At 39.2% G+C, this 114,412-nt stretch overlaps 2 protein-coding genes across 3 annotated transcripts; one reads left to right on the top strand and one right to left on the bottom strand.

Annotated features, from left to right (window-relative positions):
- Window positions 1–6,197: 6,197 nt before the first annotated feature.
- On the top strand, window positions 6,198–98,104 carry SNX24 (sorting nexin 24). 2 transcript variants are annotated; one of them, XM_080372680.1, is made up of 7 exons: window positions 6,204–6,382; window positions 51,222–51,305; window positions 58,487–58,591; window positions 89,964–90,058; window positions 91,529–91,561; window positions 92,441–92,505; window positions 97,083–98,104. In XM_080372680.1, the coding sequence occupies exons 1-7, from the start codon at window positions 6,323–6,325 to the stop codon at window positions 97,151–97,153; spliced, it is 513 nt and encodes a 170-aa protein (XP_080228806.1). In that variant the 5' UTR covers window positions 6,204–6,322; the 3' UTR covers window positions 97,154–98,104. The 2 variants fall into 2 exon arrangements, with proteins under 2 accessions (XP_080228807.1, XP_080228806.1); XM_080372681.1 differs by lacking the exon at window positions 51,222–51,305 and having other exon boundaries at window positions 6,198–6,382.
- A 1,564-nt stretch (window positions 98,105–99,668) lies between these two features.
- Window positions 99,669–108,297, bottom strand: PPIC (peptidylprolyl isomerase C). Its single transcript, XM_080372679.1, has 5 exons — window positions 108,115–108,297; window positions 104,041–104,154; window positions 103,461–103,554; window positions 101,616–101,800; window positions 99,669–100,250 (listed from the first exon to the last, which is right to left on the bottom strand). Exons 1-5 carry the CDS (start codon window positions 108,280–108,282, stop codon window positions 100,122–100,124), a joined length of 690 nt encoding a protein of 229 aa, XP_080228805.1. The 5' UTR covers window positions 108,283–108,297; the 3' UTR covers window positions 99,669–100,121.
- Window positions 108,298–114,412: the final 6,115 nt, after the last annotated feature.

Here is a 114,412-nt window from a genome sequence, read left to right as displayed (position 1 = left end):
AATAATTCTGGTAATCGAGGAGGAAGAAATGTAGGTAATTCAGCTGAGTGCAAACTAGTTGTAAGGGCTACCATTCCACTTGGATTTTCATGAGTAGAAAACATATTTGTAGGAACTGGTTACATGGTTGTATCTTTTATAAGAAATCAAAGCAGCTAAACATTTTCTGAAATACACAATATTAACCTATAACATGCTGCCCTGTCATTTCTAATGACACACAGTGCTTGTCAATCGCATGTATTAATATTAAGACATTTTAGACAAACATTAATCATGTAAAATACAAGAGAAGTTCTTGCTTTCAGTTAATCATAAGACTGCAGGATAAGCCCCTGAATTTGTATTGTTTGTGGTCAAGCATAAAGAAACACCCAATACTATTTCTGAACAAAATGGCAACCTAAATTCAGGTGGAAGATCATACACTGTGATTTATGCAATGAAATTAGTATAAACTTTCCAGGTTAGTGTTCCCTATTGTTTTCTGTACAGAACTCTGTTGGCTCAGTATTTCTAGGAATTTTCAAGAAAACTAGTACAGAAACTGTTGGGTTTTTTTAAAAAAATAAAATATCAAGCCTATATCAAGCATCTTTTTAAATGGTGAAAAGGTAAAACCTTAAGCTTGTAGTATCTGTGCTTCAGTGTTTGTTAATTCATTTAGCTTGTAACTGCTTTTTGAAAAGCTCAAGTATGCAACAGGTTTGTGATGAAGAAATTGATCTAGGCATAACACTTGAGTAAGTGTTATGGTATACTTGACTTCGGCTCGCTCAGTGCTAATGAGAATTGACCAACAGCTCAATGTTAAATTTCAGGTTTGTTCCAGTGAGGGAGATAGTGGGTACTTCCAGAATTTAAGACTCAATGTGGACATGCAGAGCTGAAAATGGGCAAACACATACTTTCATGATCTTTTTTTTTTCTTTCAGTGATTTATCCAACTTTCTTAGCTCTCTATTATTTTTTTCTTTTTTGCTTCTGTTCAGGATTAGAATTCAGTTGAATTATGGATCACATTTCTTCTCTCTGTGATGAGAGAATAAGAAATAGCTTTCACGTTAGTCTCCTAGCAAGGATTAGTGCAACTTTGTCTATGCTAGACAATTGAAAACAAGCATGAGTTGTGTAGGTGGGTTTCTTAAAACAAGAAGCCTGTTGGAGAACAAATAGCATTTCTGGAGTTCGGTGTTACAGAGGTTTGCTCATACAAAAAATTTGTGGTGGTTTTTTTGCATTACAAGGTTAATTTGAACAGAAGACCCAGATCAGCTGTCACACTTGGCTAGCATAAAACTCTTGTTTCAATAATTTGGTTAATTTATTTTGCATATATTCCCCAACATTATGGAGATTGCAGAATTGCGTATCGTCTTTCCTAATACAGTGAATGTCTGTATTGGCAGATGTTTCTCAAACCAAGTGAATGGAGGTGTTGCTGAACTACTTCCTCTGTGGAGCTCACTACAGAATCATGTACTAACTTTAAGTGGTGTTTCCCTGAAACTCCCAAGCCAGTGTACCACTGAAGAATCACTAGCATAAACAAAATGAAAGTTTGCAAAATGGTGAACTACATCAGGAATAGTGTACAAAAGACAAAGTGCTAGTGAAGTTTAGTTTACATTTTAGGTTAAAATAATCTGTATATGTTTACAACAATTTTAAATCAACCCCATTCTTGTATCCATCATGTCCATGGTGCTTTTTGAATTAAAAATACATCACGTGATGTGGCTCAAACTGAAGACTTTATTACCTCTTTCTTAAACTGATGTTCAGTCTATAGTAAGTCTTTGATTCTTTAGTCACTGTCGCTTTTCAAATGGAATATTCTGCTTCCCTATCAATTATTCCTTCTTTATTTCCCTCTGAAGGCCTCATATGTTTTGGCATCTCTGGAGTTCATGCCCCAGATATGTCAGTTTTAAATTTTGATGGAGATGAGCTGCTGACTAGTATATTCTGTGCATTTAAGTGAACAGCCAACATCCACTAAAATTAGATGGACAGTGAAATGATTGTCTTCAGAAAAAACTTCCACCTTAGAGTAGAAGGCTGTGTAATAATTTGAATTTCTTGCAAAACATGAGTCCATTACAACCATGTGAGGAAAAAAAAATTGAAAATTTGAAGATGTAAGGAGCTGAAGTTCCATGTTGTTCAAAGTGTTACTTGTTACCTGCTAAGGGGGTCTTCCCTTTTTTAAAATTCTTGTGTTCCATTGTTGAATGGGGGGTGAACTTGCTAATAAGTAAAATGACTTCTTACTTCCCTGCTAAAACACTGCTTGCTTTTTTTCCAGATCAGTAATGAAATAGCTAACATAGGGAAGGGATATAAAATAATCAAAATCTGTTTTCTGTCATTAAGAAAGAGGTCTCAGAAGAGTATGCAACACAGCTTAAGCAAAATGCTTCTAGGAGGTTTTTTGTATTGAAATTAAAGTAAAAGAAATATGCAATGAAAATGGAAAGGTGAGAAAACACTTGAGTTAAACCATGTATATCTGTGATTTCAAGAGATCAAGATAAGAAAAGCACAAGAAAGAAGATAGCACAAATCATGAGAAAGGAAGGGCTTTATCTCAGCCTCAAGTCTGATGTGGAAGTTCCAGGGAAGGCAGGAGCTCCAGCAGGGCAGAGGAGTGCTGCACCATATGAAAACCTGCAGTTACCTTACGTCATTCTAATGCATTGATTTTCCCCTCTTGCCCCACCCACCCATGTGCACAGACATTCCAGCTGTTCAGAAAACTTAAGTGCTTAGGAGCTCCAGCTTAGTGACTGTTAGAAGTACTGAGGTTTTTATATTATTCTGTGAACTCACATAGAAAACAACTGATCTACCCAGTTATGATTCCTGCCTTTTTTTCCAAGTGGTCTTGTGTGTACTTACAGACTGATGGAAGTGCTTTGGTGATGTTTTAGAAACAACTACAGCACTTTCAAAAAATGTGCAGCTGAATCTTGAGTGAAGAAGACGCGAACATCTTAAAAAGCAAATGCTGTTTTACTCAAAGTTTTATCAAGTATCTGTAGGAGTACAGTGAGGTGCAAGTTTGCTTAAAACCTTTCTGGTCTTTCTGGTAGCAACTGAAAAATTGGCAAACAGGTTGTGGTATTAAGGACTATCTGTTTTTTTTTAATCTGGTCTCTTGTTTTGATGTGTACATTACTTATCACTTTGATTAGAATTTTTATATGCATTTCTTTGCCTACTTGTATTCTGGAAGCTAGCCATTCAGGAAGTCCTTGAATCATGAGGATTAGTGGAAACTGATCTTTCAGAGTTGCCTGTGTTCATTCCTTTTTCTCTGCTGTGAATCACTGTAGCATGACGAATGCTGAATCCTCCCACCCCCTGGATATTGTACAGTGATAACTTTGGGAAAAAATTAAAACAGAAGTGGCCAACAAAGCTGGCGGGGGGGACACGGGGGACAACAGGGGACGATGACATGGACATGGATGGGACACAGGGATGGGACACAGATGGACTTTTTCAAAAATATATTTCATTTTTAGATAGTCTGGAAGTTTGACTGAAAATGACACATTCCTATTGAAGCGTTGTATACTTCACTGGTTAGACCTGATTCGAAACTGATGATTCTTAGTGTCTTTAATCGTGGAAGGTGAAGCTAGAGTCTAATAACAAGTATCAATTAAAACTGGACTATATATATTGATCTATTTTGCATCCTGGATCAAGTTAACTTAATACAACCCAAGATATGGATACCTGTAACAAACACCAGAATTGAAGACCAACACCCACAGTTCCAAGAGGACCTCTTGGGGCTGCTCAACGCATGAATTTGAAGGCAGCCTATGTAATTGTTATCAGCAGAGCTCAACCCTTTCATAGTTTTGCTTTTAAGATTACTAACTTGATTTTAATACATGTTACAGCAGTTCAAATCAAGCTACACTTAAAATGTAATCTTGCTTTGTGGGAATCATTGTATCATTTGTGCAATTAGCTTTCAAAAACAATCCTGGATGGTTTTCAACACATGTTGATAGCATCTTATGAATCAATGTTTCTTAAATTTTTGATCCTCAATGTATGAGACAGAAAGACAATCCTTGGCCAGCCAGCCATGTGAGAAATCCTATTTTTTCTTTAGATGTAACTTTACAGATTAGCCAACTAATGATGATATATTGTTCAAATTAAGTATTTAACATTCCAAAACATATTGATGTATTTGAATGCAGCTCACCATGTAATCTTCCTTGTTCCTCTTGGCTGATGCACAGTCAAAAGTTCCATTATATACTATTGAATCTGAAACCAGATTAATGTCTCAAACTTTTCTTTGTTAATAAGTTATATGATATTAGGGAGAAAAGTAGCTTTTTGAAATAATCAGTTATTAGATTGCAAACAACCACAAATAGTGCCCCTATCAAATTCTTCTGCTGGCTTCTCATCAGCATAAATGCATTATGGCATAAATGGTGTCATTAGACTGCTCATCCATTTTGTGTTAGGGGAGGAACAGAAACTAAGCTTAAAGACTAGAGTCTTAACCAGCAACTGACAGTAATGATAGCATGATAATTCTTCCCTAGCATGCCCACATTTACCAGACTGATTAGACTATCCTTATATGACCATTGGGATGGCTACAATGTATTTATCAGAGCATGCTTCAGGAGCAAATGGGATACCTTACTGACTCCCTTTAGTCATCGCTGTGTTCAGAGGCCGTGGTCCCTACAGCGAGAGCACACAGGAGCTGTAAACCTGTTTGCTCTTGTCACCACTACCACAGAGCAGTGCTGGGACTATCCTGCTGGTCAGCAGCAGTTGAGGACAGTAGCAGAGGAGCAGTGTTGTGCAGAAACAAATGACTAAGGACTATTTTCCTTTGATTTCAGCTCATTTTTTATTATGTGTGGTCATTATTAGCATAGTGAACTAGTGTTTGTTTTAGTTCTCTTGGGTTTAGTCAGAAGCTTTCCATTTTGTATTGAATTCTTCAGGTTATATAGGTCTTTGTTTAGAGCAAAACATAATTAAATTTAGCTGGCAGTAAAACAAAGGGAAATGGAGGTGAAAAGAGCTTGTAAACGTTTTTTCCCTTGATGTTACTAGTCTCTAAGGAAGCAGATCAGTTTTCGGAAAACAGTTCAAAAAGATGATCTTGGAAACTCTGTGATAGTGTAACCACGGATGTCAAATAACAGTAGTCATTTGGTTTCTGTCCATTTTTGAGGTAGGTTTTTATACTTGACTCTTGCTTATGGTAAATCAGACCCTGCATTTACATGAATTTATAAGGGTAGCTACTGTTTTAAAGATAGTGAGAGATGGTGAGGTTGCACATCTCAACTGTTAAACCTCTGAGATTACAGCATTCGTGAAGCCTTACAAGGTGAGTTTTAAGGTCCTGCCATCTAATACAGTTGCTTCCAAATGGTTTGAAGCTTGAGGTTAGCAGACTTGTGTGAGGTGGGAGTGTTCTGCTGTGCAACAGCATTGCCTACTAAACGCATCTGTTATTCCACCTTCTTTTTCTGCCTCCATTACTGTTTATGTTGCCAACACAGGTGCTTATTTGGGGGAGTAAGAAGTTTTATTTGATTTCCCCAATGACTAGAAATCATCTGCACTTCTATGAAACGATGTGCTTTGCTCAGTAACGAAGAGGCAGCTCCTCAGAAAGCCACAGAGCGGGCGGTTTTCCTCCACACTGAACCGTTTTCTTCCTGAATTTCATGTTGCAGGTCACAGGAGGCCTTGTGGAAGGCACTGCATCAGCACAGCTGTCGGGAGTTTGCTGGCCCAGCCGGCACAGGAGGTAGCTGGAGTCGCGGTGCCAATTCAGGACTGGATTGTTTCATCCCTTTGGAAGTTATTTTTTAGTTTTCTGCCCGTTTTCCCGTGCTCCAAACCAACACTGCTGCACCAGCGTATTCAAGCAGGTGCTCTTCAACTTTGCTTTCAAAAATGCAGCGTTTCCAGAGGAACCTACGCTCCTCTCGCCTCGCCCCGCCCCGCACCCACCGGCGCCAGGCGCCCCCGCCCCGCCAGCACAGCGGCGCTGCTCAGCCCCGTACCCACCGCGGGGAAAGGCGGCGGGAAGGGCCAACCCCTCCTTCGCCTGGCCCGCACCGCTTCCTCACACGCCTTTACCGGGGGCTGCCCCCGCCCCGCCCGGTGCGGATGGGGGCGGGCCGCAGCGCCCCGCCCCGCCCGGCGTCACGTGCGCGGCGTCACGTGCTGCGTGCAGATGGCGGCGGCGGCGCAGGTCGGCGGGAGGCGGCGGCCCTGAGGGGGCAGGCGGGCGCCCCCGGCCCGGCTCGCCATGGAGGTGTACATCCCCTCCTTCCGCTATGAGGAGAGCGAGCTGGAGCGGGGCTACACGGTGAGAGGCGGCGGGGCGGGAGGCCCTCGCGCCTCGGGGAGCCGGTGTGGCGGCGGCGGCGGCAGCGGCGGCGGGGGCCAGGCCTGAGGGGCCGGCGGGGCGGGGCGGGGCGGGGCCGGGCCGGGCCGCCCTGGTGTGCCGTGCCCTGCCCTGCCCGGGCGCGGCGCGGCCTCGGCCTGGCGGCCTCCCTGTCCCACGGAGCTGCTCGCTGTGGAGCGGTGGCGACGGCGGCTGGCACAGCGCAGCCAGCGGGTGGGGAGAGGTGGCGCGGCCTCGGCGCCGCGGAGAGGCCCCTGTGGACGCTGGGCCCTGGTCCGGGCTCCCCAGTTTCGATCGAGGCCAGCGCAGGGCCAAACCAGATGAAGGAGCTGGAGCATTTCTTGCATGAGGAAAGGCTGGGAGACCTGAGACTATTCAGCCTGGAGAAGAGAAGTTCGAGGGATCTCATCACGGCATACAAATAATCTGAGTGGAGGGAATCGGGAAGAGGGAGCCACGGTCTTCTTGTTTGGTACCCAGTAACAGGACAAGTGGTGATAGGCACATGTCAAAGTACAGGGAATACCATTTAAACGTAAAACTGATTTGTTGCCACAAGAGTGGTCAAGCAGTGGCACAGGGCGCCCACAGACAGGACTGTGAAGTCTCCGTGCTCGGAGGTTCTCAAAACCTGACTGGACACGGTCCTGGCCAGCCTGCTCTAGCTGGCCCTGCCTGAGCAGAGGTGTTAGTCTACGCAATTTTCAACCTCAGCTTTTTCAACCTCAATGTTTTTTTCATCCCATGGAGCTGTTGGGCTCTAACACATTTCCACATGTTGCAGGGTAGAGACAGGCAATGCTCTCGACCAGAGCCCAAGGCATTTACTGAAGGTGGATATTCAAAGCTAATTTTTCTATTAAACTGGTAGTTCTGAGCTGTTGAGAAATACCAGGAAAAATCTAATCCTGTAGAGTTGCCAGAAGATTAATCCGTATAGGCATGGTTACGTGAAGCAAGTGCGTCTACCTGATGCTAATGCTGTGTATTCATTGGTCCTCAGTGCTGGCAAGCATTTAGAAGCCTTGCCACTTCAGATGCGTTAATGTGGCAGTGTAACTGCATTAATATTTCTGCCTCTCAGTTGAACTTAAGTGCAGGTGGTTCTCTACAACATGTCTGTATGATTTTGGGGAATGAAACTGGCTTTAAATCATTCCAGTTGAGTGTGGTTACAATAGCACAGACTGATCCCAGCATGTCTTGGTTGAGCAGGTTAGTTGATGTGACACAAGTGATTTCTAAGATGTGCATATCATACAAATAGGATTTTTCATAGCTATATGTTTTTAGAATCTGTTTTAGTGTGTTATTTCTTCAATAGTAATTCTGTCACTGAGTCCTGCTATCTAGAGGATGTTTTGTTAAACTGTATAAGCTTCAATGCAATCAGAAATGAAACTGTCTCTCTAGAAGTCTTTTAAGCAAATGATCTTGAAAGTGAAGATGTTTGATTATTACAACAGTGTTTCTCTCAGGTCACTGGTAATGAGTCAAACTCATGGATCTGAAACTTACTGTAGCTCAGTATAGTTTGATTGTTGTTCCTCATGATTACTTTTCCTCTTCAATAAGGTGAGGGGAGTTTCCCATACAAAAATTACTAGGCTTTACACTGTGAGTCAGATCAAGGATTTCCCTGACCATGAAATTGTACTAGAAGGCATAGCTAAAGTTCCTCTGGGTCAGCAGGCATGCTTGTGAGAGAGGATATGGAAGTCTGTTCTGATAATAATAGTGTGTATTTCCTTTATGTTTTAAAGAGCTTATGGAATATGCATGAGCAAGGCTTATTCTAGCGTAACTGTCAATTTGTTACATTGCTAAATAATTTGCATAAGTATTGTTTCAAGCACAGAAATTCGTGGCCGCTGCAAATGAGTACGCTATAAGCCCTCCCTCCAGCAAAACTGAGGTTAATGAGAGCTTACCATTACTCTGTACTAGCTAGGAAAATGTTGTATAGGCAGAGGTATTTACCCAAGAAAAAACAGTAACATAGGAAATATTTTGCATTGAGCAAAAAGGTGATTTCACTTGGACGGCTGGAGCTTGTGAATGTTTCTGTGTCCAGACCACATCAGCTCTCATTCTTTTGAACATCATTATGTGGGGGTTAACAGTCCGAAGCTGTGGGTTTGGTAGATAATGCTATAAAATATGGGGATTGCAGGGTGTTGAAGTCTTTGTGATTAAGTGGATGTTCACCCGTTCTGTGCTACCTGAATCTGATGAATTAGAAAAGTTGAGATAAGTGGAGGAAGTGACACTGTGAAGTATTGAATCTCTTTGAAATGTAACCTTCAAATTAACGGGGATGGCTGCAGTCCTGGACTAGTGCAGTATATCTGAGTGAAGTATGGTTTTTTTCTATGAAATTATATATGTAATTCAGTTCTAGTTATTTTGCATCATCAGGCTTATGTATAGTATTAACATTTAAAACAGTATGGTGATAAAGGTCAAAGAAAATGTACCCCCAGCCTGATGAACATGACTGCTAAAGTCATAAGAATGGGCAGGGAGAAGGTTGAGGTACTTAACATTTTTGCTTCAGTCTTCACTGGCAACCTGTCTTCCTACACATCCTGAGTGGATGTACTACAAGACAGGGACTTGGGGAGCAAAGTCACTCTCACTGTAAGAGAAGATCAGGTTTGTGACCACCTGAGGAACTTGAATATACCTAAGTCTGTGGGACCAGATGAGATGCATCCCAAAGTCATAAGGGAATTGGTTGATGTAGTTGCCAAGCCACTCTCCGTGGTATTTGAAAAGTCACAGTAATCAGATAAAGACCTTGGTGACTGGAAAAAGGGAAACACTGCACCCTTTTTTTAAACAGGGTAGAAAGGAAGACCCTGGGAGCTACTGTCTTGTCAACCTCACCTATATGCCTGGGAAGATCATGGAACAGATCCTCCTAGAAGCTGGAGATGATTTGAGACAGCCAGCATGGCTTCAGCAAGAGCAAGTCTTGCCTGTCCAGCATAGTGGCCTTCTGTGATAGAGTGACTACATCAGTGGGCAAGGGAAGAGCTACAGATGTCATCTATCTGGACTTCTGTAAGGCCTTTGACACGGTCTCCCATGAGGTCTTTCTGTCTAAATTGGAGAGAGATGGATTTGATGGGTGGACTGGTGGGTGAAGAATTGGTTGGATGGTTGCAACCAGAGGGTAGTAGTCAATATCACTGGTTTGCATTTGGACATTGAGCTGAGTGGTGTCCCTCAGGGGTCCATGCTAGGACCAGTGTTGCTTGATGTCTTCATCAATGACATACAGCGGGATCAAGTGCACCCCCAGCAAGTTTGCAGACAACACCAAGCTGAGTGGTGCAGTTGACATACCTGAGGGAAGGCATGCCATCCAGAGGGACCTGGACAGACAGGCTTAAGAAGTGTACCCATGTGAACCTCATGAGGTTCAACAAGGCCCACATGCAAGGTCATGCACCTGGGTTGGGACAATCCCTGGTGTCACTACATGCTGTGGGATTGAGAGCTGCCCTGCGGAGAAGGACCTGGGGGTACTGGTGGATGAAAAGCTGAACATGACCTGGCAATGTGCTCTAGCAACCCAGAAAGGCAACTGTATTTGGGTCTGAGCTGCATCAAAAGAAGCGTGGTCAGCAGTAGGGCGAGGCAGTTCTCCCCCTCTACTCTGCTCTCATACTCTGATGTACTGCATCCAGCTCTGGGGCCCTCAGTGCAAGAAGGATGTAGACCTGTTGGAGCACGTCCAGAGGAGGGCCACTAAAATGATCAGAGGGCTGGAATACCTCTCCTAAAAGGAAAGGCTGAGAGAATTGGGGTTGTTCAGCCTGGAGAAGGCTCCAGGGAGACCTTATCATGACATTTCAGTACTTAAAGGGGGCTTGTAAGAAAGGTGGGGACAGACTTTTTAGTAGGGCCTGTAGCAATAGGGCAAGGGACAATGGTTTTAAACTAAAAGAGTATCGATTCAGAGTACTTATAAGGAAGAAATTTTTTACAGTGAGGGTGGTGAAACACTAAAACAGGTTGCCCAGTAATGTTGTAGAACCTCATCCCTGGAAGCATTCAAGGTCGGGTTGGATGGGGCTCTGAGCAACCTGACCTAGTGAAAGATGTCCCTGCTCATTGCAGGGCAGGAGTGGTTGAGAAATATGGTGATGATAGTCATAGTTTCTTTGTTAGGAACAGTGACAGTGGTGACTTCCTGCATGAAATGAGAGACTGGAAGATGACTCCTTCATCTGCATGGCTTCCAAAACACACTTTCCTGACCTTTCTGGGTTTCTGGTTCCCTATCTTTCGCAGAACAGAATCCAGTTCCTCTTGGATTCAGCCTGGCACTGTGTATTCTCGGTGTGTGGGAAGACATAAAAGAAGTGTTTGTCCTTTAAGGAAGCTCATTACCAACTTACCGGTTTGTTTTCAGCTTGCTTTCCCTGAAACCTATTGTTTCAGATGATTTTCTTTTTCTCCTTGATACAGCTAGACAGCACTGGGAAAGTGGAATGCGCAGAGACCCATCGACCACTGGTTAGCTGTAGAAACAGAATGCAGTTCTAGGGAGAGGGTAGAAGCCAGAGAAACTGGAAACTTCTCCCTAGCTTTAAAGGGAAAACTACAGAGAAATTAAAAAATAGAAAGGGTGGGGTCTTGACCGGTGAAAGATTGGGTTAGGAAAAGATTAGAAAGAAAAATGAGGGAAAAGTCTATTATGCAACACTTGAGGTAGGGCCCTGTCAACAAAGTAAATGGGAAACATGCTCCTTTCAGTCTTTTTCAGGAGCTCAGCTTTACTAAAGCACTATTCCTCTGACATAAAACCTTGAAAGCCTTTTTTTCCACACTATACCCCCCTCAAAAAAAAAAAAAAAAAAAAAACCAAACCAAAAAAACACCAAAAGAACAGAGTAAACTTGCTCTTGTTCCAGTTCTTTTTGGGGTATAGATAAAATGATGAAACACAGGATAAGGAAAATGTCTGTTTTCCTTGTGGACAATTAGATTTCATTGTCAGTTTAAATTGATGATACTAGCTTCCAAACTATTGAGCCTGTGTTAATAAATGCAACAGTTGTTCATAATTTGGCAGTGAATGACCTTTAAATGTAGACGCTTACTAAGGGTGTCCCTAGGGAACAATTCAACTTCAAAATGACACCCACGTGTTCTTGTTATCATTTAAATATGCTCCCTTTGTCAATAACAGAATAATAAATACTAGTTAGATTTCTAATGTTGATTCGGATGCTAGGAAACTTACTGAATAAATTAGTGTACATTTGATTTATATTGACCAAAAATATTATACAGTGGTATATTGCAGGTCAAGGTGACATACATTTAAATGTGTTGTAGAGCAGAGGGCATACTTGACTGACATATGTGCTTACTGTGTTTTTAATTAGCACTTCCAATACTACTTCCCAAATTGCTCCTGGAGTTGCAAATGTTGTGGAAGTAAGATATGACATGTAAGATCCTAAAATAAAAGTCCATAGACTTGACTTCTGTAGAAGAAGCAGTTTAATTACTAGGCTATACTCTTTGTTTATAGTAGTATAAAACTACAGGGACTTACAGTTTGGCATAGCTTATGTATTTCGACTTTCTTTACTGTAACTGACCACTTGATATGCAGTGGGGACTTAAAGAGTATAAAGTATGACATAGTGAATTTTGCAGTGCACATGAAGGCAGTTAAGGCAGAAACTTGAAAAAGGTAAAACTAAAGTGAAAAACATGACTGAATGTATGCATAATCAGTTAAGCTGCTGCCTTTTTTGTGGGTTTAATCTGCTTCAAGGTGTAGACAGATTAGACCGAGACATACAGCTCTGGTGATCTCTAATTGTGCAATTGCTCAACCCCCCTGATTCAGAGTCATGAAATCCTCATGGAAAGGGCCGTCTAAGATTTCTTTGAGCAAGAAATCACTTCTGCTGTATGCCTGAGGGGATGTCAGCAGTAGGATAAAGAAGCAGCAGCATGATTGCCCATATGAATGTACCATCTGAAAGACCAAAAGTTGACACATTCTGTCAGTAAACCGTAACTGCAAAACATCTATTACCCAATTCTCTCCCAAGATCTACTGATTTGTGGTTTTGAAGAGGAAGTTACATTTTCAGAAAGATAGGGGGTAGCAGAGCATTCAGTCATGCATCACAATAAAGATATATTTGAATTCCATTGAATCTTTGAGAGGTAACATGGTAAAACTTTGTTAGTAATACAATGCTACCAATAGAATTAGTTCATCAGAGGATCGGCTCCTGCTGGTGTTTTCTGTCTGTATAGCATCAAGTCATGATACTTGTAAAATCTTGTCAACAGAGATAATGCTAAGCGTATGCACATTCTTTACTTCCCAGGAGTGAGAACACTCCAGGCTTTGAAACACAACATGAGGGAAGATGTAATAGATCTCTCCCTTTTTTTATTACTGTAATACACATTTTAATTGGTCTTTGAAGTTTTTAATGCCTGATGTAATTCATTCCAGGTTTAATTGATAATTAGTCATCATTGTCATGGCATTTATGAATTTATCTTGGAATTTCAGTATATGATACCATTTTTATATTAGGTGACTTGTAAGTCCTGAAGATGTTTTTCATCTACAGCAGTGACTAGGTTGTTAAATTAATTAAGTTAGTATGGCAAGAGCAGGTTTAGAAAGCTGTCTTTTTAATAATATACATTTATTTTTAGAATAACTGGAAACTTCAAATGACAATTCTTCAGCCAATTACAATCCAAAATTTTCCGTTGGAAAATACCATCAGATATCCACCTACTTATAGATTTTAATTTTTGCAATCTTTGTGAAGAATGTTGTCTGTGCTGCTACTGTACATGAACACATTTTCTTGGCCTTAGTTCGCTCTCTTTTTTTATGTTCTTTCGTGAATTTTTTTATATTGAGGAATTTAAATGATTGTTTTTATGGAGACTGAATATGTGTAAGTCTTAGAGGTTCTTGTAATGATTATCTTTGGATTCACAAGAAATAGGAAAGAAATCAATGGGACTTTATACTGCAGCTTAGTGACCTAATTGTGTTTTGTACTCAATAGGCCACTGAGGGCAAAGTTTACTCAGTGTTGACTCCAGCCCTGACAAGGTGGAGAAGGGTCTTCCTGGCACCCTGGCAGTGAGGAGAACATTGAGAAGACAGGCTTGTGTGGTAGAATTTCAGCACTAGGTTTGGATACAGTGGAAGTACTTAACATTAAGTATGCACCGTGGAAGTGTGCTAATGGAGGCTTTCCAGCTAGCACATTTTGAATACTCTTATTGTAAGCAACCATTATTTCTCCTGTTTACAAGAATTACGTGAGGACTTGTATCAACTTTTTCTTTCCAGTGTTCTGTAAGTCTGAACTTTCTGTGGCTTGGGGAAGGCTTAAATAGCATTTTGTAGAGCATTCTGGGAGGGAATTTTGATGACAAAGCAGAAGTGACATCATTCCCTTTGAAAGTGGCATTGTATTTTTGTTGGGAAGCGAAAGAAGAAGTGTACTCTTTTTCTGGGAACAGTCTTCCCCTCCCCCTTCTCCTTACTAGTTCAACCTATATATCATGTTATAAACATTTCACATTTCGTAATCCAATAAATACATAAATACTGTGTGGTTGTTGAGTTTCTGTAACAAATAAAAGTGTTTGGGTTGTAACAGTAATGCTTAGATAGTTTTAGGCATCAAAGTAAGATGGGACAGAAAGAGCATACCGTGAGAAAGGAGCACCACCTCCATTCTAGGTTCTAAACAAAATATGTTTCATCTCATTCCTCATCTGTCGGTGCAGTGAGAGCTCCACCTCCTGTTCAAAACAACCTTCAGTTCTAAAAACATAAATGCTTTTTGGTGTTGGAGCTGCCACCAGTGTTAGTTACAGTAAGTAATTTAGAAGAAATGACAGCCGAACCTCGACTGCATCTTGCATGTAGTATATTAATCATTTGTACATCACAGTGTTTGTGGATCCCAGTTAAGACCAGGGGCTCTGGTTGACAGTTGTTGAATTGTGTATATGGTGCACAAGAGTTTCAAAAATCACTCTTGAATGGGGCTGCCTACATTTGATAGAAATTGTTTGTCTGGTGAGGTGCTGTGAAAAGTAATGTCAATCCAAAACTGTATTATTATTGTTTGACTACTTAATTCTTTAATATAGTGAAAACGGTATAAAACTTCTGTGAAAGACTGTTCTCCACTGGTCTGCATTGAAAACTGTGAGATAAGTATTACCCATCTTCATTATTTTATTTTTTATATTCCTTGTCTCTCCTGTAATTGATTTACTTTTTAAAAATGGATTCTCTTTTTATGCCAGGGCATGAAGGTATTCATGTGCTGCAGTACCTCCAAATTGGAAAATAATGAAATCCATAGCTCTCCTATCATCTTTTACATAAGGACAAACAAAGAATCTTGATTATGTGGTGAAACAATCAATTGTTCAGCAGCAAGTTTGTATTGATTACAACGAAGTGCTTTTATGAAAAGTGACCATATGTACTTCAGCTAACTGCCTTTACTTCTGGTCTTACACAGGAGACTCTTTCTTTGCATATAGATTTTTTTCTTTGCTCTTTACCTAGTAGTCAGGCTGTTTCCAGGAATAGGCCTTCCTGGTTATGCATCTTTCTTGCAGTCAAGCTGTGATGGTAATTGCAATCTAACTTCCTTGTTTTTTTGAGATGTGGAAACATGAGGAATGTGTCTCCAGTTTAATCATAAATTAATGGACTAACGGATTTATAATAGTGTCAGGGAATGTTATAAAAATACTTACTTTGCTTGAGGGATGTGAAGAAAGTGATACTCAGGAAAAAAATGCAAACCAAATTAGAATGGAATGCTATGCCATCATAGAATCAAAAAATACATTAGCCTATTGTTTTTCTGATTTCTTTGGAATTCCACAAAAAATTATGTATCATGATGATATATGCTACATGAAACTTCAAATCACTCCATTCTTAAAAGCAAGTTAAAGAACATTTAAAAGCTAGGTTTTAATTAAAGATCCATTCTTCCTTTAAAAGCAAAAGACCTAGCTTCTGTGTGTTACATTGTAGTGAGGGAGCATAAAAAGTCAAAATTTTGATAACATCTATTTTTGGTATTGAACAGGAAATGTCAGAGACCTTTCCTTTTGCTGAGTGCTCAGAATGTGGATGTGTGGTTGATGGGAGTGCAATCTTCGCAGTATTTCCTTTGCATGATTTAAAACTTCCTGTTTGACACAGATTACAAAGCTCAAGCAGATTTTGAGGCATGGCTGAGTATGTGGGTTTTTTTTTTAGTTTCCTTTCCATATTTGTCCTCGATATCAAAATCTGTTCCTGTGGGTGGTTTAAGTTTTTCCTTCCCTTGGCAGAAATGTATTGATGTCAGACTTCCAAGTTTGCCATGAATTCTTAGTACCAGTTGGGAAGAGGGAAAAAATATTTTTAGATGTGTTTTAAAAAACTTGGTTAAAATTTGTTAGGAGTGTTATTGAAGATAGTAACTTTTTGTCTTCTCTCAGACAATCTTTATGTTGGCCTGAATTAGAGAGAAAGTAGGAGAATATACTTTGTAAGTTCAGCTCCTGCAGCTAAGAAGTTCTTTTGATATTTTCTCTACCTTTTTGGTGCCTACTTGCTACTATAATATATCGGGAAAGTAAATGTAAGGAGAATACATTAATGGGACTCAGAAATAGTTTTAAGGTTCTTGGTAGAATAATTTTTTCTGTACATGCATTTAGTCTTCATGTTTGAATTTTTCCTTTACTACTACTAGATTGTTTGTATTTAATTGCAGCTTTAGAAAATCTCTAAACATAGTTTTAAGGCTGAAAAAAACTGGTACCATCTGGTTTGTAGTATGGAAATCTAAATTAAAAGCCTGATTTTTGCCTAGATCATGGGAGAAACACAGGAATTTCTTAGGAAAGAAGAAATTGTTTGGTAAACTAAGAAAAGATGACCAGAAGTTCATTCCTTAAAACATGAAAGCCACTTTTTTTCTTTTTTTTTTTTTCTTTTGTTCTTTTTTTTTTTTTTTTCTCCTAAATTAACTTTCTGAACAGCCTAGGTCTTTTAAATAATACATTTTGTGAACTGATACAGAAAATGCATTTACTATAGGTTTGAAGTGTAGTTGGTGTCTGGGAAAGAATTGGCAACATGCTGCACATTCAGAGCTATTTTTTGCTACTCACCAACTAAATTGTCAAAAATTGTTGATTTGAAAGGGGGTAAAAACCTGCTTAAAGTAATCACAGATACAACTGTTATCTGTTACAGGCTGAGAACTTAATGCCCCATTTCTCAAATGAGTTTTTACAATAACGAGATAGCTGTATCACACTCTTAAGTGAAAAGCTCATGAACTTGCCTGCATGGTTATTTCCAACCTCTACTCTTCTAACAAGCTCGCAAAGTTGTTGTTGCTTATAAAAGTGGAAATGGACCTGATAAAAATGTTTAGTCTGCAGAGCTGTGTTTTATTTATCATATCACAAAAGAACAATGTTTTGTTGCATCACGGTCAAAATAGAAGCGACCTTGCTTGTTCATGAGTGTTCAAAGCCTAGAGATAAGAGGCAAAATAATAGAGTACAATAGAAAGAGTGTAGTGTAATTATTTGTGGCTTGTCAAGTGAAGCCCTCTCAGGCCCCAAGTGATTCAAATCTGGGAACTCTGCACAATTCTGTACACTAACCGTAGCCAGCATCAGAGAAATCTCACCCAGCTTCTCCGACAGTACTGAAATTGCATCAGTTTGTCATGCACTGAGCATGCCAGCTTCACACAATATCATTTGCTTGCAAATGGGCCTGGCCCCAACGCCCTGAGACACATTCTTTGGTATCTGACTCTTGGCCTGTGATTTGTCATGTCTCTAGTGCTATCGGCGTAAAGTAATTTTAATAGATTCTGATGGTTTGCTTGTGGAAGGTAAAGAATGCACTACAGATTGTGTCAGGTAGCTTTCTATGGCATGTAGCATGGCAGAGGCCCTCATGATGGTGATAGCCAAAGAGTATGGAGAAATAAGAACCCTATTTTGAGTGGTATTTAATGCTCCCCTTCTCAACACCCTGCTGTGGACATCCTTGCTAACTCAGCAGGTTCAAGAACTTAGCTGAACAAAGCAGTGTTATTTGCACTTAAGAATTGTTTACAGATCGAACATGCAGCCAAAAATCAGTGGCTTTATTTCTACCTATTCAAAAAGAAAAGTGTGTAAGATGTGTAAAAGTGTTAATTAATTTCTGGGGACAAAACCGTATATATTTTTTTCTTGGTGTTTAACTGTGTATTAATTGTATGGAGCTTTAGTACTCTAAATAAAATCACTGGATGTTTTAGCAAGTATGTTCTTAAATACAAAAAATCCCCAAAACTTGGAGAGTTTATATGGAAGTGTATCTTGTATAAAATCATACAAATATGGTCTAGAATATAGATTCCTGGAGACTTCCTTCACAGATTTGAATTGCAATAGTTACTTGACTATTACTAAATCTTAGCGTTTTGCTTTATGAAGTAGGTATGTGGCATTTTTTTACTCTTCCTTCAACACCACTGAGATGAGATTATTTTGACATTGACAAGTCTGATCTTTTTTTTCATCATTTTTTTCAGCTGACTTCCTTAATTGATTACTACTTCGGTGTTGGAGCCTGCAGCATAGCTCTCCAGAATTCTGCTGACACCGATCAATTAATGTGAAGGTGTTAATGCTAGTGATTTCATCTAAGAAACATTCAAAATCATGTCAGTAATCTGTTCTTAAAACCTGGCAGATCATTGAATCTTCTTATTTTGAACATGTTTGGGTTAATAAGGAGAGCGGACAAGAGAAAAATTTTAGTGAATCCTGTGGGAAGAGCAGATTTTTATTCAATTGTTTTACATTCATATAGCATACATGCACATGCCTTAATATTTAACAGACTTTTAAAATATGTTCTTATTAATATTTATGGTATCTCTCAGGAATTTATAAAAATGCTTGAGCACGAACTATTTCTCTTTAGTTTTACCTAGGGAATTTCTGACATCTGTGTAACTCTGAGCACCCCGCTAGCAACTCTGTGCAAGTCTGCCACTTACTTTCCCACTGTAGCCTCCACATTTGCTTAGCAGTTTTGCATAGCTAAGCAAAATTTTACAATGAGCCTGCATTTTTTCCTTTTCTGTTCTAAATATATTCAGAAAAATACTGTTGTGTTATACAGTTCCTCAGAGAAATTCTGGGTCACTTTTCAGTATTGCACAGAGAAAGAAATAAAAAAAGCTTCTTTTTAAGCTTGACATAGACCAACTTTTGAAAGTATGTTTTGCTTTTATCTCTGGGTGGATTTTTTTTGTAGGGTGACTTCTTAAAGAAATACAGATTTTCGTGATGTGCTTACTTATGTTTGTTATTTGTGCATCAGTAAAACAGCTGTGCCATATTTCCTAGCTAAAAAAATGTAGCTGGTTGTGGAAAGTACAAGTCAGCTAAATCCAGTGAGCGTGCTGTTAACACAAGTTTTGTTTGTACTGAAGGCAGTCTAAATCAATTACCACTAAGCAAATGTCAAAACTAACAAAGTACTGTAGTCAGTACTTCGAATAGGAGCAGAATGTTGACATGCATGCACCTACGTGGGTGCAAGTACACAGTAGCATGTGCCTATATCATCAATGGATGGATTTATGGGGTTGTATTGCAGAGGGGTCTGTTTGAAGTCCTGTGTGAGCTGATGTTTTAATGTCCTGGATGATAGAGTAAGAATGTCCTTATTTAAATTTGCCATCAACACCAAGGCGTTGGAGTGCTAATTCAATACGAACTGGTGCCAAGTGCTGTATATATAAAAAATAATCAGTAGCATGGAGTAAGATCCAACAGATTAGGTAACAGATATTCCTGAAAGGATCTGGGACTTATCATGCATTGCAAGATGGCCATGTCACTGGTGTCATGCTGTTGCAGAAAAGGCAAATGCATGTTGGGGTTTTGAAAGATCAATATAAAAAAGAAGTCAGTGATGAGGAGTGTGTACTAAACATGGAATACCATGTCCAATTTTAGGTACTGCATTCTAAGAAATATGTGAATGTATAGGAATGAGCTTCCACAGGAGAAGGCAATATAAGAGGAAATATGATGTGTTACACTGCTTTCTGGATCTCTGATAGGCGTGAAGAGTTAAATACACCAAGGGCTGTTTAGATCAAAAAGAAAACACTGAGCAGGAACTTCATAACAGTCCTCAGAAACATAAAAGACTGTTGAGAAAACAGAAGGCAGTCAGCCTGTGGATTGGAGATGCTTTGGTCCTATGCTGTGCAATTTACTCTCCTATCTACCAGAAGTAAGAAAGACTAATTATGAAATGGTGCTGAATAATACAGATACTGCAGCACCAGAACACCCTTCAGGAGTAGGGTACGGAAACTAAGTATGAGACTTAGATGTTTCTGTCAAGAGTAAGAAGTATAATTGGTCCTGCCTGGAGGCAGCAGCGTGAGCCAAGTAACTCTGAGAAATACAGAGACACAGTAGACCTGAGGTCTTTCAGTGCTGGGAGATAATATGCAAAAAACATATGTAAGCAAATTGTGTGGATGTTCTGAAGCCTGGCTGGCCATCTCCCAGCAAAGCCTTCCTCAAGCTTCTTTCTGTGAGCCTCCCTTGGTACCTGGCAATCATCCTTTGCATTATTTCAAAAATTTTACCTATATCCATTCCCTAACCTCTAAGCAATTAGAGATTCTGTGGCTTTCTAAAACTCTTTGAGTGTTCACCCCAAGTACCTCTGTTCTCCTCTCCTGGGAACTGTAGGGGCATCTCATAGCGGAACAGTTGCTGAAACAATTGTGAGCTTCTCCATCTCTGTCTCTGCATGCAGAAGAAACATTTTTTGTTTAAGTTTGCTCAAGAGAGCCCTTTGCAAGATCTTCTTAGGAAGTAATCTGTCTTTTTTGGCTCCCAACTGTAAATTTTGGGGTGATGACAGTGCTTGCAGTGGACTTGTCACATAACATATTTATTTTTCCCTTTTTTAAATTGCTAATATTCAGTAAAGCATTTGTTCAGTATGTATTGTGTTTAATACTTCAGAATTGGACCATCTGTATCTGTTTCCATAACTGTAAATGTACATAGCAATGAAGGGAGGTACAGAACATTAGGGAAAACTTCTCCCTCTGTAAGCTAGTCAAGAAACTACAAAACTTAGTGTCATTCTTACCTCAGTACTCCTCTTCCTGTGTGAATATTTGCAATAAAATGAAAGCTTTCTAAATGTTTAAATTGCTAGGCGGGTAGCTTATTAATAGGTGGGTAAATTGGTGGCTTTAGCTGTGAAGCAGAAAGCAGCACAGGGACAGGAGTCCTGATCAGAGCTCTAGGTCTCCAACCACAGTTCAGCCCTTTGCTGTTATCTGTCAGAAAAGGAGACAGACATTTTTTGTAGGAGGGGAAAGCCATGTAAGAGCCGTTCGCAGAGTTAACACCTGAAGAGCATAGATGTGTTCCACCTCAATCCTGTCTTATCTGAAGAGGCATGAAGGTGGACTGTACAAGTTTAGAAAGTTAGAAGGCTCTTGTTATTTACTAATGACAGAGATAATAGAAAAAAGGCCAAGCAGTTTGTGCCACTTACTCCCAGATATTTTTAGAATCTGATTCAAGAATTTTATTTCTTGAAAGAGAATTTTAGGGGGATTGGTAGGGCAACCATTGTTGCCAGGTTTATCTTACATACCTTTATCTGCAGAACTTACTGTAGGTATCACCTAATCTTGCTTTTGGCTAATGAATTAGTCAAACATATATTTTTAACTTTGTGGGATGAGCTGCTGCTTGTCAGTGTGTGCTTCAGTGCTCAAAGATTAGTGTCATCTCCTTTTCCAGATGTTTCTTGCATGTTCGGTGGTAGTGCAGACCTTGTCCCTGACCTGATGCAGAAGGCATTATGTGGTAAATCTCAGTAAAGTTCTTGTGTGCCTGTTCCCATGGGCTTCCTGTTGGCCACTGATGTGCTCCATTGTGTTGCAGACTGGGTACTTCACCAGAAGCTGCAGACAGAGCAAGGCATACAATAGTGCTCTGCCACCTCCTGCTGTAGTCCTCTCATGCTCTTCTTAGCCAGACATCCATAAATATGTTTGATTTCACTTAATTCTTGAGGTATGTGATTCATTCATTGTTCATGTTTAGATGGAGTTTTTTGCCCTTGAGACCAAGGAAGTGATCAAAGAATCTTCTGCAACTTCTGCAAGGGCAGTAAGTTAAAGTGGAAGGCTTAGTGCAAGATACTGGGTGTACAGCAGCATGGTGATGTACCTGAATGCTGTTTCACTGCTGTCCTTCACATTAGCAAGATGTTTGATGCTAACTGATTTTAAAATCCTTTGTATGCAAGAGTTATGGTCACTAACAAGAAGTATGATTACAGGGGAAAATTTCTATTGCGCAGGCAGACAATTTCTATATTTTTCGAGGCAGCAGGGTGAGTTAGTGATAGGTTGGCGACGTGAGTCACCATTTACGCAGTCTCCAGTTACACACCTATTTTTACCTCCTGTTTTACAACAGTTCTTATGTAAAACATGATTCCATAAACAAGTTGTTAGCAGACTTGCAGAAAAGCATTGGAGACTAATTTATCATTCCCCAGGGAACGCAAGTTAGTCGCCAGGTAACCTGTCTGATGGCTGACATACATTGACGGTCAGCCTTTTGGAGACCTCAGTGCTGGATCACCCAAGCACTGGAGACCGAAGATATAACTTTGGTTACCGACTAGCGTCCTCATGGGTGGTTTTAAGCTGAGCTCAGTGTGTGCACAGACTGCTGGCTGCTGCTGGGGGGCAGAAGAGAAAAGGTGCCACGAGAGCATAATCTGAGAAGGAGCTGAGTGTGGAAATCTCCAAGACAGCCAGATAGGCTCTTACACCCATGCAGTCACAGCGTGTCTTTGCACTGCTGTACAGAGAGCAGGGCCTTGGCACTAATACAGATGAAAAGCTGTAGTTTTATCAGAGCAGCCTACTGATGTAGTAGTATGTCTGGTACTGAAGATGGCTTGGCCATAGCTTTGGCATTGCGTAACTTTCTGCTACCACAGAGAGGGAATTGGGGTTTCTAATAGAAATTATTAGGGCCCTTCTATTGGTGTAGACATCTTGGAACTGTGAAAAGTCCCCTTTTATAGAATCATAGAACAGTTTGGGTTGGGTTGGAAGGGACTTTCAAAAATCATCTAGTCCAACCCCTTGCCATGAGCAGGGACATCTCACTAGATCAGATTGATGATTAGGGCTAACCAGACCTTTAGCACTTTTAGTGATGGGACATCCACAAGTTCCGTGGACGACCTGTGCCAGTGTTTCATCAGCCTCATCATAAAAAGATTCTTTCTTATGTCCAATCGACATCTCCCCTTTTAGTTTAAAACTGTTGCCCCTTGTTCTGTCACTACAGGCCCTGGTAAAATGTCTCTCCTTCCTTCTTACAGGCCCCCTTTGTATATTGAAATGGCACAAGAAGGTCTTCCTGGAGCCTCTTGTTCTCAAGGCTGAACAACCTAACTCACCTGTTCCTCAAAGAACAGGTGTTCCAGCCCTCTGATAATTTTTATGGCACTCCTCTAGACCTGCTCCAACAAGTTTGTGTCTTTCTTGCACTGGGGGCCCCAGAGCTGGATGCAGTACATCAGGTGGGGTCTTATGAGAGCAGAGTAGAGGGGGAGAATCGCCTCCTCTCACCTGCTGACCATGCTTCTTTTGATGCAGCCCAGGCCCAGGATACAGCTGGCTTTCTGGGTTGCTAGAGCACATTGTGGGGTCATGTCCAGCTTTTAATCCACCAGTATCCCCAAGTCCTTCTCCGCAGGGCAGCTGTCAATCCTTTCATCCCACAACCTGTATTGATACTGGGGGTTGCCCCAAGCCAGGTGCAAGACCTTGCACGTGGGCCTTGTTGAACCTCATGAGATTCACATGGGCACACTCCTCAAGCCTGTCCGGGTCCCTCTGGATGGTGTGCCTTCCCTCAAGAGAGTCAACGGCACCACTCAGCTTGGTGTTTGGTTCAGTTCTGTGTTTAAATGGCACTTACAAGACCTGGGATCAAACATGAGCAAGACTGACCACAACAATGCTAGAATGCTTACTCACTGAGTAATGCCAAGATCTTGAGAAATAAGTTTTTAATTATCTCTTGAGGCATTAAGCTCAAAGGTTTTGATTAAATTGTATATGGACAGCATTATTTCTTAAAACACCCTGACTTTGGAGTCCTTGTCTTTTAACTTCAGTGTTCTGTTGGGTTTGGGGGTTTATTTTTATGTAATAATACCTAAATTTATACGTTTACAGTGGATGTTGCAGTACTCAGTATTTCAATGAAAACAATACCAAAGTTCACTATGTAGGTTTTTTCAAAAAAAAAAACCCGAGTAACAGACTTCTTAAATGTTTTATAGCATGTCACTGTTGGGTTTTTTTTCCTTTTGTTCTCCTTTGTGTAACATTGTAAATATTTAAATATGGCTCCCAAAAATAAAAGCTCTATAAATGTTGAGCTCCTGTTGAAGGCTCTAGGGATTTGGTTGTACTAAGTTAGAACTGGTTGAATGCATTTTAAAAATTACTTTTGGCTGTAATTGTTAGCTTCAACAACTTTGACTACTGGTCAGAAGTAAGAGGCAGGGTGCAGGCCAGCCTACTGGTGACCTACTGCAAAGCTCCAAGGTCCAGGTTCTCCTTCCATGTTCCAGCTACCCCTAAGAAGCTGGGATGAGGGATACGTTTTGTAAACTCTGAGTATGAGCACATATTGAGCAACTCTGGACTAACTTGGTTTAGACACAGTGGAAACTTGCAGTAGCTATAGAAGATTCCTTTTAATTTACAGGGATTTTGAAGCAGAGAGAAGAGTGGATGTCTTTTTCTATTGCTTAATCTTTCTAAGGTTTCCTTCAGGAGTGGAATTAGCACTACTTTCTCTTGCTAGATTCTTGGAATTAATCCTGCCCAAAATGAAGTCAGAGGCAAATGTTTGCATTCTTTGGTCAGTCACACACCCTTTGTGTTGTAATGATGTGTTATTAAAAAGCCCAATGGTCAAAGAAATGCATTTAGAATTCACACTTAGCATAAGCTTTGCTGTTTTCTAGTTGTTGTTGAGCCTATTTGAGTACAGACTTGACATAAGTGTGTGTATGTATATTTAATATATATATATATTTATAAAAAATAAGAGAACATTCAGTACTTAAAATAAACAGACATCCTCCTATTAATCTGAGTGTACTTATGTTAGTGTTAAGATTTTGAACTGATTGTCCTGCAACATTAATTGTTTAAGTTAATAAAGCAGTGTATTAGCTGATAAAGTATGTGTATTACAGAGCACACTATTGGTTACTTGGCTTATTACTTAGTTGTGTATTACAGCAGAGAGTATTTAGTCAAATAATTAGATACTTCTGTGACCTTGCTTTTTATGTATACAATAAAAGCGTAGCAATCACAGTCAGATTCATGGGGGCTTATTGTTGTAATTGCTATTTATGTTTAATTGGGAATGTACAGGGAAAGTACAGAAAGTATATATTTTTCTCATTTAAAATCTCTAGCAAACTGAAGTTCATTTCTCCTGAGTGTGTTTTAAGAAAATCTTTTGAAAAAATTGAAACTCTTCATAATAATATGGCTCTCAGCTGTACACGCTAGTATATGGTAGGCATTCTTTACAAGCCATTCACTTGATTATTTGTTTATTTATAATAACAAGAAGAGATAATGTTTAAAAGGCCATAGAAAGCACGGCAGGTTTTTCCCTCTACTGACTTACTAGTATTAGTCATTTTGTAGCTTGAATAAGGTGTGCATGCACTTTATCTGAGGATTGTCCATGTAAGTTAAGTTAACTCGGGTACCCTCCTTGGAGTGATGGTTTTTGTCGGTTGGTACCTTTGCTGGGGTGCCTAGCAGACCAGTAGGGGTCACTCTATGCATTGAATTTAGGAAATAGGTAAGTCGTATTAATTACTCTTTTAATTGTGCGTGCTAACACACTTGAAAATACGAAATCCTAGAGAAGAATTGTACTCATTATTTATTATATTATTCTGTTGTCTTTGAGTTGGGAGTATCTGTAGAAAACCTAAGCTAACTGCAAAGTGTGGATATGTCAGAGACTGAATGTCTAATGGTACAGCTTCAGGAGGGTGTGACTTTGAGAGAGTCTTCTTCAAAGCTTGCTGAAAAATGGCATGTGCTGAAAAGAAAGTAGTTCTGGTTGGAGCTGCAATATTTCCATGCACTGACACAGTAAAAGAGGCTGAAAAGTCTGGTAAGGCAGGTTGATGGGCCACATAAATGATTCAGTAATGTTTTCTTCCATTTCACTCAAAAAAACAAACTTTAAGGTCATTTTATCAAGTATAGCAGAAAGTTACCAAGCATATTTTTCCTTTTAAAATGTGCATCCAGTAAGTGAAATAGATGACTGATAATACTGTGCTCTTCTAAGTTAGATGGTTAATTGTGCAACTAGTCGTTAATCAGTGTGGTCACTTCAAACCAATGTATAAGGTCTATCTGTTTCCAGTTTTTCTGTACTGGCAGTGTTGTGAAATACATCTCCCTCCTGCCCTTCCCTAAATCTATATCTTAATCCTTTCGTAAATGGGGCTTTTATCCACTTTAAATTGAATATGAAGACTGAGATTTCCTCTTTGTAATACTTTCAGTACTGAGATTTCTTAATTAGGGATGCATTGCACATAATTAGGTGGATCTGGCTATGCTGTTTATTTTCATATCCTTCCCATGATCTCCTCTTCCACACTTACTGCAGTAATTTCTGTACATGTGTTATTCTGTGCCAGTTGTGCCTTCAGGAACTCACATATGGATCTGGAGCCTTATTTGAAAATATTTTTAAGCTGTTGAGAATCTTCAGTGTTAGTGGTCTGTGGGGGAAGCCCCATTTTCCAGGAAAAAAAACACCCCAGTTTGGTGCCCTAGCTGATGTCCAGGATGTGAGAGTTCAGTTTCTGATTCAGGCAAGTCACAGTGGTTTGGTAGTTTACTTCAGAAAAGCAAGGAGAACTGTGTGGAGTCAAGTGGGACCAAGATAGTGAGTAAGAGCATATTTGTAATACTCATAGTCGTTGCTTGAGAGGCTGCCCGTAAGGCTGAAGTAATTAATTTCTGTAATACTGGTACAACAGGAGATGGGAGTAGAAAGAGGTAATAGCAGATAGTAGGCAGCAGCACTGCTTGGTTTTCTGTGCCTGCTGAGATTTGCTTAATTTGATTGATGACCATTATCTGAAAACTTGTGCTGATAACTCTTGCACACATTTCACTGACAAGAGAACAAAAGCTCTGCACAAATGTGTGTTTCTCCCTTTTTTCAGTGAATTGGTTGAAATTCTAGTTATTTTGGTAATTTGTGCATTATGATAAAGAATATCTTTGTTTCTTCCATTCCTTAACTGTCCTTTATTTCCTAAGAGTTGTGTAGCATGGAGAGAGAGGGAATGGTGGAGAAACAAGTGGTGGGGAAGAGTATCAATCTTTTCCTTGCATTCTTACTTTATAGAATTAATATTTTGCTTAAGTAGTCTAGAAAGTGATAACTTACAAGCCGAGAAATGTCTTCAAATGACAATTATATATTTTTGATTGGAATAGAATAACAAATTTAGTTATACTGTGACAAAAAGCTATGAGCATCTTTTCAGCAAATGGATTAACAAAATTACTTCAGTTTCAGTGTAAGTATTAGTGTAGCATGAGATTACTTGGGTTTCCTGCTTTTAACGTTTGACCTCTGCATCTCCAGCAAAGCTTTTGTAGCTTAAGTGAATCAGGGTTTTCTTGACTCTCTCTGGCCCTAGGTGTACTGGTTGTTCTGGTCATCTAAGCCTAACGTATTTTTAACACCTTTATACGTAGCCTTTACTTCTTCAAAACTGATCTTTGAAACAAAAGATTGCTGTCCTTTTAATTTCAAATGCATTATTATCTTCTATTATGCTGATAAAAATTTAAAATATTGAACATGTGAATATTTACACCTCTTCAGTTGATGAGTATGTAGCAAAATCCTGTAGTAACTCAAGTTAACGGTATGTTGCTAGCAATGTAGCAAGTGATATCAGTTTCAGTTAGGTAATTCTAACAGTCACCGTAACACATACTACTTAACGTAACTACATATTTTTTTATTCTAGTAATGATATGTGTTAATGATAAATGAGTACTGATAACTGGGAGATGACAGTATGTGGGGTTTTTTTTAAAGGCAGTATTTGGTTAGGGCAAATAGTTGTTGTATTATTCAGTGATTACCTATATTAATTTTTAGAATTTCTTTCTTAAAAAAAAAACAACAAACTATCCATTTTGAGGTAGATTGAAATAAGGCTTTCCAGGAGAGTTCAGAGGTTTGATATGACTTAGGAATATCACAAAATGTCAGCATATTGAACTACAGTTTCAAACAGCAACTTGGTGAACAAGGTACCAGATAGAAAACAAAAACAAAACAAAAAAGAAATCATTTTGTTTCTTCATCTATGTAAAAAAACATATGCTTGTCTCTTTTCAAAATCTGTCCAAAGAGTGTTTTTTAAAGTACGTTGATATGGTCACCAAATTTCTGTGTTCAGACCAAATAAAAGGAATAGGTTCCAGGATCTGAGAAGATAAAAATATTTTATCACTTTGTTGACTGAAACAATGTTTCTGTGGTTTTAAATGAACATGGGATTCTTTTTATCTTTATGTCCCACTTTTCTGTACATTTATTTAAATCACAGGTTAGCAATTTACCTTTTTTAAACTCAGTCTCATTTGTCAGGTGTACTGGTATTTAATATAAAAAGACTCAAAAAAAAAAATTAGAGAAAAAAATAAAAAAGGAAAACAGTTCACTGGCCCAAACAGTTAGAAATATAACTGAAAGTTGATAACAGTCAAACCACCTAGGCAGGGTGAAAAGACTTTTTACATCATACAGTAGTAAATGGCATACAGGTTTTGGAAGTTACTGCTTGTGCACTGAACTTTGTACAGAATACAAATTCATCATTTTGCCAAGGAGCAGAGTAAGAAGTTGGAAGCTGGAGGAGGGAGCAAAAAATTACATGGAAGTACACTGCAGAAGTTGTCACAGATATTCAGTGTGGGACCCTTTTGAAAGATGTGCCTTCGGTGCAAAGATGAACGCATGCTCAAAGGAGCTGTCTTAAGTGGTGTGTTTTACAATGTAAAGATGTGGTTATGTGATACAGGTTGCAGTGTCTCACGCTTTGGGATTCAAGATAGTGGAGAGAGAACTGTAAATTACTGCAAATTAGTAAACATTATGTTTATGACTGCATGCATTTGCTTTTCTTAGTCTTTCAGGATTCCTATAAAAAAGTTAGGTTCTTGGTTTATTGTAAACCTTTTATAAGACAACAGTCTATGGCACTAAAATCTATACTTAGCCACTAACAAAGAAAGGTGCCTTGAATGCATAATGAATCCAAATATTAGTTTTTCTTTTTACTTTGACTTTAACTCCATTGAGTTTAACTAGGAACACAGAAAAGTCACTGCTTCAGCTTAGTTTGCCTGTCTAGAAAAAAGCAATGATACTGCTACAGGCATGCTTTGAGCAATGGCTCGGGCATTTACCCAGTTCATATATCCCTGTCATAAAGAGTCAGTTTCTGTTCTTTTGAAGTCAGATGCAGTGATGTAGGCTTTCCGTGAATTATTCACAGGGAAGAAAGTCTCTCTCTTCTAAAATGGAAAGAAGTGTCTGTGATGTACGTTTTCCTGTAATGAAATAAATGAATATTAGAATAATGCCCTAAATACGAGCAAGTCTTTAGATTACGCTACAGTTAAGATCTGCTTTAGGAAAATAGAAGCTGAATCAAAAAGGAATTAAGCAGTAACATTATCAGATGTGAAAGTTGTTTTATGTTATCTAAAGATTGAAAGACCAAAGTGTGTTTATTATAATCTACTTGCAAATTCTGCACATCCTTTATGCAGCCATATGTCAGCAGCCTGTTGTACAGTTTGTGTTTCCAATCCTTTTAGCCCCTATTCTATTACAGTAGAAATGTATGGCTACTTGCTTTTCCTGCAAGAACTCACTCCAAAGTATGTCTAGCAAAATTTGGGAATGATTAATACTGAGTAGTGTATCCTTGATTTTCAGGGTGACTCAAAATAGATTAACTTCACTGAATGAAGAGAGCTGTTTCTTGTGTTGGGGGTAGATACTTTGCACTTCAAACAAAGCAAACTATTCTCGATCCAGGCCTAATTTAAAAGTAGATTCACTTGGGGTTTTTGTTTTTTTCGTAATTGGTTATGAATTGCTGCCGTCATCGGTATCAGTGACAAGGCTCTGAACCCAGATATTTATGCATGTCAGACAATGGAGATGAAGAGAATTTCCTGTTTTCTGTATAAGCACAAAGTACAAGAACCAGACTTGGAAAGGACAAAATGTAATCTGTCTGCAACTTCTTGTCTAAAGATATTCTTCTTGATAATTTTGAGTTCTTATGAATAAAAGCTTATGTGGTAAAGGATTTTATGGCAGAATGCAGAACACTTATTTGTCTTTGTTTTCTTTGTTTAAAAAATAGTTAGTGCTACAATAAGTTTCTTAAATATACATAAAATAGCATCCTATCTATACTGTCCATTGTCTGGAGTACTTCCCTTCCCACTAACTTGAAGAAGATTACAGAGAGTTCGCTTTTCAGACACTTGACATCACATATTTTGAATGCGTGACTGTTTCTTTGCCTTCTGTTGTCCCCTTAGATCTGTACATATACATGTTTTGTGTATGTGCAAACGAATGCTGACAGCTAATCATAGTATCTGAGATGACAAAGTTTCTGTTAGATGTATACCAAGCTAGCCGTGGAAAAATGTTGAAGGTATGTTTAAAAGCCATTTGGTAAGATTAAATCCTTGGTTTCGTTTTCCTGAATCGTTGTAAATATTGGCTACAGGGCTGAATTTTACCATCACAACTAATTAGTGCATGCTGAAATTCTTCTTAAGTTTCAGTGAGATTAATTCATCTGCTTCTGAGAAAAAAATAAAAGGGAAAAATTGTCTTTCCAGGGTTAATAAATTCAGTCTTCTCTGTGGTGCTGATATTTTTTTTCCCTCTTTTTCCTCTTCTCCTCTGGAGTAGAAATTTGGAAGTTCTGTTAGAGTGGGATTTTGTTAGGGAAAAACTAATTGCTCTGTACCTGAAACTTGATCCAAACTTAGCCAGATGACCTCTGAAAATCTCGGTTTACCCCTAAGGTTTTTTTTGGTCTGAAAGTAAAAGTCTAGATTTTCTGCAGTAGGTGCATCACAAGAACACAAAGAAAAGAACAAGACACTTCTAACAGTCATTCTTTTTGTCTGACAGAAGTTTCAGTGATACAATCAAACTGAAAAGAGCAAGACTGCTGTCATCTTTTTCCTTCATTGTTAATAAGTCACATGTAGGATAGTCCACGTTGTTTCTACTGAGAAGGAGCAAATGATGTACTCTGCTTGTTTAAGACCTTATTCAAATGCATTTCTGTGTTATTTTTAAAGCTTGAATTTCTCTAGTTGGGCAGGACTTGGATTTAGTCAGCCTCTGGTCTCATGCTGCTTGCCTAAATCAAGGAATAGGAAATGCCTTATCTCAGAACTGGGTCTTTTTATCTCTTTCCCCTTGAAATGACAAGAATTTGGTGGCCAGTAGTTTTGTTTTGAACCTGAAAACTGTTTAACTTAGGCTGAGTAACACCTAGGTCTTGTGAAGAGCAACTTTGGACCATCAGCATCTTTTCCCCCTCTGGATTTTTTTTCTTCATACAACAGACCTACTTTTCCTGGCTACTGTAAGATATGACTGGAAAGCAAATTCTTCTGAGGTCTGGTGTGAACATTGTACCAGAATTTTCATGATTTAAAGTTATTCAGGTAATGCTGGCTTTTTTGAATCACTGTAGTTTACTTTGTGCTAAAACTGCTTTGAGTTTTCCAATTAAGACTGCTAATGCAAACATAGAGTCTGTAAGGAATGGTTGTATACTGTGATTGTACCCTTACAGGCTACTCTGTGGAAAATGACTTTACAGTGATGTGATTTTCTACTCAAGACAGCAAAAAGAAGAAAATAATAAAAATAAGAAAATAAATATTTTGAATGCAGGACAGTTTGTGTGGAGAGCCTCTGCCTAAGAACTCTTCAGCATTTAATTCGATACAATTTGAAAGACTCTCATGCAAGTTGATATAATAACCTCTGAAATACTAATGATCAGTTATTACTTCCATTGGGAAACTGTACCAGTCCCAAGCATAAAAGTGGTCATTTAAAATGTCTTTACTAAGCAGCACAGAATTCTGCAGAACTAAATCTCAAGTAGATCTGGCTCCCTAAATGGTAATTCCATCTTTTTTTTAAAAGGTCAGCTCAATTAGATTTTGGCAAGATTGAGTCTTCAGTGTCTCTTAGTATATTCATCAGGACACACTGGCTGGCAGTTTGCAAGTGTTCATGAGCAAAATAGGTTAGTAATACATTGGTACCAGTACAAATAGATTGTCCTCATCACCACGTAGACAAAACACTCATGAGAACTGTGCAATTCTTTAAGCACTAGTGGCATGATATAATGAAGTTGTATTCCATTAAGCACTTGTATACAAGGGAGCAAAATGTCATCACCTGAGTGTGGCTGCATTTCTGTGATACAACCTCATCTGTTCCGTCAACTAGTTTTGCTCTGATCAATAAGCAGTTTTCTGTGGCCTTTCACTACTGTCAGATGTCATTGAATGATGTAAATACACGTCAGAAACTAGAAACTTGACAGCTCACCTAGACTAAAGAGAGAAGTGTGGGAGGGGGTGTACTGCTGGGATAGACAGAAATGACAGCTGATGTCTGCTGTGTATAAATGATTTGATATTGCTACAGATGAGAGTTTTCATTTTCTGTAAGCATGCAACAAAACGACTGTGGCTCGTACAAGTCAAATCATTCAAAAAGACTGAAGAGAAAAAAAAGGCTTTTTGTATTACAGGACAGCACTGAACACAGTATTTTAAATGACCCACTTACAAGTTGCCTCTTATTTTATTCTTGTCTTTTGATACTGTCTTGGGTCCTACTTGCTGTTAAAATGAAAGAAGTTTAAACAGATATTGAAAATGTTCCCCTGGGCAGCATGCAATAGGTAAAGTGTCTGTTTATGCTAGCATACTCTTTCAAAGCATCAGAGAATTCAGTTCTTCAATATTTCACCACAGAATCAGAAAATGGAGGGGACTGGGTGATTGAGTGGGTGGGGGTTTTTTCAGTTCTGAAGAAACTTTAAAAAACTTTCAAAATTAGCAATAGGGGAGTAAAGAAGAAAGTACTTATATTCCATAGTGGGGAGTTGTAGCTGAAATGTATATTTTCCTCCTTTGAATTTTTTTGGTTATACCTCATGATTCCAATGAGGATCAACTGCCATAGCAGTTAGTACAAAGAGTAGAAAGTTTAGTACTATTCAGTTTATAGTTGCTGTATTATGGGTCTTACACTATGAAACAGATTCTTACTCCAATTTTACAATGAGTTTACAACACAAGTTCTGGGCCACAGTTTCCTGGGAGGAGAGGAAGTTTTGTGGTAGAGGGTTGGGGCTAGATAAGCATCTAAGCTGTTTGAACAGGAGCATGGTATTTGACTTCTTGTCTGGAGGGTTAGTTTGATCTTTCCTATGCAGCATAGACATCTTTACTATATTTGCTACTGCATAAGAAGGAAAGCATGGATGCCATGATTTTCAAGAGGAAGTAAATATATTAGTAAAATTAAATCTGTTTCTAAAAAATCCATGGCTCTAGTGATCTAAAGTAACACCTGTTGGTGTGCTGGCCGAGAGATCTGCACTCTAGTCTACGTGTAACGGCGATCTCACTGATACCAGCTTGCCCTCTACCCTGCTGTCTTGACTGCTGGCAAAACTGCTGAGAAGATAGGGGGGTGATGGTGTAATGATGTTGCCTGTATGCAGGTGTGTGGGGAAGCTACCTATCATATCCAGTTGAGGTTTTGCTACCTTAATAATGTTATTGTGCTTTAGTGTTCTTATCTGTTACACCAAGGCCTGATTTGTATGAAGAAAAGCTCAAGAGCCCTCAGATTTGGTACTGTGCTTCCACTGTGGCAGGCTTTGGGCATGTGCCATGTGGCCAAGTGCTTATGTACCAGATACTTGGTCTTCACCCGTCACTCACCATACTGCCTGTGTGCACCAGGATGTCTCAGCTGAAAGGCCTGGTCTCAGAGCAGGAGTCGTGATTCCTGTTGACTTCTGGAGTCCTCAGTTTGTGCTGTCAGGTTACCATCACCTCTGCATCTCTAAGGGGTTTTCTACAGGGCTTTCAAACAGTAGTTGTCCTCAGCTGGAAAACTTAGACCAGATTTCTTGAGAAAGGCATGAATCTTGGTTAAGAATAGCCAAGCAAAAATACTCTAAATTAACTGTATTCCCTGTTTCCCCAGACATCGGTCGGGTCTTACCTCTACCTTTCCTTTATATGGTTAAGTATTTGGTGTGACTTACCTTTGTGTATATAAGGAGTGGCTAGGTGCTCATCTGCGATTATATATTTGTAGTGATTACAAATGGATACAATGGAAAGTGAAGTAGGTGACACTAAGTCATTAATTGCTGCTCTGCTAGCATACTTGAATTAATTTACTGCATATGATGAACTATTGTGCTGAAAGGGAGGCTGCTGGAAAGCCTTGTGTAGGCTGATATTTATTTTAAATCAGAAAATTGTTTTGAGTTGATTTCTAATTTGGCTTATGAACTCACTCGGAGCCAGAATTGTTACCTTGCAAATGAGAAATGTCACTCTTTCTGATACGTAAAATGACCAAAAAGATTTCACAACAGTGTCAATGTGTATAGTAGAACAATTGTCACAAAACCAGAACGGGGTCAAGGTGCAGCTGTTAAGTGGACCTTTTGTTACTGACTTAATTGCAGCCAGGATATTACCCAGGGTTTTTTTTTTTGTTGGGGGCAAAGGGAGATGATCGACTTACAGGGTGGAAGAAATCATTACACAGAGGGAAAATGTTCTAGCTGTGGTGTTGTGTGTCTGAACTAAGATATCTTGAGAATAGTTATTGAAATTCTCTAGAAGCTAGCAAGAGGACTCTGCTGCAACTTAGTGCTTTCCTGTGCTTTAGGGTACTTTTTAGGTTTAAAACAATCTACCGTATTTTCTACCTATTAATTATTTTTTTTCCAAAATCACATTTATTTTACGTTGAATACTTGGTTGTTAATACTGGCCAGTGAAAGTAGATATCTCATAGTCCAGTGTAACCCTTCCAAATATTGTAATTTCTGGAACATATTGAAAAAGCCCAAATGAAGAGGGTAGAATGCTGCTTTCCTATTGTTAACAGTCCCACTTTTGATATGGTATTTTAAAAATTCTTCCTAGGGCTGTTTCTGCAACAGTTCTGAAATATATTTGCAGTCTTAGTACACTGCACAGTGATACAAAAATTAAAACTCATCTGTGATGACAGGGAGTTGTGTGGTCACCTCAGAAGTATACAGGTCATAGCAATTTTCCATACCATTCTGTGTTTTCTCTCTGTGTATTTTATATATGAAAGTAAACACATAGCCATGTTTGGAGGTTTTTTATTTACAGATTTTGCAGTGTTTCTGTCACTTCAACTTCTTGTTCCTTATTAAGACTTCAGAGATACAAACCAGTAGCTCAGTAATTGCTTTCTTGAATCTGCCTTTAATAATTACATTTAGTAAAGCTGTATCGAAAATTAGAAAGGCAGAGACTAATGGAAAACTAGATTTTTCACTGAATTAGAAAGCAAGACAATCCATATATTGACAACATTTCAAGTTGAAACAGATCAGGAAAACTGTTTTGGACTGTCTGTGCAAAGAGGCAAACACAGGCCTGATGTGCAGTGGCATCTGCATTTTATACAGGCAGAGAAACTATAAGAGATTTCATGTAAATAGGTGTCTTGAGAGGGGACAGTACAAATCTGATTTGGAAGCAAGTCACTTGAGGTTTTTTTCAGTCAGAGAACCTCTTTTTTTTCTTTGCATTAACAAAAAGTCTAGAAAGTACAACTTTTCACTGTTTAAAATACCTTGAAGTGGGAGGTGAGAGGAAGAAGAGACATGTTTTAAGTTCTTACTTTAAACTGGACCATAGTCTGCAGAAGAATGTTTGTTGGGGTTGGCATGACAGCACTGTGAGCCAACTTGTATGAAGGGGGTAGAGGAGATGAGGTGTTGGGTCATTGTTTAGTCATTACTGGGACTTCTCTCTAAAATTTAAGTAATTTGTATTCCCATTGTAAGAATAAGCAAAACCATGAAAACTATTTTCAGACTTCCATTCCTGATATGTTGAATATTTTATATGCCTTTTATTACAAGCAGGCAATGTATGTATTTATAAATTTATTTTTTTATTAAGTACAGTGTGTTCATTAATAAATGGATGCTTTGTGGTACCTTAAAATTTAAAAAGAAAACAAACTGAACAACTGTAAAATGTATACAGGTCTTGCAGTGTACAATAGGTCATCTTGCAAGTAGGTATTGTTACTTTGATATAAAAGCTTGTGCTTACAAAATCTGTATTTTAAACCAGGTTTATTTACTGTTCTGTCTCCACATGATTTCATTTTTCATGCAGTAACTGAGCTGTTCTATTGATAAAGATCATTCAGTTATCTTCTCATCCTCTGTCGTGTTTTGAGCTTGAGCTTTGCTTCAGTTGTCTGCTGAATAGGCACTGTGTCTAACAAAGTTATTTTAATATCCTCACCCTTTTCGGAGACCCTTTTTTCTACCCAACAGTACAGTCCCACTTACATGCTACACATTTAATAATAGTTCACTTTGAGTTGCTTGGAATGGAAATAATGAATGTATAAGAAAGCTCTACTGGAGTCACAAGAGGAAATGGAGAGAACCACAAAGGTGAGGCATGTCTTGGCTCTCTGGAATGGCTGTTTGAGCAAACCACCATTATTTGTAATTTATGAAGGATTTTGTCAATTGAGAATAAATTACTGTTTGAATAGTGACTTTTGACCTTCTTTTTTCCTGTACCTGGTGGGAAAGATTAATGACTTTTAAGAAGATAAACAGTGTGTGAAGATAGTGGGAATTCCTATCATCTCCCATACTACCCACCTTCTTCAAAATATTGCAATAGGATCTTCACAGAAACAACAGGTTCAGGATATCATTTGATAAATCAGAATAAATGTAACTTTTCAAGGTAGTTACTCTGCAAAGTTGAAGGGCAGTTTGCTGCTTAATAACACAAAACTGTACAAATTTGTGGCAGAGGAAAAATCATGGATGTTTAACTGTATCTCCTGTCTGCCACTTCCAAAAAACAAGCACAGAAAAGGAAGCAATTTATTTAATTCTTTTTGTCGTTCTATTTTTCATCCTGACTTGGAAAGAGCTGTCATAGGATCAGAATCATTTAGGTTGACAGGGACCCATGGAGGTCCAGGCACCCCCCCAGCCCCACTCCTGCCCAAAGCATGGCCAACATAGGTCCGTTTGCGCAGAGTCTTGTCCTACCATGTTTCAGCTTTCTCTACTGCCTCTCTGGGCCCCAGCTCCAGTGTTTATCTAATGTAGGCTTTTTGATGAAACTATTAAATAGGCCACATTTGGCACTAGGTCTGGTGATAGTCATATTTTTCTAGAAAAAATGAACTTTGCATGCAGAAATTTTCCATTGGTTCTTTTTTTTTAAAAAAAAAAAAAAGATAGAAATTTTTTTCAGTGCAAAGAAAGATCTGGGAATAGGATTATACATTTTACGATACTTTTTTCTATTTCTGGTGGGTAGAATTTTACAAGCTAACAAGCTATTTATTTTGCAGATTCACGTGGTGACATATCTTGAGGGAAGACTTTTTTGAAACTTAACATGCTGGGTGATATGTACATAAAACAACAAATGTCCAAAAGCATTCAAGACCTAGTTTTTTTCTGAAATTATTTTAGAACTGTTATCTTGTCACTGTAAATTGTGTTAATATTTTATATCTTCCTATAAAACCATTACAAATCCTATCAGTCTTTACTGTCACAGATATTATATATGGTTTTAGTAGGACATTACAATTTCATGTAGAATTAATTGTCAAGATCTTACAAAGCTAACGTAATATAGGAGTAAGACTATACCATCCTTTCATAACTAGTAGTTTTTTACTACACGTTTTAATGGATTTTTTTGCTCTGTTTTCTGTGGTGCTAAAGAATAACTAGAAGAGTTTGTTCTACTTAAAAGTCCTCCACTGTTTCATTCATTATTTGTTAGAAAATGCAGTGATTAAGAAGCTTTGAAGAAAAACTACTTTTTTTTTCCTTTTATGTATTTCAAGAATACCTAAAGTATGCATACTATTTGATGATTTTTCAGTTACATAGTGTCGATGTAGGCCAAAAACACTGGCTAGAGTAAAATTCTGCAGTAGTTCATGGTTTTGCAGGTTAACGTCTGTTTTGAGACTTTTCTTCTCTCATGAGGTAGAGGAGCAAAGAGATATTTTTTCACTGAGAGTCTCTTTCCTCAGGTAGAAAAATCAATATTGCATTTTGTGGAATAGCTGTTCTGTTTCCACCTCCACCTTTTTAATGTACGCTGAAGGAGGAGTTGAGAAATGTTGGAACTTTGTGTAGAACAACAGTTGTCCCTGTAGCAATACAACTTCTCATGTTATCATGTTAAATGAGCTAGACGCCAGTACTGGCCGTGTATCGAGGAGCTGACTTTAGGAAGTATTTGGGCTTGTGTGTGCACTTGCCAGGCTTGGTGGTGGGTTTTTTGGGGGTTTTTGTCCTTACATTTTATGTGCAATTCTTATTAAAAAGCCTTCCTGACAAGATCAGGAAGAAGCAAGTGTGTGCCAGGGTTAGTTTCTCATGTTCTGAAATAGGGACCTGTACAACAGTATTGTGAGGTGGGATGTGTTTGCTGTCTACATGGGTGTAAGCCCATTGTAGATCTCTGCTCTGCATCCACTGGGTCTCTGAGAGCTTGGGCTTTAAATCTCAGACCTCTGAATCATGCCCAAGTAGGTTTCCCTAGGAAAATGCATGAAATAAATTGTTCAGCATTGCAGAGGTACTTGGATTTCAGACCTAAAGTTTCCAGGTGACTGTGACAGGTGACATTTGCCTTAATCTTGAAGCCGTACTTTCCATACGGTTTTCCTGCCTTTTTATATGTGTTCTAGTTCTTACATGGAAAGAGCCCCTAAGGATGTCGTCCTTTGTGCATTCGTTCCCATGACACTCTCAGTCCTGCTTGCTGAGCTAAGCAGAACTTAGTGGGAATAAGCAGCATGCCACTGACTGCTGCAAGTGTGTGCAAGAGCTGGGCTGCATTGTGTGCAAAGGTTAAATGACACTGGGAGCACTTAAATTCACAACCATTGTTTCTTAATGTTTTCCCCTTCCTTTCACCCCTGAGCAGGTGATTGGGAATAAAGGGAAGGGAATACGTCATTTGGATAGGTACTGCCCCAGACATACTAGCAGTGGGAGGAGCTTTTAGGTCCCTAGTACAGGTCTCTGGACTAAGAGGTGCTTGAGTTTTTATCAGCCAGCTGCCCCCATCAGCAGTGGAGGGAGGGAGGGAGGGATGCCATGTGTCAACAATGCTTATTCACAGCAAGCAGATGCAGTGATGTATGTTTCTCAGTCATACATGATGAAATTATGCATTCAAAGTTACAGGAGCCAGACAGAGTACTTCAGACGAAAAGCCCCTTCTGCTCTTTCTTGGCCTGCTTATTTTAGTGGTAGTGCAGTGTTGTCTTTTCAGGTGTTCCCGTGCCATTGTGTAGATTCCTATCCAGCATCTCTGTTTTTACAAAAACGTAAAACCATCCTCCAGTATGTTTTCTGCTCCCTAACATCATACCAGCTCCTGAACTGTAGAAAAGTATTCTGTAGGCCTGAAATTCACCCTAACTTTTGGAGATGCCATAAACATTCTAGTTGGTAGGGACACACTGTAAAAATAACATAGCACTGGCAGTGCTCGTGCCATTGGAAAACCTGCATTACACACGTTCTGTGCAGAGTTTTGTTAGGAGTCGGGCTTTTTTTCAGAAGTTTATGGGTTGGCCAAATTTTGCCTCCCAGCTGTCTCCCAGGTCATCTTGTCCACATCTTCAGGCAATTTGTGTGAAATGGTATGGGGTTTGTTTTGGGTTGTGTTTGGGTTTTTGGTTGGGTTTTTTGGCATAGGTAAAGTAAAATAGATTTTTCTTTAACTGTTTGGACTGTCTCAGCAGTAACTTTCTAAAAGTATTTTATATCTGAATCGCATACCTGGTATGGAAAATCTAAGCCCAAAAATTAAAGGTTGGGAAAAGTGTAAGTGAGAACAGTCTTGTAGTGGAAAATATTAGATTATTCTAGTTACTCCTAGCACTGCCATTAACTCTTCTGATATATTTTATGAAATTCTCTCCATCTTGGGTCCTCTTCAAATGTTGTTGAGATGTTAATTAAAAATATCAGTAGTGTGTGTGAGCTGCAGCACGAAGCAGGAAGGTGAGGAATCAGCAGATGCAGGTGAATGTCCCTTTGTTACCCCTTCAAATTTCTTACCTGTGAAAAACATATCTGAGTGAAAGAAAAGGTAGGTAGGACAGAGGCTGTACAGAAAGACAAGCAGTTGCTTGCTGAGGCAGTTGGAGGTAAGATAAAGGATAAGGTGAGTTGCATCTTCTCCGCCCTGTAAATAGAAAACTAGCACTTTCTGTAAATACATAGAAGAATCAACTTTCACTGCAACCAAGAACTTAGGTAAACTCAGCAAAGTTTACATTCCTTCTACAGGCAGGCACTGGAGACTCAAAATAATAGAGCCTTTGCCACAGAAAAAAATACTTGAATAAGTTATTTATGGCAGTGTTTTGTGTGAATAGAAATGGCAAAGTTTTTCTGTTCAGTACAAAAGGTGAGAACCAGGAAAATGCCAAGAATAGACGAGGTTTGTATAGGGGAGTGAAGTTTTCACGAAGTTCATAGTAAGGCCAAAAGAAAGTCTGAAGCCTCAGAATAAGAGGAGGGGTGATATCTGTGACAGTATCACATAGTATCTTTCTTACTGGTATCTCTAATCTTTTTCTAGATAGTACTTTTGAATTTGTCCAACTGAATTTAGGGGTTTAAGTCTGTATGTATTTAAATAAGGGACTTGGTTGGCATCTTCAGGTGATGAACATCCAGGGTTTTCTAGTGCAATAAGTGAAGGTTTATTTTAGACCCAAGAACCAGGACACGAAATGTGACTCTCAAATTTCAGCTAAAAATGAATATATGGGCATTGTTTCCTCGTAGCGCTGTGTTTAGGAAAAGAGTTCAAGCCAAGCTGGTTCTTTGGGAGTCTGTGGTTGGCTGTGTCTTTTAATTTTTTTCTTTGAGGAAAAGGCAGTCACAGATTTTTTAAACCTGTGAATGACATTTTTCTGACTCTGATGCTTTCATTTAACATTTTAAGAGATCGGTGCATTGTGTTATCTTCAGTTCAAGCACAGCCAGCAATTAAACATTTAGCACAATTTTCAATCATCCATGTCCTCTCACTTTGTTTGCAGTATGCATGCTTTTATTTCCATGTTTCCAGCATCAGACTCAATTTATAACTTACTTTAAATCTTTCTGAAGTGTGTTGGATACATAATACTTTATCTGGCAGAATACATGTGCAGGCATGTAATTACTTTATGTTTGCCTCACTATCTTTCAAGTGATTGAGAGACCAGTTGGAAATTAACATAATTCTCACTGAATCAATTTTCATTGTCTTTGAAATGATAAATATTTAATTGTACAGCCAGTGTTCTCTGATAGGTTATTCAATCTTGTATCACAAAATTGCTAATAGGATATTTTAATTATATATATTATCCTGGATATCAGCTTGTGTTAGTATTTCTACTGCTTTTGAACCTGTGCAGTATGTTGACATAATTGCACTGTATGTAGTCGCCATAAACAGTGTAGTTTTTACCTTTTCTCAGATAGGGGTGTTTGAGTCAAATTCTGTGCTGCCTTAGCTCCTCCTCTACTAATGCCAACAGCTCTGCTTGAAGTATCTGCAATTCCACTACTGCTTGCTGTGTTTTATACTGTAACTCTAAGGAAAGCAAAATAGGAAATAAATTTCGCTCTTTCCTGCATTCTTCCCTTGTGTTCAAGTCAAATCTGAACCATGCATTCCTCTGAACTTCACACTTACCCTGCTCGCTTTTGTGGGATGCCTGCATCTTGCTGATTGCAGCTCCTGCAGGTGTAGCTGGGATGGAGCCAGGCCTGTCCCCTTGGTGCACCGAGCTTTGTCCAGACCTCGCCACAGTTTTTGCAGCTTGTGCTGCTCATGCTACTACTGTTATGCAGCCAGCAGTATCTGAACAAGTTTAAATCTGGCTCAAGAATATGTGCGTTCACTGTAACCACCAAGCCAACTACAACATAAATGCTCTGTTAGTCACAGCATGTAAATTCAGAAGCTTAAAAACTTAAATTTTAATTTGGATATAATATTTTCATAATTTCAGGCACTGTTTGTGGTAGGTGCTCTTGCATTTTCTTCAGTAGTTGTGCTGAGTTTGTCACTTCTATTCTCTCCACCCTCCTTGCATGTGAAGAACCATCTGGTTTTCTGCAGTTGGTTGTACTGATAACCACATCCTGGTAACCTGTTTCAGGTCTTGTCTCAGTCACAGCAGGCTTAGTCCAGTAAGAAATGAAACTGCCTTACAGATATTTGAGCTTATTTCTTTTTCCTAGTTTGAATTATCATTCAAAAGAGATTAACCTGGCAAGGGAAACCTTTGGTGAGCAGGATGGCATTCTCAGATAAGTTGATATGATGACTATTCTGTTCAGAAATGAGTGCTGATGTTTGAAATAGTGCTGTCAGTTGCATGTAAGAATAACACAGGTGGCAGGCAATAGCAGAGGTAATTAGGTTTCCATTTTGGAAAGCAGACCAATGCTAATTTAGTGGAGGTTTGGATGCATTAACTCTTCAAATGGAAATGCCTGAAAATGACACATGTATCCTCACTGCTCATCTTCATTATTAACAGAGTAATGTTTGAATCCTCCATTTTGGGGCTGAAGACAGGGTGATCCCATTATTTAAAAGTAATATATGAAGGATGTTTGCTAAGCTGCACGGACATTTAGAAAAGCAAACTCCTGTGACTATTGCTCTTGAAAAATGGTTCAGATGATTGTTGACTACTTATGTTGACAGGTAAAGGGGAGCAGAGACGTCTCAGATGTATTACTTCAGGGACTCTAATAAGAAAAGATGCAATGTGGATATACAGTATTTCTTTCCCCTGTTACTTACCATGAAGAATTTGGAGCTGATTTTTCATAGCTTGTGTATACTGTAACTTGACTAAATACTGTTGTGTTTCATGTTCATATGTGTTTCATTAATCATTAGCAGAGGAAAAGGCTAAATGCACATACCATGGAATATGAGACAGTGCAAAGACAGCTCCTTTGAAGAGTAATGCTCATCACCCTGCTGTGTATATACTTTTTAAAAAGTGTTCTTTGACACCAGTTGACTTTTTTGTTTGTAAACAAAACATCTATGCTTTGGAGGTCTGGTCTTAGGTGACCCAGGTGTTTTCCAGACAGCAAATACAAGTGCGAAGTAGCACAGACTTAAAGCTTCTAGAAAAAAGAACCAACAACTTAGTCTTGTGTTTAGCCTCTTGCAAAAAAAGGAGTTTCTTGCGGTTAGTTGGCTGCAATATAGGGGCACTTTTCTTGTGGTTAGGAGTTACATCCTGTCTTGGGAAGTGAGAGGACTATATAGACTCTCCAGATAAAATAGCAAAGGATTTTGTGACAAAATAGAAGAGACCTTATATTTCATCAAACTTAGAATCCATCTGTTTCATGTAAATATACTTTTGCCATCAGTTAGTTTTTGCAATATTCAAGTATTTTATCCCAATTTTATACGATTTCTATTGGAAAGTTCATCTTTTCCTTAAAAAGGCTCATGGTTGTTCTATTAGTAGAACACTTCTGATAAGAGACCTTGAGTTGATCCAGATGGACAAACACAGCACAGCATTTTTTTCTCTCTGTAACTGTAGGCATTAGCATGTGTTAGGAACTTTTTCCTTTTTCAGTAAAAGATCAGCACGTTTTTCATCAAGTTTGATTCTAAGAAAGTTAGCCAAATAGATGACCACAGTGACAACGAGATTTTAAAAGGGTGTCATCTGAGTAACAGTTGTGCTCTGCAGGGCTAATAAAGAAAAATATCAAAAGCAAGTCAGATCTTGTAGCTTCTTGGTTTGATTACAAATTGGATTTCCACAGTCAGTGTTTTGCTGGCAAGGGAGAGACTTTTTAGCTTGGAAGGCCGAGTAAGTTATTTTTCAGGAAATGACAGAGAAGTTCCTATGGGATTTTATGAACCATGTGTTTGGAAAAGATTGGTTTAGAGAGAGTTGAAAAAATCAGAAAACTACTTACTCTTATATGTCAGCTACGCTTTCATTCAACAGTGACAGCTCTGTAGAAGTCTCCCTCGAGCTTCCCATGTTGTAGGAATTGCAAAACTGATGGGGATGCAGTATCAATTGTTTTACTACCTCTTCCTCTAAACCCTAAGAAATACGACATACCCTTCTCAAAGGCCATCTTCAGGAAGAATACCCCTGAGTCCTATGCACACCTTTTTTATGTAATTCCTACCAATACTGTGCCATTTTTTGAGTGGAGGAGGCCCATACTGCAAAAGAACATCAGAGAGGGAATATCCTGAATTATTTTGTAGTGTTTGTGGGAAAGGCAAACTGTGTGCTGAAAGGTTCTTGGGGAGGCAGTAGTCTGGTTTAGGTAGGTACCAATAACAGTAACACTGGTAATTGTTAGTGAAGAGACAGTTTTTTCGGTAAATGAATGGCTGAAAGTTACATAAAATTAGTGAGGAGACATTTGAAGTAAACCATGTTTACAAGAACATATGCTTGTGATTGTTCTTAGGTACAGGTCTCTGGTTTTAGTAATGAAAGGTCCAAGTTAGACTGCGGTAACGTGGGATTTGGCAGGAGGAGTCAGTGAAACAATGTATTTGTCCTGTCAGTGGGTTTATGTCACAGCAGAAAGTCTTTTGTGCTATATAAACAGTAAGGCTGCTTCTCCAGGCCAGGAGGGGTCCAGTAATTAATTCACACAGGCTGGAGCTGTTGGGAAATTTCTTTGGAAATTCTGCAGTGAACGTTTCACTTCTCTGACATGATCTTTCTCCTCCACAGACTCAGGACAAAGCAGCGTTATAACTGCATAATGGCAAGCCTTGAATTCCATAGTTAATAAAACCGTGTACTTTTTATCTTGTGCTGTAACTTAATATTGTACATTGTAATCGGGACTAAGTGAAACAGTCTGATTTTATATAACAGACATGGCAGTGCTTGGGGTGGGGGACAGGGGTGGTTTATGGGGCCAGTGCAACTTTTGAGCTGACTTTAAGATAAGCACAGCTTGTAACGGATACCGTAATGGATCTGAATCTCTTCGGGGCCCTCCAGGAAGAGTGAAACACTTGTGTTAAGCGGAGCTGTACTGCTGGAGGTTGGTACCACAGGCACAACAAGCAGCTGCCGGGGTCAGCAGGGAGGTGGAATTAGCTGTGGGCCCTTTGCCTGCCTGTGGACAGTGCTCCAAATGTCCGTGCAAGCTGAGCTGCCCACCTGCATCTCCTGCTTTCTCGCTGCTCTCATGGGCATCAGGAAAAAATGTTCAGCACATGTGATGACTGCTACTGGGAAGGATGGATGGTGCTCAGCTCTCCCCTTGTTCATCTTCCCCTCCAGCACTGATTACTCTCAGTTTCTAATACCTAATCTTGTGCCTCTTTTCCTTTACTGTCTCCTACAGCCACTTTCATCCCTTCTTAGGTCCCCAGCAAAACCAAACAGAGCAAACTAGGATCTTCAGGGCTGCTCTGCTTCTTTCTTTACTGTGCCCTAACTTGTTTCCCAATTCTGCAAAGGAAGGGGGCATGTTCCTAATGAGAAGACCATGCAGGAACTTGTGTAGGGGCTGCTTGTGTAGTGTGGGAAGAGCAATTGCTACGGAGAAGAGGCAAAGAGGTGACTATAAGCATCTTAAGGCAGATGATCTGAAGTCTCAGCAAGTGGACGTGGTGGGGATAACCCAGAGTAAAGTGGGTGCAAGATAGGGGAAATCTAGAACTGGGAGGAATGTGTTTGGAAAGGAGAGAAAAAGGGAGATTTCCCTCACCTCATGCCTCTGTGACTGATGTCAGCCTGTCTCCGCACCCTTGAGCTGCCCCGTGCCCACTGAACTCTGCTGCCCCACCTTCCAAAGGATGAAGTCAGAATAAGTTAATTTGTTTTCATTTGGGGGATAACGAGATTCAGTTTTATCAAGGCTGCTCTGAAGTTTGAGTTGGCTCTGAATGCTGTCCTTGTCTCCGCCTCTGCTGTGAAGGGCATTCAGAAGTATGGAGAAGTGCCATAAGGCACTTACACCCCTGCGATGCCAAACCGTTGCTGCAGCTACATGCAGCTGTGGTTACCACCACCACCCAGGTGCTCTTACTGATTGTGTGGAATATTTTTTCCCCTAGGTTGGTTGGATAGGAATAGGTTTAAAGTAATCTTGTGCTGTCTACTAAATGCCACGGTCTTGTTCTAGTCATAGCACAACTGAGAGAGAAAATCTGCCATTGTCTAAACAATAATGAAACACTAAAGTCATAGAAATCCCATTAGTGTTTCATGGACCATAGCTGTCATTTCATTAACTCTGGAATTCCTTCCATATGGATATAACAAAGGTTTAGTGTTGAATTCCTTGACACTTTGAAAGCATTAACTGTTACTCAGACAAAAGTCTGTCAAGCATACTGAAGCATCTGAAGGGATGTATTTATTTCTGTAAGTAATATATTAAATAGAATTAGTGTTTGTAAGCTTGGTCTTGAGAGAGAAGAGCACAATACTAGGATTTTGTGGGGTTTTCTTTGCTGGTGAATGTTAAGACACATATATCTGTTTCCTGTAAACTTTTTTTCTGCTTCTGGTTTTTGTATCTCCTCATTCTAAGCAAGTCTGCCCCAAATCACTTTCTCAGCTACGATTTTTCTGAAGTTTTGATACTTTGCAATTCATTTTTCAATCTACAAATATGGACAATGTGATAGTATTAATTTCCGATAATTATAAACTGTGTAGTTAATGTAATTTCCATGAGTGAATATAAAAGTGCCATCTGTGTATTTCTCATGTAATAGAAAACTGAGCTGAGAAGTTGAATATTCTGGTTAGTTTTCCTCCCTGTTCCTGGCCATATTTGTCATTCTTGTATTTGTTTTTTGGTAAATGGATCATTCCTGGGTTTTTGAGACAAAGTTAACCGGAGCTGCATGTTTTAGCATTAAATTATCAAATAAAAGATGTCCTTTTGTCCAGTGAAGCATTTGACTTGGGTAAGAACTGAAGGGGGATGGTTTTATTTACCACACAGCTCTTGATGTACACTTATAACACCAGTGGGCTTACAGGAAGGCATGGGTGGTTCTTGTATGTCTTACTGGCTCCTGTCTTCTTCCATTTATGCTGTCCTGGAAATTCATAGTCATACAGTACCAATTGTTTGCCCATATATAATCCAATTTAGTTACTGCATAGTACTGCCTAATTTCTGCATCAAGAGTAATAAAAATATTCTTTTTGAAAATTGTGAAAAAAAGGATCATTCAGTTAGAGGTTTGCTAACAATCAGAAATGGATAAATTCAGGAAAATGGCAAAATGAGGCAGAGTTGCTAACAATAGAAAAGGAAGAAAATGGTTTCCAAGATCTGAATATAATCCATGTCATTGGAACAAAGTAGAGGCAAAGACAAGAAGCAAAAAATGGGGGTTTTGCGGGGGTGGGGCGGGGGGAACCCAAACTATATGTAAATCTGTGTTGTAGTCAGACCTGAAAGTTTTTACTATCTTGCTAACAAAAACCTGAGGAATTCTTCTTGAAGAGTTTCCTTCACAGGTTTGATGGTTATGAATTGCAGTGGAATATCTGCACTTCTGCTATGCAAAAGATCAACACTATTCATACTGATAGCTGGTCCAAAGGTGTCTGGTACATACATCATGTATGTGGGTTATATTCTATTGGAAGAATGCTTTTAATGGATAATGATCTCCTGGCTTTGTGCAAACATTGTTGATAGCTCTTGTGGTAGTAACCAGGAAAGGTGAGACATTTCTAGTTTCAGAGTACTCCATAAAGAGTTTTCTGATTGGTGTCTTCATATCTGTGGTCCCTTGTATCCTAGTCAGATATATTTCTGGTATTTCAATGACTATGGGAAAAGCATTTTACTTGTCTAATTCAGTGATTAATTGTTGAATTTTTCACTTAACTAACTGTCAATTATAAAAAGTTGTATGTCTTTTCAGAGTTATCTGTTCATAGAACATGAACATTTTTACAAGAAAAGTAATTTCCTTGCACTGTTGCCTTTTTTCCCCCATAGTTCTTCCGTCTTTATTTTGGCACTTTAGTCTATGTTCACCAGTTTCCTTACATTGTTTTTGTGTCAGGGCCTGCAACTGCTCAGTTAAATTTGTGTGAGATTTGTCTATAGCTATTTTGAATCCATGAAGTGATCTTTTCTCTCCCATAAGCTGATGTTTCTTTATCTTTCGCTTAAAGCCATGCCATTATATGAAATAGTGGCATAGAAACTAACTTCTGTGCATTTAGTTTGCTCTTGTGAATTGTGATCTGAAAAGAGTGAGGAGGCAAATCTGGAATTTGTGCTGTCTAAATAAAGTCATTTATTATATGAAGTTCATAAGCACAATATGTGTTATTTCACTTACTTGCCTTTCTGCTTTATAAGTTAATTTGTAAATCAAATTTTAATATTTAGATTTGCATTAAACAGAAGCATTTAAAGATTGTCCACTTATTTATCACAAATTGCTTTGTATTTCTGAAGTACAGATGCCATAGTGATTAGAAATGCCATTTGCAAGGTTTTGTTTTCCAACAGTAATTTTCAGCTTCATGCATAGCAGATCTGTTGTCCAGCTTTGTAAATTTTAGATGGGTGCTAAAGCTGGACCAAGGGCTCTGGATGGTAGGAGGCAAAGTTAAAGCCTCTATACTGGTACAGTCAGTTGAAGGTGTAAAGGTAGAAGATTTGTGGGTTTGGAAATTATATCACTGTGTACGGGAAGCTGTGGTTTTCTCTTCTCATGTCTTCTGTGAAAGTGACCAGCAAATGTATTTTTTAGTGTCATGATAGCAAAAATTATGAAACAGTAATTAAAACTTTACTAAGATTAAAAAGGAGGATGAGTAAATGCTGTGTACTTTTTGGTGTTCTGAAGCCATTTCTGTAATTCCTTAACCACTGATGAAACACAGAACAAAATAGATACGTGCTTTGAACAGAAGATCCACAGTGGGATTTGTATTTCCTTTTCCCCCTGTATTCCAACTATTTATGAAATAATGGGTTTATAGACTTCAGAGGGAAAGACGTTACTCTGAAGTTGTGCATATATGACTAAAACTGAAATGAGACTACACAAGCCAAGCTGTGATTCAAAGGAAGTTACCTGTCAAGGGAGTGCTTACAACTCAGTCAGGAGCCCCTCAGACTTCTCCGAATTGCTTGGCAAACCCTATAGCCAACAGAAGTGCTAAACCAACAGTAGCATGGTGGCTCTTAGCTGACTGAGATGTAAGTGGATGCTGTGAGTTGCTCATAATTCCTGGAGATTTAATATCAAGTTAATTCAAAACTCTTGCAACTCGCAAGAGTCATGAGAAGTGACTCACGGTCACTTCTAACTGAACTAGTTTTGTATTGTTACTCATTTTTCCCACCAAGTTATCCTTGAAACTTCTTCAATGCAGCAGTTTTCCTGTGCAATCCAAAGCAGGTTTTTTTGTCCTTGTAGAACTATTTCTTTCATACAGTGTGTAGAATATATGATGGAAATAATGTTTTTCTCTCATATAATTAGGACATTAAGTCTCAACTAAAGAAAAAAGCCTGCATTGATTTTTCTTTGCATGTGATTCTCTTTACAACTCTCAACTTATAACATATTCCTAAGGGTGCCTTGGAGTATTTTCACATGTAGAAGAAAATTGTTCAATAGCCAATAGCTGTTCTCCCAAAATAGTCTAAACTTGGGGGCTGGGGCGCGGGGGAAGGGGGCGCGCGCAGATGGACGTGACAGTGCACCCAAACAAGGTCTTCTGCTTACAGCAGTTAGGACACAGAAACAGTCCTTTTCAAAGAGACAGAATGTAGCACAAGTTATTACAATAATCTGAACTAATTTTGGTAATGTAAACATTGGTATGAAATGGTTGCAGTCCCATCCGTACTGCATTCAAACAAAAGGTAGACACATTTCAGTCTGGATTAAATAAAATGCTGTCTGTTTCTAATGTGATTTGGCTAGCGGGTGAAAACCATAGCATTTTGACCTCTTTGAAAGGCAAGTTGTAGTGGACAATAGAAAGTGTTTATCCAGCATGGTTTCTGTGTGTTTGCTGTGATCAATGCTAGCTGGGCATGTTGTGACAGACACCCCTTTTTTCTGCATTCAGGCATAATGACTGCAAATTTATTTCAAATAACTTTTTATTTGGCTGAAGTCTTGGGTCTTGATGTAATAGTCTGTCCTGAACATCATCTTGCATTGTCCTGGAAATAATTATTTCCAGCATTTTCCAAGTAAAACTGAAAACAAAGAACTCCTAGATAGACCAGGCACCTTTTCTGTATTGCTTTTCTGCCGATTTTGACTTCGTTTAATAGACCGTGTTTTCTTGACTGCTTAAAAATATTTCTCATCACTTGCCCTTAGAACTGACCCAGTGACCTGAGAATCAAGAAGATGTCATGTTAGTGACTACTAATTAGTGGATCCAGAGAGCTTCTTCTCCTGGCCTTTCAACCTTCCAGAGGCAGCAACAAAAGCTGTCACATGTATCATACAAAGAAAACAAGCATTTGCCATGTTTGGCTGTGGTGGGTGGTTTGGGTTTTTTTCCTAGGGTGTAGATAGTAGCACAAGCTCAACTGAGACTACAGATGAATTTGTAGGTTAGGAGGAAATTAACCTATGATGTAGTGTTTGCATGTATTTCTTCTTTTCCATGCAGAACGTACTGCATCTATTATCAAGTTCTTACTGAACATGTGTGTGTTTGTATGCTGTACTGTAAGAGGGAAAAAGAATGAATCTTTCTTCCTTTTCTCTCTCTTTTTTTTTTTCTTACCATCCTTTTTTAAATACTTTTCACTACTTCAAAATGTATTAAACATTTCTGAAATAGAATATTTTAATGCTTCCTTTTTAATGCACAGTGTACAGTCCAAGCTTACCCAGTGTCTTTGTATGTTTGTTGGACAAACTTGTTAATGGAATATTCAGCTATGCTTCCTCTTAATCATTGTTGTACTTCAGTGCCTCATGAGTCGTCGTGGTTTGTTTTGGGACTGCCTGCTGGAATGACTGTGGTAAAATGTGCAGTCACAGCCATGTCACAGAACTGTTTTTTCAAGTAACATTAATGTCTTCTTTATTATTTATATGTTTTTATTATTTATAATTTTCAGGTCTTTAAAATAGAGGTGTTGATGAGTGGAAGGAAACATTTTGTGGAGAAGAGGTATAGTGAATTCCATGCACTTCATAAAAAGGTAGTGATCTCTTTCTTTATAAGGTGTAACTTTGTTTTACCTTAGTTGTGATGTTTTCCTTGCACTTGAACTTGTTACTATATGTGGTTCATCTTAAATACATCTTGTGATTCATGTCTCTGGAAATGAGTTCCCAACTAACTCAATTTCTTCTCTGTTTTGTGGAAGGAGATTATGACTGCTCACATGTTACTAACTCTCCTTTTCTTTCTGATTATTGTTTACCTGCTATATTGCTAAAATGCTGTCTGTAGTATGTTTTTTCTTCTTGTAAAATCACAAAATAAGACAGATCCCTATAGCAAATAAATATGATTTTTGGTTTTATCCAGTTAGGCACATAATTGTTGTTTCTATAAGTTGTGTTGCTAGCCTGCTACATGTAAAAGCTGAAGGAAACAACTTGTATACACCAGGGAACTAGACATGAAAAAGAATTAAGTAGACCATCTCACTCTGCTGCTCTTCATACAGTGAATGTGAAATAAAATACCTGCTAAGCTTGTCTACTGAATCATCTTACTAATATATTGAAGGAAACTCCGTACTTTCAAGATGGGTTGTACACTAATTGTTTGTGATCACAGTTAAAGTATGATTTTTCCTCTCCAAGCTGAACTGGATGCTGCTATACGGTTGTGCAGTTGAAAGGCACATTTTACATTTTTTCTGCCTTATGGAAGCCAAGTATTGTGAAAGAGATCTCTGGAAAAGTATTGCAGCCCATTGCCAGTGGTAGAGCTGAAAGGAAGAGCTTCAGTCCTTCACTCCTAGGACATGGGCCAACTGAACATTTGTTCGTTTGTGTCTCTCAGTGGCAGTGAGGTGTGTGCACACTCCACTGGTGTTGCTTCATGGGTGCTGCTTGCCTTAAGTGTGGAAAAGCTTTTTCTCCAAACGACAGAGATGAGCACAGGCATTTACAGCTCTTGTCACTGCAGTGTCAGAGGAACTTATCCCCACCAGCATGTTTGCTGGTGGTCCTGAATCAGCTCAGGAATCATCTTATTCAGGGAAGAAGCATTATCCTGGTGGCAGAGAGGACGATTTTACCAGCCTTACATGGTGTATGAATATAAACAAACCTGGATCAATGAAAGGCAACTATTGACCCATCTGTGTGTTTGCCCTCAAAAGTACAAAGGAAAAGAACATATTTTGCTTTACTGCACCATAGTTAAGATGTGCTAGTATTTCTTGCCTTTTTGCTTCTTGCCTCAGTTGTGGTATCAGCTACTGCTTTTTAATACTCATTTCCTTGTGTATTGTTTTAATTCAGATATGTCTCAGATACTTTCCCCCTTGTGTCCACATTCAATATGATAGCACATGAGCAACAGTGTCTGAATCAGTAGTACAGCTCACTCATCCACCACCAAGCTTTGGAACACGTATGTGCTTTATTTTATGTAAGAGAATAATCCTGCAATTGAAAGTAAACCAGGTGAGTAGAGATTAAACAACTAAATAAGTCAGGAAACATTAAGAGAGGAAAAATCAAGCTTTATATGTTTAAAACTCACCCTACCCAAGTAGAGCATCTCCTGTAGTTGAAATAGAATAGAATATTTTCATTTGCAAGGGATCTACAATGGGTCCTCTAGTCCAACTGCCTGACCAATTTAGAGCTGATCAAAAGTTAAAGCATGTTGTTAAGGGCATCATCCAAATGCCTCTTAAATGCTAGCAGCCCTGGGGCATTGACTGCCTCTCTAGGAAGCCTGTTCTAGTGTTTGACCATCCTCTTGGTAAAGAAATGCTTCCTAATGTCCACTCTAAACTTCCCCTGGTGCAGCTTTGAGCCGTTCCTGCGCATCCTATCACTGGATACCAGGGAGAAGAGATCAGCACCTCCTTGCTCCTCTGCAGGGAGCTGTAGAGGGCAATGACATTGTCCTTCAGCCTCCTTTTCTCCAAACTAAACAAGCCCAGAGTCCTTAGCTGCTCCTCATAGGACATGTCTTCCAGCCCTTCCATGAGCTCTGTTGTCCTCCTCTGGACATACTGGAGTACCATCCCATTCTTCTTAAATTGTGGTGCCCAGAACTGCACACAACACTCAAGGTAAGGCTGCACCAGCACTGAATACAGTGGGTGTTGTGGTTTAACCCCAGCCAGCAACTAAGCTCCACACAGCCACTTGGTTACTACCTCCCTGTAGGATGGGGGAGAGAACTGGAAGGGTAAAAGCAAGAAGACTCATGGGTTGAGATAAAGACAGTTTAACGAGTAAAAAACGCACGTGCAAGCAAAGCAAAAAAGCAGATTCAAAAAAACTTCTTCGCTTCCCTTGGACAGGCAGGTGTTCAGCCATCTCCAGGAAAGCAGAGTTCCATCATGCTTAATGGTTACTTGGGAAGACAAATGAGGTAACACCAAACATCTCCCCTTTCCTTCTTGTTCCCTCAACTGCCCCAGCTATGTCCTCTCCCAATTTCTTGTGCCCCTGCAGCCCACTTTGGTGGGGTGGTGTGAGAAGCAGAAAAGGCCTTAGCTCTGTGCGAGCACTGCTCAGCAGTAACTAAAACATCCCTGAATTACCAACATTGTTTCCAGCACAAATCCAAAACGTAGCCCCATACTAGCTACTTTGAAGACGATTAATTCTATCCCAGCCAAAACCAGCACAGCGGTGTAATTGCCTCTTTTGACTGGCTGGCTATGCTGTGTTTGATGTACCCCAGGGTGCGGGTTGCCCTCCTGGCTGCCAGGGCTCACTGCTGACTCACGTAGGGCCTGCTGCCCACCAGCACCCCCAGATCTGTTTCTGCAGCACTGCTCTCCAGCCACTCCTCTCCCAGTTTATACTTGTGCCCAGCATTACTCTGTCCTAGGTGCAGAATCTGGCATTTGGACTTGTTAAATTTCATCCCATTAATCATTGCCCAATACTCCAATCTATCTAGATCCCTCTGCAAGGCCTCTTGTCCCTCAAGAGAGTCAGCAGCATTGGCCAGCTTCATATTATCAGTAGACTTGCTAATGGTGCATTCAACTCCTAGTTCTAGATCATTAATAAAAATATTGAACAGAACTGTCTCTAGAACTGAGCCCTGAGGAGCACCACTGTTGACCAGTCACCAGCCAGATGTAGCCCCATTCATTACAACCCTTTGAGCTCTGCCCTTCAGCCAGTTCTTCACCCAGTGCACTGTGAACCTGCCCGTCCCGTGTTTGGACAGCTTGTCTAGAAGGATACTGTGAGGGACAGTATCAAAAGCCTTACTAAGATCCAGAAAAAATACATCTACCACCTTCCCTTCATCCACTAGGCAGATGACCCTATCGTAGAAGGGTATCAAATTACTTAACTAGGACTTTCCCTTTGTTCCATGTTCCCTGTGTCTGATGATTGCATTATTCTTTAAATGCCTTTCAATAGTACCCAGTATAATCTTGTCCATAGTTCCTGGAGTCTTCTGTCATGCTCTTCTTGTACATTTGAGTAACACTGGCTAGCTTCCAGTCAGCGGGGACCTCCCCAGACTCCCAAGGCCTTTGATAGATGGTCAAGAGGGATCCTGCCATGACATCTGCTAGCTCCTTCAGTACTACTGGAGTGAATCGCATCAGGCCCCATGGATTTCCTGATACGGCTAGTCCCTTACAATTTTAGTGTCCACAAATGGAAAGTCACTGTTCCCATGCTCGTGGTCCTCCAACTTGGGTGACCAGGCAGCCCAAGGTCTTTCAGTATTATTAAAGGCTGAGCAAAAAAGGCATTGAATGCCTCCACTTTCTTCTTCCTTTTGTGGTTGTCTTCACTATAATTTGTGGGCTGCACAATTACTCCACACAGAAGTCATGAATGACTGCAGTCTCACTCTCAGATTGTCTCCTTGCGTGCTGCTTCCTCTACAGTAATTTGCTTTGCAGAGATTTCTCCTTAGAACACCAGAAAAACTGATGGTCCTTTTCTCTCTCTCCAGACATAGCAGGTATTCTAAACAGATACTTTGCACCACTCTTCAGTTTGTTTCATCTTACCTTCCATCTGCTTGCTGTCTGCTTTTATTACTCTGCAAACCTGACAGTGACTGCTTCTTACTTGTTAGCTATACAGATGTAGAGCACCCAGCATATTTTGGCAACAATATCTTTTTTTAAATCTTACTTTTTGGAATTGTAGTAAAATTTCAGTAAACATCTTTGAACATCTCATGCTCTAAACCTTTCTTAGTGCTTTCAGTGTTAGAGAAATCCTGGAGGAGTCATTCTCTGGTAATGAAGTGTGCTGTTTCAGCCTTTCTTCTCCTCTGTTTTGTGTTAGAGCACAAAATCTCAGTGCTCTTTGAAAAGTAAGGTGTATATTTGAACACTTTTTACTGGAGAAGAGTATTTTGAACTTGCATCTCAGTTGTTCTTTGTGAGCAATTTGTTCACAACCCATGACACTATTTATACTCAGGTCCAGATACCGGTTTGCTTTCAGCATGCCAATAGGGTATTTAATTTTTTGTTCCTTTCTTCCCCTTTAATTTAAAATGTAAGTTTCACTCTAAATTGCTGTGACTACATAGCAATTGGAAAGGTACCTTTAGACTTACTGCATATTCAAAGTGCCCTTAGTGCTGGAAAAGTCTGTAGTGAGCAGGAGAAAGAAAGCTTCTACAGAGAGCAACCGTGGTAGTAAATGGGAATAGAGGCTGAAGGGAGGGGAGGGGTTGCCCTTCTCTGGATGAGGGCACGCTCCACTGCCGTTGTATGCAGGAAGGAGGACTCCCCTGCTCATAGAAAACATTATTCATTCATCAGAATGCCAATTAATGTTTTGATTAATTTTGATATTTTGTTTTATTTTGTTTTTTAAACAAAGCCATTTCCAAGAACAGGGCTGGATTTGTCTCCTTCATGGGTTCAATCTTTCCTACATTCCAGCTGTGTAAAAAAGTAGAGCCCCACTTCCTCTGCAAACTGGCTGTAGTGGAAAAGGTTTAATATCTTTTCGAGACTGCCATGCTACACCAGGGATACAAATTATTCCCTTGACAGAAACCATCCACTGCTGTTGGCTTTTTTGAAATAGTTTACATAGGCCATCATACTTTGCCCTGGTTATGAATGACAAACCAGTTCTTTCAGGCTCCGCACCGTCCACATTACAGTATTGTGTTCGAGTCTGAACAAAAGTTTTATTACTCTCATATGGAAAGTTTGTTAGAAAGAATTACATTCTGTGTGTATAATGTAGTTAAATATACAACCATTTATTGGTACACACTCCCTGTTTGTTTTATACTTTTTTCCTTTACATTTTTAAATATTGGTAGTTCTTTTTAAGCACTGGAATGCTAGACTATGACAGCATTACAACTACTGCTGTGAAATCTGCAAAAATCTTAAGTTCTATACATCTTGTTTTCTAAGTTATTTATAATTTTAGAATAATTAGTGTACACTCTAAATCATATTGAATTCACATTTGGACAGATAATTCTTGATAATTTGAGCCAACTTGTAGTCTTGCAGGAAACAAAGACTATAGTAATTCTAATCAGCATAAGGTCAGAGTTATGGACAGGAAGGTATTACGGACAGTAATTGTCCTCAGACAAATATTTCTTGTATAGGGACAGATCTGAAGCAATCATATTCTTTGACATTGTAATATTTTTTTTTTTTTGCAATATATAAGTGGATTGTTATAAGCATAAGAAAATGGGCTTATCATTTATTCTTTGCACATCTGTATAGCATGTGCTTTATACCTACACAAAGTACCTGTGCTTGCATGTTTAAGCAATATTTTTTGGGATGCTTTATGTAACAGGGCCACAGAGCACAGAAGGATTGTTAATCATCATCTGAGGTAACAGCCACAGAGTGTTTATCTTGTAAGGAGCTAGGCCTTGGTGGATGCTTGTATAGTTTCAGATTTGTCTCCCCTCACCTGGAGCATTCTCCTCATTTGTTACTCATCTGTGGATGCTGTCATAGTTCACAACAGCTGTGACCATAGCTTCTCCAAAATTCTCAACCAATTTAGAGGGGAAGATGGGGTTTTATACTATGGCTTTAAGAAAAATCAGTAAAAATAAATGGATTTGGGGTTTGTTTTGATGGGTTGTTCATTGCACTTCACATTTATTTGTAATTTAGCACTGTTAAGAAGTAAGGAAGTTGCAAAATGTTTCTACAGCAATTGAGATTTTTGTGCTGCAGCTTCGTTACTTGTGATTGTAGAGACGTTGATATGTTGACACTGCTTTTTCCTATAGTGACATCTCAGCAAGCTTAAAGATGACATGTAAATTCTTGGTCTCCCATGGGTATGCATGTCAAAGTCAATTTTGAGTTTCCTTCCTTGCCTTCTTTGCCTCAGATTTACTCAGAGGCAATATCCAACAGAAAGAATGTCTAGTGTCACCTTCTATTAAAATGCAATGGAGCCTACTGCAGTTATTTTTGCTCTGTAGTTTTGAGGAAATGTTAATATTTTTTGTTTTTGAAAAAATGCATTGCTCCAGCAAGAGGATTCTTAGTGTGTTCAGAATGCACATTTGTGTCTGTATGCACTCGTGTATGCATATACACATTTCTGTATGTATCTGTAAATGCTTTCCTTGGGGATCTTTAGAGGAATTGTTATGGAGCTCTCTTGGAAATACATTCAGTGGCAATCTTGCTGTTTCTCTGTATGAGATATTGCACACAACTGTTGGTCTGTTGGAGCAATTTGAGAGCGTGAGTATTTTGCTCCCTTGATTGCCAGCTCTCCAGAGAACTGGTTAGGTCTCCTCCCTGTACTTCTCCCACCTGTTCATAGTTGCCTAAATCTAGAGGTAGAAATCGTTGCACTGTTTTGTCACTGCACTTAGCAAGGTAATACCTGTGTGCATCACAGTGACATTGTCAGGTATCATTCCAAGTTGACTAACAGGGAATGCATTTCAGGTATCCTCATGTAGTTGCTGCCATTTTGTTTTAAGGCTGTTAGTCACAAGAGAGTGTTAGTAGGGTGCCTTTTCACTGTCCAGGGCAGCCAGATGTGGAGATTTTCAACTGCAACCTGTAGATGTGATGTCTGCTGTTACTTCAATGAGCTGATGGTAACTTCATTGCCATGCTGTTGTCCTTGAAATAACCATGTGTGGTTATTTCACCTGTACTGCCTCATCTCTAACATAAACATGTTTACTTTAAAAGGTTGCTGTTATACTTCATGTCTTTTTTGTTTGCAGCTGAAGAAGTTCATAAGAACTCCCGAGATCCCTTCAAAGCATGTGAGAAACTGGGTCCCCAAGGTGCTGGAGCAGCGACGGCAAGGCTTGGAGTTGTACTTGCAGGTGAGTCTACACTCATCATTGTGAAAGTAAAAGCAGCATCCATTTTCAGAGTGGTAGTACCCACCACATTTGAAGGTATGAAGTGGGCTGCTTTACTGACAAGCAATTTTAGAGGTGGGGTGTGAGCTGGATACTTCCCAGCAGTGATGATTTCTGTTCACTTAACGAGATTAGCAGCTAGAAATCCAGACTGTTATGCTTTTTTTTCAAGATTCTTGCAAAAGCTGCTGACTGACTCTGATGAACCTACTAGTACCTCATTTTCCTGTACTTAAAATCAGGAACATGCTATTCTTTCAAAGTTGTTCTAAACATACCTACCAAAAGTGTTGCAGAAGAGATACAATGAGACTTTATTTAACTCACCTCCATTTAGACAGACCAGGGAAGAATCAGCTCATCAAATTCATATCCCTCTACTGTACATGCTTATATCTGAATTGTTCATCCAGTTGAAATAGGCACCTGTCATCCCATATACATCTCAGTTGGTTTGCAAAATTGCATTTAAAGTCCCAGATTCTACCTATTTGTGTGCTGATTTTGCTACAGACTGTAAAAGGAGTCTTCAGGAATGACTCAGACATATAGACATCTAAATATACCAGCGATAAATCTCAGCCTTCTTTAATAAACAGAATTTCTACTCTCATCATGATTGCTTTAAAAATGCCCTGTGGTATAGTTTCACAGCAATTTCTCTGGTGACAAAGCCAGATTGGTGTTCCTCTGGACATGTTCCCCGTTCACTGCACCTTCAGCTGTACTAAAGCAAGTGCTGTTTTATTGAAGAGGATCATAGAAATGATCTGAGTCAAAACATAATTGTTTTGGGATGAAGGAAAGAGTGAGAGTATTCTGTTTATTTTCTGATCAGAGTATTAAAAATAGTAAAAATTTCAGAGATTTGATCTATGTCATCATCCACAGTTGTAGTGGCACAATGGGAAAAATGTTGAACTGCAACATAAAGGACAATGAGCTGCATTCATAGAAAACAGATGGTAACCTGCACCACTCAGGAACCTCTGTGATTCTCAGGAAGGTTTGAAAAAGAAAAATGCTTAAGGAAGAGAATGGAATTACAGTGTGACATGAGACAGTATTAATTCTGATGTTAAACTTTTAAAAACTAATTTGGAAATGCATAAAACACAGCTCAGATTTTGTTCTGAGACATAGGGAGTGTTTCAGGCAACGTAGTTTCTTTTTGGTTTTTTATTTTAAAATATTTCGTTAGTATTGTTAAATTTAAAAATTTAATCCTTTTTTCCTTCTTGCTCTGTGATATTTATAGCATCTTTGGCATCTAAAAATTAGATTTTTTGCGTGGGTGAGAATACATTGCTGTTGGAGAGACTTCAGTTTTGAAAAGGAGTAGGGCCTTTTTGGTTCTGATAGCTGTTAGCACAGCTTGCTCCATTTTCCAGTATGTTTTTCTCTTACAGCCATTTACTGCCAATTTTTTTTCCTCCTGACTTTCATACAACTGTCTTTTGGGCAATATTTCTACTAAGGCATATTTACTGATTTCTCATATGAGGTTGATTTTGTTAAAAAGATACAGGGGTAAAATGGTTAGCCCTTTTTAATTGCTGATAAACTTTAAAAGAACATCTCCCCCTACTGGAAGAGCTTGTCAACTCTTGTTCTTGTACAGTGGTGTACATTTAATTAACTTTTCCTCCCTTCCGTCGCCATGGGCTATCATAGGAACATGCAGTGGTTTATGTTGGAAGGGGCTGCTGGACATCATCTTATTGAAACATGACAAGCCTCTAAGTTATATCCTTACTAATGTGCATACTAAATTAAAACAAGAACAAAAGTCATTAATATTCTTATCACAGTCATTAGTGTCTGTTTCTGCTAACAGAAAATAGAACTAATCATCAGTGAAATTCTAACTTTTAAAATAATGAGACCCTATTTTTAGACAACTAAAAGTTCATATTAAGACACCTCAGTTATCAGAAGGTTTTTAATAGTGCCAGGCATTTTCCAATATGCACTGTAGGAATGTGATACAATTTCAGAAGAGATGATCAGTTTTTAATGCAACACCATATATATAAAATATTTCAAACATATTTTCAGCTGATACTAATGGCAGTTAATCTGTAAGAGTAGTTTGGCAACTACCATCACTAGTCAGTGGTGGTATCGGTCATTTGTGCAGCTGGTAAACTGTTATGGAGTTGTGGTAGTCATTAACTGTTTTTTCGAAACCAGACAGAATCTCATGTAGAGACTAAGCATTTACAGAGATGTTACATTCAAATAATTTGTTTTAAGGTTATTCATTTCTTCTTACTGTACTTCACACCTTGAAAACCTATATAGGCAAGAAGTAAGATGCCATGCAGATAGCAGTCAAGTACAAACCTGTATCTGACATGGTCTAATCATAGCGAGTTCTTTACGTATTTTTAATTAACTAGTTAACTATAGTTAAATGCAGATAAAAATATTTATATGAAATTAGAATAGTGGAATCAGTTTGTATCAAGTAGTAAAGAAAGCAAGAAATTCCCCTGTCTGAGCTGGAACGTGCTGCAGTTGCCAGTGCCTTGTTACTACTTTGTGACCTTTTCATGATGAAATGCCCTCTTAAATCATTTCAGCACAGTTTGTTTGTTTCTTGGAGTGAATAGACAGGAGCTCAGAAACATTTCATTATATCTTTCTGAAGAATAGCAAACTTACAAATAAACCAAGTATTGGTAAATTGCGAGGTACAAATAGTCATTTTCTTAAATTTATCCATGTTCACTGTCAGCTAATATTCATCAAATGGCTTATTTTTCTCTTGTTTTTGAAAGCTTGAGTGGGGATTTTTTCTTTTTATAGTACACCGATTTACTGAATGAATGATTTATCTATATTGTTATTAAGTGACTTTCATATTTTACAAGTTTGACTAGAATTTAGAACTTTTGTGTTTAATACCATGGAATAATTGACTAGTAAGCACTAGTATGCAGACTAATTTAACTGCATGTATACTAATAATACAGAGCCTTTGTGAATACTGAGAACAATCAACTGACTGACAAGAGGAAAGAAGGATTATGTTTAATTTATTAATGAGGAAACAGATGTAAAGATAAGCGAATGACAGAGGGTGACCTCAAACAGTCAAGCAAATTAGTATGAAGCAATAAGCTATTGCTCCTCTGCTGATCCATGGTAGCTGTCTCTGCGCATGATCTTATCCTACAGCACACAGGACTTCAGTTGAGCTGGTTTAGTCTTTGCTAAAGAAGAAAATGCCTGTTACGGACAGCAGAAGAGGACTAAACCAGCTCTAATTACCTTGTGGTAGCTATCAACTAAGAGTTACCATAAATCAGTTAGTGTGTGATATAAATTCTGACTTAACAGTTACTTATTTGTGTGTCTGATCTGAGCTTGTAGCTTGTAATACAGCAGAGATAAGAATCCAGGTGGTTTTGATTTAGAATTTGTAAAATAAATCATTGGATTACGCTATTGCTGACAAAAAGCTCTCTGACAGTAGTATTAGATTGCAGCAAGATTTGGACTTAGCTATTTGATTACAGTTACAAAATATCTTCTCTTGATATGTTTCATGAAAAGTTTGGTGTTAAGAAAAGATGAAGATACAGATTGGAGGTAGCTAGTTGTATAGGGAGCCTCTAATTTGAGAAGAGCTGCCAACTGGACCTTCATTGAAAGTCTGACTCATGACAGTGTGTTTGTGAGCCAGGAGAAATACATTTGCTTGAAAGTACCAAAAGGTGAAGGTAAGGGTGGAAGATGATAGGACAGACTGTTAATTAGCATTGTAGCTTCTGGGTCATGGCAGTTTGGTTGTTTTTTTTAATCCACTGTATAATCTTGGACTAACCGTTTATCACAAAGCAATACAGAAATATTGTCTGCTTTGGAAGTGTATTTAAAGGAGATATAGATCACTTGAAATGCTCCCTCTTGCACAATTATTGTTGTGTATGAGTTCAGTAAGTCATCTTGTGGATGGACCAACTGGACAGGTAGTTGGTGTTTTATTTTGGACATTGAAGACATTGTTGGGATTCCTAAGGGCAGCACTGAGGGACCTTATCTAATTGGTTATTGAACCAGCTGCAACTTGTTGTCAACCTGATCAGTATTTGTTACAAATAGATTTTGTATGATGTACTCTTGGAGGAGCAGTTTTTATGTAGCTTATTTCCAGTGAATTCGTAATGGGGAAGAATTTGATCTAGCCACCTGCTCTCTACTGATTTGGAGTTAGGTCATATCCTTGTCCCAGTAAGCTGACACTGGATGTTATTGCCATCCAGTCTCTCTGCCCCAGGGACTTGCTCTTTGACAGGTCTGCCTTTTAAAGTTCAATGGAATAGATATTTTCTAACCCCCTTGGGCAGAAGAAATCTCATCATTTGCTGATATCATCAGTCCAACAAGATAACAGGCATCGTTAACAGAATTCACTGTGAAGTGGCACACAAACCTCAACATGAGACTGTGTAGCTGCCTCTAGTCTCCCCTGAAATGATTTGGTGGTGGAGAGAGATTTTGGAGGAGACCCATTTTTTTTATGATTTCTTGTGGCCTGAGTGACCTGAAGAAATTCTTCTTGTGACTGGCAAGACTCTAATATAAAACAGAGGGCTGTAAACCTTCAGAACTGTTGTGTATGCGTGTAGGGCCTGTATGTACATATGTCTCTAACCAGAGTTAGTATGTAGAGCTAATATTTCCCTCTTGGCTGAGGTCAAGAAAACATACTTGCCTTTTATTTACTCTTGAACTTTTTACAAAGAGAACAGTCCTGATTCCTGGAGATAAGGTTGGTTGAAGTGCTGCTTGGCTGCGAGACTTGAAGACTTGATGAACTTCAACATTCCAGTAGTTTCAGGAATCCAAATCTTCAAAATGAGTTATGGAGTTTATGAAACTGGACTAGAGGTTTGTTTTCCATTTAAGGAAATAATCTGGAGATCCGAGAAGCACTTTGACCTATATTTCAGTATTCTTCAAAATGCAGTTCTCTTTTAAAATACTTTAACTACCAATCCTTCCTGAAAAAGACAAATAAAACCATATCTATTATGATTTTGCTCTTAAGAAAGTAGAATCCAATCTTATACTCCTTAGCTGTCTTCGTTTCCAGCAGGGTGGAGTTCGGAAAACAGTGGATGAAGTGATGAATAATGTAGAGTTGCTTTATGAGTAAGTTTGTCAGAAATATAAAGGAGAAAATCACCCATGATTATATTGCAATGTTTTTCTCTTTTCTGGGGAGCAGTTCAAGAGCAACTACAAAAAAATGAAGACAAATGAACTATTTCTGCAGTTTGTAGCTGCAAAAGGAAAACTTAACAGAAAATTTGGCCCAAGGTGTCTTTCTTTCTTCATGGGCCATGATGATTTTCTTTAATTACTTCAATAAGTGCTGATAGTAAATTCCTTGTGGTAATGTTTAACTAACTAAATAAATAAATAGCCTTTTCTGACTGGACAGTAGGTATGAACAAACTAATAAATCTGGGTGGAAGGTTTAAATCACCTTTCCTAGCCCCTGAAAAAAGCCCTCTGGTTTTAGTTATCCAACCAAACTGTATTCTAAAGCTTTTGAACTGTCTTCTTTTAAGTTCATCTATTTGTGTGCTGTTGCTTTATAGAAGTTTTAGATTCAATTTAAAAAAAAATTATAGTACTGAAAGGATCTTTTTGTTGATTTGGAAACTCTGTTGCAGAGCATTTTATATTGCAACGGAGGATAAGAATCTTCTGCTTTCTTTGTCACTCATTGCACCTTTTTGCTATCATTCTGGGGACTGAGATGATTTGATTTCTCAGAGTTTTTTATCTAATGGTGAAGAAAAAGAGTTTTCCATCACCTAGTGGGAAGTTTCATTAGTTCTTCACTGCTTAACTGATTCCATTTCTGTTGGTCTCCTGCTATTCTAACAAGCAGGAATGCAAACTCAGCCATTTATGCCTTGTTCATCCTCAAGAAGGCTGGAGGGGTCTCTGTTCTAAGAAAAAACTTCTAGACTCCTGATGCCAGTCTGCAAGTACCCCACATTGTGCATTGGCTAGAGCTTTACCTTTCGATGCCGAATATGTCGCCTCTGTAACTGTAGCTGAAATACTGCCTCAGAGCTGTCTTGGCTGGAGTAGGATCAAAAAGTGGGGAAAACAAATCCTTGATGATGTGCCGGATTTTTCACTGTTTTCTCTTCCCTTTGTGGAGGAAAAAATGTCCCATGGTAGTACATAAAAGTCAGCCTGAGCTCTGCTAGGCAGAATGAAAGGTAAGATTTCATATAAAGACAGGGAGATCTTGGTTTGTGGGTTGGTTGAAGCCGACAGTTCTCTAGGATCAGAAGCAACCTGTTAGTGCTTTCTAAATCTTAACAGTTCTTGACACTACATTATCAATATTAAAGAAGAAAAAAATGTAATGTCTGTAGAGGTAGACGTTTTTGAACCAGTGCTGTTGGAGCTGTTTAGAAATACTGACACCTCTGTGTCTGGTATGTACTTTTATAAGACATTCACTTGCTTTTGCCCAATAGAAAAAAATTCAAGTCAGTTACTATTTAGTTCTGGAAATGTAATGGCAAAATGATCTTAGAACTATTCAATGATTGTTCAGCTATTCAAATTTTATTTCTTTGTGGTTCACATTCATCACATTTATCCATTCTGTCATTGTTAATATTCATTACAATTGTTCTTCTTTTATATTCTCAGAAATGCATTCTGTATCAAGCATTCCTGTATACCTGTGTGTTTTCGCCAAAGGGTGTTGTGAATGTAAAATGTTAAAGTGGTTCAAGGGAAGATTGGAAAGGTTCATGGAGGAGCAGTGTATATCGAGCATAGGAGGTCCTCAAGCTGGAAATAACTTTCAAGGCTGCTACAGTATTGAAGGAAAATGTTTTGTATGTTAGTCATGCTCATTTATACTCTTCCTTGGTATCCATTTATATCTGGTTTTGGAGATAGGCTACAGTGCTAAATGGACTTTTGGTCTGAACCATTATGACCTTTCTTATATGGTCCTTAAAGCAATTAAACACATACTTGTGTTTCAGCTTGTTATTAGATTTGATTAAATACTAATGTGTTTTCATTAACTGACCCCTCTATATATCACAAACTCTACCCTTAAAAGAAAAAAGATTGAATCATATGGCTGAGAAGACATGGTTGAATCATACTGGTATAATGAAGAGGTGCGCAGGTCAGATGCCACTGTGCAGAGCCGCTTGTGAAGGCTAATGCCTTTTAAGACCAAATGCTTTACACATGGGAGGTAATTGGCTATGTATTTAAAAGCCAAACTCAGAGGAACAAGTTTTAAGCTATAAAACTTTTGTATAAAATGTGGGCCTATATTTGTTCTTCTCCACCTTATTCTGTGCATGCCTGACCTGTGGGGGTTTTCCCACTAGGCTTCTGAGAGCAGGAGTTGGATAGAAATCACTTTGACTTCTTTGCGTCATTCATTAACCACCACAAAGATTTCTGCAGTGGCAGTCCTTCCCTTTGTCCTATGTACACATTTGCTGTTTGGATCTATTTCTAACTAATTTAAGACCAAATTGGCTTATTTGCAGGAAAAAAAAATAATTCCCATCAAGTCCAGAACAGATGCTTATCTTCCTGATTACTGTTTCTGGAAACCAGTTTTGTTTTAAATGCAGGTGAATACATTGAGAAGAATGAGTCTAGCATTAGAAAGTTGCAAGTAAAAGTTGGATTCGGTGAAATAAGATTTAACTGATGTTTTGCTGGAAAGTCTGTTTAATCACCCACATCTATTAATCACATTGAAAATTCTATCCATTATCCAAAATTATTCAATGTCTTCCTTCTCTAACTCCGTTTAGTCTGCAGTAATCAAGGTTGAACTGCACCTGTAGGGAGTTCTAAAAGCAATGGTATGATAAGTATGAAAAGACAAAATGTTCTTTGTCCTCATTAAAGATTGTGAGCAGAGTGTTAAATAATATTAATGGCTGGGATTGTCAGTACTTAACAGTACTTTCCTAGTACAAGTGATTTTATTGATCAATACAGTCTCAATGTAACAGGGCAGATTATTCTACTGATTTTATCGAAACCTTAACTAAGTTTGTTAGTGTACCACATATCTTTAAATAGATCTAGATGATGATGTAGATTAAGAAAAGCAGACCACCATCCATCTTTTTTTGATCAGTTAATAACTTAAATCCATCATTGCTGTGACCAGCTTTTTTAAGATTCTGTTGTGCATACATGTTTCTTTGGTGGTACAGATACATAGCTGGTTTTAGATGGCTGTGGATTTTAAAGAAGTGTGCTTGGCACATGCAGGATTGCATATTTAAGAGGAGGAGGAAGGCAAGAGAAAACAGGAAAGCAAAATAATACTGTAGATAATTTAAAGGAGAGCCATTTATTAAGAGTGTTGATTTGCAAGAGGTGTTTCCTGCAGAAATATCCCAAGCATTTTTCAAGGATGCTTAGGAAAATTACCTGGTTTATATTTTAAGAATTACATTTTTTGCTTTTCAAGTGATGCTACATTGTGGCTTATGATTCATATTTTTTCCTTTATCTTCAATAATCTGTTTGGTTTTGCTGTATAGAATTGTGCTGCATGAACTTCTGTCTTGTTTCACTCTTATATGTTAGTGCTGATCAAAGTAAATTTTACTCAGTTAAAAGCAGAATTTATGTTAGAAGTCACGACAGGTTTAGAAACCATGTCTAAGCGCTTGTTCGTTTTTCATTGTACTGCATATCATAACTCTACTGTATCACATACTTTCACCCAAGTTAAGATGAACATCATACTGTACTAATTGTGCATTTCTATACAGTGAGAAATGGTCTCTGTCATGACCTGCATATGCTCAGAATAACTGTAAGATATTTTAAGAGGGAGAAAGAAATTAATGTCTTTGCCTAAGATGTCACAGCCTGGTAAAGCAGAACTAGGGGTATTAAAACTTGAGTGTTGGCACACTGCTGTAGTCACTGTAGTCTGCTGACAGCCAATTGCTCTAATAGACATAGCTCCTTCTAGAGCAATACAAAGTGTGAGATACCTGTTTCATTTAGCCATGATGAAGGAAAAATTGGTGACCTTCCTTATCCTGAAGGCAACTCCACGTTTGATGTTTAGGCATTAAATTTTCCTTAATAAATATTGAATAGATTTGCTTGAGTTTCTTTGACAGGGCAGGGGGAAAGCCCAAACAAATTTTTGTCTATTATAGTAAAGGCAGGAAGGAGGGAGCTGTAATTCCTGCGAAGAGTCTTTATTATCATGACTTAAGTATGGTATAAAGACTCAGTTTCCTCCATCTTTTTAATCAATGTACAGCATTCAAACACTTTTTCAATTCCTACTCTGTGTTGTTTTATGTTCTTATTTTTTGGTGTACAAATGACTACTGCTTTTTTAAATTGGATATTCAAGGCAAGTTAAGTAGTTAAGTCTTAACGGCTTTATCTTCAAAATTAATCTGTAAAGTTACTTAATGAATTGCTATTGAAGGGAAAAATTTTCTAGTGAAAGGGTATTTTATTAATGCATGTGTAGTGCAACACACTATGTTCTGTTATGGTTGTCCACTAAATTAGCACGTAGTTTTGACCTAGGCCTGCCAAGTCATTGCCTTTATGCACATTGAGAGTACTCTTTTGTCTACACTTTTTGCATGACTGAAAACCAATCATTAATATTCTTTATGCATTTATAAACTGCACATGAGGGCTGGTGAAAAAAAGTTTGTTAAGAAGGGAATAATTCTGTCTTTATAGCAGGATTTGAATTTGCACATAAGACATAAGCCACATTTGGAGGTGAGAGGAAGAAAATGAAATACCAAATATATGCTGACTAACTGAATGCCATCCATTCTGGCTTTGGATGAGGAACTGATTCTGGGAGGAAAAAGTAGCATGGGGTCACACTACATATGTGAGCGACTTTAAATAAATCCTTACACATAAGGAAGCTGAATTAAGGTTTGATTGTTAAACTTAACCTAACAATTCTTCACTTTGAAGTATGCCGTAACAACTGTAATGTTTCTATCTAACATTGTTTGTATCATCTAAGGTAGACCATTCCAAAGGTAAAAAAACAAACAAAAACACACACACAAAAAAAAACCCACAACACCCACACACCCAAGAAAAGAAACAAAACCAAACCACTAACCAAAAAAAAACAAACCACTGTGGAACTAATCATAGGGTTTTACAGGAAAAATACTGAACTAAATAAGCAGTAATTCTTGAGCTTCTGCTTTAGATATGTTGCAAGGACAGAGCACAGGAACAGAAAAATCCTTTGGAGGAAGGCTGCTTAAGCAAGAAGAGCTAGTCCATCAGTAGCTGAGAGAGGTGAGCAGAGGAGGAGACAACTAGTCTTCCTCAGAGAGATTGGGCGAAGGTGGTTGGTAAGCCTTCTCCTTTGGTAAATTGGAACCTCCTGCATTAGATATAATTCCCTTGTGTGTGTTCCCTTTTCTTGGCTTTTATGCAATCTTGTATGTCTCCTTTCTGAAGGATATATTGAAGGATTTCAGAGTGAACTAAGGGGAGAAGGTCCTGTGCTCATGGGTAGACTAGGAGAATAATAAATGCTTGTTATCTTCTGCTAACAGTCCCTGCACACATCAGCATTGCTTGCGCTTATTTTTCTTTTCACCTGCTTATTGTCTCTGTAATCCAAATATAATACAGATTTAGTTAAGTGTAAAAGAGGTCATTTTACTGAAACTGTTGATAGTAGAATGTCTTGACTGAGACAAACTTGAATTTAAGTGCAGGTACATTTACTGAATGATGCCTGAATTTAGAATTCTGATACCGATTTTTCCCATTGACTTTAAAAACACAGACATTAGAATAAAAAAAAATCATAGAGTTGCTTATGGTAAATACTATGAATTATATATAAGAAAATCTTCAAGAACTATTGGTATAAAAAATAAGTTTTGTGATGCAGTTTCTTCTTTTTAATTTCTCATAACTATCATTGTCTTTATCTAATATACTTTTTCCTCTGTAGGTGAAAAAAGTTTGCAGAAACAAAGCGTGAAGTAGAAGTAGAACCTTTAATTTCATTAGGCACATTGTAACTGGTGAAGATTAATGTATATATCTCTTGCTAATTCTTTTCAATTACTCAGTTCATATAAATTCCCAAACCTTGTTAATTATGCTGAAGTCAAGTGGTAATTTTTAACAGTATTTCCACAGCAAGGGAATTTTCCTGGTCTAACCTTGCCCTCCTGTAGAAACTCTCAGCAGATTAGGCATTCTGACTCTGGTCCATTCATTTTCAACACAAGCCTAATTGCTGCCGACTGCCTGCCACAGGTACCTTGGTTATCGTACGTTTAAGGGATGCAGGTTCTTCTGAGAACAAATAAGGAAAGATTAATTGTTTGTTTTGTTTCATCCCAAGAGAAATGTGGGAGCTTAATCAAGAAAAATAATTTCTTCTGTTGATTTGGCTTATTTGTGGAAAGGGATAATTGTATAGAGGCAGGCATAGAGCTATGCATTTTGAAAGAAATTTTGCCATTTACCTACTTGGGAGGCAAAGAATACAGCAAAATGAATGTAACACAGCATTGGAATTGATGGGGATGGTTCACATTTCTCATAGTAAGTAATTTGGCTGCTGGGCTTTTATTTGAGCCAATATTGCTAGGTGGTATTGTCATTTGTTTTGTCTGCTTCTTTGGATATCTAATCAAGGAGACAATAGTAGGGGGAAAAACGCTTTTCCAAATTGTCCTTAATTGCTAGAGCACGAAGTGAGCTAAACACTCTGGTATTTCCAATTAAAGAACTTGTTTCCAGCAAACACCATTAAATCTATCTTTCCCAATCTGATAAATAAGCTATCAAAGAGTGGAACAGATTAATTGAGAGCAATTAGTTCAAAGCTCAGTATAACAGTCAGAGTAAACCAATCTTATCAATGAATGCAAATTTTACATAAAGCAATATGAAGCCCTGATGCAACAAAATAGAGTTGAGAGTAACCACTAAGCGCAAAGGAAATTTTTATTTGTGATGCAGAAATTAGTCTTGTTTGTTTCTCTTTGCAACAAATACACTAAAAGCCATTTCTTTTCAAGACCTCTGTTATGGGAATGTCAAACTGTATTTGACACCTTTGCTACCTACATTTCTCCTTCAATGTGCTGCAGGAAATAACAACCATGGGAAGATCACAGATCCTACAATTCACAGCCAGTCACCAGATTTACTCCAATTGAATGTGAAGTTCAAGAAAGCCCTGTTTATACTACGATGTGTGTGTGTTGCTTTCTAGTAGACGCAGTAATCTCTAAGTGTAATTTGCCTATGTTCATAGCCAGTAACCCCTGTGTTTGGTAGAGACTTAAGCGGAGCACAGTGGGTTTTGATTCCTCTTTAATACAGGTGGGTGTCACTCATGATACGTATCTAGACATTTTTGATTGGTGTTCCTTTTTTCCAGCTGTCTGTGCATGCCAAATGGTATTGACTCATATGGTGTAAGCGTCATTCTGCACATGATTACTCTGGATATTTCCCTTAATGACAAAGCGTAGGAAAACCACCTGGATGCTCCACTGAAGTGCCAGCCTTTTGCTTTTTGAGGGTGCATCATCATAAGGAGAAAGCCTCTCTCTTACTTTAGATATTGAAATAAATATATGGGCTTGGAGTGTTAGTTTGTTCAAAGAAAATATTACATGTTGGTTCGGTTGCTGATATTTGTGGTGCATATAAAGCTTTGGAGTAATGTGCTCCATCAAGAGGAAGGCAGGAGAGGATCCACATAGTGTGTTACACACTAACCAGACTAATTTCCAAGTCAGTTTTTACAGAACTACCTTGGCTGGGTAAGTTGCATTGCTGCTGTGTGTGTTGGCATTATTCGCGTAAACTGACAGTACAAATACACCAGCTGCCACAGCTTTTAAAACTGCTCTCTTAGGACAGCAGTTTGTGTGGTGCATCCCTGGCCTTTACAGCAGCAAGGTGGCTGGAGTCTTGCTTTTGTAGAATTACGGGGTCTAAATGGTTGGATAAAAATCTTATTTCTTATGCTGTTGCAACCCACTGGGTATGTCTATTCTAGGAAAATGAAAAGGTCAGTGATAACTTTCCCAATAAAACCTTCTGAGAAAATGTCATTCCAGCTATGTGTATCTGACTGGGGGAGTTCATCGTCCATTTTTTGAGCATCTTATTTTTTATTTCCAGAATATCATCTTCAATAGGGAAATAGAGCATTCATAACTATGATAATATGGTGTGTATCAGCTCATGAACTGATGATAACAGACATGCTGCAACAGACGTAACACAGGGTACATTTTTATTTGTGTTCTTGCTGGGAAGTTACTAGATCACAGTTGTATTCTGAGTAACTGGTTTTCTGAGCAGCTTTCCTGTAATGTTGACTTCTGAAAAATGTTGAGAATGTCCCCAAGAAATCATAAGGAAGCTAGATGAGTGAAACTTCTCCCAGTTTCTCCATATGTCAGAGCATCCAGATCTCCAAGTGCACTTTTCAGCATGGGATCCAGCTCTCACACCTAGTTCAGTGGGAAAGTTTCTTAGTGTAACATTTCAAAAGCACTTGTAAAGCAGCAGGAGATTATGCAGGAACAAAGACCATGTACAGGATTCACAATCGACAGTCTTGCAGCCACCAGCATTTCAGTAGCTGTCTGTGCATTACCCCATCGGATGTTTCTCTGAGTAGTTGGACTCAGTCAAGGTCACACAGTGATACATGCTAATAGTTTTGAACAGCAGGAGCTGTATAACCTCAGGATTAGGAAGCAGTTTGCTTTTTTGTAATGCCTTTGTGCTTATATGCCATGCAATAGTGCTTACCTGCTTTACAGGTAGATTTTTTTTATAATTAATCAAGTTCAGGCAAGTTTAATCATGCAACCTTAATTAGTTATCCAACTTTAAATGCTGGAATGATGAGGGCATGTACTGCAAGAGTGAGTTACCATAGGATATTGGGGTCTTTTTTATAGTATTGGAAATAAAAGTTAGTGGATGTTGTGATGAAGTGGTGCTCTAATGGTACAGGAAACTGTTGATAACTGGTCCAATGCTGATATTCAGGAACAGTCTTATTAACATAAAAGTACAGACAGCATCTCAGTGAAGAGGTCTAGCAGCCAGGCTTGGCAGCTCAAAAAAAACCTGGAATGTGTGTGTGTGTGGGGGGGGAAATCTGAATTGCTCTAGTTTGGTCAGTTATTTTTGCTCAGTTTTACAAAGTGGTGATGTTCACCAAGGAAGTCAGAGGGAAGTCCACCACTGGAACATTGATTGGTGATGAGATACGAAACAGGTGGAGAAGCTGTGCTTGTTAATGTTTGGATGGAGACATCCAAACTTTTTTCAATGTTTTATATTTACCGGTTACAACCAACATGTTGCCATTTTTGTATCTATATTTTATCTCAACCACCATGTTACCATTTTTGTATATATAGCAGATTCTTCCAACTTCATACGTCACTACCCATCTTCCCACCTTTTCTCACTTTGGTATTTTTTCCCCTGAAATTTCATTTTGTCTCCTTGACTGGTTTCTTCAATCTACATATCAGTCATAATACTGTCTTCTGATGAGCATGTGTTGAAGGTCATCTCTGTGTCAACAGAGAATGCAAGTTATTTTTTAGACTTCAGTTCTACTACAAATCCTTTCTGAACCATTATACTGTGTACACATCTGCTTTGATTTCGGGGCACCAGTTCCCCTGACATACTTGCACCGATGGCATACTCTCTTTCATTTGCTTATCCTGGGGTCTTAGAGTCTGATTAAGCTCTCTACACCACAGTATTATAGTACTGTTCTGTCCTTTCATTAAGGCACTAAGAAATGTGACTTAAAACAACAATTCAGCCTTAGTTTCAGATGCCAGGGCTTACTTGTAGGGTAAACCAGAGCCTTCAGGGATATAATCACCACTAAGAAGGAAGGGTGCAACACAGCCTTTCTGCAAATTCTTCTTGCCTGGGAAACAGAGAGACCAAATACTTGTGCAAAAAATGAATCATCAAAGTAAAGAAGATTGCTGTCTAAAAATACCAGAATGTATGATTTATGAATTCATGATTCTCAGTTTCAACCTCATTTGTGGACTTTACTGGCCAGAATTAAGTTCTTTGGTTGCTGACTAAGGAACATCAGGCAATTGCTAAGTGTGAAGATAACATCAAAACCATGAGATTTATAGAGAGCAGCTTGGCATTCTTACACTATTTTAATGTTATGATAATTTTAAACAGATAGCTATGTTACTTCTGTTAGGATAATAACTTGCAATCTTGTTTCTCCTTTCCAGAGAAGTCATCCATCTTTCAATAACAAGAATGTGGAGAGGTTTAGCCAAATCAAAACATTATCTGCAGAATTGCTATGCTTTGATAGGTGCAGTCCTGCAACTGATGCTGTGTGTCTGCCATCAGCACAGAAGTAAATAAGCATTTGCTGACCAAGTTAGGATGGTGTCTTTTCACAAGTGATTGCATTGTTCCTCACCTTTATCAAGGACTCTCACGCTAGTGAGTTTTGGGAGGGACAAGTGTCAAGGAACAGAACCATAATGGAGTACCTGCGATTGAGCAAGGATTACATTGCTCTGTTAATTCTGTAAAAACTTGTCAGTTTGCCACCCAAATAAATGCCTAGAGTGCGTAAAACATGGAACAGAGTGACCTCTAGAAGAAAAATCAATGGCAATTCATATTTCATATGTCTATAATTGCTTGTGAGAGCATGGCAGCAGTTTGTTTGTAGAGCAGCTTGTTCTACCAGGGATTGTTTCCTGACTTTTTCTTCTTTTCAGTGGTGATGCCTCTCATGGCTGGTGAATCACAGCCAGACACAGCAGTAGACAAGTTCTATCGGTGGTGATTTTTTATTACTGTTTTCACATTACTGTCTTCAAAATTGCTGCACCGTGCTCAGTTTGAACCAGTACACTAATCTATAGTCACAAGTAAATTGTGTTCACAGCTATTTCCTTGGAAGACTCCTGAAACTGGTTTTTACCTTCTTTTTAGTAGGCAAGGCTTTATCCTCTGTGAAGTTATCCATTTGCTAGTATTTTAACCATCAAACTGAATCCATTGGGTAGCTTTCTTTTTTAAGCAATTTGTCAGAGAGGCAAGGAATTCTCACAGTCTGCTAATTTAAAGACAGAATTTTGAAAATGTCTCCTCCCCCGCCCCCCTTTGCTTTGTTTTTTCATTTTTTTTAAGAAGCTGTTGTAAGATTTGTATCCCCACTGAGGACCAAGATGTCATAGGGATAGAGAAAATGCCGCTCACTTTATGGATTACTGTTAGGTCAACAAAACTTTGGCAGCATTGATTAACTTGACAGTGAGTACAGCAGTACATTTATCACTTATGGCTGTGCTGTAGAAAATCTAATAAGAGGCAAACAATTCCCTTTAGAGCAGTAACAGGTTCACTGTGGCTAACGGTGCATGCACTGGAAATTTCTGACTTTAAATTATACCCTTGCTGCTAGTTGGGTCATTGACTCAAAGCTACTGCACTTTCACTGCTATGTTCTTTATTATTAGTTTGATCAAAATTGTTTTGGCTTCTATAAATGTTGATCAAACCGTATATTGGAGTTCACATAAACTCATGAGCATTTTTGAAGGAGGCATGCAGAAGGAGCTTGATCCAAGCTTCGTTATGTAGAAGGGGTAGCTGCCTTCTAGAAATACAAATGTTTGGGGTCTTGCAAGGTTATAAAAGAAAAATTTTGAACTGTTGCTTACAAATCTGCCTCTAAGTCACAGATTTAAATAAACCCAAAACTGAAACCTTTCTTACATTTAATAAGTTTCATTGGTTGGTAAAAAGGATTTTTTTCATATGTGCAAATATGTTCTTTGATAATTACCAGTAATTACCTTAAAAATTCTGTACAAGTTGATTTATGGATATGTTCTTCCAGTTGTCTTGTTTTTGTAAGAATTATGAGAATTGAACAACGAACAAGAGATTTTCTGTCTCTCCTGTGTAAAGTGCTGCTGCTTGACTGCAAGTTAGTGCTTAGTTCTAATCTGATCGTGAAATTATTTTTTATTCAGTATTGCTTGCTGTCACTTTAATAAATCTTTTCTGGAAGTCCGGGACCAGTACACCGGGAAGTGTCTTTGCATTGCAAATATAGAGGAAAAACAGTTGTTGTTTGGGTTTTGTAAGTCTTGTACTTCACAGTTCTCTTAAATGGAAGCCCTGCCAAAGGTGCTCTTTTACAGAAGCATACCAAGCTTTTATTCAGTTCAAATAACCAAAAGTGAGTAAAGGCCACAAACCTGAATAATTGTGTTTCTATGTACAAGTAGAATGAATATGAACAATGAAGAAGATGCAGTATTAAGTGCAGATCAGAACATAGCGTGTGCAACTAAATTTGTGGCTGTATCTTTGTGATATAATCTGCAAAATACCGCTTCAAATGAAATGGTAGTTGAATTATATTTTTTTTATATTAGGATATATGGCTCACTAAAGTAGAGCTCTGTAAGCAGCAAATGTTATTTCAAGTATTTTGTGTTATTTTAGGAAACTGTTTAAATTGGAGATCTTGTTCTGCAATATCTATAAAAATGATGTCGTTTTCTTTGTTGGGAGAGAAGTATTCTACTTGAATCAATTGTCAGGAGGCTTAATGTAATAAGGCAGTTTGTGGTCTGACTAAAAGAAACACTGCGCAAAAGAAATTCCCATAGCAGTTTGTTTTTAACAGAAAAACTGAGTTCACCTGAAACATAAATACATTGAAAACCAAGACTTAATAAGGTAGAGCAGCTTCAGAAGGGAACAGAGTGGGTTGCTGTCCAAAGTGTGTCTTGTAACAGCTACAATTTAACCAAATATCTGTGTTAATGATAGTATAGCTCTATCAACAGCATAATAGCAGATCTTTGCAACAAATGGTCAGGCAAGCTGACAGAAGTACTCTTACATGAGCGAGTTAGTGAGGGAGGAAAATTACAGTTAAAATAGGGCTTCCTGGTTTGTTCTCCCTTTTTTTAATTTGCAGGATGAAAGTTGTGTTTCTTACTCTCTTACTGCATTTTAGAGGCAACAAGACACATTTCCACACTTTTTCCTGGGTTCATACAATAAAGGAGTTACCCTACTGCCTGCCTTACTGAACAGAGACCTGATATTGATTAACTATCACACTGGCATCAGAACTACTCTTAGGATTCAATTTTTTTGTTGTTTTGCATATTTTATTGATCAAAAGTGGTAAATGAGCATCAAGCGTGCAAGAAGACGATGAATTGTTTACTTGCATAAAATAACCTTTCAATAAGGGAAGATGCATTGCTCACACTTTTGGTGCTGTTCTGCTGCCCGAAGCAGATGGCATTCAGCTGCTATTGATTTGCTCCTATAGTTACAGAGCAGCATGTAACAAGGCATGCTCATTTCTCTGAAAGAGAGGTGAGGTTTTCTGCCAGGGTGGTGGGAGTGAAAAAGGAAGGACAGGGGGTTTGGGGATTGTTTTGAGGTCGTTTTTTTTCACAAGAAGAAGCAGGGAAAACCTTGCAACTTCTATTAGCAGCTCTATGCAAACAAAAAGCATGGTTTACATGCTTGCAGAGAATGGGAGTTAACTTTGTCTAGTTCTAGCATTTCTGGTAACATTAATCTCCACTGCAGATTGTATCTGTGAGCAAGTAGGTACTTAAGAGCATCCGGAATTTAGCATCACAGACTGTACACCACACTCCTTAGCTGCTGTATTTTTTATTTATACATGATTTTTCCTACTTGTTTAAAGGCTGCTTATGCCTTAGCAAGAAAAAAATCATACTGCAATATGCTGGATTTGATTCTACAAATAGTTCTTTTCACTGGTTTTGTGTTGTTGGATATTTCCTATAATAGCAAGGAGGGACAACAGACAAAGAGAAGTTTCTCTGGAAGTTTATTTGAAAGGGTATTTAGTGCAGAATTTTGGCATGAACAAGATCTTTAATTGTTTGACATATTTTTATGAAATGTAGATGTAAGAAGAGGATTTCAGTAAATAGAGCATAGAAATGGTTGCTCTAAGGCAAAACATTTTAGATAATTTAAAGTCATATTTCTGGAAGAGTAGTATGGTAGGTGGTACTGAGAAGTGGGGTGCGGTCCTCAAATCAATCTGTTTTAACATAGAAATAACCCGTATGTCAAGATTCACAAGTGTGGTAGTATGAGAGTGAACAAACAAAGCCTCTTGAAAACAAAACTGGACCAGTTAAATTTTTTGACAACACATATTGAAGTGTTCCTTGCCCACTTGACTGTTCTGCAGTGACTTTTACTGCTGGAAGTGCTTACTGTTGATTTTTGAACCATCTTGAGTGTCTTCCTGCTCTGATGTTTGAAAAAATAAAATAATTCATTCTGTTATGACTGCCCTGGTATTTTCCATGTCATTTATATTGTCTTCCTTTTAAATGAAAATAATCCATGAATTATGACCCCTGACAAAATATTCTCACAGTATAGTTGGTGGGTAGTTATTTATCAAGAATTTAATTTAAACATGCATATTAGCATCTGTTAAAAAATGTCCTACCTCATCTGTTCAAACTTCAGTTCTCTGACATTGATTCCAACTTGCTTGTGTAATTTATGAAATGCTGTCTAAGCTTTTTTAATATCCACATGGTTAGTTGTCACTACATCTCGACCATTTATTATGCTGCTTCTGTAGCATAAGCAGGCAAGAAGAGACAATCTGACTCTCTGGCTTTAACCTGTTGGTTTCAGTCCAGGGTAGAAATTTCTTAGGAACATTTTTCAAAGAGAACAAACCTTAGTGATTTTTTCAGAAAACAGATGCTTTTGAATCAGTGGCTAATGCTGTCAGCACAGCATTTACCACATTGTTCTAAGCTGATTGGGTCTTGCTCTCCTGTGGGGCTAGGGAAATGTTTAAAACATAAGAATTATTACAAACAGATGTTAATTTAATGGGACCTGGAAAAGTACATGTTTTTAAACAGAGTTTTCTCTGTTACAGTTATTCTACGAGAAAACCAGTTGCTTTCACAAATTAAAACAAATACATTGTTATTGTTCAATTCCTGTGGTATCTATTTATACTGTTAGGACTGACTCCAGTTTCCTTCAGCCCCTCTGTACCTCTCATTTCTGAGCACGTTAGTGGTCAAAACTTACTTTGTGCTTCTTTGCCCTTGTCTAAGCAACCACCCCATTAACTACAGAATTAGGATATCAGAGTAAATTGTTAGTAACTACTAATTCAGAAAAAAAAAAAAAAACAAACAAAAAAAACCCAGATTTTTACCTTACTTTTGCTGCTAAAGGTAGGTAGATGTCTTGTAAATGCAACATGTATTTTCTTACTAAGCTGATTAAAATTTAATACAAGCTTCAGAGTTTTTAGAATTAAGCTTAGTGATTTACTTGCAGTTACTCTTCCAACACTGCATAATAGCCTAGAGTCTAGTAAGGATTCAACACCACATTTTGTGCTGAAAGGACTACCGACACTCAAAACTAAAAAACAAAACCCCCAAAAAAACTCGACCATGTAAATCTAAATATATTTGGTCAGCTATGTTACCCTTTCTTTACCTCTGCAAAAATGACACAATGAGTTCATTAACCCCAGGTGCAGTGAATTCCCTGTGCTTTCTACATTCTTTTGTTGACTTTGGATTGGGTACCTGCTGCTTAGCCTAATTAGTTTCAAAGGGAATGTCGAGTCATTTCTCAAGAGTTTACTCTGACCCAAAACCTCTGACAAGATAGTATCAGGGAGACAAAATGAGAAGTTATTGTAGAGTTGAATAGCATTTTTGTTGCAGTACCTTGTGGAAACAATGCAGATGAGGAAGTCATCCTCAGATTATTTCTAGATTTTTTTATATGATATTTGCATGTAATAGTCATTCTTGTGGATAGTGAGGCTTGTTTCCGTAGCAAACTTCCTCAGTCTTCATCAACCACCTGACTCTTTTCTTGTTCCCAGCAAAACCAGGAAAATGAGGGAAAGCTGTAGACATTTCTTCTGAAGCAAGGAGGAAGTGGAAATGATATTTCAAGGCTATTCTTAAGTGTTTCAGTGGTTTTCTTAGCTTTTTCAGTTCTCTTAAAGCTGTATTATTTGACCAAAACCACATTTTCTGACCAAAAAATCCAACATCCAGTCCAACATCCATGTCTGAACAGAATAGTCTGTGACATTATCCAGAGAGTGGAAGGTTTGGGGGATCAAGAGAGTTTGTCATGCTGCAGAGCTACTCCTCTGTTTCTCTGACTGCTGAGGTAATACTCTGTTGCATCTGGCTCTGGAGTACAGCTTTAGTTCTTTAGCCTCTACCTTTTCTTCAGGCTTGCTTATAGTTTTCCTCCTTATAAAAGACTATTTACAAGCAAGGTAAATACAATAGAAAATACAGCAGTGCAGGAAAAAATAGTAAACATATTCTGTGCAGAAATAAATGACAGGTTTTTTCAAACTGCTGTTTGAAATGAAACATAATAACAGTAGAAAAAATACTTTTTATGTATTTTAGTATGCCTAGAAAGTAAATATGCAATACAAACTCTGCAGCCAAAACTGTATTCTCTGTCAAGGAGCATTTTTAATGAAGTGTGAATTACTTCAATAAATCTCACAGCCTGTCTAACATAAAACTTGTAGTGAATTGAAGTTAGTCATTTCACTTCTATTTTAAATTCAGAAATATATTTTCTCTCAGATAATTTGTATTCAATACAGGTAAAACAAGCCAAACTATATTTCGTTCCAAGTAATTTTTTAAGTTTTCTTAAAATATTTCTTGTGTTCCATTAACTTGTTTCTGGTTTATCATTGTTCTTTCCTAATATTATTTGACTTTAGCAAATCTTTAAATAATGTGCATATTGCTAAAAGAAAACTTCTCAGAGTTGACAGCAAGAAAGAAGTGTTGGATTATCATCCCTGCGTCACCCCTTTGTCCTCACTGCCTGCAGATGGGTCACTGGGTCAGCCGCCAGCTTGGTCATCTGTCCCTGGCAGTCCTTCACATAGGATCCACAAAGCAGAACAGAGCTCCCATGTCCCTTCGGCACATCTACACCTTCACTTATGCTGGGAGAGGAAGAGGGACTGTGGGTGCACAAAAGCTGACAAATTTCACTGTGGGGTTTTGCTGGTGAGAACTGACAGGTGGGAACGGCCTCTTCCAACCACCTGGCATGAAGGATGAGTGAAACTGAGGGAGGAGAGTGGGACCTGGCCATCTCCTAGCCATGTTCCATCTTTCTTCTCTGGGAGAGCCATCTGCTACTGCAGACTAGTACAATTAACCCTGTAACTCAGCTGGCATAGCATAAAATAATAGTTGGAGCAGATTAGTTCCTCTGGGAGAATAGCCTGCCTCTGATAGTGCTCAAAAGCAGGTACATGAGGGAGAACACAGAATATGCTTTGATAATTCCTCGTTAAATACACTTTCCATTTCCATGCATTTTCAGTTCAATGAATTCCTCTTCCATCAATCTATTCAGTCTCTCCTTAAACACATATAAATTTTCAGCATCTGCAATGTCCTGTGGCCCATGGTTCAACTACCTGTTTCATGAAGTCCCTCCTTCTGTCTAAAGCCCTTCCTTTTTTATAGTAATAATATAATAATTTCTAATGGTTTCTTGATTCCTTTTCTAATAGTTTCTAATAAACTTCTCATTTTTTTTATTTAATTACTGCTGGATAGTGAGCTTGTCTTTTGAGGGATATATTATAACCCTCAGCATCTCACTCCTCTGATCACTGATGGTCAGTCTAAAGCCCATCATTGTTTATTTTCTTCCAATCTGCATCACTCTGAGCTGTGTTCTCCTAACATCTCTTTCAGAACTTGTACTACTTAATCATCTTTGCAATGATCATGGCTTCAGAGTTTGCCTTAAAGCTTGTGGCAGGGGTCTTTGTCAAAAGCCTTTTGGAAATGAAAGTAGGCTTTATCAACAGGGCCACATTTATCTGTGCTTGTTGATCCTTTCAGGGCTTGTGGTAACTTACGAAACAAGGTCTCCCTTAACAGCAGCCTTCTGGTTCTTTTCCATCCAGATGGATTTATCCATGTGCCCACTACTTCTGCTCCTTATTATAGTTGTTACTAACTTCCCTGGTACAGGTATACTAGTCTATAAATCCCCAGTTCGCTCATGGTACTCTTTTTTATCTTATTTTATTTTTTAAATTGTGTTTCTCATTTTTGCACTCCTCTGGTTCTAAAGCAGCCATTAACAGTATGGTATATACTGATGTTAATTCAGAAAATTCATCAGTGAGTTCCCTTTTTATACCCTGTGCAGGATTACTGTGTGATCTTGCTGGCCTGTTATTGTAACAAGCGATTTTTTTTAATGTTTATTTTATGACCTCAATTAGAGGCATCCTTTGATGAGGATTCAATAAAAGGAAACCCAAAAGTATATGCTGAGGGTTCAGAATTTAAATCTAGCAGTGTTGACTGCTGATGCTTGATGATGGTGGCCCATGGCTTGGATGGGCGTACTCTTTGCTGGGTAAAACATGGGCTGGGTGGCTGAGCTTGAAGAGTGGTGGGGAATGGAGTCAAAACCAGTTGCAGCTGATCACAAGTGGTGTTCCCCAGGACTCGGTGCTGGGACCTGTTCTGTTTAATGTCTTTACTAAAGATCTGGATGAGGGGATCAAGTGCAGCCTCAGTGAGTGTGCAGAGAACACCAAGCTGGGGGGGAGTGCTGACCCACCTGAGGGCAGGAGGCTCTGCAGAGGGACCTGGGCAGGCTGGAGCGATGGGCCCAGGCCAGTGGTGTGAGGTTCAGCAGGGCTCAGTGCCGGGTCCTGCCCTTGGGTCACACCAGCCCCACGCAGCGCTACAGGCTGGGGCAGAGCGGCTGGAAAGGGCCTGGTGGGAAAGGGCCTGGGCGTGCTGGGTGACGGCCGGCTGGGCAGGAGCCAGCAGTGTGCCCAGGGGGCCCAGGCGGCCAGCAGCACCCTGGCCTGTGTCCCCAGCAGGGTGGCCAGCAGGACCAGGGCAGTGACCGTCCCCCTGCACTGGGCACTGGTGAGGCCGCCCCTCGAACCCTGTGTTCAGGTCTGGGCCCCTCTCTGCAAGGGGGACGTTGAGGGGCTGCAGCGTGTCCAGAGACGGGCAGCGGGGCTGGGGAAGGGGCTGGGGCACAGGTCTGATGAGGAGCGGCTGAGGGCACTGGGGTCCTTTAGCCTGGAGAGAAGGAGGCCGAGGGGAGACCTTATCGCTCCCTACAGCTCCCTGCAAAGAGGCTGTAGCAAGGTGGGTTGTTGGCCATTTCTCCCAGGTAACAAGCAACAGGACAAGAGGGAATGGCCTCAAATTGCACCAGGGGAGGTATAAGCTGGATATTAGGAAAAATTCTTCACCAAAAGGGTTGTCAAGCATTGGAACAGGCTTCCCAGGGATGTGGTTGAGTCACTGTCCCTGAAGGTATTGATAAGACACGTAAATGTGGCACTTAGGGACATGGTTTAGTGGTGGACTCAGCAGTGTTAGGTAACAGTTAGTCTCAATGATCTTAAAGGTCTTTTCCAACCTAAAAGATTCTATGACTCTAACAAAGGGTTATCACATACTAAGAAGACAGGAACATGCACTAAACGCCAATATTTAGAGGAACATTCTTAGAACTGAAGAAACACTTGCAACTTTGGACAATCTAGAACTGACATTTTCAGTACCAGCTTTATTTGCCTTAGACCAGGGGTCCTCAAACTGTTTAACCAGGGGCCGGCGCGGATGCAGTGGCAGGCAGCCATCTGCGGCTGCTTGGTTTCCCCCCCAACCCCCGGCGGGGGGGTCTTTAAATACCGGGGGCCGGATTGAGGACCCTGGGGGGCCGTATCCAGCCTGTGGGCCGTAGTTTGAGGACCCCTGGATTAGAGTATGTATTTATGATAGTCTTTAAATACCCAATCAGATACCATTGCAGGGGTTTGCTTCTTTTTCCACATCCAACCTCCTCCTCACTGCACAAGGATCAGCATAGGAGGGCAGCATCTGAGTATGCGAGAAACCAACAACCTACAGGTTTCCCAACTTGCCAGGTGTCAAAGTTTGCAGCCTGAACATTGTGGGGGGAAGGGGGTATCATTGCAGCATATTTGTATTGAGTTCCTTAAAGCTTTCAGAAAACAGTACTGCAAGTTTAAATCTCTTAAATGTTTTACCTATTGTTTTATTGTGGATTGTAAATGTGGTTGCTTTTTTCCGAATCTTCTTCCCCTGTACTCTTGAGAAGACTTTTCAAGCGTAACTACCTAATTTCTTTACCATCCTAGAATGTGTATTTTCTGGATGTACTGATTGAGATATATATATTATTGTCTAAGGTATTCCTGCATCTGTTTGTTATCAGCAGCATTATTGACATGGTCTTAATTACTTGTTAATTGTCAATTGTCTTAGTGGTCCATTGACTTTTAAAAAACACTTCAGCCATTTTAAAATCAACGCTTATTTTGGTGTCTGTCTTTGTCAATAAAGGATCCGCTTACTCTTTGTACTACTTTTTCCTGTTATTTTTAAAAGCCTTTCTTGTTCCTACTAACTTTTTAAAATATCATTATCTCATCCTGCCCTTCTGCTTCTTTTCCTTTTGCTCTGTTGATTTCTCCATTTCTCATCCAGCTTTGTCTTAACCTCCAATCCTTTGAGCAGTGTCTCAGGAAATTATATTGACTGCTTTCTTTCATTTTTGTTTTTCAAAGGAACTGTAGTCTGTTGCACTTTGTTTCTAATCTTTCAAGGGCTAGTCTTCTATTTTGTTGCAGAGAGATCAGCTGTTTACTCCCACTACATTATGTTAGCAGTTTTCCGAAAAGAAGTCAATAATTGTATTTTTCACACTGAATGAGTTATAGTGGTACACTTAACCTCAAGCCAATCTTCTCTGCACTTGGTAGTTGAATATTAGTTGGAACTGTAAATGTGTAATTAACTAGCTTTCTAACTAAAGTACTCACTACCTTAAAACTTACTTGGTAGTATTTTAATCAAAATGAGTAAAGTGCTTTAAAGTTAGGTTAGGTAAGGCTTGAGTAAAAATGTTAATAGGTCATAGACACTGCCATTAATTTCTGCATGTATTTTTTCAGTGATGGTCCTGCAGTTGTTTAACCTATAGGGCTTCCCTTCCATTAGTTCATTTATGCTCTGTGTAGCTTGAGAATGCTGTGACAGGTGGATTTGTCACTCAGGAGGTACCTGATGAGTTTTAAATTCACTGGAAGTATAACAAATTGATCTGAAAGTTGATGCAAGAATTTTTCTACTATTCTTCAGTCTTGAGGTTCAGAGGTGTAGTTCCCCCCTGTGCTTCTGTTGGGTTTTGTGGGGTTTTTTTTACTTTTGTGACTTTATATTAACTTTCAAATAGTAACTTACAGATCTTTGTTGGAAGTATTTTGGCATATAATGCCTACAGTCAGTAACTTGTGCCCTTTGAAGCTCCGCTGTGCAGACAGCACTCTTACTGTTGCCTTCCCTCTGATATGCAGCCTAGGACAGTTAGGTAACTGGTACTTCATATGGAGCATCACTTCTGTGTCATTGTATGTGTGTTTGCATGCTTCTTGTATCTTTACACAGAGTTCTAACCATGTTTGAGAACTTCCTCCTGTTCTTACCAAACTGCCCATCCGTTTCTGGTGGTATTGAAGAGGGGAGAGTCCTTCAGTGACAGCTTAAGTGGCAGCTTATTTAGAAGTAATTCTTGTTGATAACCTATAGTGACATTCTCACTGAAAAAAGGGAGTTTCTTCATAGTTCTTCACAATGGGTAATATAAAACATTATTGTATCTGCTATTACTTTAAAAAAAGTACTTGCTTTTAGAAGTCTGGTTCCTTCGTCTACTTGTCTTTTAGTTAATGTGTTCTTTTGGTAACCTTTTTATCATTTCATGGGACTGTGTAAAGCAGTTCAGGGAAAGCAGGTTAATAGAAGAATATAGACTCTAAAGTGTTCTAAAAGATGTGGGTTTTGGTCCCAGTGGAGACTGACACTCCAGCCTACTTACTGTAGCTGGAATGTATTGATTTTCTTCTCCCCCATTTTAGCTGCACCACGGAATTAGGTATTGTGAAGCATCTTTCCCTGTGAAGAGAGGAAAAACTGTCATGAACTTTTTCACCCTAACAGTATAGCATTTCAAACTAAACCCGATTGAATGGAAAAGTCTGTAAGGACTCTTAAAAACCTTGTAACTCAGCTCCCTCCTCTCATTTCTGACCCTCCAACAGTTCTTCCAGCAACCTTGAGCAAGTATGATAGATGATTGTAAGAAATTGATTTTAAAATGTTTTTTCATTAAAAACAACAATAATAATAACAATCTGTGAAAATGATGCGTTCCTGTGGCATGATCTCCTAAGGTTAGCAAAGTAGTCTTGTTCAGGTTTTCAGCAAGGTGTTCAGTTACTGTTATAATTGGCTGATGAGTAGGTTTGGACCTAACTAGAATGCCAGTGTTCGATTTCGCAGTGTCCTCTGTGAAGGTATGTCACTATTTAACCTGGCCAACATGACAATTTTCTAAAAAGGAAACTCATGGGAAATCATTATGCTGTTTATATGTCTCCCTTGTTGGAGAGCATTATCCTGTGATATTTTAGCACTGTTTTCCACTGCATGATGGCATCTAGCTAAGGTTAAGGAAGAACAAGTCCCTTTGCAATTTTGTGACTGTATTTTACTTGCTGAAGGAGAAAAGATAGCTGACAATTAAGTATTTCAGATGTCACTGAAAGAACATGTGCAACTAATCAATGACATCCTTAGGGAACACGATCTTATGAAACTGATAAGGTAGAAAAATTGGGATTTTTGTGATTTGTGTTACATAATAATAATTGTGCCCTTTCAATAAAAAAGACATTTCTGCTGATGTAAACACCAGGCTTTCCCTTGTGTTTTGTTTTGGGGTTTTGTGTGTTTTGTTTTTTTTTTTCCTGAGGCATGGAGTAGTTCATTAAAATGTGACAGTAACAGATAAACACCCTTTACGATTTTCTAAGAAAATATGGCACTTATACACTTAGTTCAGCTGCAATCAATGAGTTGAAAAACGTCGCTTCCCAAATCACTTGCCAGAGGTTGTATTAGGTGTTTTAGTTTTGGGGTTTTTTACTTATTTTAGGAAGGAAATACACATGCTGGTTTTTTTCTTGAGTTAGTCTACTCAGCGTGCTGAGGCCCGTATTTGAAACCCAATGCTGTGATCTTGGTAGAATTCAGATATATTTGAAATTCACATTACTAACAAACCTGTTGTGAGGTTTTATTTCTTTGAAAATGTATATCTAAGTTTGTGTTGCAGAGCAAACAAGGTAGTAGTCACGTTTACAAGCCAATGTAATATATTCACTTGAACAAAGGCTACAGTTGAGCATGTTACATCACGAATTATAGATAGTGATTTAGAGACTGTACCTGCTGGCTCCTTTTATGCTCAGCTATTATTTAAAGATCAAGTTTGCAAGATACATATTTCTTATAAGTTTTCAGTCGGAAGTCAAAAATCTGTTGTGTTATGGGTTCTTCTAGGTAAATTAAGCCAATTAAGGTAACATTTATTTCTGATTTAAAAGTATTTTTTTAAACAACTTAAATAGAAAGTTGAGAATGCTTACAATTTTTCTCCGGACATCCACTTTGGGTCACCATCAGAGGTGGGAAATGCAGCTCGACAAACACACCTAATCCAGTGTAGCTGGGCTAGGGGGTTTTGTTGCTGTTGTTCCCAAGTTTTTTTCTCTTTTCCTTTGGTTTCTACTGTGTATATCAAAAGGCTTGATTATTTGCTGGCCTTTTTTTGTGTTGAAGCCAATGAAGTCAAGCCAGAATATAATTTGTCCCCATAGTATAATTAACTTGTATCTTCATTTATTTTTAAATTCCTTAAAATGCATGTCACATCACGTTATATTAGTTGAAAGATCCTACTTCGTTCAATGCAGTCATTCCTCCCTTCATAACATTCTGGAAATTACAAAATTCCTAATCAACAGAGGCATCATCAAAAATACAGTGCAGTGCAAAATTGCATTTGCTTCTCTGCAAATCCTACATTTTCAAGTTTATTGATCACCAAAGCAGAGTTATTGACAGTTAACAAACTGTATGGATTAACACACTAAAACAGATGCTGTTTACTTACATCTTTTTGTGAAATATATTTGGTCTGGACAGGGTTAGCAGGGCTTGGGTTGACTTGATGCGTGTTGTGAAAAAAAACTAAAAGAAGGAGATATTAATCTGGAGTAAGTGGAAGTAAAACCAAATAGGTTTGTAAGAGCTGTCCAGTTTTCCTGTCATACAGTGATGTATCCTTGTCTTCTTCCTTGTGACAATCACTGTTCTGTTCAGCAGCCTCAGCAGGCAGCTCAACTTTTGGAAAAAGCTGTCAGGAGGTGTATTATGAGATTGCATGTAAGCACTGGATGCCCTTAAACATCTTTATACAACTTTTTGTGGTTCTTCATTGCATATAATTAGTAAGATGGTGTTATTTGAGCGAATCATACTCATTGTTATGCAATTCACACACCCTTTGAATATGCATCCACCTCAACCCCTCCTTCTGTGTATAACCTGAATGCAGAACAGGATAAATTTTGCAACAGTAGAGTGCTGATTTTGCAGAATGCAAATGAAGTGGTATTTTTTTAATGCAGCATCTTCATACAGAGGTGAACTGAAAGGCTTAACACTTGCCAACAGTTCAGACCTCACCATTTGTTACATCCATTAAAATCTGGAACAGAAAAGTTCAAAAGCTGTATTTTTCCCTGTTCTTTTTTTCAAACTTGTTAGTGATGGCCTGAAGTAATGTAGACTCTGAATTGCAAATGTAACGTAAAAATATAACCACTTCTTAAATATCTTTGTTTTCAAATGTGTTTCTCTGTTGTAAGTCTATGCATATCAGATTTTACACTAACGGGGTTTTCATTACACAAATAACCAAACCCATTTGCTGTAAAACCTACATGACCTCTCGATGTCTCTTCCAACCTAATTTCCTAATTTTTTTGTGATCCTGTTATCCTTTACATACCCTTGCATTTCCCTGGTAATACTGTAATGTAGAAGAATACACATGCAGGAGCATTGCCTCCTGAATGTAAGCAGAGTAATGTTTCTTCCCATCACCAGTCTTGTTTCTTCTCTAGGTTTGTTTCTTCTAACATGAAGTGTGAAAATGAACAGGATGCATGTGGATAGCTTTACTTGTACAAGTTGTTTTATTTATAAATCTGGCGAAGTTCCTTCCACGCATACATTCACACTGGATCAGGACTTTATGAAGGAAAGCTTGTTAGGGAAGAGCTTGTGGCTTTCATTTGCATGTGAAGCACATGTGTTATCAGAATGCATGGCAGTATGAACAGTAAATAAATAGGGGATTAATCTTTCAGGTGAGACATTGGTTGAATTTATGAACTGTTTTGTTTGCCTCATGGAAATTAAAGATCAGCGATTATTCTTGGCCTGCTTCTATGAAACTGTCAGAGACCTGTTGTTTCCTTTAAAAGTCATTCTTTCATGATAAATGTGCACCTACACATCTCATTTATTTGCTACATATTTTTAAATGTACTTGTAATTAATTAACTGAAAATTGTAAATTGTCTCATCAGTGGAAAAACAAAGGAGGATGGAGTCTGGCCATAATGTCGCTGCCGTGGGAGGATATGGCCAGTCTACCCAGCAGCTCTTTGAGTCAGAGCTTTGTCATTAGGAGTCACAGCACAGATATAAGCAGTATATTATAACCTGGTCTGTCGAGCCAGTTAAAGAGTTTTTCTTGTTAGCGTTTACCAAGGCATGCATTAATAAAATTGCACAAAGTGGAGACTTCCTTCTTCCACTGATGTGCCAGACAGGAGTCTTCTGTGAGGCAAATGTGAAAGAACTGAGCTGTATCGCCTTTATTTTATATTTTAAATAAACAGAATTTTGTTCACAAATGAGTGTGTCAGTAACTTAGTTCCAGAATCTGACATCTCTGCTTGAGACACATCTAGCTTGGCATCAGTGATGGCAGGTGAAAAAGAATATAGTAGCACAAGCTGAATGTAATTATATGTGATTCATTAAGATCTGTGGTTTTCTATTGAAATGAAGCACTCCAAAATAGGTGTAAAAAAAAACGGAGAAGAATTGAGAAGTGTTGCAAGTGGGAAATGTTTTGGTAGCTTGAATAAATGTGCGATACCTGAAATATTAAAAAATCTTGGATTACTATTGTGCCTTTCTTTTTTCTACAGACAGTTATTTTAGAAAATGAAGAGCTCCCTAAAATATTTCTTGATTTCCTGAATGTTCGCCATGTACCTACCTTGCCAAAAGCAGAAAGCTGTGGGTAAGCTCTCATTTACTGAAAAATATGTGGACGGCAAAAGGCCGATATCCACTCAGTGCTGATGCAATTCTGTTGACTTAAAATGGTCTTGCTGCCAACTCTAACATTGTAAAATAAATGGGTATTAGGTTCATGTTAAGTATGTTTATATATCCCCAAAAGGTGGTAAAATAAATCCAGCCTATTCAATGGTAGAAGTGAGGTTTAATGTTATATTCTTGGAAAGCAAAGGAGAGTTTAGATGAGAAAAATAGGATTTTGTTGCAGATCTTGAAGTAGCTACTAAAATGTAAGATATTTACAAACACTAAAGTTGCATAGAAAGCCTTTGCTTGTGTTTTACAATCATAGTATCTGCACACAATAGCAGTTCATTTTGTGATAATTTTATGGTTTCCCTCTGTGTGTTTGAAAACGGAGTCTTCCACCTTTCTGATGACATCCACCCCAACAGCACCATTGCCTTTCTCCTGGGAAAGGTTCTTGATCAAGGTCGGAGAAGGAAATCTTAGTATGATGAGTGTAATGACTACAGAAATACCCAAAACAGTGTAACTGGAAGCTCTGTTAACCATCTGCAGCTGTAAGCTTTGTAGGGAGAACAATTTTTTGCTATGCAAGCTGGTGTAGTTGACAGTCCAGCAGCGTTACCAGGAGTTGCTCCCCAGAAATGTACATGGCCCTTTTCCACTTTGGCGGAGGCTGTGTGGATCTGCAGTGGAGAGAAGGCAAACTGAAAAAAGTGGAGATAATTTTGAGGCTGTCTTACACGGAGATGTCTGTGGCCCAGAGCAGTCTCCAGAATGGTTCAGAAGCCAACAGACTTGTAGTTTTCACTTGTAGTTAACTGACATCAGCCAATACCCTCAGTGGGACTGTACCCCAACACTTCATAGATAGATAGACAGACAGACAGACAGACAGATAGATAGATAGATAGATAGACAGACAGATAGATAGATAGATAGATAGATAGATAGACAGACAGATAGATAGATAGACAGATAGACAGATAGATAGATAGATAGACAGACAGATAGATAGATAGACAGACAGACAGACAGACAGATAGATGGATAGATAGATAGATAGATAGACAGATAGACAGACAGATAGACAGATAGATAGATAGACAGATAGACAGATAGACAGATAGATAGATAGACAGATAGACAGACAGATAGATAGATAGATTAGATAGATAGATAGATAGATAGATAGATAGATAGACAGACAGATAGATGGGCTTGTCAATCTGTTACATAAAGTAGATGCTGTCATTTCCAAGTAGTGGTTGTTGTAAAATGATTCACTCTCCCACATTCATTTCATCAAACGGCATTATGCAACTACTGATCACAAAAACATTTCTGCTTTTGATGGTTCGTCAAGGATTTGGGTGTTGGGTTTTTTTCTAAATTGTAGAGTTAACGTGGTTGTAACCAAAGTTTCCTCTCACTTTACTTGCAGCTCTTTTGATGAAACAGAATCTGAAGAATCAAGGTGAGCTTGATTCCTACTCATTCTAGGACACCAGATTTATAAACTACTTGAAACTATTGGTGTTTACTGTATTTGTTCCTTGCAGTTAACAAAATAGCAGTAGTTTAGCATTAAAATTCGATGTGTTTGTTAAATATTATGGCTAGTTTCATCCACTGTACTATATCCATCCATTTATAGTGTGAATTGAGGATCCTTATGCTTGTATTGAGAAATATTTTACAAAACCCTAATACTCCTAGCTCTGAAATATTTCTGGGGATGCTTTACCCATTGAAGTGTATTTTTCATAACAAGAAGATTTAGCAGAAGGAATTGGAGGTTTGGGGTTTCCCCTATGCGTTTAATAGAGCTTTGTATGTATCTGGTTGCACCACTTGGCAGGTGAGTGTACAGAGCAGAGCAGAAAGAGCTGGTGCTGGCCAGGGAGGCATGTCTGTAGCATGACCAGGGTGGGAGACAGCCATGTGAGGGACTTCCAAGAACCTTCTCTCTGTGGGTGAGGTGTACAGCAACCACTTTGGGGTCTGGAAGAGCGTGGTGGCCTGAAGAGCCCATAGACTATGGAGGCAAGCCTGGTTGTAGGTGATCTTGTAGCCCGCATGGTACCAAGTACCAGGGAGCTGAGCAGGGCCAGGAGCTCTCCAAGCTAGCTGCAAGCTGGCACTCCTGGATGCAGCCCCTTCACCTCCAGCTAAACATTAGTGGTTTCGCTGTGGGGCCGAGGCTTTGCAGGCCCTTTCTGGGCAGCACTGGTGTGCAGAAACGCAACGGCATAGCTCCTGCACAGCTCAACCGCCTCACTTTATCAGCGCTAGTTTGTAGAATATTCTGTTTGCTGTCCCTTGATACTGACATCCCTGTTCTTGACCTTTCCAGCAAACTGTCCCACCAGCCTGTGCTGCTGTTCCTGAGGGATCCATATGTCTTGCCTAAAGCCAACGGTAATCAAACCTGTCATCTGTTAACAGCGCTTTACTGATCTGACCCTGCACCACATAAACCACATTATTATTAATACCTGCCTAGTCAAATGACACTGGCCCAAAATCTAATAACCTGCCAATAAAACAATAGTGATTGTGTAAGAAACTATTAAAACACTAAGTGGGTGGGTGATTTATAAAAGCGTGGAATTTTCTCCCCCCCAGTTGTTCTCTCAGACAAACCTACTAAGAACTCAAATCAAAAGATGAAGAACATCACTTTGCTTTTCTTGTTGTTGATCCCTTGGGCTGTTCTGCCTGAAGGATTTGAACTCAGAAGCCCAGTCCTTTGTAAGTGCTTTTTCCCTAAACACCAGTTGATCTACTGCAAGCATATTTGCATTTCCATTTGGATTATTACTATTTCTTATCATTTATAACCTCTAGAGCTCTTGGGGGGGGGGGGGGGGGGAAGAATGTATACTTTAAGTATAATTTATGTGTTTCACAGGACATTTACATTAGCCTTCATCTTGTAATACATTGTTCAAGAGACTGTTTGAAATGCCTTGTTACGAACCCTTTCTTCTTTACAAAAACTTCTTTGCATTATTAATTCAGAGAACTTACCCTCTGTCTTAAATTAAATGTGTGCAGGGAAAAAAAATACCATTTTTAATAGTGTGTTTCTCCTGGTTTTGTCATTTTACTTGTTTGAATGTTACGGAATTTTCTCCCAGAGCTGCAAATTAAGATTGTATTTTCAGTGTGACATTTTGTTTGGTTTTAAAAAATACTGTGTTGAAATCAGCAGTCAAGTTTTTGAGCTGTCTTGAAAATCATGACATTTTTAAGATTAAATCTAGGAAAGAACACTTGTTTGCTTGTAGTTTCTTAGCCAATGCAGTATACTTCCTTGAGATTTTCTCAGAATGTATATAAATACCTGAAGGGAAGGTGTAAAGAAGACAGAGTCCAGCTTTTTTTCCATGGTGCCCAGTGGCAGGACAAGAACATCAGGAACATCAGGAAACACTTTTCCACTGTGAGGTGACCGAGCACTGGCACAGGTTGCCCAGAATGGTGGTGGAGTCTCCACCCTTGGAGATACTCAGAAGCCATCTGGACGTGGTCCTGGGCAACGGGCTGTAGGTGTCCCTGCTTGAGCAGGGAGCTGGGCTGCCGGTCGTCTCTTCCAGCTGCAACCACTCTGTGATTCTTTTGTTTTTGCAACCTGTTTTTTAAAACCATAGGGACTAGTCTCGTGTGTTTTGAGAGAGTAAATAGGCTGTCTTGCAGGCAGCGTCTGCTCTAGTGTGCCCCGGCAGTACTGACCCTGTGGAGTCTTACTGAACTTAAAGTTGTAGTTCTGGAGTGAAACAGTGAGTGAAGAGGTCCTGTGTGACTGAAGTCCATGTTAGAAGACACCTTACAGGGTTGTGTAGTTTTCACTTTGATTTAGCTCTAGTCGGGTCACTGGGACTGAATGCCCATTTGAGGCTAGAGAGCAAATCAGAAAATCGATGAACCAAAGCGCAGTAAGGGGGCAGATGGTCACTTCACAAGGTCACTCCTGACCCAAGTGACAACTAATGCAGAAGGACCTGCAGAGTTACCTCTGTCTAACAGTTGGTTCAGATGCTGCCTATACTAATATTTAGTGACCCACACTGCATGTCTTAATCTTACTGTTTAATACTCCTCTTAACTGCAGACTTGGATTCCTCAAGAGCAGGTTGTAAATTATGAACATCATTTAATTCCATACCATTCCTAAGAGAGAAAATGGATTCCATGTACAGTTATCCTCAAAAATGAAGACAGTGCTTAATGTTTCCAGCCCACATAAAAGGTTTTGCTCCAAGACTTCTGTTCAAGATTTTGCAGTTCTGTGATGGTATTTACCTTCCTTCCCTCATGTGTACTATGAGTAATGCTGAGCTTCCTTTTCTTGAAATCATTAGGAACTTTATAACGGATTTTGTAACTACTCTTTTCAGTAGTGCTTTACTTGGATTAAAATAAAGGTCCTTTCTAATACATGACATTTAAATATTAAGTAGGACTCATTAATGACATCTGAAACAAAGGACTTTTCATGCTTTTGCAAAGGCATTTTCTGGATTTGACACACAACAGTAAGAATTTCATATGGCAGGTGGAGATTCTTTGTATGTGAAGACCCAAAACCATCAAATTTGTTTATAAGTTATTCTTCAACTTAATGAATTAAAACACAAATTAGAATGTGAGTTATAGTTTAAAAAAGAAGAAAACCAAGTCACAAGTCTGGAGGCTCTACTAGTTGACTCGGGTCTAGTTAGAAACAAGAGCTACCATTGCTTTTAATTGTTTTCAGTTTACAGCACAAAGTATAGATGAGCTTTCAAAAATTCTCTCTCAGATAAATTACTTTGATAGACTCTGATCCCTTTATAAAAAGCAGCCAATGTTGTTCAAACTGACCAGAAGTGTCCATTAGCAAATAACTATTCATTGTACACATTCTTTGAAGAAGGTGAACTGTGATAGCCGTTTGGCTCAGCCGTGGAGGTAGTCTTTCCTGGATACAGGAATGCCTGTGTTAACATAAAATGGGAAATCGTGTATTTGTGGGATTTTAATGAAATAAGTAGATGTTTCTGGAACATAATACTTTGAAGAACAGTATTTTCCCCCCTTCATTTCACTGTTACTTGTCTTTATAAAAGATAGTCTTGACATTATTCTAATGATGGGACTTCAAGCATTGCTGAGCTGCAAGACAACTTTCCAAAAATAAGATTCACAGTTACATACCTCATTGATTTTCAGACTCGCTTTTTCATGATGTATATAACACAGCCTGACTGCATGAGCACATCGCTTTTTGTGTAAGGTGGCCAGTTCTTTTTGAGGGGGTGGGAAAAAAAATTACATACTATTTTGAAGAAAAATGAAGGAAAACTCTAAAATGCCACAAATTGAAAGATTCCCCAGATGTACTGTCACTTGCTGGAAAATTATTCTGACAATTCTTTAAAACATATAAGTATCACGGATCTGCAAGACTGTGCTTTGGTATATTTATACATGTAACTTAAATTGTTTGACTTTTTTAAGCAAGAAAGCCTTACAGTAAATCTGATGCTGTAAAGTTATACCATTTTTTTAATCAATACTCATTTTCCTATACATACTGTATGTTATAGATGAACCAGTAAAAACTGGTTTCTGGAACTGCAGCATTTAATTTAGCTTCAGATTAAAAAACCATCAGATTGCTTTTACAAGTTTATTTTAATAACATTAATGACAATACCATACGGTTATTCTACCAGGGTTATTTGGGATAGCTGAGCTTGCAGGACTTGAGGAATCATTATTGGATTCAAAAGATTAACAAGTAATTAATAATTATGACTTACTATGAGAAGTTGGGAAGAATTATGCATGAATTGTTATGGTGGAGGTTGCAGTTTGTTAAAACATCCCAAAATACATTCATGACATCTTTAATACAATGGAATCACCTTATTAATTCCTACGAGATAATACCTTTAAGCTAATAGGGATGGTTTTTTTTCTTACCAAGTCCAAATCTACTTTTTGTTCAATTTTTTTACCTCCAAAATTATTTTAGCAAAAGAACTGGGGGCAAAACCTAATTCCCACCCGTATTAGGTAAGCTAGTTTGTCAAGCATCTAATGATTTTTTAAAAAGTTGCATCTCCACTTTTTTAATATCCTGTGGGCTGACAGGTGAAGGAAAGATTTGATTCATGTGGTAAGTTCTGTATCAGAAATAGTCTGTTCTTCTACGCAAATCCGTTTCCTAGTGTACTAGCAATTTTAAGATCATTAAGATGTGTTCAGTGATTTAAGTAAACCCTTCGGTAAAAATGAAGGAATTCATGCATTTGAGAAATATTTTCACTTCAGTAAGGTACATCCTGCCATTCCTCTGCATGCATCTATTACTGTATTCTATCAGGTAATTCTTTCATGCCAAATTTAACATAAAAAGTAAGTGCCTGTTCCCTCTACATCTGTAGTAAAAATATAGTGGGTTTTTTCTCCTTCAGATACTTTAGGATGACTTTCTGTAACATGTGACATTTTATGCTGATTAGACAGCCTGAAATTTTCCTGCCTCAAACAGTTGTCTCTGATTGTACAGGCATCCTCAAGTCTTCTCACTCTAAACATTGCTGTAAACCACAATGGAAAAACAGCTTTGAAGTATTCCCAGTAGCAATCTTGGAATTTCTTCAAGTATATTGAGATTTTGTTAGAAATTGAATTGCCAGTGTAATCCATCTTCCTTGTGAGAAAAGATTCAGATAAAGAGCTGGAGCCTAGCAGCATTAAGTATTAGAACATCCCTTTAAATCAATAAGCTACAAATCTGGCAGCGCATTCATGCAATGCCCAGTGCTACTCTAAAGTGGCTTCAGTGCTGAAACAGCATTACTAATAACACATCCCCAAGACGGGTAACAGTTGCATGATGCAGTAACCCAAATTATACGAGGCCCAACCTGGTTAAGTTTCACAAAAATGTGTATGTTGTAGTGACATAGATACAAAAGCAAGGTTTTTTCCTTTTTTTTCAGATGACTTTCCAAACGTAGTTATAGAAGGCATTCTACATGGAATATTTTATCCTCATTTACTGCCCAGGTAGAAGTGACGCGTGGCTAGAAGAAGCTGAAGCAAGCCTCCGAGTCATGTGTAATAGAATTAACAGGAATAAAATTCTGTGATGTGAAAATGATGCTCAGAAGCAAGAGGCATAACCTCGGTTTTAAGTTCAAGCATTTTGCCTTTGTAAATAAAATCCATGTCACTACAGTTGCTGCCTTTAATAAAAGAAGACACAGAAACAACAGCATTGAAGTTACTTATAACTTCTGTATATTGACACGCTCTAACTATTTAACACTAAAAGCTGAAAGTCATACACTGAATTACACTAACCTTTGAGAATAATGGAAAGCTTTACTGATTATTTCTATAATTTCTATCTTAAATTACACTAAACCTTTTTGCACCAGAATTTTTCCCAGCACATTGCCCATTGCTGACATTGGATGGATTAAAAGTGCTGGCACTGAAGAGAGTGTGTGAGAAATTGCCAAAAAAAAAAAAAAAATGAAAGGCAAGAAGAAACTGAAGCAACTTCAAGTATTTTATTCATTTTTCTTAACTTTGAATCTGCTTCTTAATATCAGGTTGGAAAAGAGCCAGTGCAGGTGTATGGTTGTAAAACATGCTTCCATATTCTGAAACACATAGCACTCTCTCAGGAAATTTTCTAGATTTCAGTTTAAATGATTTTATTTACCAGGAGATTCTACATAGCATCTGTGCATCTCCCTTCAGTTATGACATCAAATCTGTGTGTATGTTTACTCTTCACATTAACTTGCAGACTGTATTCCACATCTTAACATTTTGTAAGTCACAGACCATACAGCTCTGTTGTAAGCTAAAGCAAGAATACGATTAAGTAGTAAAATGATAAAACTAAAGCTGATACAAATATATACACACTTATATATGTATTTGTTAAGATTTAACTGGAAATTTGCATATGTGCTACTGGACATTATGAAGTAAATTACTAGAACATGAATGTACTGCTTCGGTGTATTTTTTGTGCATTTCTATTCAGACAAGACATTTCTCTGAGTTTGTGTCATCAGAAGTGGGTCTCACAGATACCTCCATGTGAAGCACGAGAAAATACCTGGGAATCTGCTCATTCAAAACTCTCAGCATCATGCTATCTGAACATCCTAGGCTGGGGAAAAAAATAAATGTAATTGAACAGTAAGTCATTGGGCTCAGCAGAGGAAGGGAGTGTTGCACAAAAGCAGCAACAGCAAAGCTGTTGACAAGCAGAAGTCTCGTCCTGGAAACACAAGGGTTGCCTCCTGCTGACTAGTACTAATTCAGTTTCAAAGCTGCTCAGCTCAGTGAAGAGCTGAGACTTGGATAAAAGGTAGGCCTGTGACTGCGCACTCACTCAGGTACCAGAACTCTCTACGCTGTCTGCAGGATCAACCCCCAGGAAAAGCTTTCAGCTACTAGCAGAAAGCTATTTGGGCAAGGGAGTGTGAGGCATTCTTGCTCTTACTTCCTAACACTGCTTCCCGGCGCTGCTTTTCAGAATTTTACTTTAAGCAGTCAGTAGAAAGAAAAATGAACAGAGGTAAAATAGAAGTCTGATTGCCTAGGACTAGGCAAATGTAGAGGCCCTCGACAAGTTCTCTAGCTCTGTTATCCTTTCACAGGTCTCTGAAAAAAAAGTGTCAGTTTTTAGCCTCATGAGAGGCCCCAGGGCTGTGGATGGTGAACCAGCAGAAGCACCCCTGTAACTACAAACATCTTGTCGGGGTGACCCGAGGCCAATCCCACCCACAGTGCTCTCCTGTTTCCTTGCAAGAGGGGTGCCAGTAGGACCTGCGAGCTCTCTGCTGTAGTGCTTTCTCTTCCCCTGTGCATTTAACATCTGAATACCTCACAGGGGCTCCAAGATACCCTTCAGGAAACTAGTCATCACAAAGGTAAGTGGTGTGCTGCCTGCTTGTGCAGGTGGATGAATCCTTCATCAGATCTCAGCACTGGCTCTTCTATCTTGAGTTCTAAAACGCTGGAAACTCAAGAAAAAAATCCACCTCTTTCCCATGGAGTGCTATGTAACTTGTTAAAGAACCTAACAAACAGCTGTCTCCAAGTAATACTTCATGCTGATCTTGTTTAAAAGCTACCAGTTGTCAGCTTTAGAGTTATTTAAGCAACATTACAAAACCAATGAACCTAAAGTTACATCTCTGACATAGAGCAAAACTGCAAGAAAAAACATTTAAGCTTTATCATAAATAACATTAGCTAGGTGTTACAAAACTCACTGTGCTGTAAAACACGGACTCTTCTATGTTAATCACTTTCTAACCGACAATCTTACTTAACAAGAGACAGAGCTGTTCTTTCTTGATTACAGGATTGTATCCAAATACTATGAGTTTTTTTGAAGGACAGCAGGGACTTCAACTGCCATGTTAAGATTACAGAAATTTACCATCCTGCTCTAACATTACAACCTTATTTCCTGGAAAGCAGCAGCCGCTGCATATTTTGCAAAATTAGCTAAGGTGAGAAGAAAGGCTGGGGAGGGAGGGAGGACATAAAAAAGCTCATAATTAAGTATTTATTTGAAATCAGTTTATTTACTCAAAACACTTCTGTATTTTACTTTTTTTTTCCCATTTTAAAAAATGCTTATACTGTTACAGAAAATAGTATTTTCAGTTGAAAAGGAAGAAACAAATTTCCGAAGAGAACAAAAGTGACTATTTCAAACCCTGAAAAAGCAGAAGTACTTGTAAAGTTTTTCATTAAAAACTTCTTCTGCAAGATCTAGTGGGATATGTCCTGAATTTCAAGGACTGACAGGTCCATCAAGTTGTTACAGAAATGGTTGTATCTTTCATGGCAAATAAGTATTGTCTAAATATAGCCTCACTTCTTTTGAGAAGAAAACTCAATAGACATTTTTCTGAGTCAAAAAACTCAATTGAGATTGGTCAAAAACAGGCCTTAAAGAAGACTGATTAAGTTTTATTTACTTTCCATTCTGACACTTGGTCTCACCAGTCGCCCACTTCAACTACAAATGGTTCTTTTACCACTATTTTGCCACTGTTCACAATCACGCAGTCTTGAAGGGGCCGGTCATGTTCATCTGTCTGCTGGAGTTCTATCGAGTGCACCACAGACTGTTAATAAAGAAAAAAAAAAAAAAAAAAGTTCAGTTTAGCCAAGGAAACTGGTACGAAGTAACCAACTACATGCTCCTACCATTACTATTTATTAAGCAACATCTGAACAAAGACCTCTACCATGTTCAGTTCCCACCCTTGCCTTCCACAGTAACAGCTGTGTCTCTGACATCTGCACACAATTGACAGAAGCACATGGAAGGCTCTTTGCCGTTCTACAAAAACTTCCAGACAATAAAAATATTGCAAAGGGCAACTGAATATCATTTCAGCAGCATCTCTCTGTAGCCTTTGAGCAGAAAGTGAATCCAGAGATCATAATGGATGAGAATTAATTATTTTTCTAATTGTACAGCATAACTGTGCTTCAAGAAATCTGATGACCACTTCTACCTTTAGGATAACACGCACACACACACACACAGACTTCAAGTGTGGTACCATGCCTCCAGTCAGATATATACAGGTAGGCTATCAGACTCAACCACACAACTAATCAAAGTAGTATTTTTAAAGGACAAAATTCAGTTAAGAATATTGACCACCTGGCTTTGGGTATTTGTTCATTAATCTAACAAAACTAAAACTTAGTCCAAGTCTCTCCTCAAAAATTTTCAGCTACTACTGTAGCTCATGAGAATGGAATTCAATATGAACGTGGGCGTGGAGGGCAAGTATTCTGATAAGGTTTTCAGACTTCTCACAGAACTGGCAAGTGCAGCAATTCATGTTTTCCCCATTCATTTCAAAACACAGATTAAATGGAGTAATTTAAAAAAACAACAGACTACTAAAAGTATAATTGGTTGGAAGTACCGTTTTTAAACTTAAATTCTATTTGCCCTTTGATCAGTTTGGCAGCTCAGTATAGTTTGAGGGAATTAACTAGGCTTTCTTTTTAAACAGATTGGAGTACATGCTTCTGTACACTTTACATTCACTGCTTCTAAAAACCCTAGCAGTGGAAGTGTTATCTGTAACTAGCACATTCTACAAAATTAGATTTTAGCTTGTAGAAACACAATTATTTCATGGCTAACAGTGTTAGTGAAAGGGGGACCTGAACTTATTCCGTTTGTAATCTGCAAATGTGTCAGTGTTGATTTCAGCAGTTAGTGGTCTGAAACAAGAGCTGTGAAAGCCAAAGGCATGATTTAAGTTTCCATTTCTGCAGTCTCCATTTGCTATTTCAGTTGTAAATTGTCCAGCTCCGGGCTCTTCACAATTTTTTTTTACCGTGTACATATTAGATGAACACTCAATGGTTTTGAAACACAATGGTGTATGTTACACTAGCAGATACAAAGTAGCAGAATTTGTCCAGATCTTCCTGGGTTAATCTTGCCACCACTTTCAGCTTACCATTCCATCAAGGACTTTCCCAAATACTACATGTTTTCCATCTAACCAGGAAGGCTTTGTCACACTGATGAAGAACTGGGATCCGTTGGTGTCTGGGCCAGAATTAGCCATGCTAACCCATCCAATTCCATAGTGTCTGAGCTTGAAGTTCTCATCTGGAAACCTTTCTCCATAGATGCTTCTTCCTATGACACACAATAAGAAAGAAAACTTCAAACAATAAAAATAAATAAATAAATAAAACCCAAACCTTTTTTGTTCAAAAATGGGAAAAATTAAGTATAAATTCAGGACTTGAAGATTCACTGACTAAGCACAGCAACATCACTGTTCCATCGTCAGTGATTCCATAACTAAAAGCACTTTATGTGTAAAGAAAAAGGTAAGCTAAAACACCGCATATAAAGAGAGTATTTAAAGCTGATCATGCTTTATCCTTTGAAATTAACAAGCAAGCTGAGCACCTCCAAAGATCCTGCTGACATATACCACTGAACAATAGTATACTTCACCCTGTTTAACAGATCTAAATTACCTAATTATGGCCACTACAAATAATGTTGCCATGTTCTGTGACAATTTTAGTCTCTACGTTTACAGTTTTTCCTCCTAATAAGAAATTGCTTTAGACACATCTAGAAATACATGAAGACCAAATGGAAGTTAGCCTAAAAGACTTCATGTGGATTTGTACAATCATTACACAAGGATTTTGATTATAAAATCATTCAGAAAAGAAAACATTTGAGTCACGTTTAAACCACCATCACTTTGAACTGAGAAGGCTGTCTCTCTCATTCTTGCTTTGTACAGTGCCTAGCACAATGGGGACACTGCTCCAAACACCACCAGATATTATCCCAATAAACACTATTAGCAGGCAAACCAACACTGCCTACCTTCAATGCTAACTGCATCTTTGGTATTTTAGCCTTCCTCATTGTTTGCTGCAAGGAAAAGGAATGTATGTTTTCCATTCTGTCCCAGCAGGGAAATCACTAACATTGTTTGCAGACAGATCCCATGCTAGCACAAGAAGAATATGTGTGTAAAGGAAGAAGAAATCAGAAACCAGAACACATGCAATGCAAGAGATGCTGCACTGGGACTGCCCTTCTTACTGGACTGAACCGGTCTTCTGGAGGCCGAGGAGGGAGAACTGATACACACAGCTAGAACTCACACCACCATTAAGTTTATGGGTTTAAATCTAGTAAAAGAAAAAATGCAAGAGGGCATGCCACTCATTTTCTAATGTCTCTATCCGTGTTCTGAAACTCCTTCCCATAGCACATTTCAGAAGGTTCCACGGAACTGGCTGAGCTGAGAACAGAGAGGACAGCCAACTCCTTCCCTACCTTCTTCTCTCTACATGCTTTCACTGTTTCATCACAGATTCACTTTCTGCTGGATAGCTTGAACTGATTTACATATACATGCAATCAATGAGTGCCTCAAGGAAGGAGCACTGTCACAAAGCCAGAGCAGGGGATGGGCTGACATCCTTTTTTCTGGAGACAGTATGTTGTAGGAGCAGCTCAGCTGGTCACATGGCTCCAGCCCATCATGCAAAGCTATGCTTCTTGGATGGGGACAAGTCACAGAAAAGAGCTATGTGTACAAATCAAGGACAAAGGAAGCTCTACACTTGCTTATAATCAGGTAATCCAAATAACTGCAGCTTATGTTCCAAGATGCTTGGAAAAGTATTAGATGCTCTAAAACAAATGTGCTTTTTTTTCATTTATGTCAACTGAAAGAATAAGGGAATATGCTGTTTTGCCCATCTTTTCAGCAGGCAATCAAAGAAAGGGAAGGGAACCTGGAAGATACTAAGCATGTTACCTCCTGATCCATCTCCAGCTGTAAAGTCTCCTCCTTGAATCATGAAGTCTTTGATCACACGATGAAATTTACTTCCTGCATATCCATATCCTCTCTAAGAAAATGAAATAATTCTTTGAATGAATAAAACATCCAGTTCTACACAAGTCATATGGAAATACGCATATGGTGAATGGCTAGATTTCCCAGAATATACGACCACCAGAGACAAATACTAGCAAGAAACAAACTGAGATGCAAGTGAATGCATCTGGCCTGCACTGACACAAGCCAGGTATTACTCAGGTGATCAAAGTCATTGCCTTTATTTGACTGGTATCTGACCACAGTGCCTCTGCATGCTAAATCTGCATGTCAGGGACACACTGAGGCAGTGATACCCAACATCTCATAATTGCATCTTATGAATCAAGCCCCAGGGACATGAGAAGACACACACCATTGCACAGCCTTGGGGACAGCAGTCTTGCACAGGCTCCACTGAATTAAGATTGATAGTCCACAACTGAAACAGCATTAAACAAGTATTTACTTCCCAATCCAAACTTGAGTAGACAGTGGAAGAAAACCACAAACGTACTTCTCCTGTTGCCAGTGCAATGAAGTTCTCCACAGTCTTTGGGACAACTTTTCCAAACAATCCAATTACAATTCTGCCAACATCTTTGTCTCCAATCTTCACGTCAAAGAACACCTGAACATTTTTTTGAAGAGAACAAAAGTGATACAAACATGAGCACAAAAAGAAGGCCAAGCTTTTGGTAAGTTTTTGGAAAGTGTAAGGTGTTAAGAAACTGCTTCTGACTGGTCTATATTAATGGTATCCTTCAACTCCCAAGTGTGCTGTTTAAGAAAAAAACCTTTCAGAACGACCAAAATCAGATTATGCAGAAAACTGGTGACAACACATTTTGATTCTTACTGCTTTTAAGGTGTCAGTGAGACTGCTATATCACAAGTTTGAAGCTAGTGTTCAAGAAGATTTTTCCTAGACATACATGTCTTTAAAGCTGTACTGAAAAGATGAAATATGAAAGTAAGGAAGAACAGTGATGGTATTCCAACATGGTGAATAGTGACAAGGAATAATAAATAGTACTGACATTTCTCACAAGTGATAGTTTGCTATCCACTCACAATCTTCACTGTTCTAGGCATTAGTATGTATGTGATTAAGTGTAGATGAAAGCCTAAATTTCATTAAAGTGACAAACAGTGGGAAGAAAATCCTATGGCTCAAGCAAGGAGTCACTTTCCTAAATATGAATTCAAACCTGATAGAAAAATTATCAGGCTACATTATTCAGCTGATTGCCTAAAACCTTCAATGTAGATGGTGCTAAAAAGGAACTTCAAAAAGGCAAATGAGTTATAAAGCATTTTAATATAGTTCAGAATATATGAATGCATATTCGAACGTGCAAAAATGTTCCAACAATTACTGAAAATAGGAACAGCTGTCAGGAAATGAGGCATTTTGAAGTTCTGAAAAGGTTACATAAAGACTATTACAACTTCTAGGAAACAGCAACGTGTACTCCTATGATGTGGTATTTGCTGTTCCTTGTGGCACTCAACCAAGTATTACTTGTCTGCAGCGCTAAGAAATTAGTCCAATAATAATAAATGACCACAATCTCTCCAATGTGAATGCCTCTTTCACGCTCTCCTACTAAACATTTTCTACCATTTCTTGATCTTCCATGTGGTTTTGACTGTTGAACTTTTGGCTAATGCTATAAAAGCTCTATAAAGAAAATAAAATTCCTTTTGATACACCTCGTTCATTTCCTTGGCACTTGGCATCGAACATGCTTCTTAGATATGTGGCTCCCAAAGTATTAACAGCACACTTTCACTAACTTCTTAACATTTTTATAAACATACCTCTGAATTTTTCCGCCCAAGTTATCTACATAAGGTGTATTGCCTGCCTGTGTTTTCTAAACACACCTTATTTTGCCTGGAAATGTTGTCCTAGCAGGACTGCCTGAAATACATAACCACATACAAATAACACAACCGAGGCCACCAAACAATAACCTCAGAGAGCAGTAACATCACACACTTTCACAGAGCACATGGAGACAAGTCCATCATGTATTGTAAACCTAACCCAACCAGAAGGCTTCATTCATGGCAGAGCCGCTTGCCTAAGCAGTAAACCCAGTCCTGCCAAAAAGCATTGCTTCGGCTTATTCTGTGTTTGTGAACAAACACTAAGTTCCTGGCTTCCTGTTAGCACTCCACATACCTGTGCTACACCTTGGTGATTTTTGGAAAGCTCTGCACTTCTTAATTATGCACCACATATCATGTCTGTGCATATTTCTGGCCAGGAACACAAATACAGAAATATCTGGTAGCCCTAGATGCCATTTTTGCATAGAGTAGCCGTGTTCTCTTAAGCATATTTGCTGAAGTTCTCTGGAAAGTCAAAAAGCATGCAGACACCAGTGAGCTAGTCAACACAGCAGTCTCAAATCTCAAAAAACATCTGGCCAGATTCCTCACCAAAAACTCTTAAATAAAATAAATATTGTAAATATTTAGTCTTATTAATATTTATATAAATATTTAATCTTATTTACAACTCACAGTAAGTACTTTAAGACTGAAATGAAAAAGAGGGCACCAGTAAGAGTGGCTGGTTCTCATTAACATATTCATACATAATTTACACAAGACGGTGTATATCAAAATGAAAAACCAGCCAAGAGTAGGCAATAATTCAGAAAAAAAAAAAAAAAGTTGCTGTGAAAGAACAATCTCATGATTCCTAGAGACCAGGTAATATAATGAGAAATGAACTCTAGATAAATGCAAAATGCTGCATGTGGACTATACAGCCACAACAAGGGGTCCTAAACCAGCTACCACTAAGAAAAGACATCTGAGTTCACCCTGAGCAGTTTGATGAAAAATTTGGCTCTGGGATGGTGAAGGTCAGAGAAGGAAAATTAATTTTAGAAATAATTAAAAATTGGTAAGGCCAAGAGATGGGCATAATTATGCCATGGTACACATCTGTACCGTGCATTCAAGAGTGCATGTAATTCTGGCTTCTCTATCACAGAATGATAAAACCAACCCAAAAAAGGTAGAGAAAAGGGCACCACAGATGCTCAAAGATCTGGAATACCTTTTATATGAAGAAAGATTACATAAAACTATGAAAGCTGGAAGAGAGAAAACTGGTGTGATTTGATGAGCTGTGTAAAATTATAACTGGCTTGGACAAGGAAAATTGGCAGTGCAATTTTCTATGTCCCACAACATATGAATCAGAAAAGGGCTTAAAATGAAATCCAGGCAGAAGGTCTGAAGCAGCAAAGTACTTTATGCAATTTATGATTAAACTGGAATATACTGCCAGAAGATCATCTGGAGACCAAAGCATACGAGATGTACGCCCTACCCCACCCCCCCCAAAAAAAACCCAAAAAACAACATGGACTAGAAGTCCATGGCAATGAAACTGTAGACAGTTTTAGACAATGGTGGCAACGAAGTTCAGAAACCAAGGAAGCAGCTCTGCCCCTGCCCTTCCCTTCCCGTTTTCATGAGTGGAGGGATCTATCACCAGGAACACTGCACTCACTCCTGAGCATAGGTGGAAAGGTATGTGAGGGCAGAAACATCTAATCCCAACATGATCCAAAACCAGACTAGGCATCCTGCCTCCTGCACCAGCAAAAACTTTTTGAAAAGAGATGCTGGCAGGCTGCGATCACCAGGTTCATCCCCATGCCCCTGGCATGGCAGCACGGCCCTGAAATCTGTCTCTTGTGCAGCGTCACCTGTAATTATGGGATGCCCCTCGGCACAAACCCTGTCCTGCCGGTGAAGGAGGCCTGAAACACCAAGCACACCACGCTGTGAAGCACCGCACGGTGAGGGTCGGGATTTAACCCTCTGGTCATGGCTGGGAATGCCAAGGGACCAGGAAACAAGGGGACAACCAAATGACAACTCATAACACAGGAATTTCAGCAGAAGTCGGAGGGGGGTAAAGATACCGCACAAGCGAGCCCCAGCGTGGTCACAAGCCACGCCGCTCCGCACCGCCGGTGGCCAGGGCCGGGCGCAGGCCCCGGGCGCAGTGCGGGGCTCCGGGGTTACCGTTCCTGTCAGCCTGAGGTAGGCTCAGCCAGCTGGAAGTGTGAGGTGTGCCAGCACCTACGGAAAGCGGGCATGCCCACAGGGTTAAAAACCCCAAACAAAACGGAACAACAACAAAAACAAAAACAAAAAAAAAACAAAAAAAAAAAAAAAAAAAAAAAAAAAAAAAAAAACCACACAACCCTGTTACAAAAGGGGCAAGTTAAGACATTTGTCCGAGCCTTCCCCAAACCCGGCCGCCGAGGGGCCGCCTTTCTGCCCGGAATGCGGCCCGGGGAAGGCGCAAGCCGGCGACGGAACAGCTTCAGGCGGTAAAACCGCGGTAAAACGCGGCCAAGCGGCCTCCACCCCCTCGGCAGCCACCGACTGGAGAACGGGGCGCGGAGCTGGCGGGAGGAACACCCCCTTCGGGAGCCCGCAGGGGAGACGCCGCGGCCCCCTCACGACCGACCGATCCCGACTCGCCTCAGGCCGGCGGCCGGGCGGGCTTCTCCCGGCCGGGGCAGCTGCCACGGCCGCGGGCGAGTGTCACCTTTGCTGTCACGCTGGGTCCCCTCTTCTTGAAGCCCTCAGCCGCCGGGGCCAGGAAGCAAAGGCAAGCAACAGCTCCGAGTACCGCCGCCGGCGCCCCGCGGGCCATGGCGCTGAGGCGAGCGCTGCGGCGCCTGCGCCCGCCGCCGGGCGGCTCCTCCCGCGCCATGTGGCGGGGGGGCTGCGGGGGGACGGCGGCGGGGTCACCCATCCGAGCTGCGGCCGGCGCTGCCCCTGCTTAACTTCGGCGGGTGGATGGGAGGGCCGAGGCGCGCGGAGGCCGTGGGGAGCGCGGCCGCCGGGCGCGCTGCCGGGGCGCTGAGGGGAGCGGTGACAGCCGCCTGCCTGCAGCCCCCGCGGCTTGCTTCCGAGCGGGTTTTCGACTTCTTGGGTACGGGGGGCTGCCAGGGTGAGCCCTAGGCGTCTGGCTACGTTTGGGGTGGTTACAAATGCCGGGGGGCGGCGGTCATGGTGCCCGTTCCTCTTGGAGGGGCGCGGGCGGGGAGCAGCGTGGCCCCCCCAGTGGTGCAGCCTCGCCAGACAAGGGCTAGACTTGCCTGTGAGGGGCTCGGTATCCCTGCTTAGGACTTCAGCCCGGTCCGTGTGCATGGCAGAGTTCCTTGAAGATCCCACAAGTGAGTGAAGTAGCCGAAACAGTAGATGTTCAGGGGGTTCTGAAAGTGGATTGTTGGTCTTTCAGCTTTGGCATATTTAATGTGCTGCCTAGAAACACGAGGCTATAAGGCACTTGCAATAATTCTAGTTTCCTTTGTGTAAGCTGTACAGGTGCATTGCTTGGCACCCGTGTCAGCACCCTGGGCTCTGAACGATAAGGAGCTGCATCAAACTGATTCATCAAACACAGATGTCTTTCCCCAGCCATTACCTACCAAGACAGGGAAGAGAGATCCCAGTCTAGCTAATTGCTTTACCTTTGACACTGACCTATTACCTTCTCTGCTCAAAAATCATTTGCATTCAGGACCTGTCCCAAATGGTGGTGCTGCTAAAGTCCGTAGAAAATTTGCAAATTCTAACACACAGTGAGATTCCTGAATTCCCAAGTGCCAGCATATGAAAGAGGAATAATTAGCAGATACTGATACACTGCAAGCAGGATGCTGACAGTAGTTTATGTAAACACTCAGAATTAAACACAGCAGCCCTGTGGTTCTGGGTATGTAGAGCAGCACCTACACTGAGACTTTGGTGTTTGTTGCAAAGACAGCCCAGAGCGCAGGTGGAGTGCCTGAGGGAGAATAAGCACTGCACTGCCACATCTACGCTGTCATTGCCACTGAGCCTCTCACCTTGAGACTGTGCCTCAGTTAGCAAGTAGTAGACATATATATATACACACATATAGTAGTAGACACTATATATATAACTATATATAGTTATAGAATCATAGAATCATTTAGGTTGGAAATGCCCTTTGAGATCATCCTATCCAACAGCAAACCTAACACTGCCGAGTCCACCACTAAACCATGTCCCTAAGTGCCACATTTACGTGTCTTATCAATACCTCCAGGGACAGTGACTCAGCTGCTTCCCTGGGCAGCCTGTTCCAATGCTTGACAACCCTTCCAGTGAAGAAGTTTTTCCTAATATCCAGCCTATACCTCCCCTGGTGCAATTTGAGGCCATTCCCTCTTGTCCTGTTGCTTGTTACCTGGGAGAAATGGCCAACAACCCACCTTGCTACAGCCTCTTTGCAGGGAGCTGTAGGGAGCGATAAGGTCTCCCCTCGGCCTCCTTCTCTCCAGGCTAAAGGACCCCAGTTCCCTCAGCCGCTCCTCATCAGACCTGTGCCCCAGCCCCTTCCCCAGCCCCGCTGCCCGTCTCTGGACACGCTGCAGCCCCTCAATGTCCCTCTTGCAGAGAGGGGCCCAGACCTGAACACAGGGTTCGAGGGGCGGCCTCAGCAGTGCCCAGTGCAGGGGGACGGTCACTGCCCTGGTCCTGCTGGCCTGTCATTTAAACCCAGCTGGTGACTAAGCACCACGCAGCTGCTCACTCACTCCCCCCACAGCAGGGAGAGAGAATTGGCAAAATGAGAAAACTCGTGGGTTGAGATAAAGGCAGTTTAACAGGTAAAGCAAAAGCCACACACACAAGCAAAGCAAAACAAGGAATTCATTCACCGCTTCTCATTGGCAGGCTTCAGCCATCCCCAGGAAAGCAGGGCACCACCACATGTAATGATTACTTGGGAAGACAAATGCCATAATGCTGAATGTGCCCCCCTCCTTCTTCTTCCCCCAGCTTATATATGCTCAGCATGATGTCATATGGAATATCCCTTTGGCTAGTTCAGGTCAGCTGCCCTGGCTGTGTCCCCTCCCAGTTTCCCATGCACCCCCAGCCCTCTCACTGGCAGGGCCCAAGAAAATGAAAGGTCCTTGACTGGGTATAAACATCACCCAGCAACAACTAAAACCATCAGTGTGCTGTCAGCAGTGCTCTCACATCAAAGCCAAAACACAGCACTGCACCAGCTACTAAGAAGAAGATAAACTCTGTCCCAGCCAAAACCAGGACATGGCCACACTATTTCTGATACAAGTCAGGATGCTGTTGACCACTTTGGCTACCTAAGCACTGTGCCAGCTCACACCCAGCCAGCTGCAACCAACATCCCCAGGTCCTTTCCCTCCAGGAAGCTTTCCAGCCGCTTTTCCTCAAACCTGTAGCATTGCATGGGGTTCTTTTGACTCAGGTGCAGGACCCACCACTTGGCCTTGTTGAACCTCATACAACTGGCCTGGGCCCATCGCTCCAGCCTGCCCAGATCTCTCTGCAGAGCCTCCTACCCTCAGGCAGACCAACACTGCCTCCAAGCCTAGTGTTGTCTGCAAACTTACTGAGGGTGCACTTGATCCCCTCGTTTCAGGTCATTGATAAAGACATTAAACAGGAACAGGACCCAGCACTGAGCTCTGGGGAACACCACTTGTGACCAGCCACCAACTGGATGCAACTCCATTCCCCACAACTCTTCAGGTCCAGCCATCCAGCCAATGTTTTACCCAGCAAAGAATACGCCCACCCAAGCCATGAGCAGCTGATATCCGCACTGTGTGCTTTTCAGGTGGTCTGTCCAGCTGATCAGATGGCCACTAGCAGTTGAAGAGTGCTGGGCATGCTTCTGGAACACATCTTCTGGTTTAGTTTCATCTGACAGGTACTGGGTTTGTGCATGACAAGATGTCTGTGCATTGAGAACCAAAGCACAGTAAGTGGAGTTGTTGGAAAGATCCACTTCAAAAGTGCATTCCTGATCCAAACTAAAACATACCACAGACATACCCTACTGCACACCTTTGATTATAGATTAGTCATAGACAGTTTTTTGCAGGGGATGTCACTTTTCTGCTGTTTTCCATTCTGCTGCACATGCTGCCTACACTAGTGCATCTTAGTGCAGTGAGTTTTCTCATCAGGCAACTGCAGTAGAAACTCATTTCCCAGGCACAGCAGAGTGGTGGCTACTGATTCCACATTATATAGCACATGAGCAGAAACACTGAATTATCATCTTGCTTAATTGATAACTGACACCAATAGATCCCCTTTCCTGAAGAGGTGTAAAATATTTGTGGTTTAGCTCCTTAGTCAAAGAACCACCTGGACTAATCTAGGGCTTGACTTTTGAGATCGTGCCTATGTGTTGGCATTGTGTAAAACAGGACTTTACCAAAGCCCTGCCTGCCTGTCAGCACTGAGGGCTATGGGGCTTCAGGGCACGGTTCAAGACTTTTACCCAGTTTCCCTGTACCTAATTAGATCTGTTCATCTTAGTGCTGAAACAAAACTAGTTCACATGTCTATAAAGTGCTGCTTTGGTCCCATTGTTTATGGTTGCTATATTTCACACTCACATTCTTCTTTAAATACCAAAGCAGGCACAAAACTCTTCTGTCTCTTATGCTAGATTCTTTGATACATCAGTGTACTTCAGTATGTGACTATGAGAGTTTATTCAGAGTAAACTGAGTATGTGTTTATTTTCTCTGCAGGTTTGATAAGGTACTGAGAATTTAAAATTATGATTCAGCTGCCTTCCTTGAATTGCATCACCACATAATAATGGTGTTTAACTAGCTCTGGAGTTAAGATTTACTGCAGAAATATAGCAAAATTCAAAGATATACTGATTTGTTGCAATAGTTGGGTATAAACTTTAAAAGGACTGTATTATTGTATAAATATGTTAGAAAATAGTTAGGGATTTTAACTAAATACTCACAGAAATATTTTGCAGCCTACATAAGTACCTCATCACATAAATATCAATAGTTAAAGTCCAGAAGGTGAAAACTTCAATTTCCATCTCTCTTTATCACTACAATCAATCCTTATTACAGCTACCTTATTCAGTATTTGTCTGCTCTGAAGTTGTAGTCATTATGCTTACACTAAACAATAAATGTTACAGACTGTGGTGTGTTCAGAGGAATATGATGAAAATGGTAAAAGGTTCTTCTTGGAGCATATATGAGGGCATGTTAAAATTCTTCAGTACTCTGAAGGTATTATTTTTAGGGTTGGGGTGAGTGGAAATGTGGAACAGAGCATTTTTGATGCTCCAGATGCATGCGAGTCATCAGGTGAATGTTGACAGAAGTGTGGGAAAAGGTGAAGCCATAACTAAGTTTTGAATTTGAAAAAAGACAAGTATTGGCTAATGAGACTGTATTTTCTCAGAGCAATTCAGTCAGAGTAGTACAGTGGTTCAAATCATGACGTGCAGAGGAACAAGCAATGAGCTAGGAAGGCAAGAAAAGATGGTCTGGCTGGGCAGCTCCTTAATTTAATACTCCTTAATACAGAAGGGCTTATTCAGTGTAGGTACGCTGAACAATATAATCCACAGTACTCCCCAGAGTTCCTTTTCACTCTCTTTCGATAAAAATTATGGTGTTTGCAAGGATGACTTCCCTGTTTATTTAACTGTAAATATGTTTCATCCACATACAAGATGGCAGTATGAGGCAGGAAGAATGAAACGAGTGGTTAACAACACTGAAGAGATTTAAAAACAGCAAGATGAGACAGGATCTGGTTTACATTATCTTGGAAACTTTATGCACGTTAGTGATGCTGCTAAATAATCATTGAAGAAGATAAAACAATGTTTAAAGAGGAAATCTTGAAAAGAGGCAGAAACTTAGTATGTTCAATAAAAACGCAATTTTATACAGAAAATCTCTTCCTGACACTTAAAGAAATACATTCTCTTTTTGTAGGAATTTGATGTCATGACTTTCAAACTGAAAGTACACAAAAGCCAGACAAATGTTAGGCTTTGTACTAACTGTGAAAAGAAAGATATCCTTACAATAAAGTTAGTGAATAATATGTAATAATCTGTTATGACCTCTTTATTTTTCTGCTTTAATTATTCACAACTATCTTGAAGATTTTGGAGATCCCCACAAACTCTTTACACAGACAAACAGTACAGGCTGCTGAGAACTACACTGAATTCCCTATGGCTTTGCACAGGGATGGTTCCTCTATATGAAAAAAAAAAAAACAAAATTCAGAAGAAGGTCTAGAACAGAAGATCATTCTTTCCTGTTTCATCCTCCCTAGCCATGAACAATTTGTTCACCTCTTTGGTTCTGCTGATTTGAAGACTGTTATCATTTCCCCCCTCAGTTTTCTTTTCTGTAGACTAAACAACCCCAATTCCTTCAATCTTTCCACATGGGTCAAATATTAAAGCAGGCGTCATCTGGCTGTGTAGTTTTTAGTGAAGTATTGCCTTTATCCTTAATGTGAGTAGAAGTTACAGATAAGCACATTTTGTCATTTCTTACTTTTTTTTTTTAATTGATCAAGTGGCATGAGGCTATTATGACAAAAGTTACATAGCCCATTCAAAAAGTATGTTCAAACTATCTTGTGTTTGTAATAATGGTGCACAGGACATTTTGCATTTTTGAGCTAGCAGACATGCATTATTTTGGTGCTTTTTGTCTTCTGAAGTAATCAAGCCTTTAAAATAATAATTTGCCACTGTTTGACAGTCTTCAATTTAAGTAATAGTATCTGTAATGAGGTGTTTTATTGCTTCTGATGGGCTTTTTACAATTTAAAATGGGTACAGAAGAGAGATATATTAAGCGTATAGCATCTGACAGATTCTGATTTCCAGTAGTACTAGCATTGGCAGTAATTCTAGCACTTCCTTTCAGCACTATGGCATCTTAGTGAGCTATGATTTATTGTATTGATACAGAAATATTTCATATCCAAATTGCTCTAGTATATCATGTTATACAGGTAAA

Source organism: Falco punctatus, assembly GCF_963210335.1.
Source record: "Falco punctatus genome assembly, chromosome: Z".
In the NCBI taxonomy this organism is placed as follows: Eukaryota; Metazoa; Chordata; class Aves; order Falconiformes; family Falconidae; genus Falco; species Falco punctatus.
Note: the sequence above shows the minus strand (reverse complement) of the source record. Positions and strands in the feature narration are given on the sequence as shown.

Coding starts and splice junctions, on each gene's coding strand:
- SNX24 (XM_080372680.1), top strand. CDS start 6,323: ATGGAGGTGTACATCCCCTCCTTCCGCTATGAGGAGAGCGAGCTGGAG. Junction 51,306..58,486: donor TCCATGCACTTCATAAAAAG/GTAGTGATCTCT, acceptor TTTTGTTTGCAG/CTGAAGAAGTTCATAAGAAC. Junction 91,562..92,440: donor ACAGAATCTGAAGAATCAAG/GTGAGCTTGATT, acceptor TGACCTTTCCAG/CAAACTGTCCCACCAGCCTG.
- PPIC (XM_080372679.1), bottom strand. CDS start 108,282: ATGGCGCGGGAGGAGCCGCCCGGCGGCGGGCGCAGGCGCCGCAGCGCT. Junction 103,555..104,040: donor TTGCACTGGCAACAGGAGAA/GTACGTTTGTGG, acceptor TCATTTTCTTAG/AGAGGATATGGATATGCAGG. Junction 101,801..103,460: donor AGCTGGAGATGGATCAGGAG/GTAACATGCTTA, acceptor TGTGTGTCATAG/GAAGAAGCATCTATGGAGAA.